This window comes from Patagioenas fasciata, chromosome 1, assembly GCF_037038585.1.
Source record: "Patagioenas fasciata isolate bPatFas1 chromosome 1, bPatFas1.hap1, whole genome shotgun sequence".
NCBI classification, from domain to species: domain Eukaryota; kingdom Metazoa; phylum Chordata; class Aves; order Columbiformes; family Columbidae; genus Patagioenas; species Patagioenas fasciata.
Window position 1 is genome coordinate 171,994,487 of NC_092520.1, and position 121,896 is coordinate 172,116,382.

Sequence of the window (121,896 nt, forward strand, 5' to 3'; positions counted from 1 at the left end):
GCATTTAAAATATTCAGAAGAAAATCAAGGTCATGATTACTGCATACTAGGTTGCTTGTGGTGGAGGTAAAAAAAAAGATTGTGTTATTTAGTTTCAAACTGCTAAATCCCAGTATACACAAAAAGAGCAGGGAAGGAAGCAAAACTACAGGATGAGAGAGGCTTTTGGAGTGTTTTATTTCAGTTAAAAGAGAAAGTTAAACATTGAGCACATACACACTCTACAAGCTTTGAATCCATTACACGGACTTCTAGAAGACACAGCAATCAAAGACTAGAATGATACAAGAGCAGCAGGTACAGCTGGATATGCCAAAATCAAATATGGGAAGATGAGTGAGCAGCAAAACCATGGAGAACATCAAATGAACAGGACATCAAGAGGAAAAGAAACATTAATTCTTATTTCCCTAAAACGCCTTCCTAAATTACTCTCTGAAGAACAAAAGGTCAGCCATATAGAAAGTGGAAGAGGGAAGAGTTTGTTTGCTATGTGTCTTATTTCTCAGCTGTCATTCTTTTGCCAACTTGAAAACTGCACTAAGTCATGCGAATATAAGCAGAGACTTCAGTAAAACATAACCGATGTGTTTGGGAAGCAGGCACACACAATGAAGTGAATAAGATGGAAAGGTGCAGTGGAAAGTAGCCCCAAAAATACTACCTGCAGGAAAGCAGAGTACCTACCTACCATCCTCATCCAGGAGACGCCACATGAATGGAAGCTTCTAAAAAAATTCTAAGGAGATTCCTACTGCATTAAGAGTGTAGCTACAGTGCAAACCTAAAAGCTGACTCCTTTCAAATGTAGTTTAGCACTAGCTATCTTTATAGTACGGTGTTGGTTTTGTTCTTTCACGTTTCAACACAATTTATGGCTAAGAAATCATTCACTACAGTTCCTACAAATGTGTGTTTCCAGAATTCATTGCACTAAAAAGGAACACTCCTCAAGGAAAGTTCTGTTGTGTATGGGCTAATTATTCAGAATCAGATTCTTCTTAGAAAGCACAAAATCAAAAAATATGGCAACACAAAACTCCATCTACTCAAACTTTATGTTTTCCTCTTTAGACTTCATTAACACATAAGCATTAGCCTACAGATAAACTGCAGGAAAGACAAACTGTCAGAAAAATAGCTTTGAACTTTGTATTTTTCTGGTATTTTAAATTATAACATTCTCTTAGAGTTTCTTTCCCTACATAAAAAGCAACTACCAGACCCCTTTAAGTCTGAGTAAACTCCGTTTGCTCCATAATAATCAGCTCTAAATAAACAAACATGGGCAAAATTTGAAACACTTGTTTATCCAAGGCCAGATGCATGCCAAAATAAGTCCTCCTCAATAAAACATACAATATTTAGAATCAACCCTACAGTCAGTACAGGTTTTACCTTGGTTACATGGGAGAAATCCAAAGAATATAGTGTACATCAAACTAGAACTTCTACGTTATTTTTCCCAGACAGTAAGGTATGTACTTTACTGCTGCTACTTTTTGGTATACATATGACTTAATTATTCCAAGAAAAAAATGTTTAATGCTTGCATAGAAACTTGATTAAAACTCAGAAGTGCTTAAATAAATCCTTATTAGGCAAACCCTCACAAGCAAATAAGTAACCATGTAAAGCTTTAAAAATAATAATAAAAAACAGCACAACAACCTGGTCTAGTTTGCAGTTTAAAGTGCTTGGATAATGTTGGAGGGGAATACTACACGTGCTTGCCCTGGTCTTCGCCCTTCCCACTTGGGCCACTGCTAGAGCTGTAACATTTGATCTGACTCACACCCACCGTTTTCACATCCTTGAGTTCCTAGAGTACAGCTGAAATTACCGAGCACAGAATGCCTCCATTTCCAATAACAGCACGTTTCCTACACTGCACAAGGTTGCAATTCAACTTCCTCCTCCTTTACACAAAAAACAACGAAAAAAAGTTAGCAGAAGAGAGTATTTACCTCTCCACGTTGAGCTTCTTGTATTCTTGTAAATCTGAGGTCAGCATGTTCCCAGTTTGCATTTACACTATATATTCTCAGCTGGGAAAGTTCAAATGAAGCATTAAAGGCTTTTGCGCCAATCCTTATTATAATGGAGTTCACAGAAACTGAAATTCCTTCTACCACTTTTTCAGCAAAGCCATATTCACTAAAAAGTGAAATGCCAACATATTAGATATATACCTAATGAAAGGGTGCAAAATTAAACAGCTGAAATACGAAATGAAATAAACCATAAAATAAGTTCCTAATGTATTCTATATTTACGATTTTTTGTTAAATATAAGCAATCTAATTTACAACAGCTTCTGCTCTGCCCTATGACCCTAATCTCAAAATAATCATTTAAGAAAATACTTTGGATCAAGATCAATCTCCATGAAGTATAACAATTAATGCAGTTTTCCATGACACATATTTTATACACACAAAAAGACAGACAAATGTACCAAAAAAAAATAAAATACACGTTATACATACATAAAAATAGCAGTCTACAACATTTTGTAGAAATCCTACTCTTCTTTACATGTACATAAGGACTAATTAATGTCAAATTAATTATTTGACAATTCCAATCTGGTGAGTATTTATCTCTATAAGCTATTCCATCCATTAAAACAAATATCTTACATACATGCAAAATAGCATGAAGTGACTGCTTTTTTTCATTCTGTAAAAGAAAGACATTCTAAATGGATGTTACATTTCTACACCAAATCAAGAGGCAGTCCAGTATTAAAAAGGATAAAGCAGTTGTAATTTTTTAAATAATGTTATGCATTCTGAATGTTTTAGATTAGTGAATGGAAAATTGTATTTTAAATATTTCTTTAACATCTAAAATTTTTGCCTTTGGGTTGTTTTTAATGCTTGTTTTAAAAGCACAGTTTATGTGGTTCGTCATTCCTTTTCCTTTTTATAACTTTCATCCTACAGAGAATCTCTATGGCAATCATTTTCCAAGCTGTATCCTAGAAGAAATAGAGGCCTATGGACTACTTCTACATCCTATACAGAAGCTAAAATAAGAAAAGCAATCGTATTTATCAAATTCATTTCTCTGTCTATGGGTCACACTATTCCCACTGAAAAATGTTTTGGGTCCATAAAGATAAAATTGCTGGGGGGGGTGGTGAGGAGAGTCAATGATGTAATGCTATAACGTCTCCTCAAATTACTTAATTTTTGAGATATAAACTATGCATGAAATCTTTCAGTAAGATTTGCCTGATACAAGGAAAGAGAACTTTAAAACACCGCAGTAATAAATAGCCCTTAATACTGTTGTTTTAGACCAAACAAACTTAAGAGAACCCACCCCAACACTATATATATTTTCCAAATAGCTTGAAGACAAGCTATCTGTAATTTTCAAAAAAACTTTATATCAATTAAACTTGGTATATTCTTGACGCAGTAGTTGCATCCATATGAAACACACTCAGAAGGTTCCATACATAGTTCAGATGTTCTTTCCAGGCTTGGGTCTGGAGAGTTTCATTATCACTATACATACGTAACACCACCCAGAAGTAAAAGAATAAAATTTTAGAGAGATGGCAATAGCAAGTTACATCCCCATATATTTCTGGAAACTTCCAGGGGATCTAAATGTTTTACAGTAATTCAAAACAAGTATTAAACTTTTATGGATCAATTACTTGTAAGTATCATCACTGACCTCTGCCCAGATGCAGTTGCTATAGGAGAGGGTCCATTAGGGGCACGTGGCTCTTCACAAGTGCTCATTTCCATTACAACTTTATCTAAGGACTTGAAAAAGAAAACAAAAAATTGGAGATTTAAGAGGTAACAAAGTTAATATACAGAAAATACTTCTTACCATGACAATTTTCCCATAAACTTTTGTAACATACAAGAATTACCTTTTTTTCTAAAATTTGTTCATATAAATTTTCAAATTTTGTGCATTCTAATAGACCTCCCAGTCAAATATTGGATTACAGAATTCTTGATTCATGACTATCTACGACACACATGTTCAAAAATTGCATTTTGAAAATGGCATGATTTAACATGCACTCATCTGGGTTTTCTTCCTATATGGTTGTTCTTTCCATGAAATATTTAATACCCCCTGAGTTTTCCAAATGATTCAATAAATTCAGAAAATTTTAACGGAAAATATTTGAAACTAGTCCTCTAAAATTCATGATAGCAGATGAAGTTTTGTGCTACATCTTCAAAACAAAATCTGAATATATATATGGTATACACACATGCGAATATACTCTGTGCGCTTCAGGAGATCTAGTAGAAGTAGTTTTTAAAAAGATACATTCTCCTATAATTTGCAACACATCATATTATAGTAAAATTGTATGCTACTATTGTATCCTTTCCACTTGAGGTGAGACCCTTACAAAAGAAGGTGGGCATGAAGGGAACGAGACACCTAAATCCTATTTTAAATTAGGGTTATACTTAAATAGAACTATAACACGCATTATTGATAACGCAAACTACCAGGGGTGAAGAGAATGGGAATAAATCAAATGCCAAATTTCATTCCCAGCAACAGAATAAATCCAAAATTTTCCTAACTTATTTTACAATATTTGTTACCTAAATTTATCATGCCACCTGGAAAGGCTCTTAATTTAAAGCATATAGCTCTGAAATCTTGTCCCGTTAGAAGCTCATTCAAAACACAACAGCTGATGTTACTTCCTTGTCTAGCTCTGTCCGTATACCGCCCCTTCTGAATTCCTACATTTACTCCCTCTCTAGGTCAGACAAATCACACTAAAAAGCATTGTCCTCAATTTTAGAGTTTTCATGATCTTTGTTATTCCATTGTGTTAATTATGCCTGTCTTCATTATCCACTTGCTCCATAAACATTTTTGTTTGCTCTTCTCGCCCACGAAATGTCCTGACTACTACCTAGAAATTAATAATCTCTTTACTCTGGATTTATTTATACTTCACTGTATTGTGATGCTTCAACCAAAACATTAGCTGTTAACAGTAAATCCGGACATTTTAAAATTATTTTCTCAGCTGCCTCAATGAATAACCTGCCTTCCAAAACAATAACAGAAACAATCAGAACAAAAAACAATCCCTTATTTTTGATGGTGGGGGGAAGCCAAGATTTCTCCCATTTTTGGATGTTTGACCACTCTTTTAAGGTTTCTTCATTTAAGATCTTTGGAACAATTTCCTTCACTACATGACTAGTGCAAAGAACAGTAAGGCAGTGATTTAAGCTGTTTGTGTAACTGAAACAGGAATTTACAAAGAAGCCCTGGATGTAGATACCTGTCTATTCTTTTTTCCCTGGCAACTACTGTACTTTGATACAGCAAAAACTGCTGCATAGCACCCTTGGATCCCCAAAGCACTCCTAAAAATTATATTGTTTATCATGTAGAAACAGAAATTGCTTATAAGCAAAGATAACTTAGTATTTCCCACGTTAACAGATGTATTTTCACAAAGGATAACTCAGCTCAATTAAAGTACCTTTGGCAAGCCAAGTGGGTTCTAGTTATCTCCTAGGCTATGCAAGCAGATGATGATGTTCCAACTTGATCAAGCTCTCCATAGCAAAAATATCCCCATGAAAACAGTGGAAGTTCAGTGATGTATCATAACAAAGGGCTGAAGTTGGACACTTAGGCCACTGAATTCACCTTCCTTTAGAAGTCAAAAAGGCTGTTGTACAGTCTGACATTGAAGAGAACTTTCGTTATCAATTTCCATTTAATGCATGGTTTCAAGGAAACCTTATTGTAAAAAAGGTGACCTTGAAAATTATCTTGGCCTCAAAGATTGCTAATGTAAATTCAATATGAGCAAATCAAACAATCAGGCCTTGCTACTACAGGTCAAAGCACGTAATCTTTAAGAATAGTACGGCTTAAACTGATTTCCTAGTTTGGCAGCTGCATCTTAGAGTCAAGAGGTTGAATCATCCCAGCTCAGCATTACCACACTTCAAGCTCTGTGTGTCAGCAAGAAGCTGCACAGACATCAGTGCCTTACAACTGGGTCACTAGCAAATGCATCAAGTATTTAAAACAACATGTCGCTTCCAATTCCTGAAGAATTACAGGCACATTAAGGAATTCACTGCAAGACTGGGAGGCACGACAGTTAAAGCAATATTCATTCTTAAGTAAACACAATTAAGGAAGTTTAACCATGCTCAAGCAAGTCACTTCTGGTGCTACCACACTTCTTAGTATACTTAATAAGAAAGAACAAAATTAAACAAATGCAAGAATTAGCATTACTTCTAATTGTTTGTGAGTCCTATATATACATTTAATCCAGGCTGAATCATAAGGTGTGACAGTAACTCTATAAATGTTACGTTATCAAAGCTGCTGTAACTGAGATCATTGGGTAGAGTACAGGTGTAGAACAGAAAAGTCCTTAGAAAAGAGCAGCAGGAACTTGTAAATAGGTTTGTTGGACAAAGACCTACACTTCAAGTAAACCCAAATTAAGATATAACGACTGAAGAACTTAACTAAAATTAGCTGACAGTCAAACACTATATTGCTGATGCCCAAACCCATAGATTAAAAAGAAAAACAAACCTACAAACAAAAAAAACATTAAGGCATTTGGTCCTGATCTGTCACTACCCAGAAGACACTTAGGAAAGGTCAGTTAATGATTCAGTTATTTCCAGAGTCAAGTCACAAGAACCATATAAATATTTCAGACAGATTCTGCTACACAGAATATATTTAAGAGTTGATCTCATAACTCACCAAAGAGATGGGATGTGTTTTCAATTTTGTCCATGGTATCTGCAATAGAAAACATTATTCTAACGCAACGTAAATATTAAAAATACAGTAAAATAAAGTATTCGTTTAGAATGTGTTTTACATATACAAATTATATCTGTAATTCCTGTGCTCAGAATATTACTTTCAAAATATCGAGTTTATCTGAAAATATCATATAGTAAAGTTACACGTATCTATAGATTTATTTTAGATGTCACAAACAGAACTCCAAAATCTACTTATTGCTGAGCAGAAAGCAGAGTAAGAAAACAGAATCTGTCTCTTTAATACTGAGTTGTCAAGCATCAGAAAAAGCAACACTGTCTTCCACATTCTTTCCTTTAAAAGGAAAGAAAATCCACATTTGGTCTGTTGGCCTACAAGTAACTGGATGCCTGCAACAAAACATCAACTTCACTGCATTCATAGAAATCGGGACAATCTCTCCTTTGGCAGGGGTAGGGGTGAGGGGGAGAAAAAAAAAAAGAAAGAAAAATAGAAAAAAGAAAAGACAGGCTGAAGCGCTGCCAAAGTTTGACCAGATTGTAAATTCTATCAAAAATAAACCACAGCTTCATCACTTATTCTCATGTTAGCATACTCTATCAGAGATGATATACATTGTTTCAATTCTTATCAGCCACAAGGATCAAAAAAGCAACCTCTACTAGATTTAGAATGTTTCCACATTGCCCACAGAGACCAGAATCCCTCAGAAAGATATTTTTTGAAATAGGAAAGGAACAAGAGGGAAAGCAACAACAAGAGAGGGGTAAAGAGAAGAAATAACACATACAAGAATAACACATAATTATAGAAGACTAGTTAATATGGGCAAATACAAGCTTTCATCTCCACCACTATTTTAGAACATGCAAGAATAAATTCTACTCAGAGAGAACAACAACAACAAAAAAACAACAACAACAAAAAAACCCACTGCTTACTTTCATTGTTTCCAGACATATTTAATGTCACCACATGAGGAAAAAAAGATAAGTTATTGCTGGCAACATCTTTGTTTTTCTCTAAAATTTTATGAAGCACTCATCAACATTTTCTATTAATACAAGGTTGCTTCAAAGTTTACAGAGACAGAAAGGACAAAAGAAACATTTGGCTAATTACCATTCTGGCACAATAAAATACTCACCCTAATGGATGCTTTATTGCAAAAGACCTTGTTTATAGCAAGCCATGTTGGGAGATCCAGCATGTTCTGAAGCACCTCTTGATCCAGCTCTAAATTGGTCAGTTGACCTTCGCCCTTCAATGTGCTCAGGTTGATCTTGTCAGGTGACAGATTTTTGGTGAATCTAAAACCAAACATGCACCTTAAGTAAATACACATAAAGCAATCGGAGCTGTCCCACATATAGCTGACAATTTAACTTAAAGCAATGGTCTAGAGGTGAGGAAATCATTTTAGGTTCCCAGGTACAATTTCCCCCTGAAAAGACATGGTACCATGAAATTGCTTTGTCCCTCTAAATTTTTGCATCTTGTTAACTCCATTTACAAATACATAAACAAATTTAAATATATTATGAGGTATCTTCTGACTTGTCCATCACCTAGAATAACAAATCCTTCAAAGTATTTAACTATTTATTTTAAACTATGTAAGTCAGAAGTTAATCTATTTCATTTTTCTTTAGCTCTTCAGAGGAAGGAAAAAAAAAATCCCAAACCTCTACAGTTTATACTGTCATTCTTAGAGAAAGCAGGAGTGGCTTAGAATTCACTCAGGAGGAGTAACAAAAAGGTGCTCCTTATAAATAGTAACTTTCTATGTACATTTACAGTTAAAAATTTACAATATTTATTAGGTTTAATCATGAAATTGAATAACAAGTTAGAAATATACATACACACAAATTTACACACATACAGCACCATGGTGTATATAAATATTGGATGAAAATCTGAAAGGTCAATCTGATATACAAGGGCTAACCCCCATAACTATTTAAAAGAGTACATCTGCAATAAATATCATTATACTTCAAAGGTGTTATGATTTGCTGATACAATAGAACCATCTATGTGACCATGGCAAATGGTTCACATGCTTGTGAGATAACACGGCAAAAATCACAGGTATTCTACTCCCAAATCAGCAGCTGTAGCATTATATCTACCACACGCTGAAGAATAAGCTGTACTTAACCACACTTGCATTGTTGTGAAAAATTATTTCTGCTCGTGATCTGGGTCTAACTTTACAAGATTAGGTAGTAGAAGATACTACTGTTTGCAATACACTTTGTGACTTTTCCCACCAAAATCTCCCCGTGCTGGTATTCTGCCGGCAGAGAGCAAAGGAGTTTTTCCATCCATAGTGATGGAACGTCGCCCTGAAGCACCAAGCCAGAAGAGTAAACCACAACATTTCCTTTCCATTCCCAACTGGCCTACAAGGTCCTTGTTAAGTCAGAGACTCATGGGGAGATGGTGGAAGAAGGTTGGAAAGCTTTTCCTCTTAACAGTTTCCAAGCGTGGCTCAAAACACATCATGCATTTTTGTCAGTCCAACTGCTTTGCCGCATTCTTGCAATGGTTAACTTTGGAAGTGCATTTACCCAGCCTGATAAAATGCAAACATCCATTTTACCACCCCTATGAAACATTCAGCCAGAAGTCATAAACAGAGTTTCATCACCTGTCAGTTTCATCACCAAAAAAAGGAACACTCAAAGATCAAGACATCTGGGGGCGGAGGTGACCCGGGGAAGAAGCTTATTCAGAATTAAAAGTTCCATTCATTTTTTTTTTAAACTATACCAAGCCTGAACTTATTCAGGATGTATTTGCAAATAATATTAGACAAGTTTCTATGAGAGAAGTGTTGCAGGTGTTTCTGTATTGCTTACACAGCATAAATTATCCAGAAGGAATGAGCTTTGATTAATAATATATTTTAATAATTTCAGTAATGAAAATATATTAAGATAAGACTATTCTAAATGCTCTAGAAAAAATACAATGGGGAAACAAAAAACAATGATTAAAACTATTTACTTTTCTGGTTACCCTTCTTTGTTCCTTTTAACAAGAAAGGGTAATGATAAGAGGTGAATAGCCTTGCCTCAGGAAAACATATCGTCAGTAACCACAGAACATAAAACCTTCTAGCTCAGAAATCATTGACAACTCTCATCCGACATGGCTAATTCAAATTCCTAAAAGAAAAAAAAGCAGCTATTGAATGTTTTCATTCACATCATAGTATCTCTCTCAACTTTATAGATGAGGGTTAATGTAAGAATCACAATTTGGTGTTATTTTAAACTCACATTTACACAGAGAATGCCAATACACATGCACACAGACACACACAGAGTGTCACAAGACTCACGCTCTGTGCAAGACCCCTCAGGGTTCCCTGTTGCTGTGCCACACAACTTGGAAACAGATCTAAACACCATCTTGGTCTCAACTACAGGCACATCACGGTGGAACCCAGAGGATCTAGAGGAGTGGGTTTCCAAACTTCACAGCAAAAAAAGACACCTAAACACTAGTAAGGAGGAACATGGAGACAGCAAAGTCAATCTTCAGTTACTTCTGACATCCTTCAGACAGACAAAATAGGAGCCAGTCCCTTCCAACATGGAGCAGAAGGACAGCGAAAATCGTCTCAACAAGGAGCATCACTTTTCCCTTCATTTCTACTTCTTTAATTCTTCTGAGAGGGTTGCTTTGAATTTGTTACCTCTCCTGCAGTCAGCGAAAGGGAAAATGCGCAGAGTGCTGCCTCATTCGGCACAGACCGACACAACAGGATTTCCACCTCTAAGATGACACCCTTCATTTCCAGGGTCAGAGAAACTCAACAGGTGAGCTGTGAGCAGGTATTTCAGGTATAGGCACCTCTAGCCGCAGATCTCTTCATTCCACTTCCACGACTGGAATGTGACCGATGAGCAGATGTTGAGACGACTCTGGTGTTTCCTCAAAACCCATAGTAACTTCATAATACGTAACAGCCACGGCTGCTTTGTCCAGAGCCAACTTTCCACCGTGGATGCCAACACTTTAGGTTTCTGTGCCAGTTCCCTGCTCCTTATAAACTCAGTTCTTCCATAGAACACACTTTTGTTTGTCTGTTGGATGTTTTCAGCACTTCAAAACCATTTCATACTACTTGATATAACAGGAAAACCTATTTTTATAAAAACACTTTTATACATTTTTTTACAAAAACTGTATTTTACAGTGGCCTCTACTTAAAAAATAAAAAGTTAGAAGTTGGCCTATTGGGCAGCTAGCCCTGCAAAACACAATGTGATCACACCCATTAGTTAGAATTCACAAGAATTCAGATCTTCATGCGTAAAGCTAAAAGAAGAGCCAAACGACAAAAAAAAAAACCCACAGCATATTCAGTTAAAAAAGAAAAAAAAATAAGCCTCAGGGTAACCACATCTGTCCAAACTGTATTACTCTTGGATTTGATGGCACATTAAACCAGGACATGCCACACTGAGCCAAATCGCTTTGACTTCTTCTTTCCAGTGTGCTTCGCATTTAGTCAGAGACTCAGGGAGAACACATGAGACAGACACACCGATGGGTGTCTGGTGCATCTTTAGTGACCTTGCCAGGAGTTGGCATAATCACCACTGACAAAGTTGTTACTTGGATAAAAACTGCAATTTAATATTTTAATACTATTAACTTTTAATGTTATTATTAAATTAAATGTTAATACTATTATAAATATCATGGTGTTGGAGACATCTTCTAATATTTATTGCCAGGCAAAATTTTAGGAGGAGTTTTGGAGGTTGGCAAGTTATCTCTATATCTAAAGAACTACTGTGTGTCTGTCAGTACTGTAACCTAGAATGCTCAATTGCTTGAACCCTAAGAACTTAATAGGCTATCATATTTATGATATAAATTTTTATGTAAAGCAGAGAGGTACTTCCCATAAAGTTAGGGCAGAATCTTGTTATTCTGAATATGTAGTAATTAGAAATATTCTATCATGTCATGATGTTTCACAATTAGAAATTTTTGATCCAGGAAACCCACTTAAAAATTCTGAGAGCTTTTCAGGTAACTACCTACTCAGAATTAACAATGTCACCAATTTCACAATAAGCACACATTCCTCTCTCTGACTTTCCACAAGCAAACAGTTCCCCCCAGGTAGTTATTTGTTTTTCACACTGGTCGTCATTCCTTAGAAGGAGTTAATTACTCCTTAGAAACTCAGTCAAACTGGAAGCAGAGGCCTTGACAACAGGGCCATTTCTCCACACAATATCCCATGAACTCTGGACTGATGTTCTTGTCTAGGGAACAGACTGAGTGTTAATACCTCCTACTCAGTACAAGAAGCAAATAAAGCTGAACAGAGAAAAGTAAAAGGGAAGGGCAAGAGGAATAGAAACAAAGGACATGGCTGAGTTCACTAAAGCTTTCTGTCACATTGTTTTACTGTAGCACTAAAACACCACTGTTACTGAGGCAATACATCCCTGGTTTACTATGTCACAGGATATGCTCAGGAAAAATGTTTTCATGGATTTAGATTCAATTTCACAAACTGCCATTCCTTTCTCAAAGCACAGGATTTGAGATCTGATAGCATCAATTTCAAATCAGTTTAATACTCAATTCTACAAGGTAGATTAATACTGTAAAATATTTGACACTTTAAAGGCAAGAATCCAGAAATATAAAGTTACCAGTATCACAAGTAATCTGACACAGTTCCCTTGGGCTCATATATATACACACACACTCTAAATATTACTATGAAGTTAGATAAATTCTACAACTTAAGTTTACAGAGTACTGCCTGAGTTTAGTGAAAAGAATACACGACTACACAATAACAACACAGTCGTAAGAATCACATGTAGAATAATAAGTTACAATCATTGTATTTTGTCAGGACCATAGCAATTCTTTTAGTTCTTTTCTCTCTAAAACAACTAAAAAACTAAACAGAAGACACACCTTCTTCCTTGCCCCAAATACTTATTTTCTAAAGTTTTGTTTGTGACAACACGGGCTTGCAGCTCTGAATAGAGCACTCCAGCATGCTTGCAGAGAAGCAGAGAAGATGGCCAAGAAGTGAAACCAGAAACAGAAAACAACCAAAAAAACAGTAGAGAAAACAAGGGAAAACACTTCTCTGAAAGAAAAAGCTTGTGGTTTGTGTAATGAAAGCAACAGACCACATGAAGCTTGGAGCAGCGCTCCACAAAGGTTTGCAGAGAAAACCAGGTGCCTTGTCAAGTTTGTCAATAGAGGCTCAGGCCTCTGGATTTAACAGAGAAATAACAGAAGTCTGGATCACGTTTTGCTTATCCCCTTGGTATAAACCAGAAGTCCTTAAAGAGATGTATGGTTCAAAACAAAAGGGGCAACACAGCCTAACACAGACTGCCAACTGTATCAGTAATAAAGCAGCAGAAATTGAACAGAAAGATAAATGGATTTTTTTCCCCTTTTCACCTGTCTGAACCATGTTATTAGATCACTAAGGAACTCTGTATAACAATTTCTGCAGCAAGAAAATAAACCTTTTTTCAATTGTGTTTCTGAGGAAGATATTGGCTTCCCATGACTCTAGGTAAGAGAGAGGAGGAGGCCTGCTATCATATTGCTCACTGTACCATTTCAAATTTTAAGACTTCACATTTAAGCAGAAGAGGAACACAACTAACCCTTTGTCACATCTGTCACAGGAAAAAAGCACTGGGATCATCAGAGTGTTTTCTGTTATGAGCGAGTTCCTCTCAGCTGGTAGAACATCACAAATTCAAGCTGATTTTCAATAACTGGTTTGATCTGAAAAAAAAAAAAACTCTAAACCCCATCAAATAGCATGCTTCAAGCAACGTAACAACTTCCTCTCATATTTTCTTTCCTGTAGCCAGAAGCAACATCAAAGTGTCTCAGAAACAAAACATCACTTGCAAATATTGAGTTCAGGCACATTGCTTTATTTTCCCCCATGGCAGCACACCGGTAGTTACGTCCAAAGTACCAAGATGCTTAGATCTATTTAGTTGACAGCAAGTCCTAGACAAGAAAAAGACAGGCTCACTAGATAAAAAAAAAAAAAAAAACCTCTACATACCAGTAACATAAACCACAATGACAATCAGATGAGTTCTTAGTAGCATTCCCTTCTTGATCCAGTTATGACAGGAGAGAAAAGAGGTGAGACAGACTATGGTAACACAGCATTAGATTCAGCTGCCATTAAGTAAATGGCAGACAGGCTAAAGGCAGACTTTATAGATGCAACAAGTGATTGACCTGCATTGAAACAGTAAGGCACTAATGAAAATTTTGCATGGATCTGATACGTCGGGGAAAAAAAAAATACATATATATATCTATATATATATCTATATATACAAAACCCCCACAAACTTGTGTAGAAGATGTCTATTTTAATCCTTCAGACCTATGAAATAAGATTAGAATCAAGCAACTGATATCCTCTCTAGGTACTTTAAAAAACTTCTAACCAGAAAGCATCACAAAAGCTTCTACAAAAATTAACTATAGAATAAGGGTTTAAAGTTAGCAGAAACTGGATAGGAGACTGCAAGAGAAGCAATATCTAATATGTCCAAGGGATGCATAGAAATCCAGAGGCACTTGAAAATATTTAGTAATGCCTTAGAAAAAGTTGGTGAACTGTGAAGTAGTAGAAACCTTCGAATAAATTCTGGCTGTCCTAGAGATGTTCTAAATTTAGTGCAGTGTATTAAGTAGTATTTCACCCAGCAAGAAACCATTAACTATGGTTTATGTAAGATTTGCAGTAAAATGATTTTTAGCTCCACAGGCTGAGTTAAATATGTGTAAAACTTGACAGTAACATTGAAGTCACATTATCAAGTCCACAGAAAACTGACCTCCTGAGGAACACGAAGGATCTCCATGATCTGCTGCACAGCATCTTACAAAGGTGATCGTGGGTCAATCCTCTGGAGCAGGACAGGGCATCTCCCTGATTGCACACCCAGCCTGGACTTGCTGCTCTCACCTGGCCATAAGTCACAGCACACAATCTTAAGCCTAGAGCTTCAGGTGGGACTTTTCAGGCTTCACAGGACCTGAACCACCTAACACTCATCAAACCTTTGGAATTATAACTTAGAGACAGATCCTTGTTCCTAGGCAAATCACTAACTAGGACCCTGATCCAACAACCAGCCCATACTTGTGTAACGCATCTGGTGCAGCATCACACCAGTCACCTTATCTCTCCCATCCTAGGAGGTAGGGTGATGCAACAGGGCATCTGCCATGCTGATGCTTTCCAAATAATTGCTTCCACTTCATCATTACGCAGAAGGGCTTCAGCATGGACTCCTACTTCAGCTGACTTCCCAAAGACAGCTGAGTACACCCAGCCATTCACCCTATGACCCATTCACCCTATGACCCATCCCATACGTTCTTAAATACTCACATTCCTACCAGCTGTCTAAAATTGACAGTATATAAAGCTTTCCCTAGCTAATTTTGTAATCATATATACAGGAGATTCTTTTCTGTCTATTTGGAAAAACTGTATTGGTTGCTCTTTGGGTACAGGCAGAACTGAAACAGCTGCTGTCATCAACTGCTATTATCTAATTATGTGTCATGCAGCAGATCTGCTCAGATATAGCCAAGCACTGCACATAAATGAAGAGCTTACACTGCATGAATGATAATCATCTTGTAAGTAAAATATTGCTCAAGTAATTTCTGTCTCATTTATGATAAACATTCACACAGACCAACATTAGCTTTTCTATTCCATGAGTCTTTTCACGTATCATTTACATAAGCATAGAAATGGTCAGTATTATCAAACCCTAACAAACAGTTTCAAACATGACAATGCTCTACGCAAAAGACCTTAATGCGTACATTGAGTACAAGATAACATAAAATCCTTAATAACCTAAAAACATGTGGTAAGTTATGTGCAACTTCCATATTGCAGGCAGCAAAAATAACACATCACATTTTGAGAATTTTCTTACACCTGATAACTATTATACTCTGGTAAAAACACAACATTCTGTAAACAATGCAAAGAAAAGCCACTTGATGCAAAATAATTTTATACATATAAAAATCAAGAAATAATTGTGGAATGTAAAAGCACAACAACATTTGCCTTTTGGAAACTGCATCATTCATTTACGTGACATTGGCAAGTATCTTTTTAATGCTAACTGATCAAAACTCATAACAAGAAAAGATTTTTCAATAAAACTAACTATAAGGACTACTCTAATTTTTAAAAAATCATCAGCTATTCTTTACCTATTCTTACGTAAAAAGCTGACCAATCCTTCAAATATCTATCAACACAAAGTTAATAAACATCAAGTTACACAAAGAAATTAAGTAGGTGAAAATTATAAACAGCAAACATCAAATTGTCTGAAGGTATTGGGAAACACCTAGAAGACTACATTCAGAAATTACATATAGTGGTATGTTTATAATGTGATTGCTGGTTTAATTAAAAAAACAGTTTTGCAAATGTTTAGGACTTAAACAAAAAAACGCACACACACAAAAACAGCATGCAGCTGTACAGAAAACAATTATTTTTTGCAGCACTGTAAGTTAAAAAGACAAACAGAAGAGAGAGAAAACCCAATTAATGTTTTACATAGCTCATTTCACTCACAAACTTGTATAAATCACAAATGCATACCACCTCTTACATTTACTCTATGAATGTGGGAGAGGGGATGTTACCTGAGGGCAAGGTATTCAGACAAAAGGCCCCTACTCCTGGTGAAAGCAAGTGGGCAGTTGCCACGGCTTCCGAGAAGCTCCTGGTACTCACTTGGGTAGAAAGGATATTCACAGCAAACCAATGTCCACCAGAGCCCGCTGGGATCGCTGCAGGGAACGGGACACGGGGGACACACAAGGGGTCAAGTTCAAAGGGGAAAAAGGAGTGACACAATAATGTAAGAGAGTTTCAGCTAAAGGTAACTGCAGTTACAACAGTTTGTTACACATCATGACATTATAGAACTGAAAAGGAAACAGGCCTGTGTAAAATGCTAGATTCCTATTAGAATATCCCTTGCTGTCTGGTACTACAATACTGCAGACATGTGTGAATGAACAGCTTACAGAGAAAATTTCAATCATGCAGAAAAGGTGTACATATTATAGCCAAGTGATTTCAGAAATAGTAAGTGTATTTGGAATGCAAGGAAGATAGCCCAGAGATGCAGCATAAGAGGTTTTTATTTTATTTTGAAGTGAGAGACAGCTTTTCAATTTTATTTTGCCTAGCCTGAGATTTCTCACCCCACGTTATTAATTCCCACTCACAGTGTCTCAACTTCACCTTTTCACAAGTCACACTAAAGAAAGATGACTCTACAGTGGTGAGGGGATGGGACCTCCTGGATTTGCTTCTGTGTTTGGGGCAGTGCTACAAAGACCTGCGCACTTTTGACATTCTGATTCTGCAGGCTATGAAACGTTAGTACCTTAAGCTTCTCAAAAATTAAAAAAAATAATATATTTAGTGTGGCAAACCATATGGAAATTAAAAAAAGTTTTGCTTAAATGTCTTCACTTTAAAAAGATGTCTCAAACTAAATGTAATTAATTTCTACACTTTCACCCTTTGGGGTACAATAAAACGCAAGCATGTGGGTAGCATCCTTAGTAGGCAGTTTGTTGCGATATTGGAAAACTGTTTAAGATATTTATCACTGAAGTGAATTACCAACACCTAGTTACAGATGTTTATTTTTCTAAGGTCTCCAGATCCCCAGGAATGGGAGCAACCACAGCATGAAAAGGGTTCCAGAAGTAAGCAACCACGTAACTTCAGATAGCTGGATCCCAAGGTTGCTTCCTCGGGGAGCCAGATAAGAGCAGCAGCCAACTTCTCTGACAAAATAAAAACTCTGGTATTCTCAAGCTGTATGGCAACCTGTACAGCAGAGCTGCCCCAAAACCTGTGCTGGCGTGTGCTTCCCACAGCAAAGCTGCTACATTCACACAGAGCTGGGAAGTACTAAAAGCCAGAGCTGAGCTGGAGCTCTTCTCTTACTCTCCTCTCCTGTTTCTTCTCATGAAAAGAGGAGAGAATGAAGGGATCAGAGGCCTGGTCAGCACCAGCTCCACAGAGCTGCACAGGAGAATTCCTGTGGGAGCTACTGGATTGATGAACCTGGGCTCCACTGCAAGCAGTCAAAAACCAGGTATGTTGTATTCTCATGATTTGCAAAAAAAAAAAAAAATTAAAATAATAAAAAAAAACCTGTGTAACTGAGAACTTCATGTAAGCCTTTCTGATTCCATTAATGTTTCATCAGAAATTGTGTAATCTCCTTTGCCCAATCTGCTTGTAGATTAAAACAGAAAATTAAAATAGACTTTAACAAGCACCTCTCACTCCGAAAGTTATTTGGTACATACTTTTATACCTCTTTAACACACACTAAAATACAAACACTGAGGCTTCGGCAGGAGAAGTACCAAATTTTTAAAAATCTAACTGTGGGCTTTGTTTTCATTCTTACATACTCCATAGTCATTTGAGCAAAAGACACAATTTTATTCCTTACAGGCTTTATATAAACACCCTTTTTCCAGAGAACGCTTCATACTAGCATGTCGCCTACTTGAACACAAAGTAATCTTCAATATAATTTTGATTCTGAAACTTACTTTCCAGTAAAACCATTGTGAGAATAATTTAAAGACAATTATGGCATACTATAGAAATAAAATGCTACCAATTAATTCCTGTCGATTCTGCAAATGCAGTAATTTTTATTATGTATACGTAAGAGTTGTCTGACTTCAACAAAGCTGTGGCAGAAAGAACTCTAATCGTACAAATAAAATATCTGCAGAATCAACATCCAGATTTATAATACATTTGGAAAAATAATGTAAAACAAACTGAAAACCAGAAGTCAAAGTCTGCAAGTTTGTTTTATTAACTCAAATGCTACTGAAAGCTTAAGAGATCTGAGATGTCACACAAGATTTAATAGATTTGAATTGTAATAAATGTAATGATTAAGAATTTATTATTATCATTATTATTAAATATATTCTTGCTGTTTACCTCCAAAACACCTTTATAATTTCACAGAGCACCACAGCAATTTCAGTTCAGTCTTTTGGAAAATATTCTGTTACAAAAGCTTAAAATGAAACACAATACATGAAGCTAATAAATAGAGAAGTTAATTTTTTTTTTGTTTTGTTGAAAAAAGCATTTATTGATTCCTTTCTGCTCAGCAGAACACTGCCAACACATTCACACAGACAACGCAGTTGCCATGAAGTCTCCACTTAAATTCAAAAAGTACTGAATTTCAAACATAAGACAAATATTAAGAAATACAGGATTATAACGAAACTTCAAATTGCTCTTTCTCCTCATTCTTTTCTGCTGTCTCAAGCAGTCCTTTTTCAGACTGTTTGTCTACATCATGCCCACACTTTCCATAGATTCATTCAGAACAATGTAGATTGTTAGTTTACATTGTGTTTTGCAACTTTCCCACATACTACACAAGCCAATAAAGTCAGTCAGGTTGAGCAGACCCTGTAAAATCCTCAGTACAAGCAGAGAAAGAAGCTGGTTTACACTTATTCTAGGAATAGTACACACTTCATGGTCTTTGGCTGGCTAAAAGAATCAGACAACTTTCAGAAAACTAAAGTGACACAGAAGTGGAATACACAAAGCTGAAAATAAGCAAAATTCCTACTTTAGAAGTTTCAAAGTTCATCCAAACAATTTTAGTCATTCAGTTACAGGAAGGAACAAGCCCATTCTGGTCAAATAAGGGTGTTAGACTAGTAGATTCTAAATGGAGTCACCTCAGATCTCTTGAGATGGCAACATACCCCAGTGAACAGGCACATCTTACTGGTACAAAAGCAGGGTGAGATGCAGGTCAAATATTTAGGTAGGACACACATCAGTGAAACTGCACCAGATTAATTAGGATATCACTGTTTATAGCAGGATCAGCTGATTCCCGATATCCATACAACTAGTATGCTATTCTTTGTAAAACTAATCTTTGCAGGCATTTTTGAATGATTTCTCATCTACGAGGTGGAAAAAAAAAAAATGGTCACAAAATTTACTGCAGTTTTCTTCTATTGAAATCTTAATATTTTTACATCTATTGCTTCAGGTGAACAAAAGCAAAGGTCTAAGTTCACATGGAACATTAACTAATGGCGCAAACTGAAAACAATTCGGGTTTCTGTCATATCAAACACTTTCAAGCCTCCTCCTGTTTTCTTTGTGAAAATAGCAAGTAAGGGTCAAATAATGTAATTTTTTAAGTTGAAGTATGTGTTATCGTTGGTAAACTTAATATCTAATTGAGATGAAGGATGTCATACTCAGTGGGGCTACTTAACTCAAGGTTGAGGCAAAGTTTGTAAGTTTTTCTTCATGCTGCTTAGACCTGTTTTGACAAAAAACAGGTTTTCTCACAGAAAGGCATGGATAATGCAGATACACAAAAGACTCTGTTAGACCACTCATTAGCTAGAAACGGAATTTCAGTCAATGATACTAAAAGCCAAAAATCAAAAAATACCTGAAAAAGCCCTTATACAAGTCTGTGTCAGTAATACCCAATCTCTGGAGATATACTGGATCCATATGGTTGGGATGATCCCCTTATAACCACAGACAGTATAACTGGAACACTAGTGTGAATTTGCATAATGCAATCTAGAGTCCTACTGGGTATCTTTAACAGCATTGTATTATGCACTTGTCTATAAAATCTAACTGAGGAAAAAGAAGTAACGCTCAAAGGTGGTTGTTGTTATCAGAGCAGTGCACAGAAAATCTTGCAAGAATAGGTGCTGTTCAACAAGAAATCTCTCTCTGATGAAAACTTGTAAGGACACATCTGAAGATTCTACACAAGTTTCATTTCACAGGGGAAGATCTCGACAACAGAAGTGATGCCAACACCCCGCAGAAGACTCAGCGGCACAGTGTTTCATTCCTACCTTTGTAAAGCATAACAACATTATCCAGACACACTCATTTCAATTCAGGGCAGGTACATTATGAAATAAAGACACTCTACCATCCACATTCACATAAAACCCCACACCTAATACAATCTGGAGATGACAAAAATTCAAGGCTCCAAACAACCAACTCCTCTCTTCACTTCAGCAGATTGTGTTTATCCCACCATAATCTGAAGAATAACAAAAAAAAAAATCTTGTTCCTTCTCATTTTTTTCCACAGCCTTGAAGAAGAGCAACACGTGGAAGAGAGGGCATATCTTATATTTTAAAAGTTTTTAAAAGACTATGAGAAAACTGAAAATTCATCACCAGATCCTGACATATGATACTGGCTTGTTACAAGCTGAGTAAATAAGCTCTGCTACCCTTGTTCTTAAGCTGTAACACAGCAATTAAAAAGCCCTTTACAAAGGTAAGAAGTCATTTAGATACCAAAACTGTTCCAAAATGCAGTTTGGGTCTTCCTCTTCTTCTTGTTCTCAGACTTTAAAAACTCACACCAAAGTAATAATTTTCCTTAGCTAACAAATCATCTAAAAGCACTGTAAACCACTAAATCGAAACTACACTTCTGAATGACATGACACTTTTGAATTTGCATATATGTAATTAGGTAGTAAGAAAGCTGAAAATTGCTAACACATGAACAACAGATATTGCAGCAATCTTCATAGCAAATATTGCTAAACCCAGGATGATTTGGGGGAGCTGGACAAGATGAGCTCCAGGGATCCCTTCCAACCTCAACTGTTCTGTGATTTGTGGTAAAAAAGGAAAGCATTTCTCTGTAACTGAAGGTACAAGTTCCTATCTTCTATTTGTTCTTTGAAGTACATATTTGATTTGGCTCTGTTCAAACATAAAGAGAAATACAATCATAAAAAATGAAAGTAAATTGAGATAAAAGGATAATTTTGCCATTCTTCCTTTATTATATATGGACTTCTTCTAGTACATTTTAATCCTGCCACTAATATCTGCTTTGTTGAATATGGCAAAGAGCCATCAGGATTTTCGGAACTACAAAAATTGCGGAACAGGAACCAATCTAGTAATAGAGCACAAAGTGAAAGTGTCATTTAGTATCCTCTGTATTACAGGAAATTCCTCATGTATTTGGCTCCAGACTGAAATAAAACAGTGTGTGAAGCATACTGTAATTATGTTCTTATAAACTATATTGAAGAAAACCCTGAACTACAGAAGAACATGATCATTTTTGTTGGAAAAAGAAAAAAGTTCCTGAAACTTAAAAAGCCACCGGATTTACAGGTGCTCCTATCACCTGAAGTCTGTTTTCTTGTGTAACCAACTTCTGCTACCAGCAAAACACCAGTTCTGCAGGGAGAAGAGATATTATCTGATCATGTGGTTAAGAACACCCATAGTAAGGGGCTTAATAATAATACTGTCTATATTTTAGGTAGCAAACATACTCTTTTAATGTCAACATAGTGTGGAAATTAGCCTCAATTTCAACTCAGAAACCTCAGACTGTTACATACATCCCACAGGCTTTTTAAAAATGGCAAAACTTGTCACAATCAATTAACGTTGTCCCGTTCAATGAGCTTTATCACACCACACAAGAGAGCAAACACAGATTTATCAACATTAAAAGGTACTTTATTCTAATCTATGCATCTCTGTATTTGAAAAACTAGGCAAAAAACAACTGTTACTCATGCCCAGTTCCTCAACACATTTTCATCTTTAACCTGCAGCACAAAGACTAGAGTTTACTTCTGTTTCCATACATGTTGCTAAATAGCACTATGGGAAGCGAGCTGAATCAGTCAATTAAGTCTGGTGACTCCTTACACGTTTCTGATTAGAAAACTGACTCAAGGCTGATGACGTCTTCATACTGCATTTCCATTCGTGCAGTGCTTGGTTATTTTCATATGAAGACAAGATTTCTTCACCAGCATTCCCAGCTACAAAATTCATGAGTGGAAGAGAAAAATTACTACTGCTTCGTACATCATATTTAGTGGATAGATATCAAAGGATTTGGAATTAAAATGGTGCTTTCCTGTGCATTGTCAACTGATTAGTAAAACGACTGTCATTTCATTTTGTTTGATTTTCTCTATTTATTAGCGCTGATGAATATAAACACCTTTCAGGAAGAAGAAAAAAAAAAAAACAAAACACTCACACAAAAAATAGGATAAAACACCTGGGAAATAAGCAAATAAAGGACCAATATTTCAGGTTATATTTTTTATTTTATACAAGTAAGCTCTGAAGAATAACACCCCTGTAGTGTCATGACAGATCAAGTACCCAACAGGTTTTTGTCTCTCTTCAGAAGACGAGAGAAACGTAATGTGGCTTTTTAAATTGTATTAATCGTTTTGTGTGTTTTCTGCAGTTTTTCCGTCTTTCAAGCACACGACACTGACAGCTACAAAATTTACAGCCGAGGTTTTTGGTTCGTTTGTCTTCTTCAGCACATAGGCATGTTAGATATTATTTCAGTCACTGGGAAAACGTCAAACTTGTTTCATCCCCTTGAGTGCTGGGACACGCGTGTCTTTTGTTACCCGGCCGCACCTGGCCCTGCAAGTGCTCACATGTCGCGACCGGACGTGCAAGGACACTCACCCCGCTTCCACTCCGCCGCCACCAACCGAACTGGGGCGGCTTGTGTAACCCCCTCCCGCCTTCCAATTACGAGGGGATTTGGGGTTGTCCCCCATCCTTCTCCACGCTCCCCCTCGCCGCCACTGGCCCCGCCAGCGCCCCCCGCCAAGGGGCGGCTGCGCTGCCGCCTCCCGGGGGCCGCCGGCCCGCTGCCACTGCAGCCCCCGCCCGCCGGCAGCGCAGCCCCCGCCCGGCTCGGTTCGGCGCCGTGCGGCGGGGGCGGGCATCGTCTGCCCGGCGGGGCGGGGACGTGACCGGAGCCCGGCGGTGACTCACTCGGAGACTCCCTCCTGCGCCAGGCGGACCGAGCCCCCTCCTCGCCTCAGGCGGGTGCCGGCCCCCCTGCGCCGCCGGGCACCTAGTGAGAGGGCTAGGGCCCGCTTACGCGGCTGTCACCCCCGTACAAGTGGCCGGTCACCCCGAAGTGGCGGCTGCAGCTCCACCTTCCCTGGGCGGCATGAAGCCTGGTCCCCACGCCAGGCCCAGGAGGCGCGGAGCCAGGAGCTGCCACCGCCCCCCCGCACAGCCCTCAACCCACCCGGGGCACGGTGCCCCACTGACCTGGAGAGATGCTTCAGGATCTGCTTCTTGATTATCCCCGCCATGGCGTCTGCCGGCCCGTGCCCCTCACGACAACCAGCCGGAACCGGAGAGGCGCCTCATCCCTCCACCTCCACCTGCCCGAGGCGGGGAGACCGCCGGGAGCGGAGCCGCTGCCTCCGCTTGCGCTCACTTGGCGGCCGACGCCATCTTAGCTGCAGCATCGCCTAGTGACGGGGACGGGGGCGGCAATGGGAGGGTCGGAGCAGAGACACCGCCCCGAGCGGGAAGCGGCGTCTCCGGGCAGGAGGAGGCGGGGAAGGGGCGTCTCCTTCCGTCAGCTCGCAGACCACCTGGGAGGAGCCGCTCCACTGCAGCCGGGGTCCGCATGGACAGCGTCGCTGTTCCCCGTCAGCGCCTGCAGCCTCAGCCCTCCCCGGCCCGCACCGGTCGCCTTTTCTCCGCACTCCTCAGCCAGCTGCTGCTGTCCTCCCTCTTCAGCCTTCCCATCTCCAAAACTCTGAAAGCGCCTGTGCTCCGCCTGCGGCTCCATCCCGCCTCCCTCCCACCTGGGGGAGCGTCTTCCCCGTAGGCTTGGCCTCTGCCTCCCCCTCAGTTGAATGATACCAGTTATTATTTTTTGTTGAAAATCTGTTATAAAGTGCCACTAAAACGTGTTATATGAAAAAAAAAAATGAAGCAAGAATTCCTCTTGATTAAATGTATACTACCTATATATGTTAATGCTTGGCATTAATATCTGCAGATCATGCCCTTCCTCAGTGTAGGAGCTGCAAGTGACTGGCAGAGCTCATTCACAGAAGCAACATCAAGTTCCTTCAAGTTTTTCAGGTAAACTCTTATTCTAGTTCTTTAATAATGCATTCACCTTGATTAGCCAACTGAGGTGTTTATCCTTTTTACCCCTCTCTTTTATGAGCAATATTCATTTCCAACTACAAAAAACAATGCTCAAATTTGTTTCCATGTAGAATCCCCAATCATTCCAAAATCATATGCTAAGCAAACAACCCCAAAAGCAACAAATTCAACTCTGCCGTCTGTTCTTCCACAGGAAGGTGGAAGAGTTGCTCAGGCAGCAAGCCCTGCCCAAAGAGCTGCACACCTTCTCCTGGGCCTGTTCTTGGCCCCATTTAGAGCCAGGATGGCTACTCTCCTACAGCACTAGGACAAGGAAAGCTACAGACTCAGGGAAGAGTGGCTGGAAACTGCCTGGCAGAGATCAATCTAGTGATGTTGGTCAACATCTGGCTGAACATGAGCCAGCAGTGTGCCCAAGTGGCCAAAAGGCAAACAGCATCCCAGCTTGTATCAGAAATAGTGTTGGCCAGCAGGACTAGGGAAGTGATCATCTCCCTGTACTCAGCACTGGTGGGGCCGCATCTTGAATACTGTGTTCAGTTTTGGGCCCCTCACTACAAGAAAGATCAAGGTGCTGGAGAGAGTTCAGAGATGGGCAGTGGAGCTGGTGAAGGGTCTGGAGAACAAGTCCTATGAGGATCGGCTGAGGGAATCAGGGCTATTTAGCCTGGAGAAAAGGAGTCTGAGGGGAGACCTTATAGCTCTCTACAACTACCTGAAAAGAGGTTGTAGCATGGAGGGTGTTGATCTCTCCTCCCAAGTAACGAGAGACAGGACGAGAGGAAATGGCCTCGAGTTGCACCAGGGGAGGTTTAGATTGGATATTAGGAAAAAGTTCTTCACAGAAAGGGTTGTCAGGCATTGGAACAGGCTGCCCAGGGAAGCAGTTGAGTCACCATCCCTGGAGGTATGTGTAGACATGGCTCTTAAGGACATGGTTCAGGGGTGGACTTGGCAGTGATAGGTTAGCAGTTGGACTCTGATCTTAGAGACCTTTTCTGACCAGAATGATTCTATGACAGAAACCTATAAGTATGGCAATAAATTCAGATGTATATACACATATGGAATATTTTCCCTTAATCCAAATTTCTCAGCAATTACTCAAACCCCTATACTTGTAAAATCGGGTTTTTCTCCAGGTCCTCACATTTCACTGGGTATCTGTGGTAACTGTTAAGCCTACAGATTATTTTGATTTTGAGATAATATCTTCTCATTTCTTCTCAATTTCAGAGGTAGGTAGAAAAAAATTAAGTTGTACAACTAACCAGATTTTCAGATGTGACTTCTGTATGAATGGTGGTTTGCTGGCTCTAGAATATAGTCTGGAGCTGCAGAGGAAAGACATTTGGTACTATTTTCTTTGCTTCTTATACACATAACATTAATAATTTACATGCAATGAATGAAATCCCAAAGGACCTTTAAATCAGAACTATGAGGCAGTGATAGTTGAGGAAATAGGTCAGGAGATGAACATTTTTCAATTGATTTTTCCAGGCATTTAAAAATAAGTCATTTGTGTAATACTGACCTCATTAGATTCTTTAAAGATATTTTTAAAGTGGGAATGAGCTGTGTATGAAGCTAACACTTTTATTCCTGTTTGAAGTTCAGTTTTCTCAACCAGAAAAAATTCTATCAGTGTTCTGGAGAAACAATGTTCGTCATAATGACGGATCAGCTTCTTATGAAGAAAGAAAATACAAGGGGCGTGGAAAGCAGGACCCATGCTGTGTGTTCCCTTTCAAATGTCCTGCAAGCATAGCTCTGGCAGAAAAGGGAAAGTCCAGAGGCTCTTCACTGACATCAGAAATGGAAACCAGAAATATTCCTGTCTGTCAGAGTCAATCTGAATCGTGACCTCATGTTCTTCCCTATCTCCTGGAGGACACTGAATGGAGGAATGGAGGGTAAATGCACCGATCAACCCCCCACCTCAGGGAATTAGATAAGGAGGCCAGCTTATCCATCAGTTTGAACAGAGTATATGACAATTCTCTTTAGGGCCTGACACAAATTAAAATCAGGATATCCCCAGACTGTTTATTAAGACTTTGGGGTGATTCTCCAAATCACAGTCACGTGTTTGCAGGCAGATGAATTTCTGCTAGCATGTTCAGGCTAATTAGACCACCACTATGTGAAATTGGTGCTTGATAGAAATCCCAAAGACTGACTCCTGCTTTGAGCAGAGGAAGCCAACTGTTTATGAAGAACCTTCTTGTCATCAGCTCTCACCCTAATATGACCACAAAGAGGAAAGAGTGGCTTAGCTTTCCTGTCTACTTAGCACTTTTGAACATTGTTTTGTTTGCTCACCTAGCAACCAAGGCTCTTGATTTGCCAAAATGACACCCAGTGAGGAAAAACTCTGTCACAGGAAAAGAAAGGGCAGCTGTAGTGGCAGATCATCACATGTTTTGCCATGGATCCCACTGATCTGGGTCCTGCTGGTCTGGACCTTGACCTACCAACTTTCCGTCTTGACTTCAGACCTGCCTGGTCACCATGGACCTGCCTGGTCGTGCCTGGGCTATGTCTGGCTGTGGTTCACCCTGCCAGACCTGATCCTGACCCTGACGTGAGGATTGACTTTTGTGTTTGACCTCGGACCTGCTTCATCATCACACACTTGCCTGAAGACTTGGCCTCTGGGCTGCCCTCTGACCCCCTGCCTGCCTTGCTTCCTGGGTGGGGGTGGTGCAACAGGCCCTGGCTGGCATGGTCCTGCCTTGCTGGCACAGTGTCCCCCTCCGTTCCTGGCTCCCCTCCCTTGTGGAGCAGCTGTTGCTTATGTCACCAAGCATGAGTGTATCCAGGATACTAAAATGATCTCCAAGAAGAATTTTGGCTTATATTTACCACGGGTAATCTTTAGGGCATATTTGCAACCTCTTTCCATTCAATAGAAGGCCCAAGAACCCAAGGATATACAGAGTTCCCCATCAGGTGATGTGTCATCCACCAGCTTGCCCTTCACCATCACCTGGATAAAGAAAGGTGCATGGAGTTCCATTTATGGATGCTAAGTCCAGGATAATGCCCCCCTATGCCAGGGTCTAAGAATGCAATGAATTCTTCCTCAAGGATAACTTTCTTTGGATGCTCTAAACAACCGGCAAATTCAATCACTGTGAGACTGCACATTCCTGCAGAGCAGCGCAAAGCAGCAGCTGTGTGCTTTCCATAGGGTGTACAGATGGAGCTTGACTTTTCATGTGGTCATGTGGGTTCCGTAACTGTAAAAACTGGAATGGAGTCAAGAGGAAAAAAAAAAAAAAAGCCACAAGGTAACTACAGCCCAAGCGACTTCAGAAATATCAAGGTCACAGAATTAACAAAAATATTATTTGTTTTTCTAATTGAACAAAGCAGTGGAAAATGTGGGAGAAGAAGAAATAAAACGTGACCTAAGAAGTTCTGATCTGGTTTCAGTGAGTGCTTTGTTTTATACTTGTAGAATGAGAAATTCAGCATGGCTGCATACGGATAATGCAAAAGATAATGGTCTGTCTTCAAATGCAGATGCACAAGGCTTTAGTCTGACAGACAATTACTCATAAAATATCAATTCTAAGCTATTGTAAGGGGCAATGTAAGAGGTTTGCCTGAAAGTCATGTTTACGTGTCCTTGCTGTGTTACTTTGTCTTTGTTAGGTACTTTGTCAACAACAACGGAAAGTATTATCAGAAGTGTCATTGCAATTTATTGGTGAATATGTGAACAAACTCAATAAATATGTAAGTTGCCCTCAGTTAGCAGTGACAGTAAATATACCAACTTCAGTTCCAACAGATTTTAAATATTTATGGATATAAACCACTACACATAAATCTCAGTGAATTACTAAAAGCCTGGCACTTGTCCTGTAGGTCCTAAAAATAAAAAAAAAAAAAAAAAGAATGTCTGAATTCAATACAAGTCATTATTGAATGATAACAGATGAAATCTCACAGAGCTGGAGCTAGTATCTAGGAAACACTAATTAATGTCTAGCTTTCACCTTTATTTTCACAAGGCAAAAGTTAGCAATAGCTATAATGATTTGTGTCTAAATTTTTCTTCCAAGAACTTTGTATTATCAATAAAAGGATGAAGTTATGTGATTCTAAGAGCGATGTTTTATGTTTCCCTGTAATACTGTGAATAAATAAAGCGTTTGTTACAATTCTATGTTTTGTGTATTTGGGGTTTTAACTACAAAATCAAAATTTTCTATTACTATACCTATCAGTGGGCAAAGAAGAACAACCAATGCTTTACAGTATTCTTTAAAAGAATCCAGAAATTCCAGAACTGGAAAAACAGGCTTTTGATAATTCCTGTGACCTCTCCTCAAGAACCAAAGAACAGATCTGCTAGAACGGGGATTAAGGATGCTGCCCTTAAGATACTGACAAGCACATAAAGAGGATTGGTCTAAAATCAGATTGCTGTGCATTCTGCTGAACATCCTGGCTTATGGACGGACATTTGATGTTTGCTAGAATAAAGAGTAATCATACAGAGTAGCAGTTATTTTTAAGTTCTGGTATTTCCATGAAAGCCAATTACATACAGATATAGAACTGTCATTGACTTCCTGTTTTATTGAATAACAACAACACCAGTGATGGCAAGTGAAACATATAAATAAAGCAAAATTCTTCATAAAGACAAGTTCAAGATCCTGCACCTGAGATGACATAACCACAGAGCACAGGACAGGCTCAGACACCCAGGGCGATGGGCCAGTCTTGCTGAAGAGGACTGGAGGGTGCTGATGGAGAAGCCAACCAGGAGTCAGCAGTGGCACACTGCAACAATGAAGGCACATCAGATCCTGGGCTGCATCCACAGGGATGTTACTGGCAGAGACAGAGACACGATCATCCCACTCTGCTCAGTGCTTGTCAGGCCACACCTGGAGCGGTGTGTCCAGCTCTGGTCCCCACAGTTCACAAAAGACATGGACAGACTGGAGATGGTCCAAAGGAAGGCCATCAAAATGATCAAAGGGCTGGGGAACCTGCTCTGCGAGCAAAGACTTGAGGAGTTAGGTCTTCTCTCCCTAAAGAAGAAAAGTCTCAGAGAGGACCTCATCAGAGTCTTCCAGTACTTAAAGGGTGGCAGCAGATGGAGGCCTCTCTTCACAAGAAGACAAGTGGCAAAAGGTATAAGCAGCACCAGAAGTTTCAACTTGATACAAGGCATTTTTTTATAGTGCGAACAACCAACCACTGCAACAACCTCCCCAGGGATGCAGTAGAATCATTGGTGGAGGTTTTCAAGACACAGTTGGAGAGGGTGTGAGTTCATTTCATTTTGGCTCCTCTTCCCACAAAAGTTTGGGCTAGATGGTCTTCCAAGTTTCCCACCAGCTGTTTCATGGTTCTGCACTTCTATAAAGGTGTGTGGTATTTGACACAGACTTTTGTAGAACAAAAGCTGGTCAGTGACAGCGAATACCAATAGCACTGGTATTTTATTAACAGACTAGTTAGAATAAAAGCGTGCTTATAGCAGCAAACATAGAAAAAACAGTGACATAATCACGGTGGAATTTAAGAATGCATCTCCTTTTTTCATTTTGCAACATGTTCCACAGAGAAGGCCTACGCTGCACGCCCAGTTCTCACAAGGCGATTTTCACTCACCACCTTTCCTCCTCGGTGCGCTGGGTTCCCGGGCAGCAGCCGCTGCCCTCCCTCAGCGGGGCACCTATCACTTCACACACAGACACACAGACACACAGACACACACAGACACACAGACACAGACACACACACACACACACAGCGCAGAAAGGCCCTCCCGTTACCGACCCCGTGCTCGCGGTGCCCCGCCGGGAGGCCGCCACCCCGCAGGGCTGGGCTTGAGTTGGGTTGACCCGCGATCGCCCTGTCCCGCCGCCCGGAGCCACTGGTTGGCGGAAGCGGAGCGGTGACTCCGTGTCGCCCGCCCCTCCCGCCTCTGCAGTGGCCAATCGCCTCCGCAGCTCGGCAAGCGTCAGCGGCACCACGTGAGCGGCGGGCGTCTCGCGGCACAGGGGCGCGTGCGCAGCCGGTAGGCGGTTCTCCCGGCACTCCTGCGTCCCGTCAGGCAACGCGCGGGCGCTGCTCCTCCACTCTATGGTAACCATAGAGATCCACGGCGGTGGCGGATCAATACTGGGACGGCGGCGGCCGTGGCGCCGTGGGGAACATGGCGACGCTGGTGCTGGATAACGGCGCCTACAACGCCAAGATCGGCTACAGCCACGCGAACGTCAGGTGAGGGCTCGGGAGGGGGCGGGACGGGCGGGGATCCCCATATCGCTCTGCCGGCGCCCTCTCGGCGCACCTGCCCTCCCGCCGCTCCCCACCGACTCCCGGGCGCACGGGAGGCTGCCCCTCCTCTTACTCAGCCCCTCGCTGGGGAGCGGGATAATCGTGCGCTTGCGCTCACCGCGCGGCGGCCCCGCCTGGCCACGCCCCTTCGGCGGCTGCCGGGCCACGCCCCTGCAGCGCGCGCGGAGCCGCGCGGCGGGACCGTTACACCCGCCCCAGCCGCCCGGGAGAGGGAAAGAGACAGGGGGAATGGAGGTGGCTCAGGGCTGTGTGCAGGGTTTGATGTGTTTTGTTGCCTGGAAAGTGCCCTATCCACACTTGAGGCGTCACAACTGGAAGATTTCTCTCGTAACTAGCTCAAATGTGTTGATTAAACACAAAAAACAGCAGCAAAAAAATCGATAAAGATAATGAATGTGTCTCGTATCATGGTGAATGTGAAACTTCCCAATCTTTTCCAGCGTCATTCCCAACTGTCAGTTCAGATCAAAGACCGCACGCTTGAAAACCTTTACAGCAAATCAACTGGATGAAATTAAAGATCCCTCTGGTCTTTTTTATATTCTCCCTTTTCAGAAAGTAAGTAAGATATCCTGAGCCAAATGTAAATTGTTTTAAGAAAGAGTTTTCATACAATATGCCCCAACTGCAGAGTTTTATGTAGTATCATACAAGAATCAAATTCAGCAGTGTGAAGTTTAACAATCAAAGAATCACTTAAGTTGGAAAAGACCTTTGAGATCTTCAAGTCCAACTGCTAACCTACCACTGCCAAGTCCACCCCTGAACCATGTTCCTAAGAGCCACGTGTACACATCCTCTAAACATCTCCAGGGATGGTGACTTAACCACTTCTCTGGGCAGCCTGTTCCAATGCCCAACAACCCTTTTTGTGTAGAAATTTTCCCTAATATCCAATCTAAACTTCCCCTGGCACAGCTTGCACCCATTTCCTGTTGTCCACTTGTTACTCAGGAGAAAAGACCAACACCCTCCATGCTACAACCTCCTTTCAGGTAGTTGTAGAAAGCGATAAGGTCTCCCCTCAGCCTCCTTTTTCTCCAGGCTAAACAGCCCCAGTTCCCTCAGATGCTCCTCAAAGGACTTTTTCTCTAGACCCTTCATCAGCTTTGTTCCTCTTCTCTAGATGCACTCCAGCACCTCAGTGTCTTTCTTGTAGGTCTGTTGTTTTTCTTGTAGGCCCAAAACTGAACACAGTATTCAAGGTGCAGCCTCAATAGTGCCTAGTACAGGGGGACGATCACTTTCTTAGTCCTGCTGACCACACTATTCCTGATACAAGCCAGGATGCTGTTGGCCTTTCTGGCCACCTGGACACACTGCTGGCTCATGTTCAGCGAGCTGTTGATAACACTCTCAGGTCCTTACCTACCAGGCAGCTTTCCAGCCACTCTTCCCCAAGCCTGTAGCATCGCATGGGGTTGTTGTGACCTAAGTGCAGGACCTGGCACTTGACCTTGTTAAAGCCCATGCAGTTGGCCTCAGCCCAACAATCCAGGTGGTCCGGATCCATCTCCAGAGCTTTCCTACCCTCTGGCATATCAACACTCCCACCCAACTTGGTGGTGTCTCCACACTTACTGAGAGTGCACTCAATCCCTTCATCTAGATCATTAATGAAGAGATTAAAAAGAACTGGCCCCAATACTGAGCGCTAGGGACCACCACTCGTGACTGACCACCAACTGTATTTGACTCCACCACAACTCTTTGGGCCCAGCCCTCCAGCCAGTTCTTTACCCAGCAAAGAGTGTGCCTGTCTGAGCCATGAGCTGCCAGCTTCTCCACAAGAATGCTGTGGGGAAACTCAAGTCCAGGTAGACAACATCCACAGCCTTTCCCTCATCCACTAAGCAGGTCACCTTGTCATAGAAAGAGATCAGGGTAATCAAGTAGGAGCTGTCTTTCATAAACCCATGCTGACCAGGCGTGATCGCTTGGTTGTCTTGTATGTGCCACGTGATGGCACTCAGGATGATCTGCTCCAAAACCTTCCTTGGCATCAAGGTCAGACTGACAGGCTTCTGTCAAAGAGAATAATGTATATAGGAAACTCAATTTACATTGTTTTTGTAATATAGTAATTAACATATTGATGGGGAATATTTGTAACATTCTTTATGGTATGTTGTAGTTAGTGCTTAGCATAGAAGTGTGAATGTAGACATTTTTACTCTCAAATTTCTTTATATTACCAGTCTATCAATCACCTGACATTTTTTGATTTCTAGTATTTTTTTTTAATTATGAGTTTGTTTTCTAGATAGTGTAATTTTTTTCTAAATTCCTACAGGGTTACTTGGTGAACTGGGATGTCCAGAGACAGGTTTGGGATTATCTTTTTGGAAAAGAAATGTATCAAGTAAGAACCTTTTTTTAATTACAGATTTTCTGTAGGTTAAATACTGACCAATGGAATTAACAGAAGTACATCAGATATTAAATAGAACTGGTGAGGTTACTGTTCTCTTTGAAAGTACCTTCAATTAGAAATCACAGGGAATTGTTATTTTGCAACCTGAAGAAATTTTTTTATTTCGAGCTCTGGTGTAGGAATTTTAAAAACATTTGAAATTTTTAGTCTTACGTGTATTCATACTGAGTTCAGTTCACATATATGAAGAAATTAATATCAATGGAATGAAGAGTTAAAGTTAGTAAAAGTTAATAATAATTACAGGCAGATACAATGTGGTTTAGAGATCAAGAAACTCTTGATGTAGCAAAGAATGATGAGTCAGATCAGTAGCCCTAAAGACATACACATTGAGTAACCATCTTTGGCTAAATATTTTCTACCTATGATTAAGTTGAATGGATAAAATATTAATCTGTGATACTTAATTTTTCTTATTTATCACATGAGCTGGATTTAGCACAAGAAGTGCAGTAAGGCTTCGCTTTTATTTTTTCTTTAAAAAAAAAGTTGCATACTCCTATTTTTTTTGTTTATTGTAACACCTAGGAGGCAGAATGGTCCTGAGAATGAAAGTAATGTCTTCATACATAAAAATATACAGTGCTGGCTTTTGATACATAGCTTTCATTTTAGTTTTGGAACTAGATTCAGTTTAGTCATGGTTTTGAGGACAACTTGTTTTTACTTCTTTTTCCTGAGTAAAGACTACAGAGAGACAGAGCTGATAATACTTTCAGGGCCATGCCCAGATATAACTGAAGTAACCATCTGAAGTCCCCTCTAAAGTAGTTTGAGATATCAGTAAATACAGAAGTTCCAGGGTCTTTTGCTGGCCTCATTAGAGGTCACTGCGAGTTTTGTTATTGATTTCTCTTTTGTGCAAGACTTCGTCGTTGGTTATTAGATAAGTAATTTTGTGATGCAAGTGCTGAGCTGCTGAAGTGACTTTCTGTAATTGAGGGGATTAATGCAAAGTAACTTACATTAGTATTGTAGTGTTCCTTTATGGTTATCTCTTTAGAATGTTGGATTACAATTAGTAAGTATGGTAATAGGAGCAGAATATGTATGCAGGTATTTTCTTTTTTATGTTTTTACTCATTAATTTGCTGAAGTTGTATCACTGCTCTTGAAGTCTTTTAAAAAACCCTAAAACTTTCTAAGCCTAGCTTCTAGGAACAGATATGGCGAGGGGTAATCATATCGCAGAATCACAGAATGTTGGGGATTGGAAGGGTATCTTCAAATTTACATGATCTTCAACTGCTGCAAAATATGGTAATGGAGTACTAAGTTCTAAGTTTTGTGTAATGACCATCTTAATATATTTTTCATAGGTGGATTTTGTGGATACCAATATTATTATTACTGAACCTTATTTTAACTTCACTTCAATACAAGAATCCATGAATGAAATTCTGTTTGAAGAATATCAATTTCAAGCAGTTCTTAGAGTAAATGGTGAGTCTGTTACCTTCTAGTTTGTGTTTATATATTTTGAAGGTTAACCTTATAAATAAATAAATAGATAGATAGATAGATAGATAGATAAATAAATAAATAAGCATGCTAGACAAATAAGCTTGCATGTATACACATACATATGTATATATAAAGACAGTAAATCAATTACTTAGTTTTCTTCCTGGCTCTTGAGCAGTGTGCTCTTATATATATTCTCAACTGGATTAAACATTTATTTTTAATTATAAATTCCAGCTATGCTGTTATACTTCTTTCTTAAGAGTGACATGGTATATAATTAGAGGAGAGTCACGATGACAGAGATAACAAATGGATTTTGAAAAAGGATAGCATTCGATAAATTCTACCAAAAATTTGCATTAAGTCTTTGATAGCTTTCCATTTTTGGGGGGTACAGGGTGTTTTTTTGTTTTGTTTTGTATTAGCAAGTAAATTGCAGCATTACAATCATGAAATGTATCTTAGCGGGAATGTTTAAATAACATCAAAACCCTTCTGAAAGATAGGTGGATATAGGATCCTCCTTCAGATAGGTTTTATATATTGTAGTGTGATCAGTCAGGAGAGGAAACTGAACATAGACTGGAATTATTGAAAAAGAATAAATGGTCACATATATGATAATTTTATCTGCTGTCAAGATTAATTTATGTTTTGTCTGTAGTATTATGTATTGAGGTCTTGGAAGTCTGTCAAAGGCATTTAAAATATGAAACCAGTACAATTTCCTATCAATGTAAATTCTGTAAGTGTATATTCATATAAAAATGGAATGAAATTATCTGTATTCCAGCTGGAGCTCTTAGTGCTCACAGGTATTTCCGGGATAATCCATCTGAGCTGTGTTGTATCATTGTGGATAGTGGATACTCTTTTACACACATTGTACCTTATTGTAGAAGTAAAAAGAAGAAAGAGGCAATCATCAGGTAAACCACAGTATCCATTTTCTAGAAGAATTGTTTAGTATGCTTGAAGTTAATAATGACAGAATTCCTTGTCTTCTTTGCTGTAGGATTAATGTCGGAGGAAAACTCTTAACCAACCATCTGAAGGAGATAATCTCTTACAGGTAAAGCATGCCTATCATCTTCTTCAGACCTGGTATGAAACGAGCTAGAAGTTTATGGGGATATTCTTACTAGTTCTGTGAATTTTAAATTAAATGCTGTTAAAAGGAGAAGGGAGTTTTTGTCTTTTATAATCTGGTAGCTGCCGTCTTGAGTTTAACCTTAAAATGAATTAAGATGAGCTTAAGGTCTTTGAAGAATTAGGCTGTTAGTTTTTAAAGCGCCGGTGCTTTTGAAATTGCTGAGGTTACCTGTGTGGTCACAATTATACAAGTCCTTACGTACTTTTTTGAGCTGTCTTGTAGATCATCAGTAAGTTTGCTAACTGATTCTACCAATACCACAAATAAAATTTGATAGGATCAGCTTTTCATTAGGGTCCTTTAGCGTGGAACTTTATCTAGGTAAAGGTCTTTGCTAGTAGAGCTAATTGCAGCATTATGGCTATGCTTGTTCTGAAGACATTGTGCAAATACAGGTACATATTTGTATTTATTCAACTGTGAAATAAGAAATTATTAAACTCCAGTAGGCCAGAAATGCTTCTGTAAATTAAATACAGTTTTTAGATATTGAGACAGTAGCTTTCTGTGATTTGAAAACTATGGTTGCTCATCTCCAGTAGAAAACTGGACAGGTAATGCTGTGACTTAATTATTCTCAAATGTAGGTGGTTTTGTTTTTTGTTTTTCACAGGCAGCTACATGTTATGGATGAAACGCATGTAATTAATCAAGTGAAAGAAGATGTATGTTACGTTTCTCAAGACTTTTACAAGGACATGGACATTGCCAAGTGCGTATAGAATGGTACTAAATGTAAAAGTTGGTACTTCTGAATAATCTATTTGTACAAACAATAAAACTACATTCTTAATCAGAAGATTTTCCAGTTAAGTCAGAGGAATATTTTCAGTATACAACAGCTGGGATTTAGAATTTGTTCTTTATTCTGTCATTTTACTTTCTTCTCTTTCAGATTGAAAGGAGAGGAAAACACTGTAATGGTAGATTATGTTTTGCCAGACTTCAGCACAATCAAAAAAGGATTTTGTAAGGTAATGGTAGTATGGATTTTGAAGTACTTTTTGGACTATTTTCCTACACAAGCTCAGTAGAGAGGTTAAAAAGACTTATTTTTTTCTAATGCTTTATTGTAACTTCTCTCTATGCTATGCATTAGTTGGTAAAGTGTTCCTTAGGAAGTTGAGATGAAAATGAAATACTATTTTTCCAGCATTGTATTTTATGTTCTGTTATTTTAATACTTTTAGCTTTCTATGCCTGTGCTCTGTCATACAACCTATCCATATCATTATTGTCATTTGGTTTTTTTTTTAAAGTTAAGATGGAAAATGTTTTCTCTGCTTTGATATTTATAAGTCCCTCTAAATTTCATTTAAATACCATAATAGGGAGAAGTTTCGAAGTCGTGTTATAGAAGAGCCTGAAAAAGTCTTCATGCCAATGGAGGCAATTTAACAGTTTTATCTCATTTACTGAATTTGCCATAGTTTTGGAAGCAGTCCCAATATTTTAAGGCCACTCTCATGCATGCCTGTTTTATTTTGCTTTAGGCAAAACTGCAGTTGCTGAGAGTAAAGTCACCTCAGATTTAATACAAGAGTATGTATTATTCTTAAAAGATTTGTTGATGACAGTGTAGAATATACGGCCCACCTCTGCAGTACATGAAATAGATTAGCTGAATACTTTAGGGTGTAATTTCTTTTCTTAAACAGTGGCTACTATTCATGCCTTTAATTTAGCCAAGGGAAGAGATGGTGTTAAGTGGAAAATACAAGACTGGTGAACAAATACTTCGTCTAACAAATGAAAGATTTGCAGTTCCAGAAATACTCTTCCATCCCTCAGATATTGGTATTCAAGAGATGGGAATTCCTGAAGCCATTGTTCATTCCATTCAGAATTTACCTGAAGGTATAACCCAGAAGTCTTTTGAAAACTTGGGAGGTGGAGGGGTGGAGCTACTGTTGTTATGCTTTGTGTTGGGTTTTTTTGTTGTTTCTGGTTTTGTTTGTTTCCTGTGTGATTTGGTTTGTTTGTTTTTGTTGTGATTTTTTTTTTTTTTAAGCATCCACAGTGTCTGAAGAAGCTGGTACTCTCAATATACCAGTTAATTAAGTTGTTGGGAACTGATTGTCTACAAGACTCTCTGTTAGGCAAACACAGTTTTGTGGTAATTCATTGATTAGTTTCTACTCTTGTTTCTGTGAATCACTTTAGACTTAATGCTTCTTAAGATCTGTTTCTAACATGACCTGTCTTTGATGTCAGTGATTGAATATACTTGAAATGAGTTTTAGTTGTGTTTTAAAATACCTTTCTTCACTGGAAGAAGAAGAAAATCAAACTTCTGAGAAAAGTGAAACTGACCCAACTCAGTAATTTAAGCGTCAAAGCACAAAAGCTTTTGACTGTTGTGTTTGTCAGAAGTAATACTAAAGCTTCTATTTTATAGATGATGTAAATGTAATTAATGTTATTTCTACAAAGGAGACTTTCATAGGTTTTATGACACCACATAAATATGGCAGCATTGAGGCTATTATTTTCTACTCTTATAAAAATTCTATAATTTAAAATTCCTTTTGAAAGGGGAATTGTGTTGGTAGACATTACATTTAATAGGCAATGTAAGAAAACAGTTATCAAAGCCAAATCCTAAAAATCACAAAGAACAGAGCATGATTGATCACTTCCTTGTATTTCTCAATAAAATTATTTAACTGATGTGAGCATTAGAAGAACATAAAATTCTTCTATGCATATTTCTTCTGTTCCAATTCATAACGTAATTGGGGAAAAAAACTTCAGATATGTATTCAGTCTCTAACTACAGATTTACTTATATTACAGAAATGCAGCCTCATTTCTTCAAGAACATAGTTCTGACTGGGGGAAACACCCTTTTTCCAGGCTTCAGGGATCGAGTTTATTCTGAAGTTCGATGTCTTACTCCAACTGACTATGATGTTTCTGTTGTTCTTCCTGAAAAGTAAGTTCCAAACTGTACAGAACACACTTTATCCTTCTAGCAGAACAAACTAAGAAGCAGGATTTCTTTTGCAGACGAAAAAGATAGATTGAATAAAGGAGTTAATTTAAATATTTAGTGAACTGAAACTGTACAAGAATAATGTTTAAAATCTGTATTTTCAGACAAACCAAATAAACTAGAGACCACCTGTTTGCCCTGTACTTTGGGTAATAAAGTTAAACATATAAATTTAAGTTTTTTCAGGATCAGTCTTTTTATTGTAAACAGATAAGTAAGACAGTATTGTTCTTAAGTGGATATGTAAGCATGCAAGATTAGAGTTTAGTCTCTAACTTAGAAGAATTTTCAGCTTCTGAATGTGGCTGTGTCATTATTAATGTAGCCACTTCAGGGATTTGGAAGTGGTAACATCTTTGTACAGTTGAGACAAAAAAAGTGTATCTTGAAAGTACAAAAAAAATTTAACTTTTTAAAAAGTATTATTGAAGAATATTTTTAAATATTATTAAAGAATCATTATCTGTGCCAAGTAAATACGAAGGCATCTCCGCCTCCTGGCCACTCCACACCTGCCTCCAAAGGAACACTTGCTTTTCATAGAAAGCAATGTCAGCCCTGCTAAAATTTCAGACTTTGTCTTATAATCTGTCTAGAGCTATATAGTTTGATTTAGCAATCAAAACTATATTTTTTTTAAATAAATAGATACGGCTAAATAAAAGTCTTGGAAATCACCGCTGCATACTTCTATTTTAAATTGACTTACCAGATGAGTAACAATAACTTTGTTCTTTTTTTAGCCCTATTACTTACTCCTGGGAAGGTGGAAAGCTGATTTCTGAAAATGATGATTTTGAAGACATGGTAGTAACTAGAGAAGATTACGAAGAACATGGGCACAATATTTGTGAAGAGAAATTTGATATATAGGTAACAGAGAGATACATTGTTATTCAGTTGTTTTACTCAGAATGGGACTCTTTGAACTACAACCTGTTCTCTGTCAGTTAGGATTGTGTTTTAGCTTTCCTGTATTTAAGTGGGTTGGGAAAAAATAATTTTCAGAGTTTAAAAATAAAGTGTCACAAGCCTAATAGTATGAAATACTATGCTCCTTGTCATTTCATTATATTCTCATCTTTTACTGATAGCTTCATTGTATTCTTATTGCAGAAAACCTCAATGCATGAGGCAATAAAAATATTGAATGTTTATACTGGCGTGACACATACATAGAAGAAACCAAGTTGGTTTTTTTTTGTGAATGAATATTATTCTAACACATGCATGCAACTGAATGGACACTAAACACATCTCAAAAAGTCTCTTTGAGATTACCTATCCTGAAAAGGAATATGCAAGTTTTATTTTTGGTTATTTCAGTCAATAGCCATGAGAGGAATATACTTGAAATGTGACCACTGCTATTGAAAGGATACTTAAGCTTTGAGAAAAGATTAATTTGAACAATTGCTTTTTTAAAAGGGGGCTTTGGGCTAGTAGGTTATGGGGTTTTTGCTTGGTTTTTGTTTTAAAGGTGGCATCAGTAGCTCCATTCTTGTGCCACCTGTCTGTCTGGCACTGCATGCAGGTGGGGAAGGAGCAAGTTGCGACCAGCAGCCAGACCGGAGTCTCTGAGCACTGTGCTGGTAGTGGGTGTCCCGCCTGGCTGGCCTGGGGGCCAGGAGGCACTCAGGCAGCGTGGGTGGTGGACACACAGGTGCCAGCACTGATCTTGACCTGATGCAGCTCATGGTCACAGAATTGCCCTTTTAGTAGGGATGGTGATGTTTGGTGGTCTCAGATTTGCAGAGGTGTATCCTGTTCTCAGCTGAAGTTTCGTGTTCCCTCTCTATTCTGTCTAGTCTGTCGCTGTGTAAAACCAGTATGTGTACTGAATGCAGTACACTTACCTGGCTCGGAACAAAGAGCACTGACTACTGACTGTCTTTGGCAGCTGATGGCAGGGGTCAAGCGGAGGCTTCACTGGATTTCATGCCCCTCCAATGATCCTTGGCAAGGTCCAGAGAGAGGCAGTCTGAAGCACAACTAGATATTATTACCTTCTGAAAATTGTGATGATCTGTGACCCAAGGGTAATTGATGTAGTTGAACAGTCAGAACTGTGAACAGGGGAAACAAAGGTGTATCCTCATCTCTGTCCTTCCTTTTCTTTTCTACTTGATATAAGCATGTGGAGTTAGAGCCGTGTTCTTCTCATCAACATTCCAGATTCTCATGAGCTGCTCTGCTGCTACCCAGAGGTCTCAGTGTAAGAGCAATATAGAAGAGAAGCCAACACTCCAGAGATCTGGATGATGAGCTGCCCCAATTGTGTAGTTGTCTGAGATGACCTTTCTTCTTGGATATGATCTCTTTTATTTTGAACTGCCAGCTCATGGTGGCTTTCCTCTAGTCTAACCTACTGAAAGGAAGAGGTACCTTCCTCCTCCTATATTAATGCCAGAGAACACCATCTACAAATTCTTAGATACAGCTGTTATATTACTGTGTAAGATAATAGGACATGCATAAGTTTAGTACACTGCAATTTTGATAGCCTCATGCAGAGGCCGTTGTGTCCAACCTCTGGTTTTTTAAATAATTGCTTCACAAAATTATCAACAAGCTTTAGCTGGGACTTAAAATAAGGAAATATGTACGTTGTTTCCGTAAAAGCTCCAGCAAACCTTTTCCTTGGTAGGAGCAAACATGAATGCTCTATGAATAGATGTAAGCCTCCTTAATTTGAAGGTGGTATCACTTGTTCCCTGGTAAGACTACTGGAAAGGAGCTCTGGACTAAACTCTTCACTCTGGAAATTTTATACTTCAAATACAGGTTCATACTGACAATTAATTTGATAGAAGATACGAGATCACACAGGCTCCAAGAACACTATAGACAGGCAACCCCTTCCTCTGCTGTTCATCTCTGTGTTCTTTGGCTACACAATACGTGATACTCAGAACACTCAACCAGAAGCAATTCGGACAGATTCCAGAACCCCACCCAGATGGTAAAAGATTCTATGCCAAAACTACTTCTCGGGCATCTCCTTTATTAAATATAGTATTAAGCTACACTCCTGCTGGAGGCAGAAGCACTCAGTGCAGGCATGTTCACGGTACAGGTGCTACTTTCCAAGCAGCGCAGGGTTTATCTGGGTTGTGTAGGTGCCACGCCTCGTGCTAACGGCAGCTCGGGCCTTTCTCCTCTGTGAAGGAGCGATCTGCTCCATCTCCTTATTCTTTATGGCACTCTCCAGGGACTCGGCATAACACTTGGTCCGGCTAAGCCGTTCTTTCAATTCCTGCAGCTGTCAGACCAAAGCAAGAATCCCCAGTAGTCAGCTTAGGTTTGATAAAAAGGAGTGGACCCCCAACTAAGGCTCCGCTCCTCACTCTGGTTTGCAACAGAAAAGGCCTGGGCCCCTGCCAAGAGGCAAGAGACAGGCTTTCTCCTTACCTGAGCTTTAGAACTGTCCAGTTCCTTCTGCAGCTGCAGTTTCTGTTCCTGCAGCTCCCTGCTGTTGCGCTTCTCAGCTTCAAGCAAAGCTTCTGCCAGGGAGCACTTTCTGAGAGCGCTGGCAAGCTCCTGCTGCAGCCACCTGACCCGTTCCTAAAGAAATGGTGTTCCATGAGCAGGGAGAAGCCAGGAAGAAGATGACAACAGGACACATGGGATCACATCATTAGATTGATCTCCAGCACGGCCAGCAGCTGGAGGGAGGTGATTCTCCTCTTCTGCTCTGCACTGCTCTTGTGAGCCCCACCTGGACTACTGCCTCCAGCTCTTGGGTCCCCAGCAGAAGGAAGACACGGGCCTGTTTGAGTGGGTCCAGAGGAGGGCCACAGAAATTATCAGAGGGTTGGAACAAGGGTGGTGGGACACCGGAGCAGGCTGCCCAGAGAAGTTGTGGGTGCCCCATCCCTGGGATTGTTCAAAGTCAGGCTGGACAGCGTGTTGAGCAGGCTGATCTAAGTGGAAGATGACCCTGCCCACAGCAGGGAGTTGGACTAAATGATCTTTAGAGGACCTGTCCAACCCAAACCATTCTATGCTTCTATGACTCAGTGAATTCAAAGACGAGAGATTTTGGCCACCACCAGCAGGCATCTGCTGGCACCTTTCTCAGCTGAGCACATCCAAACGACCAGCAGCTCAGCATGATACTTTCTCTTCCCTGATACACAGAAAGGGCTTCCGTATTTTCCTCCTTGGAACAGAGGCTGAGCGTCTGTGCCACTAGCTTTTTTCTAACCGACTGTTTTCCCTCTTGATGCAGCACTTCTGCTTCACAAGGGAAAAAAAAATGAGGTCTGAAATAGACTTCAGGTCCCGATTCAAAAACTGCCTCTCAGCAGCACTCCAAAAGGAACCTCAGTAGCACAAACAGGTCTCCTTAAACTGACGGGCTTGATTTACAGATAGATTTACAGAGTCACCTGAGTGTCGCCTTGACCATCGGTTTGTGTTGAAGCCTCCTTCTTGAGCGGACGCTCTTCTCTCTCCAGTGCAAAATCCTGAGCGAGCAAGAACACAGACCGACAGACAGTGAGGAGAGGAATCCGCAGCAACGCTGCAGCATCGCACTGCCTTGCAGCAGCTGGGCTTAAGAAGCGCAACAATTCCGCTAGCTCAGGAAGACAAAGTACCTCATCCAAAGAAGAGAAGTCAAAATCATCTTCTTCTTCTTGTGCTGCTCCTGCTGCTGGCAACACACCTACAAAGAGGTAAGAAGCGCCACGCTGCTGTGAGTGCTTATTTCACTCTGCTTTTCCCCATCCGCTTCACTCCAGAGAAGCTTACAAAGGGAACCATTTAGTCCGTCAGGAAATTACCATTGTGGCGCTCCTCTGCAACAGGATGCGCACACGCTCCTTGTTGTTTCGCAGCTGGAAGCAGCACGGCATCCAGCAGTTCTGTTAGACCTTCAGAATCCGTCTGTGGAAATAGAAAGATACGTGTTAGAACCGGCACTTCCAAAGAAGGGCAGCGAAGCTGGTGGAGGGTCCAGAGAAGAAGTCCTCTGAGGAGCGGCTGAGGGAAACTGGGCTGTTAGTCAGAAGATAAGGAGACCGACGAGAGACCTTACCATTCCCTACAACTACCAGAATGGAAGTTGTGGCAAGGTGGGTGTCGGTATCTTTTGCCAAATATGCAGTAATAGGACAAGAAGAAAGAGTCTTATGTTGTTCCAGGAAAGGTTTAGATGGGATATCAGTAAAAATTTCTTCACTGAAAGAGTTATCAAGCACTGCAGCAGGCTGCCCAGGGAACTGGTTGAGTCACCTTTTAACCATACGCTTGGACTCGATGATTTAAGGATCTATGTTGACCTAAGTGATGCTAGGATTGTACCTCAGATTCAAAAGGGGACTCATCGTCGTCGTCTTGTGCTGCTCCTGCGGCTGGCAATACACCTACAAAGAGGTAAGAAGCGCCACGCTGCTGTGAGTGCTTATTTCACTCTGCTTTTCCCCATCCGCTTCACTCCAGAGAATCTTACAAAGGGAACCATTTAGTCCGTCAGGAAATTACCATTGTGGCGCTCCTCTGCAACAGGATGCGCACACGCTCCTTGTTGTTTTGCACCTGGAAGCAGCACGGCATCCAGCAGTGCCATGGGACCTTCGGAATCCGTCTGTGGAAATAGAAAGATACGTGTTAGAACCGGCACTTCCAAAGAAGGGCAGCGAAGCTGGTGGAGGGTCCAGAGAAGAAGTCCTCTGAGGAGCGGCTGAGGGAAACTGGGCTGTTAGTCAGAAGATAAGGAGACCGACGAGAGACCTTACCATTCCCTACAACTACCAGAATGGAGGTTGTGGCAAGGTGGGTGTCGGTATCTTTTGCCAAATACGCAGTAATAGGACAAGAAGAAAGAGTCTTATGTTGTTCCAGGAAAGGTTTAGATGGGATATCAGTAAAAATTTCTTCACTGAAAGAGTTATCAAGCACTGCAGCAGGCTGCCCAGGGAAGTGGTTGAGTCACCTTTCAACCATACGCTTGGACTCGATGATTTAAGGATCTGTGTTGACCTAAGTGATGCTAGGATTGTACCTCAGATTCAAAAGGGGACTCATCGTCGTCGTCTTGTGCTGCTCCTGCTGCTGGCAACACACCTACAAAGAGGTAAGACGCGCCACGCTGCTGTGAGTGCTTATTTCACTCTGCTTTTCCCCATCCGCTTCACTCCAGAGAAGCTTACAAAGGGAACCATTTAGTCCGTCAGGAAATTACCATTGTGGCGCTCCTCTGCAACAGGATGCCCACACGCTCCTTGTTGTTTTGCACCTGGAAGCAGCACGGCATCCAGCAGTTCCACTGGACCTTCGGAATCCGTCTGTGGAAATGAAAAGACGTGAGTCGGAAGTGGCACAGACTCCTTCTGGACCCGTCTCCACGCACAAAGCTCCCGCTTCAGCCAACATGCGGAATGTGGTATCAGGTGATGGAAAGATCAAAAATGTCAAACACAGCCAGCGTGTTAGGCATCTGTGTCAGTCTCTTTTGCCAAATATGCAGTAATAGTACAAGAAGAAAGAGCCTTACGTTGTTCCAGGAAAGGTTCAGATGGGATATGAGAAAAATGTTGTCACTGAAACGGTTATCAAGCACTGGAACAGTCTGGCCAGGGATGTGGCTGTGTCACCATTCCTGGTGGTATTTAGGGGATGTGTACATGTGGTCCTTAAGGACGTGGTTTAATTGTGGACTTGGCAGTGCCAGGCGTGCAGTTGGACTCGATGATCTTAAGGGTCTATTTCGACCTAAGTGATGCTGGGATTCCAAGCCTGAGTCAGAAGCAGCAGCAGAAGGAAAAGAGCCAAAAAGTAAGCACGCCCAGTCGGACCCCACCTTCAGAGAAGGTACCTCAAAATCGGACAGGGAATCAAAGTCTTCCTCTTGCTCTCCTCCAGCTTCTGGCAAGACACCTTCAAAGGAAATAAGAGACACAATGCAGCTGTGAGTGCTTCTTTTAGTGTGCCCTCTCCCATCCCCTGGGCCCTGCATTTAACAAAGGGCTCTCATTCTCCTTCAGGCCACAGCGATTTGTCCTCATCACCTCCTGCACGGTGGGGGATCCTACCTGCTCCAGTCTGCGCAGCTGCTCCCACGGGAGAGGCAGCAGTCGTCCCGGAGGAAGAGATCTCAGGTACTGCTGCACCTCCTGCGCCTCCTACAGAGCATTCTCCTGTCCTTTTACTTCTGCCGTATTCCTGCAGTGTCTTAGAAAAACTGCATACAAAAAGGAAGGGAATGAAATTGCTGATCGCACCCCCACACTTGCATACGCTCTCTACTGGAAGTGCAGAGGGTCAGTTTGGGCTCTGGAGAGAGACCACTTTCAGGGTTGCTTCATAAGCACAAGTACAAACAAAACAAAAAGCCCCCAAAGAAAGTACAAAATAGTAAAAACGTGCTCCAGGCCAAGGCTGCTATGCACAATGGTGCATTAGCACAAGACTGATACTGTGCCAGAAGCCTGCAGGGAAGGAACCAAGCTCTTGTTTTGCTAGCGCAATCCCCAAAAATGCTTTGTTCCTAAAGGGGTTTTTACTCCACAGTTTACCATCGCTAGGAGAAAGGGCTATTTCCTTCAGCCTAGCTGTTAAGGACATGTAGCTGACCATGCAGCTGCTCTTAACAAGGACGTAAAAAAAACTTACCCAGAAGTAAAGTGATCCAGATAACCCATATCTGTGAAGCCGTCCTGGTCTCGATGAGAAAGAACAGCACCGTGCTGAAGCAGAAGCCGTACTACATTCGTATTCCCGGCATAACCAGCAATCTGAAGAGGTGTCCTAAAGCGTCCAAGAAGTGATAGGAAATACATCAGCTTCTGCAGACATTGCCTTGCCATTACTTGAGCCCTTCTTTGCTCCTCAAACAATTCATTTCCCCTCCTACTGGCAGAGCGAAATTACAGCAAAACACGTGGACGCGTCAGAAAATGGAGGGTGGTGGGACCTCAGGAGGTCTCCAGGCCAAGCGTCTCTCTCCCCAAAGCAGGCTCAGGAGGTCTGTGTGTGTCTGTGCTTCTGTGTGCGCGCGTGCGCACGCTCACACGCATGTGTGTGTGTGTGTGTGCGCGTGTTGGCACCACAGCCAACGCTTTCTTGCAGTCCTCGGTGCAGAGATCATCCCCTGAGGTAAGAGAGCAGGCGAGCGCGGGTCTGCTTTCACAAGCGGCACAGAAGGAGCTCCTTCTGGGCAGCTCCTGGTTCTTTTTCAAAGCTCATTCCTATGGCTCCCATCCAGCCCATCTGAACAACGCTCAGCAGTCCCACGCACGTCTTTGACAAAACTTCACCTTTGCTGAATATCTCGAGCGTTCACGTCGGCTCCGTTTTGAAGGAGGAACTCGACCATCTCTTCACGGCGCTCGACGATCGCGAGGGCAAGCGGAGTGTATCCTAACTGAAAGGAGAAATCGTCTCCCTTAGAAGAACGCAGGAAAGTCAGGCGAGTTTGGGGAAGAGCAGCTTACCCAAAGCCCAAGCTTACGTCATTCCGAGCATCAATCTGGGCATTGTGCTCGAGCAAGAGCTCCACCATCGCTTTGCTGGGCATGAGGGCAGCCATGTGAAGGGCAGTGTTACCGCCGGCACCTTTGTGGTCGGTGTCGGCACCGTGCTCCAGCAGAGCAGTCACGCAGTCCTTGTGCTGGTGCTGTACTGCCTGGAAAAGGCCACAAGGGAGGAGCAACTTCCAACGTGTACGTTTCTCTCTGTCAGAACACCTGCATCTTTGCAACACGGGAAAGTACGAGCGTCTTCAAAGATTAGGCAACATATGCCCCTTCCCTGCTGACTGCAACATACCTGTTTCTACGCAGGCCTGCGTAAAGAATCACGCAAGCCAGGTATCGTTCAGTGCATAACTGACAAGCCCCACGTACAGCAGCGTAACATATTCCACGTACCAGCATCAGTGGTGTTTTCTTATACATGCCATGCGGGTTCAGCTTGCACTTCTTTCCCGCCAGGAAGCGAACGACATCTGCATGGCCGTTCGCACAAGCAAGATGCAGAGGTGTCCTAGAAATTAAATACGGGCAGTTAACACGGACAAGACATGGTTCCAGGCTGTGGTGCCTACCACTCAGGGGCACAACGCTCAACTGCCAAAAAAGCAGCCAACAGCAAGCTTTCTCGTGCCAGAGCCGGTGGCAGCAGTTGCCCGCCCAAAGCCTGGGGCTGGCTAGGCACCGTCCTCAGCACATCTGTTTGAGCCAGGAGTCATCTCCTCAGCTGTGACAATGAACCTGCACAAACGGACTCCTGTGCCCAGGCACTGCTCCCTGCCTCCAGCCAGGCCTGCCCGGCCAGCCAGCACAGCAAAGGGTACGGCGTCTTGGCAGCCTGGAGCCTCTGGAGGCGCAAGCCGCCTCTGCTTGCACGAAGGCCCGCGGAGCTCCACAGAAGGGTCACTACAGGGAGCAGGCTGGCAGAGCAGGGCAGAGTGGCGCATCCGCTGGCTCCTGTCCCAGCTGGGGCGGGCCTCCGGTAAGGGCAGCGCTGTGGAGCCGGCCTGTCCCTAGGGTGCTTGCGATGGTGCTGGGCTTCGCCGGCTCTTCCAGCCAGAGCACGCGGATCTTCCCTATGGGCACTGCCCGCCTCTTACTGCTTGTTGGCATCCCGCGAGTTGATGCGGAATCTCTTCCACCACCAGATTCCTTGCAGCCGCGCCAGGTCTCCGCGGGCGGCCGCGCTGTGCAGCCCACCCCGGCCCTTCTCCCGGAGCTCCGAGGTCGCGGCGGTGCTGGGCGCGGAAGCGCTGTCGGACGGCGGCCGCTCCCGCACCCTCCTGAGCAGTGCCATGAAGCTCTGCATGCTTCGCGGTGACGAGGGCACAGCCCACTCCGGGGTGAGCAGCTGCAGGAGGCGCCTGGCAGACTCTGCCGAGCCCCGGAGAGCAAGGGGACTGTGTGGGGAGAGGTCTAAAAGAGTCCAAAACCAAGTCCCTGGTGGACAAGGCTATGGAGAGGGTGAAAGCAGCCCAGAACCGAGCCCCGGGTGAGCAAGGGTAGAGGGCACGGAGAGGGCGAGAGCAGCCCAGAACCGAACCCCGGGCGAGCAAGGGTAGAGGGCGTTGAGAAGGCGAGAAGGGCCGAGAAGAGGCGAGTCCCGAGCTGGGTCGCAGCTCCCGACGCTCCGAGCCACACACGCACTGCCGATCCCGCTTTGGCGGCGACAGCACTGAGCGCCGGCGCCTGCAGGGGGCGGCGTAAGAGCGGCAGCTCGGGGCGTCACAGCGGGAGGGCTGGGGGCGTCACAGCGGGCGGGGTGACGCCGGCCCGGGGCGAGCGGGCTGCGGCTCGGGCGCTGGGGCTGGGGCTCCCGCGGGGCCGGGCGGCCGGGAAGTGCGTTTGCGAATGTGCCGTTTGCACAGCTGCGGTTCAGGAGCCCAATTCGCTGCCGTGTGCAGACTGTTGAAGGATGCGTCCGTGTCGGGCGCCGTTCTGGGGGAGAATACGGCGGGGGCGGCCACAGACGGGGCTGCTGAGGAAGCGCTGAGCGCGCAGCAAAGCTTCACCCTGTCCCACTGTTGCTAGACAGCCCGAAAGACCTGACCCTGAGGCTTACGCGAAAGTTCGTGTTCTGCTAACAATAAATGAGAAGTCCAGCAGTAATTAAGTTCCAATTGTAGAGCCAAGCCTATGGCGGAATTGAGAAGTCAACCATGGACAAAAGCCTGCTGAGCTCCACGGATCTGTCACTGTAGGGAGCAGGCTGGCAGAGCCGGGCAGAACTGGGCAGAGCGGAGCATCCGCCCGCTCCACCATAAGGGTGGCCTGCAGAGGGGTGGGTGGCTGGAGGCTGCGGCAGTGGCTCTAGCACCCTGGCCTCAGCAGCTCCCTGTTACCCCTCAGCGCGTGGTCGTGGAGCCGGTGATGTGGGTCCCCAAAAGTGGAGCTGCAGGCAGCCAGCGCTTGTCTTGGGTGGGCAGGGACCTCGGGAGATCTCTCGCCCAGCTCTCACTGTCACTCGCAGTGACACCCCCTTGGGAATACTGTGACTGCGCATCATGCTGGTTTGAGTCGCCTGTTTGCATGGCCAGATTTCCTCCAGTGAGCTCTTCTGCAAGGCTGCTCAGCTCCTGTGACCCAGAAGAGAATGTGCCCCAGCTGCTCTGTGCACGGTGCTGGGCACCTGAGGAGCGTGACCCCTGCCCAGAAACCAAGGGGGCAGAAGAGGCTCAGAAGGACAGCAAGGCAAGAGCTGGGGAGCTGCAGGCCTGCTCTATGGGCTGAAGTGCTGGCAGACCAGCCTGGGTCCTGCTGGTTGACTCCTTTTTGCCGGCGCGGTAGGGTAGCTGCGCCCCGGCAGGCTGCAAGCAGCCAAGTGCACTTCTGTGGGAATCTCGAGGTCCGTTGCCACCTGGCTTCCGTCTCCTTGCCTGCCTTGCGTCACCAGATTGTGTTGTGCTGCAACAGTTGTCTGTGACTGTGTTCAGTGCCACCTGAAGCCAAAACCCCAAGCAAGCCTGACCTTAGAAACTGAAGGGCAGGTAGATTTGCAGTCTGCTCCATTTTGCATGCAAGAGGGGGTGGGCTATTGAGAGGGAGGCCCAGATCTGTCTTGGAAAATGTGCCACTTACAGCATATGTGCTGTTCAGGAGCCCTATTTGCCTACCCCTTAGGAACAAAAAGTTGAAGGATGCGTCCCCCTGTGCAGTAAAATGCAGTAGGAGTGGACACAGAGGGGCTTGTTGACGGCCGCTGTACAGACAGAAACCCACGTGGTCTGGATACGCCATTCTTTCAATTCCTGCAGCTGTCAAACCACAGCAAGAATCCCCAGTAGCCAGCTTAGGTTTGATAAAAAGGAGTGGCCTGCTTTGACTCTCATGACAACTCTCACAAGCCATGTTACTACTTCAGCTTTTCTACTGGCCCCTCTCCTACATCTGCAGTGATTTCCTACAGCCTTTCTTCAGTGCTGTCACAACACTCGTCCTCACTCTCCAGGACGCCAGACACTCATTTGGTGAAGGATCCGGGAAGCACAGCGCTTGTCCCAGAGCAAGAGCTGTCAAGTACTGCTGGGCCTTGTGTGCCTCCCACAGGATATTCTCCTGTCCTTTTGCAGCCCGCATATTGCTGCAGCTGCTTAGGAAGGCTACATACAGAAAGGAAGGAAATGCATTTGGTAAAGATACTGATAACAGGAACAAAAATCTTTTAGAAACCCCTAGGCATAATGTAACAAGACTAGGCCTGATGTAGCAGGGCTACGCATAATGTAGCAGAAACCTAATAGAGAAACAATAGCTCTACAGAGACTGGACATGAGGCAAAGTGGGATGTCCTAGGCTTGCAAGCTGGGAAAGCGGAATATTCCACTAAATGAAGAGCTGGTACATGACTTTTGTTGAGTAGCAGCACAAAATGACAATATGCTTGCTGAAGAAATTAGGTCAAGAGGCTGACACTGGGGCGGAGGGCACCAGCTGCGAAGACCACCGGGGAGCACTAAAGACCTCCGATGAAGACTCTCGAATACCAAAGATGGACTTCGGGGAATAGGTGGGGTCATATAAATAATTTATGTGTAATGTATTAACTAAGCGCTAGAGACAAATGAATATGCAACAGGTAAGTGCAATAAATACCAAAAAGTGCCAATCACACTCGCACTCGATTAGAGGAGCAATCCTGCGAGCGTCTGGCGTACTGTAATAAAAGTGCCTGCTTTTTAACACTTTCAAAACAGTGCGAAAGAGTCTTTTTCTGCCGAATTTCGGTATCAATACCCCACACTTGCGTGCACCGTGTACTGGAAGCGCAACAGCCATTCATGAGCCATCCTACACATCTTCACAGCCAGCTGATAAAGAGCAAGGCACACACACGCACACTTCCTTACAGGCAGAACTTACTGCACTCCTGCTGGAGACTGAAGCGCCCACTGCAGGCATGTTCACGGTACAGGTGCTACTTTCCAAGCACTGCAGGGTTTATCTGGGTTGTGTAGCCGCCTCGCCTCGCGCTAATGGCAGCTCGGGCCTCTCTCCTCTGTGAAGGAGCGATCCGCTTTCGTCTGGAGCGCTGAGGTGGAGGCAGCAGTCCCACCTGCACACCCCCAACATCAGGGCAAGTGCTGTGCTCAGCTGTTGCAGAGGGGTTGAGCGGACTGCTAAGCAGCCAGATTGCATCTGCCTACACATCACCACAGAAGTTACTGCTGCTTATGTCCTTGGCCTTTATGGGGAGTTCACAGGACTGTTCCTGGGTGGAGGTCCCGTTCCCAGTTAGGTGAAGAGGGGGTGCTGTTTCCATTTTGAAGATACACATGGCATCTTCTAAAGGCTGTTTTTGTTTTAGAGCCCGGAGATCCCTTAACATTCACCAATGTGAAAGGTTCTCGCCCGGAGGGAAAATGGAACATAATTTCAGTCTGGTTTTGCCAAGTGTGCTTCGGCGTCTTTGTGAAGGGTGGCTTCTCCAACTTGTAACGCCTAGCTGTCTGTCTGCTTGCACTTGGAGTGATGAGGACTGGGCCAGGTGGACCTCCAGAGCTGGCTGCTTCTGCTGCTGCCCAGCCAGACCTGGACCTCTGCGCTCTCTCTAGCCCTTCAATGTTCTTTTTAGGATGAGGGGCCCAAAACTGAACACAGTGTTCTAGGTGGGGCCCCGCCAGTGCCGAGTACAGCGGCACAATCACTTTTCTAGTCCCCCTGGCCACACTATTCCTGACACCAGCCAGGATGCTGTTGGCCTTTTGGCCACCTGGGCACACTGCTGGCTCGTGTTCAGCCGGCTGTCAATCAACACCCCCAAGACATTTTCCACCAGGCAGTTTCCAGCCACTCACTCTCTGAGCCTGTAGCACTGCCTGGGGTTGTTGTGACCCAAGCGCAGGACCTGGCACTTGGCCTTGTTGATCCTCATGCAGTTGGCCTCAGCCCAACGGTCCAGCCGGTCCAGACCCCTCTGTAGAGCCTTCCTACCCTTCAGCAAAGCAACACTCCCACCCAACTTGCTGTCATCTGCAGACTTACTAAGGGTGCACTCAAGCCCCTTGTCCAGATGATTGATAAAAGACATTAAACAGAACTGGCCTCAATACTGAGCCCTGGGGAACACCACTCGTGACCAGCTGCCAACTGGATTTGACTCCATTCACCACAACTCTTCGGGCCCGGCCCTCCAGCCAGTTCATTATCCCTTGCGGAGTACACCCATGCAGGCCGTGAGCTGAGTCAATTGAATCCATTTCATTTCCCTGACGCCGCTCTCACCACCCTCACAACAGAAAAGCGTTTTCCTTTGGCGGAGGTGCCATTCCCCCGTCCCAGCTTGTGCCCACTTCTTCGCACCTTTCCCCTCGGTGGGCTACACATCCATCAGATCCCTCTGGGAACTGCAAAGGTCCAATGGCTACCAGAAGCTCAACCACCACCTTCTGCCCAGAACACCAGGAGGATTGCTCTAGGAAGGCAGGAAGACTCTGGTAACTGATTATTAGCAGTAGCTCAGCGCTAGTCCCCACAGATGTGTGTTCCCTCTTGGAGACGTCTGCACGACTGATATTCCTTCAGAGCAAGGGCAGAGAGAGACGTGCTAAGTGCCTGCGTGGGCTGAGATCCTGAGTGAGCCTCCAGCGACAGGACTGTCCTCATCCAAACCAGCGAGGTCCCAAGCACTCCAATCGGGCAGCAAAACGAAGACACGGACTAGGCAACACAGTTTATTAAACAGCACGCTGCAACAGTACAACTGGCACTGGATGCAGGGCAATGGCTGCACAAGATGGAATGTCAAGGTTTGCAGGCTTCATTCCTCTCTCTTGTGACCACTCTGTTTACTGTCACTTCCTCTGCTCTGGCATCTTCTCAGTGCTCATGGCGCTGGAGGCTCAGCAGTGACTGCGGAAGGGTTAGCGTGGGGTGTTAGTTTATGCAGCAGGCTGGGCCAAAGGTGGCACTGGAAACTGGATTCTGGAAGTACAGCGCTAATGGAAGGGCACCAGAGCAGAGGCAACTGAACAACTCTGGTCACAGTCTGACGATGCCAGTCAGACCTTCAGGATGAAGCCCTCGGCACCACCAGGGCCCAAGGAACGTCTGCAGCTGAAGGTACCCAGTGCCTCTACGGCACAACTGTCTGAAGTGCTGCCTGAGGTCTCAACCTCACAAGTGTTCTAAAGCAGAAAATACCGAAGCCAGTCCCTGACTGCCAAGTCCTTCACAGAGGCAGCATTAGGTGGGACTGAAGTAGGACTGGCTATAGGCTCATGGGGCAACTCTCAAAGCCAGAAGGCTGGGAAACGGGGCAGCAGGACTTTGAGGGCAGCCTCAAAGTAGTCAGTAGAAGACAGAAAATGGTCTCTCCCAGGCTCTCTGGGAAAACCTTCAAATTTCCCCACCTGAAGATGGAACTGGGCTCTGGTAGCTCACGAAAAGGGAAGGTTCTGATCAGCTTACTGAGGCTTGCAGGTCTTGCTGAAGGGCTTCCATGGTCTTGGCTTGTTGCTGGGCTGTGGCTGCCAGCCTGGCCATTCCAACTTGGAGCCTGAAAAAGAAGTGCAGGTCTTATCACACAAGTCCACAAGAGCACAAATCCCAAAGGAAGAGTCTGATAGAACCTCATCTAAAACAAAAGCATCTTTGAAAACCATGTAGTATTATCTGGCTGGGATGCAGGAAGACAGTCCAGTTGTTTTCCCACAATCGCAGAAAGCAAAGCCTTGCCCCACTGCGTGACTTCCTTACTGCTGCAGGTGTTCTTCCAGCTGTGGGGCAGCTGCAGTTCCAGAAGATTTGACCAGAGGTGTCTGCATGTTCTTGGAAGCTGTTAGCTTCTTCTCCTTATTCTTTATGGCACTCTCCAGGGACTCGGCGTAACACTTGGTCCGGTTAAGCTGTTCTTTCAATTCCTGCAGCTGTCAAACCAAAGCAAGAATCCCCAGTAGTCAGCTTAGGTTTGATAAAAAGGAGTGGACCCCCAACTAAGGCTCTGTTCCTCACTCTGGTTTGCAACAGAAAAGGCCTGGGCCCCTGCCAAGAGGCAAGAGACAGGCTTTCTCCCTACCTGAGGTTTAGAACTGTCCAGTTCCTTCTGCAGCTGCAGTTTCTGTTCCTGCAGCTCCCTGCTGTTGCGCTTCTCAGCTTCAAGCAAAGCTTCTGCCAGGGAGCACTTTCTGAGAGCGCTGGCAAGCTCCTGCTGCAGCCACCTGACCCGTTCCTAAAGAAATGGTGTTCCATGAGCAGGGAGAAGCCAGGAAGAAGATGACAACAGGACACATGGGATCACATCATTAGATTGATCTCCAGCATGGCCAGCAGCTGGAGGGAGGTGATTCTCCTCTTCTGCTCTGCTCTGCTCTTGTGAGCCCCACCTGGACTACTGCCTCCAACTCTTGGGTCCCCAGCAGAAGGAAGACACGGGCCTGTTTGAGTGGGTCCAGAGGAGGGCCACAGAAATGATCAGAGGGTTGGAACAAGGGTGGTGGGACACCGGAGCAGGCTGCCCAGAGAAGTTGTGGGTGCCCCATCCCTGGGATTGTTCAAAGTCAGGCTGGACAGCGTGTTGAGCAAGCTGATCTAGTGGAAGATGACCCTGCCCACAGCAGGGAGTTGGACTATATGATCTTTAGAGGACCTGTCCAACCCAAACCATTCTATGCTTCTATGACTCAGTGAATTCAAAGACGAGAGATTTTGGCCACCACCAGCAGGCATCTGCTGGCACCTTTCTCAGCTGAGCACATCCAAACGACCGGCGGCTCAGCATGATACTTTCTCTTCCCTGATACACAGAAAGGGCTTCCGTATTTTCCTCCTCGGAACAGAGGCTGAGCGTCTGTGCCACTAGCTTTTTTCTAACCGACTGTTTTCCCTCTTGATGCAGCACTTCTGCTTCACAAGGGGAACAAAATGAGGTCTGAAATAGACTTCAGGTCCCGATTCAAAAACTGCCTCTCAGCAGCACTCCAAAAGGAACCTCAGTAGCACAAACAGGTCTCCTTAAACTGACGGGCTTGATTTACAGATAGATTTACAGAGTCACCTGAGTGTCGCCTTGACCATCGGTTTGTGTTGAAGCCTCCTTCTTGAGCGGACGCTCTTCTCTCTCCAGTGCAAAATCCTGAGCGAGCAAGAACACAGACCGACAGACAGTGAGGAGAGGAATCCGCAGCAACGCTGCAGCATCGCACTGCCTTGCAGCAGCTGGGCTTAAGAAGCGCAACAATTCCGCTAGCTCAAGAAGACAAAGTACCTCATCCAAAGAAGAGAAGTCAAAATCATCTTCTTCTTCTTGTGCTGCTCCTGCTGCTGGCAACACACCTACAAAGAGGTAAGAAGCGCCACGCTGCTGTGAGTGCTTATTTCACTCTGCTTTTCCCCATCCGCTTCACTCCAGAGAAGCTTACAAAGGGAACCATTTAGTCCGTCAGGAAATTACCGTTGTGGCGCTCCTCTGCAACAGGATGCGCACACGCTCCTTGTTGTTTAGCAGCTGGAAGCAGCACAGCATCCAGCAGTTCTGTTAGACCTTCAGAATCCGTCTGTGGAAATAGAAAGATACGTGTTAGAACCGGCACTTCCAAAGAAGGGCAGCGAAGCCGGTGGAAGGTCCAGAGAAGAAGTCCTCTGAGGAGCGGCTGAGGGAAACTGGGCTGTTAGAAGATAAGGAGACCGACGAGAGACCTTACCATTCCCTACAACTACCAGAATGGAGGTTGTGGCAAGGTGGGTGTCGGTATCTTTTGCCAAATACGCAGTAATAGGACAAGAAGAAAGAGTCTTACGTTGTTCCAGGAAAGGTTTAGATGGGATATCAGTAAAAATTTCTTCGCTGAAAGAGTTATCAAGCAGTGCAGCAGGGTGCCAAGGGAAGTGATTGAGTCACCTTTCAACCATACGCTTGGACTCGATGATTTAAGGATCTATGTTGACCTAAGTGATGCTAGGATTGTACCTCAGATTCAAAAGGGGACTCATCGTCGTTGTCTTGTGCTGCTCCTGCTGCTGGCAACACACCTACAAAGAGGTAAGAAGCGCCACGCTGCTGTGAGTGCTTATTTCACTCTGCTTTTCCCCATCCGCTTCACTCCAGAGAAGCTTACAAAGGGAACCATTTAGTCCGTCAGGAAATTACCATTGTGGCGCTCCTCTGCAACAGGATGCGCACACGCTCCTTGTTGTTTCGCAGCTGGAAGCAGCACGGCATCCAGCAGTGCCATTGGACCTTCGGAATCCGTCTGTGGAAATGAAAAGACGTGAGTCGGAAGTGGCACAGACTCCTTCTGGACCCGTCTCCACGCACAAAGCTCCCGCTTCAGCCAACATGCGGAATGTGGTATGGAAAGATGAAAATGTCAAACACAGCCAGCGTGTTAGGCATCTGTGTCAGTCTCTTTTGCCAAATACGCAGTAATAGTACAAGAAGAAAGAGCCTTACGTTGTTCCAGGAAAGGTTCAGATGGGATATGAGAAAAATGTTGTCACTGAAACGGTTATCAAGCACTGGAACAGTCTGGCCAGGGATGTGGCTGTGTCACCGTTCCTGGTGGTATTTAGGGGATGTGTACATGTGGTCCTTAAGGACGTGGTTTAATTGTGGACTTGGCAGTGCCAGGCGTGCAGTTGGACTCGATGATCTTAAGGGTCTGTTTCGACCTAAGTGATGCTGGGATTCCAAGCCTGAGTCAGAAGCAGCAGCAGAAGGAAAAGAGCCAAAAAGTAAGCACGCCCAGTCGGACCCCACCTTCAGAGAAGGTACCTCAAAATCAGACAGGGAATCAAAGTCTTCCTCTTGCTCTCCTCCAGCTTCTGGCAAGACACCTTCAAAGGAAATAAGAGACACAATGCAGCTGTGAGTGCTTCTTTTAGTGTGCCCTCTCCCATCCCGCGGGCCCTGCATTTAACAAAGGGCTCTCATTCTCCTTCAGGCCACAGCGATTTGTCCTCATCACCTCCTGCACGGTGGGGGATCCTACCTGCTCCAGACTGCGCAGCTGCTCCCACGGGAGAGGCAGCAGTCGTCCCGGAGGAAGAGATCTCAGGTACTGCTGCGCCTCCTACAGAGCATTCTCCTGTCCTTTTACTTCTGCTGTACTCCTGCAGTGTCTTAGAAAAACTGCATACAAAAAGGAAGGGAATGAAATTGCTGATCGCACCCCCACACTTGCATACGCTCTCTACTGGAAGTGCAGAGGGTCAGTTTGGGCTCTGGAGAGAGACCACTTTCAGGGTTGCTTCATAAGCACAAGTACAAACAAAACAAAAAGCCCCCAAAGAAAGTACAAAATAGTAAAAACGTGCTCCAGGTCAAGGCTGCTATGCACAATGGTGCATTAGCACAAGACTGATACTGTGCCAGAAGCCTGCAGGGAAGAAACCAAGCTCTTGTTTTGCTAGCACAATCCCCAAAAATGCTTTTTTCCTAAAGGGGTTTTTACTCCACAGTTTACCATCGCTAGGAGAAAGGGCTATTTCCTTCAGCCTAGCTGTTAAGGACATGTAGCTGACCATGCAGCTGCTCTTAACAAGGACGTAAAAAAAACTTACCCAGAAGTAAAGTGATCCAGATAACCCATATCTGTGAAGCCGTCCTGGTCTCGATGAGAAAGAACAGCACCGTGCTGAAGCAGAAGCCGTACTACATTCGTATTCCCGGCATAACCAGCAATCTGAAGAGGTGTCCTAAAGCGTCCAAGAAGTGATAGGAAATACATCAGCTTCTGCAGACATTGCCTTGCCATTACTTGAGCCCTTCTTTGCTCCTCAAACAATTCATTTCCCCTCCTACTGGCAGAGCGAAATTACAGCAAAACACGTGGACGCGTCAGAAAATGGAGGGTGGTGGGACCTCAGGAGGTCTCCAGGCCAAGAGTCTCTCTCCCCAAAGCAGGCTCAGGAGGTCTGTGTGTGTCTGTGTTTCTGTGTGCGCGCGTGCGCACGCTCACACGCGCGTGTGTGTGTGTGTGCGCGTCTTGGCACCACAGCCAATGCTTTCTTGCAGTCCTCGGTGCAGAGATCATCCCCTGAGGTAAGAGAGCAGCCGAGCGCGGGTCTGCTTTCACAAGCGGCACAGAAGAAGCTCCTTCTGGGCAGCTCCTGGTTCTTTTTCAAAGCTCATTCCTATGGCTCCCACCCAGCCCATCTGAACAACGCTCAGCAGTCCCACGCACGCCTTTGACAAAACTTCACCTTTGCTGAATATCTCGAGCGTTCACGTCGGCTCCGTTTTGAAGGAGGAACTCCACCATCTCTTCACGGCGCTCGACGATCGCGAGGGCAAGCGGAGTGTATCCTAACTGAAAGGAGAAATCGCCTCCCTTAGAAGAACGCAGGAAAGTCAGGCGAGTTTGGGGAAGAGCAGCTTACCCAAAGCCCAAGCTTACGTCATTCCGAGCATCAATCTGGGCATTGTGCTCGAGCAAGAGCTCCACCATCGCTTTGCTGGGCATGAGGGCAGCCATGTGAAGGGCAGTGTTGCCACCGGCACCTTTGTGGTCGGCGTCGGCACCGTGCTCCAGCAGAGCAGTCACGCAGTCCTTGTGCTGGTGCTGTACTGCCTGGAAAAGGCCACAAGGGAGGAGCAACTTCCAACGTGTACGTTTCTCTCTGTCAGAACACCTGCATCTTTGCAACACGGGAAAGTACGAGTGTCTTCAAAGATTAGGCAACATATGCCCCTTCCCGCTGACTGCAACATACCTGTGTCTACGCAGGCCTGCGTAAAGAATCACGCAAGCCAGGTATCGTTCAGTGCATAACTGACAAGCCCCACGTACAACAGTGTAACATATTCCACGTACCAGCATCAGTGGTGTTTTCTTATACATGCCATGCGGGTTCAGCTTGCACTTCTTTCCCGCCAGGAAGCGAACGACATCTGCATGGCCGTTCGCACAAGCAAGATGCAGAGGCGTCCTAGAAATTAAATACGGGCAGTTAACACAAGACATGGTTCCAGGTTGGTGCCTACCACGCAGGGGCACAATGCTCAACTGCCAAAAAAGCAGCCAACAGCAAGCTTTCTCGTGCCAGAGCCGGTGGCAGCAGTTGCCCCCCCAAAGCCTGGGGCTGGCTAGGCACCGTCCTCAGCACATCTGTCTGAGCCAGGAGGCATCTCCTCAGCTGTGACAATGAACCTGCACAAAAGGACTCCTGTGCCCAGGCACTGCTCCCTGCCTCCAGCCAGGCCTGCCCGGCCAGCCAGCACAGCAAAGGGTACGGCGTCTTGGCAGCCTGGAGCCTCTGGAGGCGCAAGCCGCCTCTGCTTGCACGAAGGCCCGCGGAGCTCCACAGAAGGGTCACTACAGGGAGCAGGCTGGCAGAGCAGGGCAGAGTGGCGCATCCGCTGGCTCCTGTCCCAGCTGGGGCGGGCCTCCGGTAAGGGCAGCGCTGTGGAGCCGGCCTGTCCCTAGGGTGCTTGCGATGGTGCTGGGCTTCGCCGGCTCTTCCAGCCAGAGCACGCGGATCTTCCCTATGGGCACTGCCCGCCTCTTACTGCTTGTTGGCATCCCGCGAGTTGATGCGGAATCTCTTCAACCACCAGATTCCTTGCAGCCGCGCCAGGTCTCCGCGGGCGGCCGCGCTGTGCAGCCCGCCCCGGCCCTTCTCCCGGAGCGCCGAGGTCCCAGCGGTGCTGGGCGCGGAAGCGCTGTCGGTCGGCGGCCGCTCCCGCACCCTCCTGAGCAGTGCCATGAAGCTCTGCATGCTTCGCGGCGACGAGGGCACAGCCCGCTCCGGGGTGAGCAGCTGCAGGAGGCGCCTGGCAGACTCTGCCGAGCCCCGGAGAGCAAGGGGACTGTGTGGGGAGAGGTCTAAAAGAGTCCAAAACCAAGTCCCTGGCGGACAAGGCTCTGGAGAGGGTGAAAGCAGCCCAGAACCGAGCCCCGGGTGAGCAAAGGTAGAGGGCACGGAGAGGGCGAGAGCAGCCCAGAACCGAGCCCCGGGCGAGCAAGGGTAGAGGGCGTTGAGAAGGCGAGAAGGGCCGAGATGAGGCGAGTCCCGAGCTGGGTCGCAGCTCCCGACGCTCCGAGCCACACACGCACTGCCGATCCCGCTTTGGCGGCGACAGCACTGAGCGCCGGCGCCTGCAGGGGGCGGCGTAAGAGCGGCAGCTCGGGGCGTCACAGCGGGAGGGCCGGGGGCGTCACAGCGGGGGGGGTGACGCCGGCCCGGGGCGAGCGGGCTGCGGCTCCGGCGCTGGGGCTGGGGCTCCCGCGGGGCCGGGCGGCCGGGAAGTGCGTTTGCGAATGTGCCGTTTGCACAGCTGCGGTTCAGGAGCCCAATTCGCTGCCGTGTGCAGACTGTTGAAGGATGCGTCCGTCTGTGTCGGGCGCGGTTCTGGGGGAGAATACGGCGGGGGCGGCCACAGACGGGGCTGCTGAGGAAGCGCTGAGCGCGCAGCAAAGCTTCACGCTGTCCCACTGTTGCTAGACAGCCCGAAAGACCTGACCGTGAGGCTTACGCGAAAGTTCATGTTCCGCTAACAATAAATGAGAAGTCCAGCAGTAATTAAGTTCCAATTGTAGAGCCAAGCCTATGGCGGAATTGAGAAGTCAACCATGGACAAAGGCCTGCTGAGCTCCACGGATCTGTCACTGTTGGGAGCAGGCTGGCAGAGCCGGGCAGAACTGGGCAGAGCGGAGCATCCGCCCGCTCCACCATAAGGGTGGCCTGCAGAGGGGTGGGGGGCTGGAGGCTGCGGCAGTGGCTCTAGCACCCTGGCCTCAGCAGCTCCCTGTTACCCCTCAGCGCGTGGTCGTGGAGCCGGTGATGTGGGTCCCCAAAAGTGGAGCAGGGACCTCGGGAGATCTCTCGCCCAGCTCTCACTGTCACTCGCAGTGACGCCCCCTCGGGAATACTGTGACTGCGCATCATGCTGGTTTGAGTCGCCTGTTTGCGTGGCCAGATTTCCTCCAGTGAGCTCTTCTGCAAGGCTGCTCAGCTCCTGTGACCCAGAAGAGAATGTGCCCCAGCTGCTCTGTGCACGGTGCTGGGCACCTGAGGAGCGTGACCCCTGCCCAGAAACCAAGGGGGCAGAAGAGGCTCAGAAGGACAGCAAGGCAAGAGCTGGGGAGCTGCAGGCCTGCTCTATGGGCTGAAGTGCTGGCAGACCAGCCTGGGTCCTGCTGGTTGACTCCTTTTTGCCGGCGCGGTAGGGTAGCTGCGCCCCGGCAGGCTGCAAGCAGCCAAGTGCACTTCTGTGGGAATCTCGAGGTCCGTTGCCACCTGGCTTCCGCCTCCTTGCCTGCCTTGCGTCACCAGATTGTGTTGTGCTGCAACAGTTGTCTGTGACTGTGTTCAGTGCCACCTGAAGCCAAAACCCCAAGCAAGCCTGACCTTAGAAACTGAAGGGCAGGTAGATTTGCAGTCTGCTCCATTTTGCATGCAAGAGGGGGTGGGCTATTGAGAGGGAGGCCCAGATCTGTCTTGGAAAATGTGCCACTTACAGCATATGTGCTGTTCAGGAGCCCTATTTGCCTACCCCTTAGGAACAAAAAGTTGAAGGATGCGTCCCCCTGTGCAGTAAAATGCAGTAGGAGTGGACACAGAGGGGCTTGTTGACGGCCGCTGTACAGACAGAAACCCACGTGGTCTGGATACGCCATTCTTTCAATTCCTGCAGCTGTCAAACCACAGCAAGAATCCCCAGTAGCCAGCTTAGGTTTGATAAAAAGGAGTGGCCTGCTTTGACTCTCATGACAACTCTCACAAGCCATGTTACTACTTCAGCTTTTCTACTGGCCCCTCTCCTACATCTGCAGTGATTTCCTACAGCCTTTCTTCAGTGCTGTCACAACACTCGTCCTCACTCTCCAGGACGCCAGACACTCATTTGGTGAAGGATCCGGGAAGCACAGCGCTTGTCCCAGAGCAAGAGCTGTCAAGTACTGCTGGGCCTTGTGTGCCTCCCACAGGATATTCTCCTGTCCTTTTGCAGCCCGCATATTGCTGCAGCTGCTTAGGAAGGCTACATACAGAAAGGAAGGAAATGCATTTGGTAAAGATACTGATAACAGGAACAAAAATCTTTTAGAAACCCCTAGGCATAATGTAACAAGACTAGGCCTGATGTAGCAGGGCTACGCATAATGTAGCAGAAACCTAATAGAGAAACAATAGCTCTACAGAGACTGGACATGAGGCAAAGTGGGATGTCCTAGGCTTGCAAGCTGGGAAAGCGGAATATTCCACTAAATGAAGAGCTGGTACATGACTTTTGTTGAGTAGCAGCACAAAATGACAATATGCTTGCTGAAGAAATTAGGTCAAGAGGCTGACACTGGGGCGGAGGGCACCAGCTGCGAAGACCACCGGGGAGCACTAAAGACCTCCGATGAAGACTCTCGAATACCAAAGATGGACTTCGGGGAATAGGTGGGGTCATATAAATAATTTATGTGTAATGTATTAACTAAGCGCTAGAGACAAATGAATATGCAACAGGTAAGTGCAATAAATACCAAAAAGTGCCAATCACACTCGCACTCGATTAGAGGAGCAATCCTGCGAGCGTCTGGCGTACTGTAATAAAAGTGCCTGCTTTTTAACACTTTCAAAACAGTGCGAAAGAGTCTTTTTCTGCCGAATTTCGGTATCAATACCCCACACTTGCGTGCACCGTGTACTGGAAGCGCAACAGCCATTCATGAGCCATCCTACACATCTTCACAGCCAGCTGATAAAGAGCAAGGCACACACACGCACACTTCCTTACAGGCAGAACTTACTGCACTCCTGCTGGAGACTGAAGCGCCCACTGCAGGCATGTTCACGGTACAGGTGCTACTTTCCAAGCACTGCAGGGTTTATCTGGGTTGTGTAGCCGCCTCGCCTCGCGCTAATGGCAGCTCGGGCCTCTCTCCTCTGTGAAGGAGCGATCCGCTTTCGTCTGGAGCGCTGAGGTGGAGGCAGCAGTCCCACCTGCACACCCCCAACATCAGGGCAAGTGCTGTGCTCAGCTGTTGCAGAGGGGTTGAGCGGACTGCTAAGCAGCCAGATTGCATCTGCCTACACATCACCACAGAAGTTACTGCTGCTTATGTCCTTGGCCTTTATGGGGAGTTCACAGGACTGTTCCTGGGTGGAGGTCCCGTTCCCAGTTAGGTGAAGAGGGGGTGCTGTTTCCATTTTGAAGATACACATGGCATCTTCTAAAGGCTGTTTTTGTTTTAGATCCCGGAGATCCCTTAACATTCACCAGTGTGAAAGGTTCTCGCCCGGAGGGAAAATGGAACATAATTTCAGTCTGGTTTTGCCAAGTGTGCTTCGGCGTCTTTGTGAAGGGTGGCTTCTCCAACTTGTAACGCCTAGCTGTCTGTCTGCTTGCACTTGGAGTGATGAGGACTGGGCCAGGTGGACCTCCAGAGCTGGCTGCTTCTGCTGCTGCCCAGCCAGACCTGGACCTCTGCGCTCTCTCTAGCCCTTCAATGTTCTTTTTAGGATGAGGGGCCCAAAACTGAACACAGTGTTCTAGGTGGGGCCCCACCAGTGCCGAGTACAGCGGCACAATCACTTTTCTAGTCCCCCTGGCCACACTATTCCTGACACCAGCCAGGATGCTGTTGGCCTTTTGGCCACCTGGGCACACTGCTGGCTCGTGTTCAGCCGGCTGTCAATCAACACCCCCAAGACATTTTCCACCAGGCAGTTTCCAGCCACTCACTCTCTGAGCCTGTAGCACTGCCTGGGGTTGTTGTGACCCAAGCGCAGGACCTGGCACTTGGCCTTGTTGATCCTCATGCAGTTGGCCTCAGCCCAACGGTCCAGCCGGTCCAGACCCCTCTGTAGAGCCTTCCTACCCTTCAGCAAAGCAACACTCCCACCCAACTTGCTGTCATCTGCAGACTTACTAAGGGTGCACTCAAGCCCCTTGTCCAGATGATTGATAAAAGACATTAAACAGAACTGGCCCCAATACTGAGCCCTGGGGAACACCACTCGTGACCAGCTGCCAACTGGATTTGACTCCATTCACCACAACTCTTCGGGCCCGGCCCTCCAGCCAGTTCATTATCCCTTGCGGAGTACACCCATGCAGGCCGTGAGCTGAGTCAATTGAATCCATTTCATTTCCCTGACGCCGCTCTCACCACCCGCACAAGATAAAAGCGTTTTCCTTTGGCGGAGGTGCCATTCCCCCGTCCCAGCTTGTGCCCACTTCTTCGCACCTTTCCCCTCGGTGGGCTACACATCCATCAGATCCCTCTGGGAACTGCAAAGGTCCAATGGCTACCAGAAGCTCAACCACCACCTTCTGCCCAGAACACCAGGAGGATTGCTCTAGGAAGGCAGGAAGACTCTGGTAACTGATTATTAGCAGTAGCTCAGCGCTAGTCCCCACAGATGTGTGTTCCCTCTTGGAGACGTCTGCACGACTGATATTCCTTCAGAGCAAGGGCAGAGAGAGACGTGCTAAGTGCCTGCGTGGGCTGAGATCCTGAGTGAGCCTCCAGCGACAGGACTGTCCTCATCCAAACCAGCGAGGTCCCAAGCACTCCAATCGGGCAGCAAAACGAAGACACGGACTAGGCAACACAGTTTATTAAACAGCACGCTGCAACAGTACAACTGGCACTGGATGCAGGGCAATGGCTGCACAAGATGGAATGTCAAGGTTTGCAGGCTTCATTCCTCTCTCTTGTGACCACTCTGTTTACTGTCACTTCCTCTGCTCTGGCATCTTCTCAGTGCTCATGGCGCTGGAGGCTCAGCAGTGACTGCGGAAGGGTTAGCGTGGGGTGTTAGTTTATGCAGCAGGCTGGGCCAAAGGTGGCACTGGAAACTGGATTCTGGAAGTACAGCGCTAATGGAAGGGCACCAGAGCAGAGGCAACTGAACAACTCTGGTCACAGTCTGACGATGCCAGTCAGACCTTCAGGATGAAGGCCTCGGCACCACCAGGGCCCAAGGAACGTCTGCAGCTGAAGGTACCCAGTGCCTCTACGGCACAACTGTCTGAAGTGCTGCCTGAGGTCTCAACCTCACAAGTGTTCTAAAGCAGAAAATACCGAAGCCAGTCCCTGACTGCCAAGTCCTTCACAGAGGCGGCATTAGGTGGGACTGAAGTAGGACTGGCTATAGGCTCATGGGGCAACTCTCAAAGCCAGAAGGCTGGGAAACGGGGCAGCAGGACTTTGAGGGCAGCCTCAAAGTAGTCAGTAGAAGACAGAAAATGGTCTCTCCCAGGCTCTCTGGGAAAACCTTCAAATTTCCCCACCTGAAGATGGAACTGGGCTCTGGTAGCTCACGAAAAGGGAAGGTTCTGATCAGCTTACTGAGGCTTGCAGGTCTTGCTGAAGGGCTTCCATGGTCTTGGCTTGTTGCTGGGCTGTGGCTGCCAGCCTGGCCATTCCAACTTGGAGCCTGAAAAAGAAGTGCAGGTCTTATCACACAAGTCCACAAGAGCACAAATCCCAAAGGAAGAGTCTGATAGAACCTCATCTAAAACAAAAGCATCTTTGAAAACCATGTAGTATTATCTGGCTGGGATGCAGGAAGACAGTCCAGTTGTTTTCCCACAATCGCAGAAAGCAAAGCCTTGCCCCACTGCGTGACTTCCTTACTGCTGCAGGTGTTCTTCCAGCTGTGGGGCAGCTGCAGTTCCAGAAGATTTGACCAGAGGTGTCTGCATGTTCTTGGAAGCTGTTAGCTTCTTCTCCTTATTCTTTATGGCACTCTCCAGGGACTCGGCGTAACACTTGGTCCGGTTAAGCTGTTCTTTCAATTCCTGCAGCTGTCAAACCAAAGCAAGAATCCCCAGTAGTCAGCTTAGGTTTGATAAAAAGGAGTGGACCCCCAACTAAGGCTCTGTTCCTCACTCTGGTTTGCAACAGAAAAGGCCTGGGCCCCTGCCAAGAGGCAAGAGACAGGCTTTCTCCCTACCTGAGCTTTAGAACTGTCCAGTTCCTTCTGCAGCTGCAGTTTCTGTTCCTGCAGCTCCCTGCTGTTGCGCTTCTCAGCTTCAAGCGAAGCTTCTGCCAGGGAGCACTTTCTGAGAGTGCTGGCAAGCTCCTGCTGCAGCCACCTGACCCGTTCCTAAAGAAATGGTGTTCCATGAGCAGGGAGAAGCCAGGAAGAAGATGACAACAGGACACATGGGATCACATCATTAGATTGATCTCCAGCACGGCCAGCAGCTGGAGGGAGGTGATTCTCCTCTTCTGCTCTGCTCTTGTGAGCCCCACCTGGACTACTGCCTCCAACTCTTGGGTCCCCAGCAGAAGGAAGACACGGGCCTTTTTGAGTGGGTCCAGAGGAGGGCCACAGAAATTATCAGAAGGTTGGAACAAGGGTGGTGGGACACCGGAGCAGGCTGCCCGGAGAAGTTGTGGGTGCCCCATCCCTGGGATTGTTCAAAGTCAGGCTGGACAGCGTGTTGAGCAAGCTGATCTAGTGGAAGATGACCCTGCCCACAGCAGGGAGTTGGACTAAATGATCTTTAGAGGACCTGTCCAACCCAAACCATTCTATGCTTCTATGACTCAGTGAATTCAAAGACGAGAGATTTTGGCCACCACCAGCAGGCATCTGCTGGCACCTTTCTCAGCTGAGCACATCCAAACGACCGGCGGCTCAGCATGATACTTTCTCTTCCCTGATACACAGAAAGGGCTTCCGTATTTTCCTCCTCGGAACAGAGGCTGAGCGTCTGTGCCACTAGCTTTTTTCTAACCGACTGTTTTCCCTCTTGATGCAGCGCTTCTGCTTCACAAGGGGAACAAAATGAGGTCTGAAATAGACTTCAGGTCCCGATTCAAAAACTGCCTCTCAGCAGCACTCCAAAAGGAACCTCAGTAGCACAAACAGGTCTCCTTAAACTGACGGGCTTGATTTACAGATAGATTTACAGAGTCACCTGAGTGTCGCCTTGACCATCGGTTTGTGTTGAAGCCTCCTTCTTGAGCGGACGCTCTTCTCTCTCCAGTGCAAAATCCTGAGCGAGCAAGAACACAGACCGACAGACAGTGAGGAGAGGAATCCGCAGCAACGCTGCAGCATCGCACTGCCTTGCAGCAGCTGGGCTTAAGAAGCGCAACAATTCCGCTAGCTCAGGAAGACAAAGTACCTCATCCAAAGAAGAGAAGTCAAAATCTTCTTCTTCTTCTTGTGCTGCTCCTGCTGCTGGCAACACACCTACAAAGAGGTAAGAAGCGCCACGCTGCTGTGAGTGCTTATTTCACTCTGCTTTTCCCCATCCGCTTCACTCCAGAGAAGCTTACAAAGGGAACCATTTAGTCCGTCAGGAAATTACCATTGTGGCGCTCCTCTGCAACAGGATGCGCACACGCTCCTTGTTGTTTCGCAGCTGGAAGCAGCACGGCATCCAGCAGTTCTGTTAGACCTTCAGAATCCGTCTGTGGAAATAGAAAGATACGTGTTAGAACCGGCACTTCCAAAGAAGGGCAGCGAAGCTGGTGGAGGGTCCAGAGAAGAAGTCCTCTGAGGAGCGGCTGAGGGAAACTGGGCTGTTAGTCAGAAGATAAGGAGACCGACGAGAGACCTTACCATTCCCTACAACTACCAGAATGGAGGTTGTGGCAAGATGGGTGTCGGTATCTTTTCCCAAATATGCAGTAATAGGACAAGAAGAAAGAGTCTTATGTTGTTCCAGGAAAGGTTTAGATGGGATATCAGTAAAAATTTCTTCACTGAAAGAGTTATCAAGCACTGCAGCAGGCTGCCCAGGGAAGTGGTTGAGTCACCTTTCAACCATACGCTTGGACTCGATGATTTAAGGATCTATGTTGACCTAAGTGATGCTAGGATTGTACCTCAGATTCAAAAGGGGACTCATCGTCGTTGTCTTGTGCTGCTCCTGCTGCTGGCAACACACCTACAAAGAGGTAAGAAGCGCCACGCTGCTGTGAGTGCTTATTTCACTCTGCTTTTCCCCATCCGCTTCACTCCAGAGAAGCTTACAAAGGGAACCATTTAGTCCGTCAGGAAATTACCATTGTGGCGCTCCTCTGCAACAGGATGCGCACACGCTCCTTGTTGTTTTGCACCTGGAAGCAGCACGGCATCCAGCAGCGCCATTGGACCTTCGGAATCCGTCTGTGGAAATGAAAAGACGTGAGTCGGAAGTGGCACAGACTCCTTCTGGACCCGCCTCCACGCACAAAGCTCCCGCTTCAGCCAACATGCGGAATGTGGTATGGAAAGATCAAAAATGTCAAACACAGCCAGCGTGTTAGGCATCTGTGTCAGTCTCTTTTGCCAAATATGCAGTAATTGTACAAGAAGAAAGAGCCTTACGTTGTTCCAGGAAAGGTTCAGATGGGATATGAGAAAAATGTTGTCACTGAAACGGTTATCAAGCACTGGAACAGTCTGGCCAGGGATGTGGCTGTGTCACCGTTCCTGGTGGTATTTAGGGGATGTGTACATGTGGTCCTTAAGGACGTGGTTTAATTGTGGACTTGGCAGTGCCAGGCGTGCAGTTGGACTCGATGATCTTAAGGGTCTGTTTCGACCTAAGTGATGCTGGGATTCCAAGCCTGAGTCAGAAGCAGCAGCAGAAGGAAAAGAGCCAAAAAGTAAGCACGCCCAGTCGGACCCCACCTTCAGAGAAGGTACCTCAAAATCAGACAGGGAATCAAAGTCTTCCTCTTGCTCTCCTCCAGCTTCTGGCAAGACACCTTCAAAGGAAATAAGAGACACAATGCAGCTGTGAGTGCTTCTTTTAGTGTGCCCTCTCCCATCCCGCGGGCCCTGCATTTAACAAAGGGCTCTCATTCTCCTTCAGGCCACAGCGATTTGTCCTCATCACCTCCCGCACGGTGGGGGATCCTACCTGCTCCAGACTGCGCAGCTGCTCCCACGGGAGAGGCAGCAGTCGTCCCAGAGGAAGAGATCTCAGGTACTGTTGCACCTCCTGCGCCTCCTACAGAGCATTCTCCTGTCCTTTTACTTCTGCTGTACTCCTGCAGTGTCTTAGAAAAACTGCATACAAAAAGGAAGGGAATGAAATTGCTAATCGCACCCCCACACTTGCATACGCTCTCTACTGGAAGTGCAGAGGGTCAGTTTGGGCTCTGGAGAGAGACCACTTTCAGGGTTGCTTCATAAGCACAAGTACAAACAAAACAAAAAGCCCCCAAAGAAAGTACAAAATAGTAAAAACGTGCTCCAGGCCAAGGCTGCTATGCAAAATGGTGCATTAGCACAAGACTGATACTGTGCCAGAAGCCTGCAGGGAAGAAACCAAGCTCTTGTTTTGCTAGCACAATCCCCAAAAATGCTTTGTTTCTAAAGGGGTTTTTACTCCACAGTTTACCATCGCTAGGAGAAAGGGCTATTTCCTTCAGCCTAGCTGTTAAGGACATGTAGCTGACCATGCAGCTGCTCTTAACAAGGATGTAAAAAAATTTACCCAGAAGTAAAGTGATCCAGATAACCCATATCTGTGAAGCCGTCCTGGTCTCGATGAGAAAGAACAGCACCGTGCTGAAGCAGAAGCCGTACTACATTCGTATTCCCGGCATAACCAGCAATCTGAAGAGGTGTCCTAAAGCGTCCAAGAAGTGATAGGAAATACATCAGCTTCTGCAGACATTGCCTTGCCATTACTTGAGCCCTTCTTTGCTCCTCAAACAATTCATTTCCCCTCCTACTGGCAGAGCGGAATTACAGCAAAACACGTGGACGCGTCAGAAAATGGAGGGTGGTGGGACCTCAGGAGGTCTCCAGGCCAAGCGACTCTCTCCCCAAAGCAGGCTCAGGAGGTCTGTGTGTGTCTGTGTTTCTGTGTGCACATGTGCGCACGCTCACATGCGTGTGTGTGTGTGTGCGCGCGTCTTGGCACCACAGCCAACGCTTTCTTGCAGTCCTCGGTGCAGAGATCATCCCCTGAGGTAAGAGAGCAGGCGAGCGCGGGTCTGCTTTCACAAGTGGCACAGAAGAAGCTCCTTCTGGGCAGCTCCTGGTTCTTTTTCAAAGCTCATTCCTATGGCTCCCACCCAGCCCATCTGAACAACGCTCAGCAGTCCCACGCACGCCTTTGACAAAACTTCACCTTTGCTGAATATCTCGAGCGTTCACGTCGGCTCCGTTTTGAAGGAGGAACTCGACCATCTCTTCACGGCGCTCGACGATCGCGAGGGCAAGCGGAGTGTATCCTAACTGAAAGGAGAAATCGTCTCCCTTAGAAGAACGCAGGAAAGTCAGGCGAGTTTGGGGAAGAGCAGCTTACCCAAAGCCCAAGCTTACGTCATTCCGAGCATCAATCTGGGCATTGTGCTCGAGCAAGAGCTCCACCATCGCTTTGCTGGGCATGAGGGCAGCCATGTGAAGGGCAGTGTTGCCGCCGGCACCTTTGTGGTCGGCGTCGGCACCGTGCTCCAGCAGAGCAGTCACGCAGTCCTTGTGCTGGTGCTGTACTGCCTGGAAAAGGCCACAAGGGAGGAGCAACTTCCAACGTGTACGTTTCTCTCTGTCAGAACACCTGCATCTTTGCAACATGGGAAAGTACGAGTGTCTTCAAAGATTAGGCAACATATGCCCCTTCCCTGCTGACTGCAACATACCTGTGTCTACGCAGGCCTGCATAAAGAATCACGCAAGCCAGGTATCGCTCAGTGCATAACTGACAAGCCCCACATACAACAGTGTAACATATTCCACGTACCAGCATCAGTGGTGTTTTCTTATACATGCCATGCGGGTTCAGCTTGCACTTCTTTCCCGCCAGGAAGCGAACGACATCTGCATGGCCGTTCGCACAAGCAAGATGCAGAGGCGTCCTAGAAATTAAATACGGGCAGTTAACACGGACAAGACATGGTTCCAGGCTGTGGTGCCTACCACTCAGGGGCACAATGCTCAACTGCCAAAAAAGCAGCCAACAGCAAGCTTTCTCGTGCCAGAGCCGGTGGCAGCAGTTGCCCGCCCAAAGCCTGGGGCTGGCTAGGCACCGTCCTCAGCACATCTGTTTGAGCCAGGAGGCATCTCCTCAGCTGTGACAATGAACCTGCACAAACGGACTCCTGTGCCCAGGCACTGCTCCCTGCCTCCAGCCAGGCCTGCCCGGCCAGCCAGCATAGCAAAGGGTACGGCGTCTTGGCAGCCTGGAGCCTCTGGAGGCGCAAGCCACCTCTGCTTGCACGAAGGCCCGCGGAGCTCCGCAGAAGGGTCACTACAGGGAGCAGGCTGGCAGAGCAGGGCAGAGTGGCGCATCCGCTGGCTCCTGTCCCAGCTGCGGCGGGCCTCCAGTAAGGGCAGCGCTGTGGAGCCGGCCTGTCCCTAGGGTGCTTGCGATGGTGCTGGGCTTCGCCGGCTCTTCCAGCCAGAGCACGCGGATCTTCCCTATGGGCACTGCCCGCCTCTTACTGCTTGTTGGCATCCCGCGAGTTGATGCGGAATCTCTTCCACCACCAGATTCCTTGCAGCCGCGCCAGGTCTCCGCGGGCGGCCGCGCTGTGCAGCCCGCCCCGGCCCTTCTCCCGGAGCTCCGAGGTCCCGGCGGTGCTGGGCGCGGAAGCGCTGTCGGTCGGCGGCCGCTCCCGCACCCTCCTGAGCAGTGCCATGAAGCTCTGCATGCTTCGCGGCGACGAGGGCACAGCCCGCTCCGGGGTGAGCAGCTGCAGGAGGCGCCTGGCAGACTCTGCCGAGCCCCGGAGAGCAAGGGGACTGTGTGGGGAGAGGTCTAAAAGAGTCCAAAACCAAGTCCCTAGCGGACAAGGCTCCGGAGAGGGTGAAAGCAGCCCAGAACCGAGCCCCGGGTGAGAAAAGGTAGAGGGCACGGAGAGGGCGAGAGCAGCCCAGAACCGAGCCCCGGGCGAGCAAGGGTAGAGGGCGTTGAGAAGGCGAGAAGGGCCGAGAAGAGGCGAGTCCCGAGCTGGGTCGCAGCTCTCGACGCTCCGAGCCACACACGCACTGCCGATCCCGCTTTGGCGGCGACAGCACTGAGCGCCGGCGCCTGCAGGGGGCGGCGTAAGAGCGGCAGCTCGGGGCGTCACAGCGGGAGGGCCGGGGGCGTCACAGCGGGCGGGGTGACGCCGGCCCGGGGCGAGCGGGCTGCGGCTCCGGCGCTGGGGCTGGGGCTCCCGCGGGGCCGGGCGGCCGGGAAGTGCGTTTGCGAATGTGCCGTTTGCACAGCTGCGGTTCAGGAGCCCAATTCGCTGCCGTGTGCAGACTGTTGAAGGATGCGTCCGTCTGTGTCGGGCGCGGTTCTGGGGGAGAATACGGCGGGGGCGGCCACAGACGGGGCTGCTGAGGAAGCGCTGAGCGCGCAGCAAAGCTTCACGCTGTCCCACTGTTGCTAGACAGCCCGAAAGACCTGACCCTGAGGCTTACGCGAAAGTTCGTGTTCTGCTAACAATAAATGAGAAGTCCAGCAGTAATTAAGTTCCAATTGTAGAGCCAAGCCTATGGCGGAACTGAGAAGTCAACCATGGACAAAAGGCTGCTGAGCTCCACGGATCTGTCACTGTAGGGAGCAGGCTGGCAGAGCCGGGCAGAACGGAGCATCCGCCCGCTCCACCATAAGGGTGGCCCGCAGAGGGGTGGGTGGCTGGAGGCTGCGGCAGTGGCTCTAGCACCCTGGCCTCAGCAGCTCCCTGTTACCCCTCCGTGCGTGGTCGTGGAGCCGGTGATGTGGGTCCCCAAAAGTGGAGCTGCAGGCAGCCAGCGCTTGTCTTGGGTGGGCAAGGACCTCGGGAGATCTCTCGCCCAGCTCTCACTGTCACTCGCAGTGACGCCCCCTCGGGACTACTGTGAATGCGCATCATGCGGGTTTGAGTCACGTGTTCGCGTGGCCAGATTTCCTCCAGTGAGCTCTTCTGCAAAGCTGCTCAGCTCCTGTGACCCAGAAGAGAATGTGCCTCAGCTGCTCTGTGCATGGTGCTGGGCACCTGAGGAGTGTGACCCCTGCCCAGAAACCAAGGGGGCAGAAGAGGCTCAGCAGGATAGCAAGGCAAGAGCTGGGGAGCTACAGGCCTGCTCTATCGGCCGAAGTGCTAGCTTAGGTGTTTTAACTCCACAATTTAGCGCTGCACCCTTCTCTCCTGTTCCCCATCCATATGTGCTGACAGAAGGGGCAGGGGGAGAGGACACAAAGTCAAGATTCAGGTACAAGAGGTCAGGGGCAGTTGTTTATGGCTAGTCAAGGTAGGCTCGTAGGTATAATGCCATTCTTTCACTCATCACTAGACGACCATCACTAGGTGTTAGCCTAGCTTTTAAGAACACGTAGCCACCTCAGGGAAGGAACGGCCAGGGAACAAAGCTACACCTGAGATGAGGAAAACCGCTGTAGATTTTAACTCCTCAGGGGACATCAGTTGGATCCCCTCTCCTCCTGAGCAGAGCGACAAAGCTCTGCATGCTGCAGGGTGGAATGAGGGCACGGCCCACGCCATGGTGAGCAGCTGCAGGAGGTGCCTGGCAGACTCTGCCGAGGCCCGGGTGAGCAAACGGAGTGGGTGCAGAGAGGGCAAGAGGAGCCCAGAACCGAGTCTGAGGCGGACAAGACAAGATAAGCCGAGAAGAGGTGAGCCCTGAGCAGGTTGCAGCCCCAGACGCTCTGAGCCATACATATGCTGCCTGTCCCACTGTGGCAGCAACAGCACTGAACAAATTTGTCCAGAAGAAATCTAAAATCATAGAATTGTGGGGGGTGGAGAGAGAATTGCCTTTGACTGTTTCTCTGGGTATAAGATAATTTGAACTGAATCGAGAAAATGCAAATATTATCTAAGATCCCCACAATCTTATTTTTATCATGGAAAGGTGAAACAAAGATTTTTGAAGTTGCTGCTGGACAGATACAAGTGGGATAGTATAGTAAAGTCAAAATGGGATTATGACCTCCCTGTAGTTCTAATCCCATGAGCAGTGCAATCACACTGTCTTCAGTTTTATCATCCATAACAGAAGATTCCTAAAGAAAAAATAAACTGGAAAACATTTTTATAAGTTAAACATTCAGAAAGCTAGCTTTATAAAAGAGGGTGGATAAAACAGGATTTGATTACAGGTTTTAAGTACCTACATGAAGAACAAGTATTTGGTTATTTCAAGCGTAACACAACACTGTTTGAAAAGTGAAGACAGAAAATTTGAGATATAAGGCTTCCTCTCTGCCCCCCTTCACATTGGGGGCAATTAATCGTACAACTATTTGTAGTACAGGTGATTATTTTTCAGACTTGGAATTTCCCATTGCTTAGGCATGATATAAGCCAGACCCAATTAATATACTGTCTATAAAGATGCTACTCTGGCTCACCCACTGAAGTAACTGTAGAATAAAGTGATGAAGCAAGTATTTAATTTTCTTTACACTCATCTGATAGCTTAGCAAAGACCCAAATGTTAGAGACATTTAATACAGAGTAACAACCACATATGAGAGACTGAGACATAATCCCACCAATTACCCCAAGAAGCAAGTAAACAACAAAGCAAAAAACAACCCCAAACCAACACCACCACCACAAAAACACACACACAAACAAAAACCAAACCAAACCAACAAAACCACCCAAAACAGCGAGTTAAGATGCTATCCAGCAATAAACTTAGCTTGGAACCAGGAGTTTCATTAACTTATGTAAAACCCAAAACTTCTGTAACAATATTAATATTTTCTCTGTCAAGGAAGAATACATAAAAACTATAAGAAAGAGTCTCTTCAGGTACACAAAATGACCTAAATCTCACAAACAGATAGAGATGGCACTGATTGGACAGAAATAAGCATTACTCAAACATACATGAGGAAGACATGCCTCGACATATTCATTAAAAGTACATGCTAAGATGAACATCAGCCCAAGTACAACCAACAGGAATACTACCAAAACAAGAGAACTTTTAAGGAAAAATGCTGACGGAATTCAGCCTCTTTAATTTCTTTATTCTCATTATATAAACAATCTTCAGTGCAACAACTTGATTTATCTTTTTCTGTTGCTAACAATAGATGCCTGATTGACTTGATATCTTCACAGCATCACCTTCAGAAACTGTGACAAACAAACAAAAAGTCTCAGTATAAATTTATTCAATTTCTAATATCTTTTATAGAGACCTAAGAGTTAAGTGTCTGGTCTAGAAACTAGGAGTGTTTTCAAAAGTTGAAGACTTAATGTATACTTAAAATACTCAATGTCCCATCCTATACAGGACTTTTTGTGAATTCCTTTACTACTTCTGAAAAGAAGTCAAAGGGACAAACAGTAATGTCACCCCTGTCTACAAGTGTAACAATGTCCATTTTGTTCACTTAACACAAATCATTCATCAAGATTAAAATAAAGCATTTACTAACAAAACTATTCTATAGATGTATAACTTACTCAGGCAAGTTTAAGGTACATGTAACCTCTCTGTCCAGGAAAGTATTTGATATAATCAGGTCTTCTTTGCCAAAACAGTCAGTTATTCTCTTCACTGAAGACACCAAAACATCTTCTAGAAACAGAACATCAATTAATTGCAGTAGTCATAGCGGAGTTTGCTGTTTCCAGACATCTTCTATTACTGATGCCACAAACAAACAAAGAAAAACATCATCAGAAGTAAGATACTATGTGAAACGCTAACCTTTGTTTTTACTCACTTGAGAATGTTTTAAACATTCAAAGAAAACAAGGTAACAGCATAGTGTGAAGTCTCTGTTTTGGGGAAGAAGGGATCAAAATAGGAATGGTAAGAAAGAAGAAAACATCTGGCTCGCCCATCATATTAGAATTAGTAGTAACCTATTCTAATTTGTATTACATACAAGAAAAGACAAGCGAATAGCAAAGGAATCATATCATACAGATGTATTTAATCTTAAAAACTATTTCCTCCTGAAGTGGTATTTGCCTTAATAGAATAGCACTATTGTGCAAAAACATAATCCTGTTTTGTTTCTTTCAGTTTACTTATTATAAACATTTACTCATTTAGTACTCATTCAGCTATTTTATCATTAGTGACATATTGAATTTAGGACTCTGAGGGGTAGTGTTTAACAGAAACAAGGTACTCAACCCAAGCAGATACACTGAAGAATGATGAAGTTTTAAAAAGAAAAATTCAATCCTCACCTCTTTTTGAAAGCAGATGGGTTGGTTCATTAACCATGAGCTTTGGAGGTAAAGATGCATGAACATGTATTGATTGAAGAAGCTCCTCTAACCTCTTTTTATTGGCTGCTTCTAATGCTAAGGGGTTTGAAAGTGTTTCACACTTTGTTATGCCTAGGGGAAAAAAAATCAGATATGTAACAAATATGATCAGGACATATTTATCTTTCTATCACTTCATAAATTGTTGTTAAATCAGGACTTCAGAGCTTCCTTTTATCTACAGTCTACCCTGCTGCTAGAAAACCAATCATCCATATCTGCTTTGTAGAAAGGGCAAGGATATTGATTCCAAATAATGTTTATGAGTTCCATTTCTTTTACCAGTTTCCACTAAGTAGGTCATTCGTACTAATTCTCAAACTACAGCACAAGTGATTGCCAACAGAAATGATTCCTAGGCTTATGCTACTATGCCAGACTCTCTTCTAAGTAACAAAGGGCAGATCGCAGCAGTTCAGCATTACCAAGAAATATTGGGTAGCACCTGTGATTTAGGCATGGTGTTTCTCAAAACTGGCACACAGTTTTCAAAAGTCTCCAATATCTGGGTTAGACAGACATAACTTCATCTACAGTTAACTCGCCATAACTTTTAAAAAAGGAATCAGAATAGTTCAGAGTAACTCACTTGGAATGTCTTCTTGACTTTGGATAGCAGATTTGCTCAAGAGACAAGCCCTGATTGCCTTTATTCTTTCTTGGAAGAGGAGGAGTAAGACTGCTATTTACAAATTTATAGAGACTAGTGTTTGTATCTTCAAGCTCCGTTTCTTTATCATTCTTGAATAAGTAAAGCTTTGCTCCAACTGGCTCAAACACCTTGTGATCCATCAACGCTTGGCAAACACAGACTCCCTTCAGCCAAGAAATATCATTGCAGCTTAGGTACGTACTTTGCATAAGATGGCTCAGTACCACATCAACAGCATTTGAGCCCATGAAAAAGTTTTTATATGTTTTCAGATGTTGTCCACGTCCTTTGATTTCCACCTGACTGTAAAGAGCATGAATAATACTATTTCACAGTTGAGTTGCTTGAAAAAAACCATCGCAATCTGTAAAATATTTATATGAAAGTTTTACATTGTTTACAAAATTCTACTTGAACATTTAAAAATTTTACTCTGTGAAATCAGTTATATAAGTATATATATTTAAAAATTCTCCAGAAATCAGCTTGATTTTACAAAGACAGAGAAAGATAGTACTTCATGAATCAGTCCTTTTTGTAAGTGGACTCACACCCACTAGCATAGAATCAACAGAAAAGAACAAAAAGGTACTATAAACAGGCGAGGAAGGTCTTTAGCTATTGCTATGCAGACTGTATGTACGTACACATACAGGTTAATTCATTACAGAATCAGAGAATGGCTGAGATTTGCAGGGATCTCTGGGGTCCAGCTGGTTCAACCTCCACTGCTCAAGCAGGGCCACCCAGATGGTAACTCAGTACCATGTCCAGACAGCTTTTTAATATGTCCAAAGGTGGAGGGCCCACAACCCCTCTGGGCACCACTGAGAAGGTCCTGGCTCCGTCCTTTTTCCACCCTCCCTGCAGAGGTAACTGAAGACATTGATGAGAATCCCCCTAGCCTTCACTTCTCCAGGCTGACCAGTCCCAGGTCTCTCAGCTCCTCCTCCACACATCACTCCAAGCTCATCAGACAACAAACCAACATTTGCGGTACACTAAGCGCGTCTGCCCCCCAGCCTTTTGCTCCCAACAATACAGCTCCACGCCCGGCCCTGGCTTCGGTTGCCCCCTTAACCGCGGCCGTCGGGGCCGGGGCCAGGCCCAGGACCAGCTCCTCTCCCCTCTGCACAGCTGCTGCCCCCGCCCGCGGCACCAGCAGCCGGAGGCACCGGCACCACAGAGCCCACTCCAGTCCCCAGCGAGACACAGAACCGCCACCGCCTCAAGCGCTGCGGAGAGGAAGCAGTGGCAGCAGAGAGACAGAGACGCCTGCCTTTCACCCCCCGCACCTCACCGCTCCAGCTCGCTCTGACTGCAGAGCCTCCTGAACGGCGGAGTCAAATAAACCGCCATAACAGCGGCTGGCGGAAGCGGGCAGAGTGCATCACTTCCCGCCCTCCGCCACCTCCTCCGGCCACCGCCCCAGCACCGCCCCTCCGGGGCGGAAGTGAGGCGCTCCGGCTGCCCCCAGCTCTCGCCGCCGTGCTTGTCGCTATGGAGTAGCTGGAGCGAGACGTGGCCGAGCTGGGGCCGGAGCGAGAGACGGAACCGGCGTGACAGGCGGCCCGCCGAGCTCCCAGGGCGACGGGCAGCCGGGCGCTGCGCCGGCAGCTTCCTGCGGGCTCAGGTGAGCGGCCTGTCTCCCCCGCGCCCCGGGGCAGGAGCGGCTGCCGTGGCCTAGTGTCGCTGCGCGGCCCGGGCAGGGCTCGCTGGCTCCCCGGCGCGGCGGTCTGGCGTCCCGGGAGCCCGGCGCGGGGGCTGGAGGGGAAAGGGGCCGCCCTGCAGGCACGGTCGTTGCGTGAGCGGGGCCTGGCGGGGACCGTTGAACTGCCCGAGCCGGCGGATCGCTCGCCCCTGACCGTGGCCGCAGCTCATCCCGGGCTGGCTCCCGCCTCCTGTCCCGAGTGCCCCGCGGGCCAGTGAGCGCAGCCACCGGCCCTTCGTGCAACGGGAAGCGGGGAATGTCCTGCGCGCCGCCGGCGGAGCGCTGCGAGTCCGGTCACAGTGTAAATAACAGTAAATAGTTGGTCCGGGACGGCTGGCCCGCGAGAGACAGTCCAGGGGTTTGTGCGGCATGTGGGTCAGGTTTTTCCTGTCAGCAGGCAAAAAACAGATCCCCGTGCATGGATCTCGTTGTCTCAGATTGTGGGAGGATTGCAGCTATAGCTCAGTACCGAAATGGGGAATAAAAATAATGAAGGTGACTTGCTTTAGGGCAGCTGCACCGTGCACAGCGCGCCATTGCGTTTGATCCTCCTCTTGTTTTTGTAAAGATGCAAAAACTTGGTGGTGCCCATTTTTTAATTTTTTTTTAAATTTTTTTTTGTGTTTTGTTGTTGTTTTTCCTGAGACTTGGTTGTTCTAGCGCCTGTTTCTTCTGTGAATTCATCATTATTTGGATCAGATCAGTGGGATGGGAGTTTGGGTTGGGTGGCATGAAGTACCCATGCACCTGCCTGCTGCTTTGGTTCGCAAAAGTGAATTGCTATAAGTCAGAATTCTGTGCGTATGATGCGCTGCTGTACAGTGTGCACCCATGTCCATACATCAGATGATGCTATGAATTAGTTTAAGTATAAATTAATAGTTTTAAGTCATGTAGTTATTTTATATGAGTGAGAACTGAAGGGTGGTGAGGAATCTTTGTTTTGGGTATATTTTCATTTCAACACTTTGAGTATTTTGTCTCATTTCTTATTGCTGTATTGACTGTTGCTTACTACCTTGCCAAATGATTAGGTTGTCGTCGTGCTGGAGTCTTGTTGCTGATGTGCATCAGCATAAAGACAATTGTCGATTGTGAGGGAAATCATTGAAATTGGTACACTGACCATACAGGTTTCTTTTTAGGATTGGTTCCAAGTTTCAAGGACTTGGTATCAGTAGCATTAATGTTACTCTTGAAATTAAAACAGAAAGAAATCAAAGTTATTAAACATTTATTTCATGTCCCATGTTGCTTGTCTGAACACTGTTACTCTTAAAATCTTGTACTTCTCTCATTTGTTACTTTTTAACTTGAAAGTTTCATTGTGGGCGATACTTATTTGTTGTCCCATGGCTGTTAATTTTTCTATATATAGTAGTTTAGTTTGTTCAGTTTTTTTAAGACTAGTTTTCCTACAGTTGAGAACTAAAGTTGCGTATTTCAAATATGATTAAATCATCATGATTTGTGGTATTCTAGATACTACCCAGAATACATATATATTTTTTGGTATGGATTTTCTAGGTACATTGTTCCTGTCAACATATTAGATATTTAGATTACAGTCCAAATACTGACATGAGATTTTCTACAAATTTACAGAGTTAGATGATATAAATTTAACACCGGAGCTGCTTATTGAGAAGTAGGTTTCTCAGTACTCCTTACTCTAAGCTAAACTCATCAGTAGTTTACTTTCTGTTAAGCTGGAGTGGAACAGGTTGGACAGGGCATACCAGGCTTGCCTTTTAAATCCTAACCATTCAGACACTGGAATGCTGTTAACATTCTCACCTAGTGGCTTTTCCACCCTTCTCACTGCAGTTAGTCTGTCTCCCACAGCAGAAGGCACTTCTGATGTAATCAATACTACACCATTTTTCCACAGTGTGTATGGAGAAGCTTCCTTTTGAATTTATGCAAAGGAAATTGAACATGTGTGCACATGCATTTTTCTTCTTACTAGCTCTGCAATTAATTTTGCAAAGCATTTCTCAAATTTTGAGAATTGTAACACAAGGTTGTGTTGCATTAATCCTAGAGGTTTGATGGGTGGAAGTGAAGGAAATGATACAAAAAGCATAAGATTTAAAAATAAATAAATTAGGTTTTCAGTTAAGTTAAAGTCATTAGGATTTATTTTATAGTTCTTCAGCATATAGAGTTCGTCTCATGGAACAGCTGCAGAATAAAATCTCGGAGAGCTGGAAATACCTATAGCTCCCATTTAGAGTAATCCATGATCCTTGTTTCTACCTGTTTATCAGGTTAATAAAAAATTCCTTTATACAGGGATATTACCCAATGCCTAATATCTGTTTAGTTTGGGGCTGCACAGTTCGAAATTGCATGCCTTTTTTCCATAGCACAATTAATGAAGTAAAATCAATGGTAATAAAATGTGACATGGTGTAGTTAAATTGCTTAGTAAAGGAATTCCATGTTTCTGTAATTTACTTCCAGCTATGATCTCAATAAAACACAATACATACTAAGCAAGTACATAATTATTTTTATCTCATTGTATTCAGACTCAGCTTCACATATCTAAAACTCATAGTCCCTGTAATCAAGACTGACTCTCCCCAAATGTGCTTGTAGTCATATCTGGTTCTGCTCCTCGAGTAGCCCCACTGAAGCCATAACTACTATTTCTGATATTTTGGTGAGACTAAGGAGCTGTGGAAAGGAAATAAACTCCATCTGTGTCTTGAATGCGGAAAAAGCTGTGGCATAAATGCATATATTAATAGACCAAATAATCTATGTAGATCAGACCGTTGCCTTATAAATGTACATAATACAGTGGGAAGAGCTTTAATTTGTATAAGCAAGCACCTCACATCCGATGAGGGCATTTGGGTTTAGTAGTCCCAGTGCTTATTTGTTAGTGCCTTCTGCTTCTTTTGTCCTTGTTGCCATGACTTGGCAAACATCTTATTCATCACAACAGAATTTTGTCTCTTCCGTTTGAATGTGAATGACATCTCTATTTTTTCAAAGAAGTGGTTTTACACAGATTATATGCCTATGAGTTGAGTATAGAGTAAATAAGGCCATAAACGAAATCATTATTTCTGCAGATTTCACTACATGTGCTGTCTTATGTTTATTTTACTCTATGTTGAAGAAATATGTAGTCTTCACACCTTGTTTGAAAGAGAGTATAAAGAAATACTGTTGTTTTTTAATATACCACATGACACTGATTCCAAGAAATAATTTCTTATTTTATTTTCTCTCCATCTTCACTCAAATTGATAAGGGAGATAAATGTCTACTTTTTTTTCCCCCACTGTTTCTTTCCCGTCTTCATTCTTTCTTGTGTATCTGTTACCAGCGAGACAGTTGTATAAATGGGACATAGGCTTCAGAACTTCCGTCTGGCAGAACAGGAAAGTCAGATTTTTTTGGCGCTAATTATGACAACTGTGGAAGTACACATTACAGGGGAAGATGAACTGAATTGTAAGCTAACACAGTCTTTTAGCTCTTAAATTTGGAAGATGATGTGAAAAAACTTCCTTGTACAATTTTGTTAAAACATAAAAAGATGTTTTCTTGTGTACTTCCTATCCAGCAGCAGATCAGCTTGTTAGTACTTATATCATACAAATAGTCATGTCAACAACCTGATGGGTAAAATATGGAATTTTGAGCTTGTATTTTGACAGGCACAGTATAGGAAAGAACAAATTTTTAAATTGGCTTCTGTATAATACGCATCTATCCTTTTGCTGGTCTGTGATGTTAAGCAGTCCTTCCCTCCAGAAAACAGGTAGTTCTGTGAGCAATGGAATAAAAGGAGCCTGGTTTCCTTCAGATTTGGTTCTCTTTGTTGATTGATATCCATATATGAGGTGTGATACTTTCCCTTCATGGGAGCACTTTATAGATTTTCTGCTTTATTCAATCGCCTGTTTTCAAGAAATGGTTGAATTTCTCAGTCCTTAGTTGCTTTGTTAGATCTAAGGAAGAGTGATCATCAGATTCAAAAGTTTTGGAAGAATAGTAGAAGCAATGACATATAATCCCCAGATACATGTGCACAGAAATGTGTATGCAGTGTGAATATGTATAACTGAAAAGCCCTGGAAGTTATATTTCAGTATCCTTTCTGTGGGTTACTCCTATACTCTATCGCATCTTCAGTTAGATGTCCTTTTTAACACTACAGTTTTCAACATGTGTCTTACGTTAATAGAAATTGTGAAAGGGCTGTGAAACTTTTTTCTTGTCTTTGTAGGATAATACATGGGCATACGATTGCAACAATGGAGTCCATGCTGAATAAATTGAAGAGTACCGTTACAAAGGTAACGGCGGATGTCACCAGTGCGGTGATGGGAAACCCTGTCACCAGGGAATTTGATGTTGGCCGACATATTGCCAGTGGTGGTAATGGTCTTGCTTGGAAGATATTCAATGGAACTAAAAAATCAACAAAACAGGTGGGTTGTCAAGTAGAGACCTGAGTTTATAAGCATTAGGTAACAGGCTTATGGGTAGCAGCTGGTAAGTGGCATTTAAAAACAAAATCCAACTGAGCTGACTAATGCTAAGGGTAGTACTTTAAGTAAAATGAAACAACTCAAAATTACTTAAATATAGTGTTCTCAGCTACATAGGTGATAGTTGCTTTAAGCCTTCACTGCTGGAGAAAGAAGTGGTTCTGTATTCATAGCATACAACTTGAGAGCAAGATCAAGAGTTAATCTGAGTTAAGACTGATCTGACAAGAAGGAAGAAGTTTGTTTGGTTCTCCGATTTGTTTCACCTTGCAGCTTTTCTTGGCAGGAGTACTGGCTCTTTGCAGTTTAAAATATTCATGAAGTATGCCATCATTTGTTCTCAACCTAAGAGACTGTAGATTTTTTGCTCAGCTGCCATACAGAAATTGAGAGGTTAGAAATGTTAAATCAAGAGAAAGAGGAGGAGGTTGTGGAGGAAGTTGTGCTTTCCCTGTGCTGCTTGCAAATCAGTATTGTTCCCTTTTAGTTTCCTTAAAATATTAGGGTTTAGAGCACTAGTATATAAACTTCTGACTCACTTGGAATTCACATGTATAAATGGAAGTATGATTGTGATGTTGGAAGAAGGTTTGCCAGAAACAGAGTTTAAGAACTGCTCTTATAGAAAATTATTTTGTTGTACTGGAGAAATGTCAAATCTCTTTTCTCAAACTTGGAGAGGAAATAGAATTTTTAGCGAGTAAACAGAAGAGTTAATAATTTATGGCCTTCAGTTAAACTTGGTGCTGAAGTGATGTGAAGTCACTTAGACAATGAATCAGCTTGCTACAGGTGTACCAAAAAGAAATGGGCGCAAAGGAATAACTTTGGAAAATGTATAGACAATTTGTTAGATGGTAGAAAATAAGCTGTAGCAAACAGAGAAGAAATAAACTATGCAGAATAAATAATCTGTGGAGAGCTTGTGATCTGATTGTGACAGAATCTGAATAATGTCAAGTACGTACTTTTTCTGTATTCTCAAACATCTGTCTAGCTGTGGCAGGAGTCTATACATCTGGCATTTACTGAATGTACTAAATGTACCAACTGTGTGGTTTTGTTGTGTTTTTTTATTTGTTTGTTTGTTTTCCCGTATTCAACTATGCAAACAAGTGATAACATTGAAAGTATGGTAGTTTTGAAAGGTTTTATACAGTCTCTTTACCCTGTAAGCATTTGAGCAGGTGTAGCTTTGAGTGTCTGGAGAATTGTAGCAAGTTTTTTTCACTGCCTAATTGACAGAGTGTTTGTAACTTTGTTCCTGTCAATTCTGTTTTTCAAGCTTTGAATGGGTGTTCTGACCACTGATTTTGCAGTTTTAGTTCAGATGTTACCACATGGGATCCCACAATATCTCTGTATGTTTGTATGCCATCATTAGTCATTAAAAATACGACAGCAGTTGTACTGCAGGGAATTTTAGATGGCTGGAGATTCGACATGCAATTACTGTTCATTATTAATACTATCAGTTGGGTATCATCATGTCAACATTCAGTTTGCTTATGCAAAATAAAACAACACAACAATGCAAAAATTAATGTTGTGTTATATTGCAATGTATCTGTTCTTTAGCGCTGTTCTTATTTCTTTTGCATGTACCTTTTGAATGTTGGCTGGGCAATATGGAAGTGGATGGCTGTCATTTTCCAAGTGGTAGCAGTGACTTTTGTGAAGTGATACACATATTTGCTGTATTGCAAGTGTGTATATCTGATGTGAAGCTACAAGCAGTAAGAATTTTTTTACAGGAAATGTGTACTGTAATCAGACAAGCAGGATGTAAGGGCTTAATTGCCCGTGTTTTTGTCACTTTGCAACAACACAAGTAATAATTTAAGTCATTGCAGCCAGATAAAATAGCTAAATTTTGAGTTTTAGCATTGTGGCAGTAGAGCTGATCATAAATCTCTGTCTGAGAACAAATCCAAGTCAGTCTTACAGAAGTTGGTCAGCTGAAGTTAAGATTTCAAATATGGATTAATTTGGTTCCTATATAAAGTCAGTGGACAGTTACAAATATTCCGTCTCTGGTGACAGTAGATATTTATGATTTTATTCCTCTTTTCAGAGTTTTGCCTGCTTCCTACCTTGCTGGTTTCCCTGGATTTCTGAATGTACATGAGGGGGGTCTTGCTTTGTTTGTTTGTTTTTAATGTGGCTTGTTTTTTCTTGCTTACTTTGTAGGTGATTGAATAATAACCTGACAGAAAGGGAGGAAATTACTTACCTTTGTGAATATTTTTGTCTGATGTTATTTGATAGCTGATTTGCTGCTGTTTGTTTAAAAGATTTGAGTCTTTCTGGTTATACACTTATACATGAAGTTACATGTTGCTAATTTTATAGTATGTACTTCTGCTTATCTTAGATTTGTTAACTTAGTCTTTATGCACTTATTTTTTTTTTTCTGGCATAACATGGCACTTGTCCTTTTTTCTGCTTAGAAAGTGCAATCATAAAGAGATAGAGTAAGGTCACTTAATGTTCTTGTTGATGACAGCTCAGTCATAAAAACTAGCAGAATTAAGAAGATAATGGTTTGCACTGCAAGACTACTGTAGTCATCTTTAACTTTTACTGTGGTGGTACTAAATATATACTAAGTTTATACTAAATTTATTAATGTTAGGTAAGTCAGCTTTCTGTTGATTTGGCTGTGCATACAGTAGCTTTGAAATGAAGGCTTCCTACTATTCAAACTTTAAAGGCTAATTTATTTTACAACTGAAATAGTTGTATTGGATACCTTGTGACTAAAACAAACTGTTGGGAAAGTAGGGTTATAAAAACACATTGGCAAACTTTTAAAAATAAAACCCCCAAAAGCTGGAGGAAAATGTTTTTCTGGAAGAAGACCAGAGTAATAACTGGAATGCTTTCCAGTATTTCAATTCAGAGACTATTTTGCCTTGCACAGTGGGAGGCTTTGGTAAAACATCATGTGTTTTCATATTGAGTTACATTTGATTAGTCATTAAAAAAATGCTTGAGTGCATATGGGTAAAATGAAAGGGAAAACAAGCATAATGTTTCTAAAATCAAGTACTCTGCTACCTTAAAATATCGTTTGCTGTTACGTTCATGGCTTATTCTTTAATATGATTACATTTAAGTTTTTTCCACAAGAACATTGCATCTTTTCAGGACAGATAGTGAACTGTAGTTATTAAATATTCTGTGGTTGGTTTGTTTGCTTGTTTTTTTTCTTCCTTATTGTTCTGTGCTTAGTCTCTGGCATTATTACTCCACACGGTTAAAAATGTCATTGAAAAAAAGAAGGATTGGACCTTCTGTAGCATTCATCACTATAGTGCTTGAAAGTTTTACAGGTGTTCTTAATGTGCTTTCTCAATATGCAATGAGATGAATAGGAAGAGGCATTTCTATTTCATTATTATTACGTTTCCACAGCTTTTAGTCTTTCATTTAGAAATACTTTCTGGTTTTATTTGCATCTTTTCTGACACGCAAACCCAGTGTGTTTCAGAATTCTTGCCTTCCTCTTGGGGGCAGGAGAGAAAGCGTGATGTGCCTTGGTTGCCTACTTGCCTTTTTCTGGTTAGAGGCAAAGGACATCAGGAGCCAGAATGAAAGCGATGGGCACAGCTTGCTAGGAAGCACCAAGGCTGGGTGTACTATTTCTATTTCTTTCCCTTGGTCCTGGCCTTTGTTGATGGATATCAGCAGCACTTTCTTTTTCCTTGCATGAGTACAGAGTAGGACTTGCTTTTGATTTTGACTACCTGCTTTCTTAAGATCTGGGGGACTAGAGTGCACTGTCAGCAAGTTTGCTGATGACACCAAGCTGGGAGGAGTGGCTGACACACCAGAAGGCCGTGCTGCCATCCAGTGAGACCTGGACAGGCTGTTGAATTAGGCAGGGAAAATTTTAATGAAATATAGCAAGGGCAATTGTAGAGTCCTGCATCTGGGTAGAGACAACCCCAGGTTCCAGTATAAGTTGGGGAATGACCTGTTAGAGAGCAGTGTAGGGGAAAGGGACCTGGGGGTCCTGGTGGACAGCAAGATGACCATGAGCCAGCACTGTGCCCTTGTGGCCAGGAAGGCCAATGGCATCCTGGGGTGTATTAGAAGGGGGTGGTTAGTAGGTCGAGAGAGGTTCTCCTCCCCCTCTACTCTGCCCTGGTGAGACCACATCTGGAATATTGTGTCCGGTTCTGGGCCCCTCAGTTCAAGAAGGACAGGGAACTGCTGGAGAGAGTCCAGTGCAGGGCAACAAAGATGATTAAGGGAGTGGAGCATCTCCCTTATGAGGAAAGGCTGAGGGAGCTGGGTCTCTAGCTTGGAGAAGAGGAGACTGAGGGGTGACCTTATTAATGTTTACAAATATATAAAGGGTGAGTGTCACAAGGATGGAGCCAGGCTCTTCTTGGTGACAACCAATGATAATACAAGGGGCAGTGGGTTCAAACTGGAACACAGGAGATTCCATTTGAATTTGAGAAGAAACTTCTCAGTGAGGGTGCCAGAGCCCTGGAACAGGCTGCCCAGGGGAGTTGTGGAGTCTTCTGCTCTGGAGACATTCAAAACTTGCCTGGACACCTTCCTGTGTAGCCTCATCTAAGTGTTCCTGCTCTGGCAGGGGGATTGGACTAGATGATCTTTCAAGGTCCCTTCCAATCCCTGACGTTCTGTGATTCTGTAATTATTATTTTTTCTCTTCCTCCCCCTCTCCCCCACCCCCTTGTTTTTTAGCATGTACATTGGCTAAGATAGGAGCAGGATTTTTGCATTCTCTTGGGTTTTTAAGGTATTTACATGGACAACTAAAGATGTGTTTTAAACTGTCAGTGTGTGTTTCAAACTGGTATGTGTTTCATAAGGAATGCAGGATTGCAAATGGACTAAGTGGTGGGTTGACCCTGATCAACAACCAAACACTCACACAGCTACTTACCCACTTCCCCACCCCCAGCAGGATAGGGGCAGAAAATAGGAAGAAGAAAAGCAAGAAAACTCATAGGTCAAGATCTGGAGAGTTTAATAGGTGTGAGAAGAGGGGAGGGGGAAAAAGAAGCAAAGCAAATGAAATTGCTCACCACATCCCACAGGCAGACAGGTGCTCATCGAGTCTCCAAACAACAGCCACTTTGGAAGCCAAACCGTCTGCTTGTTATGCCCAAGTTTTTATCTCTGAGCATGATGCTGTATGATACGGAATAGCCCTTTGGCCAGTCAGGATTAGCTCTCCTGGCCATGTCCCATCCCAGCCTCCTGCCTACCCACAGCCTACTCACTGTGGGAAAATGAAAGCCTTGACACCGTGTAAGGGTTGTTGCTCAACAGCCAAAACATTTGTGTGTTATCAACACTGTTCTAGCCACAAGTCTAAAACACAGCATGGTATGGAATACTATGGAGAAAGTCAGCTCTGTCTCAGCCAGACCCAGTACAAAGGAAAACTGCCCAAAGAAGCTGAGAAAAGGAAATAGAGGCATTTAGTGATTAACACTACAAGGATATAAAGCCTTTATCAAGGGATATATTAGTCAGCAGGCTTCCCCTGAAATACATGAGCACAATCCAAGAGAGCTGATGTACACTTTCCTGTTCAGTGTCTGAAACTGTTCTGCATGTGTTAATACGATAATAGCCCAGTTAAACCACGTCCTGTGTCTTGCATGCTGTGACAGTGCTTACTGCTGTTTGCAGAGGTGACATTTAATTCCTTGGCAAAGGCACTGGAGAACTTAAACACTGATCTTTTCAGTGATTCACATTACAAGTTCTAAATTATTGGCAGTAACAACAGATGCTTTCTGGGAAGGTCTTCATCCTGGCACATATTTACACGGTACACATCATAATATACAACTGTCTCAGTGTCATCCCTGAGCTTTACCTAACCACTTTGAAGTAAAGCACTTTGCTTAAAACATGTGGCAGGTGAGACAAAAGTTGTGAAATAACTCATGCTTGTGAACAGAACCGAGATTTAAACTTGCATCTCTTGAGTGCCCAGTCTAGTCCTCTACATCCTTTCGATACTTTCAAACTCAGGTTCGTAGTGTTACCAACAATACCCTCAGACACATGGTGTGAACTGTAGGGACAGGAGTTGGACTCAATGATCCTTGTGGGTCCCTTCCAACTCAGGACATGATTCAATATACTGTGCTGAGCACACTTCCGATCACATAATGAAAGAAAATTTGTGTTGTTAAAGATAAGGGTTGTTTTACCTCTACTTTTTTGGTTTCTTTCTGGAGAGCAGTCATTTTTTTTTAAAATGTATTCTAACCTTTTTATGTTAAATTTATTTTTATATCACAAAATTAGAATTATGACACAAGTGCAGAACTAAATAACAAGTAGTCATCTGCAGGAAGAAGCTACTCTTCCTTCAAACCTATGAAATGGAATGGAAAAAATCAAGTGGAAGCTTCCCTAGAGCTTTCTGTGGAAAGAAGTAGTAGACATGTAAGCCTTTGCAGGCTTTCATCTCAGTAAGTTTCCATGAAAGTATTATAGTTACAGGAAGTGGATCCCTATCAGCTACAGTCAGGAAACCTCCTTTTTGGGGTTGAATATCAGTTCTTGTAAAACAGAAAAACAGGAATAATGTGTTCGTAGTCAAAGTTTGACAGCGTTATTTGGTTCACGCGGCATAAAACCATTAACACTTTTGAATGCTTCAAAGCACAGCGTGTGGTTTTAGTAGTTTTGGTCCACTGAGAGTGTGTTCTATGGCCCGTGACTCAACTGTCTCTTCATTCTTCTGTACAATAGTATCTGGTGACTTATGAGGGTTAAGATATTCTATTGTTGATGTGGAATTCTGCATTAAAAAAATCAATGTTGACTGTGGAATTTAATTTCAGAATGCAATATTTTGAATTATTAATATCAGAACACATTTAATATTTTAGCGTCCATGACTGTGCACATTCTTGTATCAGATGTGTTACATGAAAATGACAAGTTGTCACACAGCCCAAATTATTTTGATTCTTGACATTCCACAATAAGTCTACAAAATCAATGGGATAACAAACATTTTCACACCTAGAATACTACAATTTCATATGCATACTTACTTGTGAGCTAATTTTGGATATGCAAAAGTTCTGTCAAACTTCAAACAAACCGTGCAGATTTGCAGCAGGCAGCAACAGAACTTATTTATACCCATCATAAAATATTGAAACCATAGCTGATGTTCCATACTATCCAATTTAAACATTAACATTCTGATTATTTTGACTTGTCATTAAACAGAAGTGCTGCATTAGTTTGAAATTTTGTCGTTGGTCACATACTGCTCAATACGTTCACACTTTGTACTGGAAAATGTGTTTTTTTTAAATAATTGGTATAGTGTATGCCTTCCATCCCCTGTCATCAGTTCCTTCCTGCCTTGTGTCAATGTTAATGTTTGATCCATCACACTTAAGAGCTGGAGTAGGGAGCTGGTACGAATAGAAGCAGGAAAACTGTACTTAGTTGAGCTGTTAACAGTTGTAGAGGTTCACCTGCTAATGACGTAATGGAACAGGTACCAGCTAAAAAATAGAAACCAATTTTTTGGTGTTTTTACTGATTTATTTTTTTAAATCAATAATGTAACCATTTCTTTGAGATTTTAATTATAATAATGGTTGTAAAATATGCAGTAAAAGAGCACAGACATCTTCTTGGGACTGAAAACACTATTTTCATATAATTTTCTACTGGTTTCTAACCTTTATTATGATTCATAATGCTGTTGTAAGAGAATAAGAAAGTGTCTGTTTCATTATAAAATTTTTAATTCCTTTTTTCTTCAGTTGATTTATTTTTCTTTAATGGTTTCCTAGATGGCGATATAATCTCATTTTTTATTTCACATCCACCTCTGTAATTTCAAAGTTTCATATAAGTTTCTTCATTTTCTCCCACTCCATTTGCAGAGGTTGGCTGGAAGAACTATTTTATCTGGTTTTAACATCTATGACATTTCTGAGACTTCTTTTTGTATATGTTTAAGCATTACAATTTTTTAATGTTTTATCACGTTAATAGTCTGCTAAGATTGATTGATTCCTGGGACTATGCATTATCTTTCGTGAAAGTCAAGTTTAATATAGATCATACTAGTTTGGAGCAGAATACTGAGACAGGGTCTGGTTTAATGAAGCACCACTGAAATATTTAATGCCAAATGAATGTATATGTGCTCAGAATATAGCTGATGTAAATGCTTTCATCTACTGAAAATCAAGCTGAATTCTGTCCTGCAGATCTGCTACTCTGTCTCTGTGTAGATAGTGGTTATAGTTTACATAATACTGTTTATAAGCTGAGGAGCAGTAGTACGTTAACTCTTAAAATATATATTTCAGAGGTTATATACAGTTACCTGTATAATTATAACTGGGACAAAGTAAGGACAATATGTATATATACATATAGGTTGAAATACTTATTGCATTGGTGGTATTGTACTGTTCATTCAAAAAAGTGCGTGTGTGTATGTAATTGTGTATAGACATGTTTTTTGACTATGTTACGTACCAAGTGAGTTTTATTACTTATTTCTAGGAAGTAGCAGTTTTTGTCTTTGATAAGAAGCTAATAGACAAGTATCAAAAATTTGAAAAGGATCAGATTATTGATTGTTTAAAACGAGGTGTTCAACAGCTAACCAGGCTTCGACACCCTCGACTACTCACTGTTCAACATCCGTTGGAAGAATCCAGGTAAGCTGAAGTAAAGTTGGGAACAGACTTTCCTAATAATTGTTTTGTTATTGGATGTAAAATACCTGGAAAATTCAACACTGCATCTGGTAAAATTCAAGTTTACTGTATTTACTTATTTGAGAATGGTATTTATCCCACCCTTAGGGTTTTTTTTTCACCTCAAGCTGTAGGGTGCATTTCTGCTGTGAATCTAGTGAATCCAATTAGTAATCTATTGCATGATCTTTGTCCAGTTGCAGCTATAAGGCTACATGTGACCTTTACAACATGAATATTTGGTAGTTAAATTAATTTCACTATTAAAGAACTCTCTTCAAAATTGTTTTCTTTCAAAAGATTGCTCATGCATTTGTTCCATTTATGAGATAGTATGTACTTCAGTACATATGAGACTGGAGATTTTTGGTAGATTGCATGTGTTGTGGCCACATACGTATTTGAAAGATCCTCAAATGCCAGTCAAGGGAGACAAAATTCAGTGTGTTTTTGTAGTGCTTATTTGATTTGTGTGAGGTTGGTTGCTAGGAACAGTAATGGGTTAGTCTTATAGATTTATTGTTCAACTCTAGTGATAACAGCACACTAAAATCTGAAAAATAACATGAGGGTTTCACATTAAAATAGAAAGCTCAACCTGATCCTGCTGAGGAATATCATAAAGGTTTTAGAGGTGTTTTTTTTTTTCCCAAGGTAGTTTTCCTAAAGGGTAGCCTAATAAAGACTCATGTACTTTACCTTTCAAACTTCTACAGTTTTGATTGTGTCTGTTAACCTGCATTTTTCCAAATGTACTGGCTTCCAGAAGCGAAGAATACTCTAGGAAAGCTTCTTCATCTTTGTGATGCCTACTTTGGGAGTCATTTCTTGGATTAAATGACACTTGCTTATTCACATGTATCTTTCCTCCAGTGCTAAACGCGTTTTGCATTCACAAGGGTTCAAAGCTGTCATTGCCCCTGTGGTTCAGAATGCCCTTGCAAAAGCCTAAGGAAGATTAATTAGGTAACTGAAGACAGCTCTCTGTACTTTACAACAGTAAATAAACTATTACATGCTAAGGGACCTGGGGTCATCTCAGTCATAAGTGTCTGCGAGTGAATCCCAGACTGTATCCCAGGCTTCTTCCTAAAATTGTTACAGTATTTCGATTGACTTAGCAACTGCATGTGTAATTATTTTTTTCCCTGAAGTCTGTGCTTCAGAAGAAAAGACCAAGTTTCATACCTTGGAGCGCAAAGAAAGCTTTGATGTTTTAGTGAAGAATTTAAGCCTTTTGAATAAAATTAACAGTGTAGTTATGTCAGAATTCTCATTCATGAGTTTTTAGTAATGTCTTATGCTTTACTCCAGCTGATCTTTCCATACTCAACACGCTTACTTACTGGTATAAACACCAGCAGCACAAAACCTGTCCAGGTGCTTGCTGTGCCAGAGAATGATGTAACAATTTCTGGAGGGGATTCATAAAAGAAAAATTTGCTTAGAATATTTGCCTGTGTGACCTTGTGTAAGATTTCTTTAGAACTGCAAGTCTTTCCAGAGTGCTTATTCTTGAAATCTGTCATGGGCTCCTTCTGGTTGGACTGTACCTGGTCTTTTTTTGTGTTTCCAAAGTAACACACAGTTAGTTGAACTGCTTGCAAGTCACCTTTTATTCTTCCTTTATGAAGCAAAGGGATACTTGGTGTACATGCACAGCTGAAGTAGATATAGGAAAAAAAGCCATACTTCTCTGACCCTAGTGTGTTGGGAGCTTTTCCACTAATAATAGAAAGTTTCTACTCCAAATTATTGGTATTCAGTACAATTGTATTTAATGTATACATCATAATATGTAATATATATATTTATCATTTTACACGCATTTATATAATGAATAACTGTATTTATACTAAATATTTAATATCGATACAAAAGATAGAATATATTTACTCATAACTGGTCTTGAATTCCAGTAACAGCACAGATGAGTGATATTATTCTACATTTAACTTGTTACTGGAGAGAAGGATAAAAAAGCCAAATTATAAGTTTACTTATAGTGTCATTATTACCCATTAAAAATAGTAGTAGTGTGAAGAGTCCCAGATACTTAATTTTCTAGACATTCCATCTATTGCAGTTTTTCCAAAGCATATACATTTTCGGCCATCACTTTTATTTTTAACTTGTTTCCTTTTTATTACATTACTCTGCATTTCATTTTGCTGTTATTCAGGGAACTGTTAAAGAAACTGCACTGTATGGCAGACATCAGCTCCTGCAATATTCAGCTGCTTTGATTAAATTTGCTCCATCCTTCTGTTACTCTGGTTTGGGTCCTTATTTAACCTAAAGTAAAAAATAAACAGCCATATTTTTATTTCCTTAAAACAACAGCAGTCAGAGAATTTGTTATGAAAAACAGTGAATAACTGTTCCCTAGATATTTTCTGTCATCTGTGCCTTAGGCGTAACTAAGTGTATAAGCCCTATAGTAAAGTTGAAGTCAGACTGAAAATGAAGGACTTTGTCTGTGTTCTGCTCCTTCCTTGTGATTACTACAGAAACAAGTTCTATAGCCCTTGTGTTAATAGAAACATGAAAGGGGTGATGTTAACAAAGTGGTAGGGAGGAAAGAAAGCAAAAAAATTTTGTCGGGTTGGTTGACTCTTAATGAATGTCTATATTTTAATTTTTGGTTGTTTTTAGTTCAGAAAAGCAGTAGATAAAACTGAAGTAGAACTAAAATCTGGATGAGTAATATTTTACTGCAGAGAGCAAGCATGTTAATTGTTGAGATACATGAAAACTGTGTGGTAGATTCATGGTGAGACATCATGTCTTCTGTGATATTTTTAAGGAATGAACACAGTTAGGCTTCCGTCTTCTTGCCTGTAACTTTATTATCCAAAAATGTATCTTTATGACTGTTACTCAGTTTTCTGTGTTCATAATGATGCAGTATTTATTGTTCTCATGAATTATTAATCCTTAAACTAAATCTGTGCTCCCAGTCATGTAATGCTTTCTCCAAAAAAACTTTGAAACAATTAAGAAGTGAGGTGCAATGACTGTCCAGGTCCTCCAGTGCTATTCAGATCACTATGAAGAATGTGGATATAAAGAATAACTATATTACATCAAGTTTGTGAAGCTGAGACATACATTGTTTTCTGGACTTGGAAATTTGAAATTTTGAAGCAGTGTTACAATGAGTAATTTCCACACTTTATGTGTAGAAGTTTGTTTCATCTGTGGTTTTCAAACAGTGTTAACACAAAAATGTATAAACAAGACCTGTCGTTTTTTGTGAAGAAAACAATAGATAAAATAATTTAGGAAGCAGTCACTTCACATGCGAACTACAGTTCATACAACAAGCATATTTGTCTTTGCACCTCTTATTTTCTATTCATTTGCTGTTTTTTGTGTTGGTGGTTTTTTTTTGATACTTCAGATATTTGTATATTTCCCTGTAGTATAATATTACCTATAATGATTGAAAACTGGAACTATAACATGCTTTTCGGTAAGACCAAGTGCTCTGGTAATGTATAATATGGTGTATGTATGGTTGTTTATTTGCACTCAAGAGATTTATTACATTTATTTACAAACAATGTTTGTATGTATTTTCTCTATAGAGATTGTTTGGCATTTTGTACAGAGCCAGTCTGTGCAAGTTTAGCTAATGTTCTTGGCAGCTGGGACAACCTACCTTCTCCTTTACCATCTGACATTAAAGAATACAAACTTTATGATGTGGAGACCAAATATGGTTTGCTTCAGGTATGACATATAGGTTCTCCTTATAATTTTTGAGTGCTTTTAGTATTAATACTTGTATGAAGTTTATAAACTGCCGAAGTTTTGTCTGCCTATTGTAAATCAAATAATTGGAAAGTGAGAGATGATAGTGCTCTAATCACTATAGGAGAGCATGAACACTGGAGATTCTGAGTTGCTACTGTTTTTGCTTATTCTGACATGGAAAATAAGAAATTGAATGAATTTTCATTTTCCATATAAATGTCTGTGCTACAGCGGTCTGTCCCGTGTGTGAATCTTTACCTTCTGTGGATGAACAGTACCTCCCAGGTTTTATTTGGTATATATGCTGATCAATTTTGGAAAGCATTTTTGTCTTATGCTGTGATAGTTAATTGGCATTATTAATCTCGTCTGCTGATTGACCATCTGTCTTTAATTTTGTCCATACATAATTTTTAAGACATAGCATAAATAGTGCTGAAAGCTTGATTCTTAGTTGACTTACGAATTTAACTGTGATCGCAGGAACAGAATTTTTGTAAATATCTTACAGGATATTTGGGGAAATATTTAACTTGAAATAATAATCTTTTATTAACAGGTTTCTGAAGGCTTGTCATTTTTGCATAGCAGTGTGAAGATGGTCCATGGCAATATTACTCCTGAAAATATAATTTTGAATAAGAGTGGAGCATGGAAAATTATGGGCTTTGATTTTTGTATCCAATCAACAAATCCATCTGAACAGGAGGTAATAGATATTTGTATTTATCATAATTAAATTTCAAATTCAGATCTTTGCCTGAAACCAGTTTCATGATGCTGCATTTCAGTAAAGAATCATTCACCTCTATATTTTGTTGGCAGGGATTTTGAACAGGTCTGGACTGAAGTGATGCCTTTGGTCATCACAGAGGAGCCTGAGTTGACTCAGTGAAGTCAAAATAGACTAGTGATGGTTTCAGACAGAGGCTGAAACCTGTACCACTTGTGGTCACCTGCATGTTGGATGACATGCAAAGCTACATAATTTAGTCTGTTGCACCCACTCAGTGTCTGATTGCTACCTCCTAAAATGAATTCCCATCATAGCCCATGTTTCCCCCTTACAGCAGTGCTTTGATTTTATATCACACTTCTCAGTTCTGATATTCAGACTTAGCTGCATCAGCTAATCAATTCAAGTTTCAAACACAGATTCTTAACAGTTTTGCTGTACTTTGTTTCTGTTTCATTCATAGTTGAATTTGAGCGGAGTAATTATTTTTGCTGCCCAAGTTTCTTATATGAAATGTTCTTTAAAAATCCCTAATAAATGTACTTTCTTTTACTTGTAGCCAAAGTTCCCTTGTAAGGAATGGGATCCAAACTTGCCATCCTTGTGTCTTCCAAATCCCGAATACCTGGCACCAGAATATATTCTCTCTGTGAGCTGTGAGACAGCCAGTGATATGTACTCTCTAGGAGCTGTTATGTATGCAGTCTTTAATAAAGGGAAACCAATTTTTGAGGTCAACAAGCAGGATATTTACAAAAGCTTTAGCAGACAGCTGGATCAGGTATTTGTTCTATTTGTGACTATTATTCATTGATTTTCATATTGAAAATGTAAACAATCTGATAATGGTGTCTTACCTTGCATGCTATCTTTATAACAAGAAGAATCCTAGCAAAATATGGGAAATAAAAATAGACGTAGAGAAGGTTACATATGCCAACTTTATAAACTACAAATTTCATTTTTCACCTGGTTTCTCTGTAAATTCGTTGAACGCTGGTCTTGTGCAATAAATACATGTTGGGGTGAATAGTGTGAAACCCAAGGCAGTGATTGACTTATGTAGAACAGCTGAAGATGGCTGAGTTTAGAGTGATTTGATCACTTGACATTGCAGTTGGTATCCACTTGGCTATTTCATGTGCTTTGTGGACAATGAATATTAACACAAGACAGTTACTTGGGTCAGCTGACATAATCGTTCATATGCAAGTTTCCTTTGTCTTAACTTCTTTGGGTGCCCATTGTCTTAGTTGTGTGTACTTTATTTTAATGCATGTAGACAACGCCTCAGATAATAACATGTACCTGTTTAAAAATGTTGAGTTTGTGTTGTCTGATAACCTGAACAAAATGAGAAGCTGGAAATAGGGGAGTGTGACCTGGGCAGGTGGGCTGTTGAGAGACAGAGAGAAGACTATGAGGGATCAGAAGCAAATGGGTTACAAAAGGGGGGAAGGGAGGGATGTAAAGTCCTATTGTATGTTGGAAATATTTATATGCAGGATTTTCTGACTTCATGGTGCATGTGCTTCAATTACTTACACAGCTGAGCCGTTTAAGCTCCAGTACTCTTCAGAATATACCAGAGGAGGTGCGTGAACATGTAAAGCTGCTCTTAAATGTAGCTCCAGCAGTCAGACCAGACGCAGATCAAATGACTAAGGTCAGTTCATGGAAAATACAGTACTCATAGGAAAAAGAGAATATAATATTTGATTTATAGAAACAACAGAGTTACTTTAAAGTGTTTTCCTATTAATAATTTGTGTTGAAATGTTAAATATTTTTAAACTGTTTTGGAAGTAATGATGTTAGTTGATGCCAAAAGTTGTCCTTATGCTGACCTCTCTTAGCATAGAAGAAGTGGGTGCTGAGACAGAATTTAGAATAATAGTTCAGCGCGACACTATTTTATAGCTTTCCAATTCATCTGGAAGCATTTTCTGTGCTGTCTGTTTATACAGTTCAGTCTTTAAAGCTGTATTGGAAGGATTTTAAAGCCATAAAATGATAAAGGGCAATATATGTAAGGATTAACTTTTGGTTTATGATTTTCAGTGTATTCATAAAAATGCAGACAAGTAGCTTAAAATATAGTTGGAGCTTCCTTGCCATAATAAAGCAAAAATTAGTTGCAAGTAAGATAATTTATGTTTTAATTTGACAAACTCTTTCTCCACTTTCCTGTGTGAAAGCAGACCTTAAAAACATGCTTCTTCCTTCGTCTTACACCCTATCTTCTCATATCTGATAGCCTTTCAGGTTCCTGCTTATGGATTTGCTTAGCTAAACAATTTTCTTCTTTTCCTGTCGTATAAAAAGATTGTATGGAGGGAGAGAAATAAGTGTCTTAACAGTTTTAAGAAATAGTGAGTGAAGAAGGGAGGCAGAAACAGGTGATGGTTCTGCCAACGTACAAGCTGAAAAATGGGAAGTGAGGAAATTGTCAAATATTAGTCAGGTGTCAACTCACTTGTATCAAGGACTGCAGCAAATTAATCTGTAAATGGTTGTATTAAGCAGCATAGTTTTATAAAGATGTTAAGTCTCTTTTACCGTATCCGCACTGCAGACTGAATAGTATGGTAGAGTTATTAGAGCTTTAGTTCTAAAAGTGGTTTGTTACGGCTGGCATGGCATGAACGAAAATGGAGCTTGACCATTTACCGTACTAGTTTTAACTAGTTTGTGTTAACCTGTGTAGAATTCCATGATCACGTGCATTTTTGTGTGTGATCTATAAGACAGAATTGGAGTGCAGACTAGCTTCAATTCTCTGCTGATAGTTTCTGTTCTTCTGTATTACTCTACTCCAATCTGCTTTTCCGATTATTTTCTTCTTTATTGCTTTACTCTTATCAGCTTCTCTTTCTGCCCTACAGCAGAGCTTTTTAAAATGCTTTTGTATCCTTTCTTTTTGCACAAATTTTTCAACTGAAAATAAGTGTCTAAGTAATCCGAAAGACCATGCTTTGTCTTTAACTGTTGTGAGCCTGTGAGGTTTGATAGATCCCTCCCTAAAACTGAGAGCTAGCAGGAAGGAGGAATCTTACCCCTGCGAGTTTTCAAATGCAGAACTTTTCATTCCAGTCTGTGTAGATCTGGTGTAGGCACTCTTCTACTCTTTTTGTTCATTTGCTAACTCAAAGCTGAATATTTGGGGATGGATTTTTCTATAAACAATCTTATTATAATTATCCATTCTTATCAATCTTTCATTAATTATGAAGCAGCTCTATCAGTATTAGTGTCACATTCCATGACTATAGATGAAAGCCCCTGGTATTTTTTTGGTGCTGTTTTTGTAAGCCTCGTCTACGTATGTATATTGTTACACAAAACTTAAGAAGGCCTATGCCCTCTTTGCTGAAGTAATGCAAACATGGGAGATCATGTGAGAAATCATAGTGGACAGGATTTATAAGTGGATCTGAATATTGGAGAGAAATTTATATAATTACACATTTATTGCATATGAATGCTTGGTGATATAAGTTCCCAGGGGTGGTAGCCAGATCTGGATGGCCTAGTAGGTAATGCCTTTTTGTGATAGTAAATAGTGTAATTATTCCTAGGAGAACTTTTATTCAAGATTTTTTACTTTGAATTCCATTTTTTGTAGACAAAACATTATTTCATATACAATGAGTTAACTTAGTTGCACATAATGTGCATGGATTTCTTTAAAATGCTAGGAAAATTCTGTCTTCATAATCAAACTTTACCTGTGAATATTATGCTACTTACTATGTAAAAATGTACTTTTCTAATTGTTAATTGCAGGTACATCATTGTAAAGGTTTGCTATAGGGCATTGAGAAGGTAAATAGATGTCTATATTATGGGATCTTTGTAACAGTGTCAGTGCTATCTCCCTCCAGGTCACAAGCTTTTAATCTTATTTTTAGATACCATTCTTCGATGATGTAGGAGCAATGACGCTTCAGTATTTTGATTCATTATTTCAAAGGGATAACCTTCAGAAATCACAGTTTTTTAAAGGACTACCAAAGGTTCTGCCGAAACTACCTAAGGTATGTCTGTATGGTGTCTTGAAATAGTGGGTTTTAAAATATGTGAATATCTGTTAGCATTCTGAATCTGGGAACACTGGACATTGTGTAGCATTGTACCATAACAGACTGCTGTGAGATTGTCAGAGTAGTAGGAAAGAAGGGGAGATTAGAAAATAATTGCTGCGGAAATATTCCTCAGCTACCAATAATTCTTTAAATGCAAGATGTCAAATTGTGCTATCAGGATGTGTAAGGAACCATCATTTGCATGTCCTCTTGTAGTTCATCCCACTTTGAAAGGGAGTTGTTTTCTCTCCACTTACAAGTCTTTCTCTTTGTTTCCAGATGCTATCGTAGCTCTTTGAAGTCATCTCACCACCTTTTCTCCCAATAAGATTCCTTGAGGTTTTTTTTGTAGCAAGGCAGTTGGAGAGAGTTTAAAATGTTGAATAATGCAAAGCTTCCATCACTCAACAGACTAAGTGCTTTCTTGTGCTAGCCATGCCCAAACATCTCAAAGGCAAATGTCTGGCATTACAGATTTCTCCTGTGTAGTGTTAGACTCTATGTCTAGACTGACTTCCTTTCCTTTTGTGGTATCGTTTAATTTAAATAAGGCATAATACATATGTGATAGAAAAATAATATTAATTTATTACCTAATAAGATAGCCATTGACTGACCTAATCATCTCTAGGGCATTCACTTTTTTTTCTATCTTGAAAGTATATTTTATGAGGAAAGGGCCTGTGCCCTTGAACTGTGTATTTCTCTTTATTGACTTTAAAAACATTTAAGAATGTCTAGCTCTACAATACAGTGTAAATACCTGTTTTTTCAGCAGAATCCCATTTAGGGAATGTACCTGCAGTTTTACAGGGAGGTGCAGTAAGATCTTGTGTTTGGTCAATAAGTGGTGTCGTACTGAAAAACTGATGACTTTTTGGGAGTGGTAGCATGTTTTTTAAGGGTATTTTTTTAGAAAACATATAGAATAAGGTTTTTGTAATTCAGATATGTGACTAGAAGTCCTATTTTCTGTATAGTTACTTGCTTTTTGTTGACCTTCACAGTTGTTACAGTCTCCGGTTATGTTTTGATTGAAAAGAGGGAAAAGTGAGCAAAGTAGGACAGTTTAAATTAGCTAGAGTATATGGTGAAAATAAGAGTTCGAACTTGAAAATTGTCTGTCTGCTTTTTTGTAAATATCAGGTTAATACAGCTGCTGTTGAGCTGGCACGGTGGTGTCTTACTGCAATGCAGTGCGATGTCATGCATGCTTGTTTTTTTCCTTTTAGCGCGTTATAATTCAGCGAATTTTGCCTTGCTTGACTTCTGAATTTGTGAATCCTGATATGGTACCCTTTGTCTTGCCTAATGTTCTCCTAATCGCTGAGGAATGCACCAAAGAAGAATATATCAGGCTTATTCTACCTGATCTTGGTCCTGTTTTCAAGCAACAAGAACCAATCCAGGTATGCTAATATTTTTCAGATTACACTTTTTCTCTTCAGTACTTTTTTTTTCCCTGAAAAATGACTGATTTTTTTTATTTCCCTTTCCAGCTTCACACAGATTGTCCAACCTGCTCTGTAGTTATCCAAGCAGTCAGTCTTGATCCATACACTTTTTTTCTTCCCCAGGAAATTCACTAAGCCTCTACTCCTGCTTTTTCAGATGGGATTTCTGAGGGTATATTTGCATTTATGGATGGGATGAGATTAGATTAGCAAATAAAGGAAACTTTTAATTTACCACTCAATTCTTATTTTGGATTGGTTGTAGAAGGTATATTTGTAAGCCTTTTATCACTTACCTAGCCAATCTGAATAGGGTAGTACAGGACAATATTTGCACATATTCTACCAGTAGATGAACCAATTATTTTTTTTTTTCTTGTATCCAGATTGCTGACACTGGGATCATGAGGTGGAAAAGTCATAACTTTGACACTCTCAGAAGTGCTGTTTATTGATTATAATAAAATAGTGTTTATTTGATATTGTTTACGTGCATAAAAGTAGTAAGACAGCATTACTGTAGAGGAGCAAAACATTTGCATCCTTTAGTCAACACCATGTGCATGATGATTCCTGAGAATTCTGTCACCAGGTTAGGCACTGGGCCTCCACAGACAAAAGGCAGCTATGCATTCCTTCTAGCTCACCTAGTTTTGTTGCTGGATGCTGTTATTTCTCTGCAGAGCACTTCAGGGGCAGGATAGATATAGGAATGAACAAGTAGACCTTTTATTTTTGGATTTCAGAAAAACAGATGAGAGAACTCTCATTATACTGGGGAGGGGAGAAAGGGGACAATTGTATTACTGAGAATGCCTCAGAAATGTTCTATACTTCTGGATCACTGGGGATTTCTTTTAGCTTTGTTGTTGTCTTGAAAAAATTAAACATCTAACTAACTGAAAGCCAGCGAACATCTTATTTGTGCGGTTTCACCCTAAAAGGTAACACTGTCTCTTGCTACCTTTAGCATCAGATTTGTGAGACAATCCTCACTGCAAAAAGTTTGTTTCAAAGTTATATCTGGAGCATAGTGGGCACAAAAATTGTTTTATTTCTTGAGAAATAAGGGAAGCAAAATACAAACTTCAGGTCAGTTCATAAAGAGCGAGCTTTGAGAAGTTTTCCTGTAGCTTTCTAGATACTGTATATTAAATTCTGATGTTGACATTTTTAGTGCACAGTAAGTACTAGATGGCTTGTTCCACTAGCATTTCTGTGGTCTTTTTCATATGGGAAAGTTTGTTGAAGCAATCTAGGACAGGTTTTCAAAGTTAATATAGCAGGAATTGAGGAAAAAAAATATAAAGGTTCAGAATGACAGAGGACAGAATTTCACGTCTGACTGTTTTTGTGCAAGACAAAAACATCCAGTTCCTTTGTGTTTCTAACTCATGGAGAGGCGCAGACAGGGAAAGTGTCAGTATTTCTTCCAAACACACTCTGAAGATGTTTTAGATTTGTTTGAGGCCTGTTGCTTGGCTTTTGTAGGGTACGTAAGTTAGGAAGTGAATGTTTCCTAGGGAGCTCCTGTAATTTAGTATGAAGAAATTGTTATCCAGTGTTCATTATGTCTTTGTATGGGGGAATTTATAATATCAACATGAAATACTTAGTGAAACTACTCATTCTTCTTGTGCTGTTGAAGTTTGCATGGAGTAACTAGTGTACTGTAAATTACCATCCTCACTCTGACATGGCTTCAGAGTGTAGACAAGCCCTTAATTTAGGGGAATCCACAAAGAGTTAGCAATGAAGTACTGCAAATTCATATTCTAATTCAGTACACCAAAGTGTACCCTGACAAGTACTGGGTTCTGCATTAATGAATGAAGCACATCTTTAGCATTATGGTTGAGTGCATCTGCTGCTACTTGCTTATTAAATGGTGTGCTTGAATCTATGACTATGACATCCTATTGTCTACTTAAATAGATAAAAAAGCATCAAATATTATGTTAAAAAGCTAAAAATAAAAGGGGCTCATTGGAACAGCATGAACTACATTCAAGTTAAAGACATGTCGAGAAAGAGATCAAAACCAATTCAGCTTTTATGTTATCTTAGTTTAAAAGCTTTGACAGCCAGTGGAAAACAGCTGAACTGCTTCTGTGAAATCTAAATGCCTATATAGTACAGTGTTTAACTTAAAAGCAGTCTGTTATATGTTCAAATATCTGGTTCTTATTTTAAAGAAGCTTTTCTAGTTCTTAAATAGCAGGTTTCATTCATGTTCTTTTCAAATTTGCAAAAACAATCAAATGATCCTTCTCCAAAAATATGTATTTAGCTAACATAGAAACTGTCCTACCACAGTATTACATGGTTGCCAGACAAGAGAAAAATGTTACAAGTACATGGATGTTTCCAAAAGCCAAGTTTAGGACATTTAAAAATTATTTATCCAAGAATAACAATAAAATCTAAGATTTAATCTCATCTGGTCCATCTCACCCGAACTCTCCCAAATTTGAGTATATTGAATCAATGTTCATGGAATGAATGAATAAATGAGTTTCTCTGTGTGAGTGTGCTTACAGTTTAGGTAATTGTAAATACACAATAAGAAAGCAGACACCAGGTGCAGTTTAAAATAATTTCTTTACCTTCTCTGTAAATGAAGCAAATGAAAGGGGAAACTTGTGGTCTTGGTACACTTGTGTTTCTACACTGAGGCTTCTGTTTTATTTGGCACACAAGTACTGATTGATACATAATTTTAGACATGAACATTGAAATATTTTCCTCCTATGAAATACTTGGCTTTTTATTATGAATGTGATACATTCACCACTATTTATCCATCTAGTCTAACCTGTTTTCTAAAAGGAGTTCACATATCAATGAATAAGGTCACCTGTAGCAAGTTGTCTCAGCTGTCTGAGACGAGACCTGAACCAGGATGGGTAATTTAGAATAGCACCTAACTTTTAGATGGCTGAGCCTAAGCAAGGTGAATCTCACTATGTAAATGTGCTATTCTAGTGTTGCTTTTTAGGTTAATGTGGTGAGGTTTTTTGTTTGGGATTTTTCATCGTATGATATTTGAAATATTAATAGAACAAAACTATTTTGTGTCCCTGTAGTAGCTGTAATATTATTTTCATCATGTCCCTATTTTGGTTCTAGATGCAGATGGAGTGCAGCTTTTATATGTGGAGTTGTGATCAAATGCTTTAGGGATGGCATTTAAGCCATAGTTTTAAAAGGTTAGCTTTTTCAATACTGATGTGTGTATAGAGATTTTTTGTGGGTGGATTTTAACAAAAGACCATGTTGTAAAAAGAAACAAGACCTCCCTCCTTTGCCATTATGATTTCTTATTTCAGAAGCATTACTCTAGAACACCCATTATTTTGTTTTATTTGTATTCACTGTTTTTAAAATGCAATAATATGTCAAAGTGTTTTTTGTCTTCCATGCCTTCAGGCAAGCAACATGGTAAGTGATCACATTTACTGAGTTACAAGAAAACTTCTGAAGTTTTTGTGATATGATAGAACACACTTTAATTTTAAGTGTGTGTTTCTGGAGTTAAAACTTTTGGCTTCTGAATTGTCCTTCTTCTAATAGATCTTGTTGATCTTCCTCCAAAAAATGGACTTGCTTCTAACCAAAACTCCACCAGATGAAATAAAGAACAGTGTTCTGCCGATGGTTTATAGAGCCTTGGAAGCACCTTCAATTCAGATCCAGGTATAGTAATTGTAGCCTTTATTTCAAACAATTTTTTAAAATGTTTTCTTTAAGCTAATGTGCCAACTTTTTTTATAACCCTGTGTTGATTTACTTGGAAAAAAAGATAAAGCTGTGTAATATTCCTAGATGTTGAGATGAATGTTATATTGAAGAAAATTTGTTTCAGTAAAATAAAGTTTAGTTCCCGTATTTTCCTGGGAGAAACTATTTGATTGTTTTTCTAATGCTCTTTTCCTAAATTCTGACTCTCCACCACAGCAAGAAGTAGGATGTGCATTTATAAAGCATTGCCTGGGCTGCAGAAACAATGCAGGCATGTGTGCTGTTATCAGGCAGTGAGAGGTGGCTTATTCTGAGGTCCCACTGGTAGGAGTGCGTGTGCTTGCAGTCACCTTGGAAGACTTGATTTGTTGTAAAATCATATTAATATACCTCCTGGTTACATTTTTATGTACATATATTTTAATTTTCCTCTTTATCTGCCTTCTAAGATTCTTTTTTTTTTTTTTTTTGAAATCTTTCTTCCACTGGAATTAACTTCCGGTTAGCCAAAGGCATTCAAGAGTGGGAGGGGGGAGATAGACAAAACAATTCATAAGAAGGATTTAGGTAATCAGATGTGACTTTCACCCTTGTAAAGTCTTTGTAGTATTACAGAGAAAAGTTTTTGCTTCTAAATACCTGCCTTGAGGTTTTTCTGCATCAGTAGTTTGGTTACTCTGGTATTTACTTGCAACCTACACATAATATTGCTGTCTCTTATTTTTTGAGATGGGGCTGAAATTGTCTATTTTTATTTCTCTGTTGCTTATGTATGTTTAATCTTGATATGCTCTTAATATGATGTCAGCCTATCATTGTGCTACTGCAGTGTTGTTGATAGTACTCATTTGGATTTGCTTAACTTATGCAGGAAATTGTTACGGTTTGATGTAATAAAGGTTGTTTTTTATATAAAGATGTCTTGTGAAAATTCAAGATATTCTTGCTATCCAAATATTCTACTATGAATAGTCTTTTTGAAATTCATTTTCCAGGGTTCTCTCTGCATGTGATGATGCTTTGTTATTCCAGCTATTTTTGAGTAACTTCTATAGATTAAGGTCAGCTTAGATGAACATGATATCTCCTTAAAAGGAAAGCTTAAGAAGACATATTAAACTAATTTGGAGCTTGAGCAATACTAGTACTAATTTTATAAATGTGCATGTTTCTTTTAAACTTACGTGCAATTTTTTTTTTTACAGGAGCTTTGCCTAAACATAATTCCCACATTTGCCAATTTGATAGATTACCCATCAATGAAAAACTCATTAATTCCAAGAATTAAAAATGCATGTTTGCAAACTTCTTCTCTTGCTGTAAGTATTCTAACAGTTTTATCTTTCTCAGTCCTCAGAAAAATTGTGTTACCTTTAATTACTTTGGCTTTTCTACTGTTGTGTCTTTAAAGAAAAGCCCATCAGTGTGCTTTAATTTCCTTTTGAGATTTTTTTTTTATTTTTTAGAAATACAAACCCATCATTTTTTTTTTACTCTAACAATTATTAAAGTTATTAGCAACTTATTGTTAACAATACGGTAAAAATTGTTGAAGTGTGTTCCAGAATAACAGTGTTTGTCCTGCAGAAAAGCCAAGATTTTGTGAGCAGTGTGTAAATATATATGCTTTCCTTTCATGACACCAGAGGGTTTTTTATGATAACTTGTCTTGAATTTTCAGATAGGAGCACCATAGTTTTCAGCAGCACCTGTTTTCTCCTCAGTGTGAGTTTTGTATGGGTTTTTTTTACATCAGCAAAAAAGATAGTAAGGAGTTTAATTCTTGTCATAATTCACAGGTCCGGGTAAACTCACTAGTGTGCTTAGGCAAGATTTTGGAGTACTTGGATAAATGGTTTGTGCTTGATGATATTTTACCTTTTCTGCAACAAATTCCATCCAAGGAACCTGCAGTGCTAATGGGAATTTTAGGTAATTAATATTTTCAACTTTCTCCTCTTTTGTACTTCGACGTTGTAAGTCTGAGAGCTTTCTGTATTATCACTGATAATCTTTACATAGTGTGTTGCTACAATGGCCATTACAAAGTTCCAGTTTCTGGTGCTTCAGTTTGTCGCTGTTCACGTACATTATATATTGCTGTTACATCTGAACACGAGCCCATATATTTGTAGCCTTCAAGGCCCAATGCAGTTCTGAGTTCTCATCGCAGTTTTTGGGCTGTGATGCTTTCCTGGGCTGTGTGATCCCCACAGCCAGACAGGCTATTTTCCTCAGAAGTGTGTATAATCTGTCTTCTTTCAGATGCTGCTGGAGCTTTTAAGATGTTACTGTTGGCTTCTCTTACCACTCTTGTATGCCAGCTGCTATAAATTATTATCTACTATTCTGCTGCTCTTCACAGCAGGTTTTGTTAGACTCGTTTTGTTGCACATTTCAGCAAACGTGGTTGCCCATGCACTGAAATGGAGCGTTGTCTGGGTGAGGCTTCACAAAACAGCTGACAAAACCTGATGGCTTGTTACTTCTGGAATGGAAGGCGTCACTCCCAGTTGTGCTTTCCTAGTGCCACTCTGGCGTTTGCCTAACTCGGGAACTGATTTTAACAACTTGAAGGTGACCAGATGACTGGAGTCACTGCTGAGAAAGATGTGTGACTGCGTGGCCAAGTCCGGAAGACAGTGACTGTTTCTCTTAGTGATGACAAAGCAGTAGACAGAAGACAACTTGTAACAAGCTGAGCTCTACCAACAGCAGCCTTTGTTAAACACAGTAATAATATGTGATGGTAGCGTTATTTTGATTTGCTCAAAATGAATAAGAGGGCATCTCTCAGTACTAATATAAAGCTGCCTGTTTCCCATAGTCCTTGCAGCTTTGAATTCTGTTTGCTGTCTGAGAATGAGGGACAGAGTATCTTTGACTTTAATTGTAATACTCCTGAATTCTAACTGGATATAGTGGATAAGTGAATCGTAGTTTGGAAATGACAGGCTGAAATGAATTTTATGTAGTTGGGCTCTCCTTTTTTCTGGAATCATAACACCTTCCATCATGTATGGTGTCTTCTGTGGCCAGCTGATGGCTCTGGTTGAATACTAACCATAGAAAGGAAGAAAAGCTACCATTTCTTTTATGCTAATATGTTCAGTGCTTGCCACCACAGGTAGAATATTTAAGCAAAGAAATACTCCTGTCAGAAACACTACAGAACTTGTGCCTGCCGATCTTCTTTTTTCAGTGATTTTAGAAAAGATAAAAGACTGTGCATGATTTCTGATCATTTGTGTAACACAGCCCAAAACATTTGGGTAAAAATCTTTTAAAATGCAATCAGGGAGCAGTATGATAGTTACTCCTAGACACCTCTGTATGCCAGGAGAGAGCGCATCCTTACTTAACATAGCTTAATTTCTCAGTGACTGTTCATCAGTTTGTGGTAACTCAGTTTGCTTATGATCTGTTGAAAGATGCACATTCTCAGATAATTGACCAGGACAATACATCACCTAAGGTCAGGTTTCATAGCTGCAAAGTATTTCTTTGGACCTCCTCTTGTTCTGAACTTTAGCAAAGCCTCTTGCTATATGTTTGTGTTATGGATGAATATTTAGCTTTGATGATTCTGTTTGTCCCTCCATGCTTACAGGGACAATGTCTGTTCAGATGATTTATAAATGTAGAGAGTGACGCTTTGTTCACATTGTTTACTAACCTTTTTTTTTTCTTCAATTTTTGATGTTCTATATCAGGTATTTACAAATGTACATTTACTCATAAGAAGTTGGGAATCACCAAAGAACAACTTGCAGGAAAAGTATTGCCCCATCTGATTCCTCTTAGTATTGAGAACAATCTTAATCTCAATCAGGTAAGAACATGACTATGTTGCATCCTTTTACTTGGTAAATTGGCAGAGAATAGATCTAAGCATTTGTCAGGGAAAAAATAATACATTACTGTATGTCTTTGTCTGTTGCAAAGGTAAATAAATAAGACCTAAAAGCCATCCAGTATTACTGTATTTGCATTTTTAAAACTTGTTATTTTTCAGTGGATTTAACTGATCTAGTGTAAAGTTTCAAAATTAATACTACCACCTTCCAAATATCCTGCAAAAGCAGTTAGCTGCTAACATAATTACAATTCACATTAAAAGCTAAAGTACAATCCTAACGTTTCTTCCTGTGCTCTTTTCTTTGTAAATGTTGTAGATAATGTAGAAGTGCATTTGTAGAGAGTTTGGGTTTGGTGGTTTTTTTTGTTGTTGGTGGTTTTTTTAATCTGGTGATATTAATCTATATTTATTTTATCCAGGTTGCTCTACATTTTGGATTTTTTTTTTTAGTAATATATATTTTTCACAGTTTCAGTATACACTCTGCTTGTAGTTAGGTATCTAGTGGAAAATGGTGAATGTAGTTTATATATTATTTAAAAATCTGCAGTTTATCTGATATTGTGTATTGTGAGTTATGAGATGCTACCTTTAAAATTATACATGTCTGAATTCCATCACTGCAAAATACAAACTTGTATGTTTCTTTTACAGTTCAATTCTTTTATTTGTGTTATAAAAGATATGCTTAATAGATTGGAGGCAGAGCATAAAACAAAACTTGAGCAACTTCATGTCATGCAAGAGCAACAGAAGTAAGTGTTTATTTACTTGTGTATTAGAGAAGGAGCAAGTGAGCAGAGATAAAATTTTAATTAATTTTTTAGCAAATATGCAAAAACTCCAGCCATAGCAACAAAAAATCTGGGTAATTCTTGCTTTGCTACTTGAGAATTACCCCAAATAAGCACAGTTGTCAGCCAATATTTATTAGTCCTAGGATGATGATTATATTGTCACGTCAATGGTTTTATAGAGTAAAGTCTTTTACCTTTATACAGTTCAGTCACAGTTTATTATTTTGAGTCACTAATTTTAAAATAACTCATTAAATGTAAAAGTTATACTGAGCTCCACAAGTACAGTTTATGTCTTGCTTCTATATGCTGACTTCCTTTTCTGTAGTTGTTAACATAAACCATATGGAAGAAAATGAACACTTCAGCCTTTTAGGAGGCTGTGATATTTGAAGACATTTAGAGCAATTTTATGGAGTCTGATATGAGGTGACATTTCTGAGTCAAACTAACTTGGGCTACCCAAAGTCTGTGTCACGCTGTTCAAAAGGAAGAACTAAGACCATGTGCAATGATCATTAGGAAACTTCACAATTTAGAATATTAACATTTTCCAGTTTCCTGCAGGCATTCTAAAAAAATGTCAGTGCTCTCATAATGCAGGGTTTTTCTTATTATTTAAATGCAGAAGAATAATCTGCACTGCTGAATTAGTGTGGTGGATGTGACTGTAAAGCTCTCTTTTTGTAATTCGTATACTCTGTACCATATAGATCTTTGGATATAGCTAACCAAATGAGTGTATCTGAAGAGGCAAGATCTAGTAGTACAAGTAATCAGGTAAGTGGCAATATTTTAGTGAGTTACTTACATATAGAAATCTGAATTTTAAAATTGCTTAGTTGATATTTATGTTACCTTAAATTACAACATCTCAAATAACTAAGTTTTGTTTCTCTGAACTTAAACAGATTGACAAGGTATTTAATACTAGTGGAACTGACTTTCTAACTAGTGGATCTGATAGTAAAGAGAATGAGATGTCATCAAAACAGAAAAAGGTGTGTCTTACGTCTTTTGGAATCCTGTTACATCTGTCTGTCTAATACAACAAGGCTGATATGGTTGCATAATAAGAGTATGTATAAATGTTTAAAGCTTTAAAAGAAAAACTGGTTTTGTGTAGCACAGCACCATACATAGTCACATGTGAAGGTCCACTGAAAAACGCTCGAATTGTATCCTTGAATTTCTGTGAAAGCCTTTTGTTAAAAATAGCTTTGTAGAAAGTAGGCAGCAATTAGGATTATAAATTTTTGGTCATTTTCTTTCTCCTTCCTGATAGATTTCAATGAAACTGAAACTCCAGCAGTGGATTTAGATAGGAAAGTCAAAATAGGCAACTTTATGATCAAATAACAAACAGAGATGAAGATAAAATGTAGAATTTCATGTAGTAGCAGAGACTAACATATACTGTACAATTCAAAGTTAAGTGAAAATGAACAGTTGATATGGGGATAAATACAAGCAGCAAAGAAAAAGTATGACCTGACAGAGAATATTTAACACAAACATAAACTATTGTAAAATTATTTTAATGCTATTTATTACGTAAATGACTCCCTAGAATTTATACATGTTATCATTTCCATTTCTAGTTATCTGAACCCTCTCACTAATTTTAGACTGAGAGGGAATGATTTTATGATTTTATCCTTCATCATTAACAAAAGTAGAGTTAAAATCCTAAAAAGCCTCTTAAGCAATCTTAAAATAGAATTCGCTCTCTGACTCCATGGTCACTTGCAGCTCTATATCAAGTGTTAGTTGGTAACCATATAAAAAGAAAAACTGTGAGGAACACTTTTGCTGATGACAAAGCTAAAATGGTTTTGTTGTGATATCTCTTTATTTGCGATCTCCTCAGATTTCTCATTATGCTACTTTTAGTATTGTTTTTATTTGCTGTAAGTACTTTTTAGTGATATGACAAATATAATAGATTTTATGCTTATCCACTTTCTCTTTTGTATAAAAAATATGTATTGTTCTACTGCATGCTGAAACTACAGTGCTATTTATGAAATAAAAATATAAATGTGAGAATAACCATTTCGTGCAACTTAGTGTCAGTACTTTCCCTTTTAAAGGCATCGCTTACACTTGAAGAGAAACAAAAGTTAGCTAAAGAACAAGAACAGGCACAGAAACTGAAAAGCCAGCAACCTCTTAAACCACAAGCAACTGTAATAACACCTCCAGTGAAGCAGGTGAGAAAGGACAAACTGCTGCACTGTTTCCAGTGGAGCTGTGATGCTTTTTTCCTCTTAAGTGCTGTATTTAGCATTTTTTTATCCTCCTGTGACTCACCTTTGTTTTCACTGATAGTACAATGACACAGCTGAAAAAAAGTTAAATAAATTTTAATCTGCCTTCCATTCGCATCATTAGCAATATTTCTTACTTTTTAAATTGCAGGAGTTTCCAAAAAAATAATTATTATTGGAAGGCCATTGTTCTAGATAAGGAGAAAGGATGTATTAAAAAAGGTTTTGCTTGGAAGTGTTTATTAACTAAATATTTAAAAAGCTTGGTGCATGTAAACAAATGATCAGAGGGCTGGAACACATTTACACCTTTCCTATGAGGACAGGCTGAGAGAGCTGGGGTGGTTCAGCCTGGAGAAGAGAAGGCTCCAGGGAGACAATATTGTGGCCTTTCAGTACTTAAAAGGGGCCTATAAGAAAGATGGGGACAGACTTTTTAGCAGGGCCCATTGTGATAGGACAAGGGGTCGTGGTTTTAAACTGAAAGAGGGGAGATTCAGGCTAGACATGAGGAGGACATTTTTTCCAATGAGTGTGGTAAAACACTGGCACAGGTTGCCCAGAAAGGTGGTAGATGCCCCATCCCTGGAGATGTTCCAGGTCAGGCTGGACGGGGCTCTGAGCAACCTGATCCTGGTGAAGATGTCCCTGCTCATTGTAGGGGGTTGGGCTAGATGAGCTTCGAATGTCCCTTCCAACCCAAAGTGTTCTATGATTCTATGAAGCAAATGTCACAGTAGCACTTTGTATATAGTCTGAGTTATCAAATTAAAGCTATGTAACAATTAGTTCTAAGTAGCAATGAACAAAAGTAAGCTAATTGTTGTTGTATATAGTTCCAATTAATGTCCAGTTCCATGCAGTAAATTATAATTTTTGAAAAACGAATGCCACTTCTGCAGGAGCAATGATAAAGGCTGTTGGTAGAGTATTTGTACAGGAAAAGCATTTAACTGCCTTTTTTGTATTTTGCAGACAAAAGACTTGACAGATACCTTGATAGACAATATGTCATCTTTGACTAGCCATTCTGTCAACAAAGCTAATGTCGCATCTTCAAACAGCTTCTCTTCTGTCCCTTCTGTGGGCGTTGGAATGGGATTTTCATCACCTATTGACAACACAAAGAGAAATATCACAAATGGACTAAATACTAATATGGCTTTCCAGACTGCTGGATTCAGTATGGGAGCTGGCCCCACCACTCAGAATTTCTTCAGTGGTCCAACTGCAACAGCGGCAACAAAGATGAACATTGTACCGACTGCCAATATGCCAAATTACAGTCCCATGAATGCTGCATCTGCAATCTCTCCACTGACACAACAAAACAGACCCCCAGATATGTCTGCTTTAGATAATCTTTTTGGTCCTCAAAAACCCAAAGTTAGCATGAAACAAATGGCTCAACAGAAATCCAGCCAGTGGGTTAATCAGTTTGTACCCCCACAAGGGTCCCCAAGCGCAAGCAGTTCAGTCTTGGGACCGCAGATGAACATGATAGGACAGGCTGGCTTTGGTATACAGGGTAATCCTTTCTTTGCTCCTCAGAACTTTGTACAACCAGCAAACACAATGACAAACAGCAGCTCAGCTAGTAATGACTTAAAAGATCTTTTTGGGTAAAATGTTTTGTCTCCTTCTTTCAAAGATCAATGAAATTTGGATCACGGGGAAGCTGATGGACGTGTTTTTTTGATTAGTAAAAGCATGACTTGGAAACACTTTCAGCCCAGCAAGGTAAAGACTTTTGCATCAGAAGAAACACTTGATTTTGCATTCACCTAGTTCTGCACTGGAATTGTGTAAGTGCAAAGTCATCTTACATGCTAAAGATTTCCTGTCTCTGTATCAAACAGCAGAGCACTGAAGGTAGGGTGCATATATTCAATTGAAAAAGAAGCAGCCAGGTATTTCAAAATTATTCAGAAGTTTGCTCAATCGACTTCTATGAAATTTCCTACAAAATTTGGTTTCTTAAATTCTATAAAGATGCTTAAGGAGTAATAACTAGTGAATGCAGTCCTGCGGCCCAGTCCTTTCAGTGTCTGCTGAATTCCTATTGACGATTTGTGTTTGGCACAAACTGTCGTTTTGCCATATGACAGTTTGCAGAAAGTAGATTCTTATGCTGCCTGAAAAAGTTTTGTTAGCCATGTTGCATAGAAAGATCTCTAACCAGTAACTGTGCAAGAGGCTACGAAGAGAAAATATTTTGCATTTCTTCTCTTAAAATAAATGTGGTAGTAAACTACAAGAAGATTCAGGAGGCATAAGAAGTTGGATTAAAATTTTGAGCAAGTTTGGGATGTCCTAAGAACACTATTCCAATGGTCATGCTGTTTTGCAACCTGTTTTATAATGCCAGATCCTTGTTACCAGCCACATAGCAAAAGCAACATACAACTTAAGCAGCATTTTAAAATACATGTGGTGACACATTCACATTTATTATATATTCCAGTGTTTTGGCTAATTTGATACTACTTCTAACTGGTGGGGAAAAAAAAAATACAAGTAGTTATGGGATCTCCTAAAAAGAATGTTTTCTGTAAAATTCAGATGTTGACTGCCCCGACTGTGTAACTAAGCAGTTCTGTGTAACTAAACACACACTGTTTACTTACACAGAAATATCTTAGATTACTTCATAGATTTTGGCTCCACTGGGAAGATGGAGAAGGATTGCCAGATACAAGTTACACATGGTGGTGTGAAAAAGCACGCTGCCATAAATTGCCTTGATTAGAATAAACTATTTCATTTTAATTTTGTTTTAATTCATTATGAAGGATATGTGAATATGAAGTGAGTTCTCAAATACAGATTTTTAAGTTCTACAGTATAGGGTAAATACAGAGATATTTCAGATCCTTTTTATTGTATTACTCCAAATTTAATAAAGCTCTCCAGAAAATTAAACAGTAGTTTCTTCTGCTTCCCAGAAGGTGTGTGTTCAGCTTACCTGTGTTAGAATCTCTGCTCTGTCAGATACTACCATTGGGTTTTAACTTTTTCTTTCCTGAGAATTTCGGGAGCTTTCTTACATATTTTGAAGACTATAGCTGACTATTTTGAGAAGGAAAGAACTAGTTACCTTTTTATGGAAAGCCTACATACTTTATTTTTCAAAGCCTTTCACTGAAGAAATTGTTCTTTCATTTGCTGCTTAAGAAACCAAAGGGCCTTATGCTGTAAATGTGACTTGTATTTTGTTATATTTCCATGGTTCTAAGTGGTAATAGCATTAAGCATATTTCTTAAAAAATGATTTATGTATTATAGCTGCTGCCTTAGTCCTATGATTTTAAAATACCTGGGACCAGTGAAATTGTGGTTAGAAAACAATACCTAACACATTGTGATGCTCTTGTGCAGTTAATATTCATGGAAATCATTGTAGATTATGTTAAGATATCTGTGTAAACTTAAGTACAATACTAGAACTGTTAAACTATTTAAGTTAATTTGTGGTTACTAGTATTCTGTACTCTCAATCACACTGATGTCGTCTTTTATGTCAACTTTTGAAAGCAACATTTTGTTAGGGTAACAAAGTAAGCCTTTGAAGAATTATTTGAATCTGTATTCCTCTAAATTATTTCAAAAATGAGTTTATATTTAAAATAACATATCTTAGGACTATACAATGTATTAAATTAATACATCCATGGTAAAGGCAGTCTTAAATGTCGGTGTCCTGATCTGGAGTTTCATTCACTGATCCCTCTGAACTGGGGGCTTTTCAGAACTGGATTTTAATTCAACCTATTGGAGGGAAAATTAACTGAAAAGTTTTGATCTGATTTTATATACTGGACCTCCTAAACTGTGGGATTTGGGGTATGTGCTTTTGGCATGAGCTATCTGAGAACATAAGGTGGTTTGTAAGAACAAAGTAAAAAAAAAAAATCTTACAAGTTCAAATTAAGAGTCTCTTCTATGCAGTGGTAACGTGATGGAATATGATCTTTATCTGGCTCAAGTAATATGGTTTGTTTTTTCTACTTATATTTGAGAACATGATTTTAATTTCTCTCGTTTGCCGCAATTTTCAGAGTGACCAGAGTGGGAAAAAAAAAAAACAAAACAACAAAGAAAACTGAAAACGATGCTTATGAAAATTTTAACAAAATTTCCCAGTTATTTAAGGATAAAAAAGAAAAAAAACTTGTAGATTCTTCCTGGTTAGCATGTCAGGAAAATGGGGGTGTGTGAAGTTCTCTAATTATATTTCTTCTTAACTTAAAGGAAAGAGTAGTTGCCAGAGGTAAGTCACCAGGGTCATGTGTCACTTGGCTCCTGGTACAATAATTTTTCTTTAGGAAGCTGTATCCAGTTGATCTCTCCACATACAAGTCGTCATTCTGAGGCCCTGCAAGAGGCTCTTGTGGCCAGAGCGGATACCGTTGTCTGAGAGCAACAGTTGTACTTCACGTCCACGATGTTGTTTGGGAAAGAACAAGAGGAAGAGACAACATTACAAAATGTGGCCATTCCATGGGCCTTCTGTTTCTGAACGTGGGTGGAAAGCAGCGTTACATCTGCCTTGGCCCAAAGCAGAGAGACTGTCTAGTCCTAGTGCAAAACAAAATGGAGAACACAAGTTTGAAATTGCTATCTGATTCAGAGATTGCAAATTTTGTTGCTGAAAAAGTAACCTGGTGTACAATAAGTTCTTATTACAATGCCTTGAACAATACTGTAAATTACACAGAATTTCTGCCCTTTGTATTCAACATAATTTAAAGGAATAACGATGGAAACCTGGCAGGTTATATCATCACCTTACAGCATCCACCGTGTGCAGCCGCTGTGCTCACCCACTGCAAGCAGATCTCACCATGGAAATCAGAGCATGGTCTGGGCTGAACTGTCCAGCCCACCTGGTTTACTTCTCACTCATTTGAAAAGGGGGGTAAAGAGGAGAAAGCAGTAATTTCCTATTACTTAACTAATTAAATACAAAAGGAGAAATGAAGAGAAGTGGAAATAGCTGCATATCTTAATGACAAGCACGAGTTGTCCTTCGGCTGCTCTGGTGTATGCTGAATGAGTGCTCTTGTGCCAAGATGGCAATCTTTTCCATCTTAGAACTGTTGGTTCCATTTGGTTTTAAGTTTGAAAGTCTGGAGCATCCTCTGAAAACTTAGAAAACAAAGTAATCCTGCCAGATGGAAGGACTGAATTAGAGAGGCTTGAAAAACCTTACCTGCCGGAGCTGGTGGAGAGGGACCTTGAAAATACTGAGTTACAGATTAGCTGAGAAGCCTTCCTTCAAGAGGAGGGAAATGGGGAGCAAAATGACACAAGTGTTATTTTGAGGATGGAGGAGTGAGCAGATTTTCTGTTCCTTTTCATCACATGAGTGTCGTGAATAAGGCACAGGACAGTCTGTGGAACCTACTTGTGCGGGAGGACAGCAGTACCAGAGGCGTCTTTGGCAAGGGAAAGGGAGTCCAGCAATTATCTGGGAGATGGGGACAGAAACTTTACAGAGAACATGCGTAGAGTACCTACTTTGTTCTAATGAAGATAGTACGTCTTCCTCTCTTGATGGTGATGTGAATTAAAGATGTCCTGGGGGAGTTGTGGCCTTGCAGGTCTGCACAGATGCCCAAGTAAAAGGCTGAATTTTTGGATGGATAGGTGCAAAACATTTCAAGCCTTATTATTTAAAACTTCCTTTTCCTGTTAAGTTTTATCTTTTTAGCAAACCTCTTTCATATTTATCTGGAACTTTAACACGTGCCCTGATGGCCTTTTAAAGTAAGAAAAACGTGTGTTAACTTTTGTATCATAACCCCTCTTATAATATAATCTATGTCTGTAGATAGATAAGTAAGTGTGTATATAGAAGACAGGATTTTAGAGTTTTCAGTTCAATTGCACCAAAAAAGTGCAATGATTAAATGAGAAGATAGATTTGAATCAAATTCCACATAGCTTCCATACAGGCTAACAATTATATGATACTTTCCTTATCTATTATAAATTCACATGCTTTGTCTGCCGACATCTATGTGACTTAAGCAGAAGAGAAAGTTTTTAAAACATAAGTATATGAACACTGGATCTCTCATTACAGATGAAGTTATTGGACTTTAGAGTGACCTTTGTTTATTGATTAGGAGTTTTTTATTGGGAGTGGGTGGGCTATTGCTGATTTGTGCCATTTCCAATGAAAGAAATACAGGGAGGGGAAGTACAGGAAAAAATACCCTGTTGTATATGTGACCCTTTTATGTTCTTTGTTAAGACATATGCTGCATTTTATATACTCGTTGTGAACTTTTACTCTGAAATAGCTGTGAGGAAACCTATCTGGAGAATTTCAGATGAGTTGGTTGATATTCAAATGAGGTCCTGCCTTGTAACTGACTTTCCATTAGGTTTTGACTGCTTTACAAGGAAATTACACAAGGCAGTAAAACCTTGGATTCACACACCAAATCTTCTTGCCTTCTAGGCCTCACACTTTTGTCGAGAGAACAAATAAGCTCCTGAGGTTCTATTGTCTTTTAAGTTCTTCAAAACAATTCTAACTGCTGTACAGATTTCTGAGATGAAGTTGTAAATTAAAATGTGTTATAGTGAACTCAGGCCTTGTGCAAAATATTTAATACTTGTTTATTTGTCTAATCGTACAGTCTCTGTACTAGTGGCAGTTTTATGTTTTGATCGTAAAACATTAGAATTCTCATGAGATTTATAAAGTGATGTTACTGTAGTGTCAGCTGTGATTCATAATTAGAACTGTCATAGCATGGCATTAGTGTATAACTGGTTTATTGGACAGCTCTTCAAAAACAAATTTATTCTTGTATCAACTTTTAGATCAGCTACTTAAAGAATATGTATAAGGTACGATGACAGTTTCAAGAAATCCATATCACTTTGTACTGTGAATGAGGTTGCCTATGGAAATAAATGAACTTTTCATATTTTCATGTTGGAAGATATTTTTATTTAAAATTTCCATAAAATTAATAGTAACTAATTTAGAAAACTGTATCGCTTTGTATTTTATTCTAAATACATTTTGTCTCGTGTAATTTTGAGTCAATTTCTTAGGGTGGTTGCTGTCCAGACATCTGCAAAACATGATGACATCTTGCTGTCATGCAAGGAATAAAAGTCCTGGGTAAAAACTAACGCACTAGATGTCTTTAAAATTAGCATTACTTTTTCTGAAAGCACACTAAGCCCACATCAGAACCTGAGTTTCTGATGTTACACAGTGATCTCAGTTTGCATATTCGCTCCTTCTTGACCCAGAAACCAGCCCTTTCTCTAAGCCTTGGTGTCAAGCTGCGCTGCTTTGTCAGGCTTAAACTTTGCCAGCGCTCTGAAGGATGCTGCAACTCAGCTTTATCTAAGGTATAAATTGATCAGGTGTGAGACATCCAAGATCCTGATCTGCTTATAAGCATCGTTGTTGGCTGGAGATGGTGTGGGAGAAGAGAGTAAAAGGAGACATGCATTAGGACTTGAATGTCCTTTACTGTGGTAATGTTTTCTTTGTCCCCTCTGTTTCTGGACATTGGTAGGATCCACAACTAGTCCCTGTTTCTTAAGCAGGAAGGTCTCAGGTGCTGAAATGCAGATGTTCTGGATTGGTTTATTGTGGCTCAAAATTGACAAGTCTCTCATGAATCCAGATAACCTAAGACTTCAAACAGGAAAAGCTGGAGATCTTTGCAGTTGATTGTTCTTGGCCTGGAATACTTTCATATTGGCAGCTAATTGTCCCTGCTTCATCACTTAAATATCTTAATAGTCCCTCCTTTACATATGTCATACACCAGAGCTTTAGGTTAAGCCTTTTTATGGCAGTGTTGTAGAGCTGTTGTACCCTGTTTAGTCTGCAGTTGTGAGGAACGCAGCTCAGTAGGTGCAGGAAAGGAGCTGTTTGTGAGCAGTTAACAATGAGAACTGGTTCATTCAAAGTTCTCTTCCTGTTGCCGGACACAAATGCATTTTTTGGGGGGCATCTTAGAAGCTGGAGAGCACTGCAGTTCCTCAGTAGATTAGAAAACTCCCTCTTAGGGTGACAAGGTGGATTCCAATTTGTTGTGCCATACTTACCCCTAAACTTATAAACTAGGAATTCAGAAATAAACTCCTACCCATGCACAAACCCAAGAGCAGCTAAGTAAAACTAGTTATTCAAGCTCTAAAATAATTTACTAAGTATTTTGGGCATAAATTTTAATCTATAGATTTAAAAAACATACAGCTTTCTTTTTT

The 121,896-nt window shown here is 42.3% G+C and overlaps 6 protein-coding genes across 13 annotated transcripts in view; 2 read left to right on the forward strand and 4 right to left on the reverse strand.

The window, feature by feature from the left end:
* Positions 1–24,238, reverse strand: part of BLTP3B (bridge-like lipid transfer protein family member 3B) — a 59,407-nt gene extending 35,169 nt beyond the window's left edge. The window contains exons 1-6 of one of the 2 annotated variants that reach the window (XM_071800419.1): positions 24,038–24,238; positions 16,525–16,671; positions 7,934–8,096; positions 6,760–6,798; positions 3,694–3,785; positions 1,968–2,157 (exon numbers count right to left, since the gene is read on the reverse strand). In XM_071800419.1, the coding sequence (XP_071656520.1) occupies positions 1,968–2,157; positions 3,694–3,785; positions 6,760–6,798; positions 7,934–8,096; positions 16,525–16,671; positions 24,038–24,081 (675 nt within the window). In that variant the 5' untranslated portion in view covers positions 24,082–24,238. The remainder of the gene's footprint in view (positions 1–1,967; positions 2,158–3,693; positions 3,786–6,759; positions 6,799–7,933; positions 8,097–16,524; positions 16,672–24,037) is intronic. The other variant, XM_065838020.2, reaches the window with a different exon arrangement.
* A 6,681-nt stretch (positions 24,239–30,919) lies between these two features.
* ACTR6 (actin related protein 6) lies at positions 30,920–40,333 on the forward strand. 2 transcript variants are annotated; one of them, XM_065842459.2, is made up of 11 exons: positions 30,921–31,156; positions 31,675–31,792; positions 33,528–33,596; positions 34,991–35,114; positions 35,932–36,067; positions 36,154–36,210; positions 36,905–37,003; positions 37,187–37,265; positions 37,977–38,148; positions 39,088–39,226; positions 40,030–40,333. In XM_065842459.2, the coding sequence occupies exons 1-11, from the start codon at positions 31,089–31,091 to the stop codon at positions 40,157–40,159; spliced, it is 1,191 nt and encodes a 396-aa protein (XP_065698531.1). In that variant the 5' UTR covers positions 30,921–31,088; the 3' UTR covers positions 40,160–40,333. The 2 variants fall into 2 exon arrangements, with proteins under 2 accessions (XP_071656542.1, XP_065698531.1); XM_071800441.1 differs by lacking the exon at positions 33,528–33,596 and having other exon boundaries at positions 30,920–31,156.
* Positions 40,334–42,281: 1,948 nt separating this feature from the next.
* Positions 42,282–48,931, reverse strand: LOC136100085 (uncharacterized). The gene is made up of 13 exons (XM_071800444.1): positions 48,502–48,931; positions 48,160–48,274; positions 47,742–47,915; positions 47,548–47,654; positions 46,904–47,038; positions 46,324–46,472; positions 46,092–46,168; positions 44,774–44,876; positions 44,594–44,655; positions 44,074–44,176; positions 43,678–43,955; positions 42,698–42,850; positions 42,282–42,548 (listed from the first exon to the last, which is right to left on the reverse strand). Exons 1-13 carry the CDS (start codon positions 48,705–48,707, stop codon positions 42,366–42,368), a joined length of 1,845 nt encoding a protein of 614 aa, XP_071656545.1. The 5' UTR covers positions 48,708–48,931; the 3' UTR covers positions 42,282–42,365.
* A 2,632-nt stretch (positions 48,932–51,563) lies between these two features.
* LOC136097233 (uncharacterized) lies at positions 51,564–60,158 on the reverse strand. The gene is made up of 7 exons (XM_071804172.1): positions 60,009–60,158; positions 59,592–59,765; positions 59,398–59,504; positions 58,756–58,890; positions 58,185–58,324; positions 57,968–58,029; positions 51,564–54,754 (listed from the first exon to the last, which is right to left on the reverse strand). Exons 1-7 carry the CDS (start codon positions 60,156–60,158, stop codon positions 54,467–54,469), a joined length of 1,056 nt encoding a protein of 351 aa, XP_071660273.1. The 3' UTR covers positions 51,564–54,466.
* Positions 60,159–64,713: 4,555 nt separating this feature from the next.
* On the reverse strand, positions 64,714–79,272 carry LOC136116422 (uncharacterized). 4 transcript variants are annotated; one of them, XM_071800462.1, is made up of 18 exons: positions 78,179–79,272; positions 77,244–77,396; positions 76,506–76,620; positions 71,834–71,948; positions 71,416–71,589; positions 71,222–71,328; positions 70,580–70,714; positions 70,001–70,149; positions 69,784–69,845; positions 69,159–69,261; positions 68,979–69,040; positions 68,459–68,561; positions 68,273–68,340; positions 68,063–68,140; positions 67,090–67,242; positions 66,771–66,940; positions 66,483–66,570; positions 64,714–65,924 (listed from the first exon to the last, which is right to left on the reverse strand). In XM_071800462.1, exons 1-18 carry the CDS (start codon positions 78,222–78,224, stop codon positions 65,892–65,894), a joined length of 1,914 nt encoding a protein of 637 aa, XP_071656563.1. In that variant the 5' UTR covers positions 78,225–79,272; the 3' UTR covers positions 64,714–65,891. The 4 variants fall into 4 exon arrangements, with proteins under 4 accessions (XP_071656563.1, XP_071656561.1, XP_071656568.1 ...); XM_071800460.1 differs by having other exon boundaries at positions 68,063–68,340; XM_071800467.1 differs by lacking the exons at positions 66,771–66,940; positions 67,090–67,242 and having other exon boundaries at positions 68,063–68,340.
* Positions 79,273–79,395: 123 nt separating this feature from the next.
* SCYL2 (SCY1 like pseudokinase 2) lies at positions 79,396–120,590 on the forward strand. Of its 3 annotated transcripts, XM_065838917.2 has the most exons (19): positions 79,396–79,609; positions 83,937–84,141; positions 92,749–92,906; positions 96,536–96,680; positions 97,264–97,413; positions 98,000–98,221; positions 98,990–99,106; positions 101,352–101,477; positions 102,758–102,934; positions 106,409–106,420; positions 106,553–106,675; positions 107,926–108,039; positions 108,520–108,652; positions 110,434–110,552; positions 111,234–111,334; positions 112,090–112,156; positions 112,288–112,377; positions 113,470–113,589; positions 114,622–120,590. In XM_065838917.2, exons 2-19 carry the CDS (start codon positions 83,965–83,967, stop codon positions 115,270–115,272), a joined length of 2,802 nt encoding a protein of 933 aa, XP_065694989.1. In that variant the 5' UTR covers positions 79,396–79,609; positions 83,937–83,964; the 3' UTR covers positions 115,273–120,590. The 3 variants fall into 3 exon arrangements, with proteins under 3 accessions (XP_065694989.1, XP_071656558.1, XP_065694998.1); XM_071800457.1 differs by lacking the exon at positions 112,288–112,377; XM_065838926.2 differs by lacking the exon at positions 106,409–106,420 and having other exon boundaries at positions 79,397–79,609.
* Positions 120,591–121,896: the final 1,306 nt, after the last annotated feature.

Excerpts from the sequence above, each read along its gene's own strand:
- SCYL2 (XM_065838917.2), top strand. The coding sequence starts at position 83,965 with ATGGAGTCCATGCTGAATAAATTGAAGAGTACCGTTACAAAGGTAACG. Across the intron at positions 108,040-108,519 it reads TGCAAACTTCTTCTCTTGCT|GTCCGGGTAAACTCACTAGT; the intron begins GTAAGTATTCTA and ends CATAATTCACAG. Across the intron at positions 108,653-110,433 it reads AGTGCTAATGGGAATTTTAG|GTATTTACAAATGTACATTT; the intron begins GTAATTAATATT and ends GTTCTATATCAG.
- ACTR6 (XM_065842459.2), top strand. The coding sequence starts at position 31,089 with ATGGCGACGCTGGTGCTGGATAACGGCGCCTACAACGCCAAGATCGGC. Across the intron at positions 36,211-36,904 it reads AAGGAGATAATCTCTTACAG|GCAGCTACATGTTATGGATG; the intron begins GTAAAGCATGCC and ends TGTTTTTCACAG. Across the intron at positions 37,004-37,186 it reads AAGGACATGGACATTGCCAA|ATTGAAAGGAGAGGAAAACA; the intron begins GTGCGTATAGAA and ends CTTCTCTTTCAG.
- LOC136100085 (XM_071800444.1), bottom strand. The coding sequence starts at position 48,707 with ATGCGCCACTCTGCCCTGCTCTGCCAGCCTGCTCCCTGTAGTGACCCT. Across the intron at positions 48,275-48,501 it reads ACAGGAGTCCGTTTGTGCAG|GACACCTCTGCATCTTGCTT; the intron begins GTTCATTGTCAC and ends TTTAATTTCTAG. Across the intron at positions 46,473-46,903 it reads CTGGATCACTTTACTTCTGG|TTTTTCTAAGACACTGCAGG; the intron begins GTAAGTTTTTTT and ends TTTTGTATGCAG.
- LOC136097233 (XM_071804172.1), bottom strand. The coding sequence starts at position 60,158 with ATGTCTTGTGTTAACTGCCCGTATTTAATTTCTAGGACGCCTCTGCAT. Across the intron at positions 59,505-59,591 it reads AGATTGATGCTCGGAATGAC|TTAGGATACACTCCGCTTGC; the intron begins GTAAGCTTGGGC and ends TTCTCCTTTCAG. Across the intron at positions 58,891-59,397 it reads GCTCGAGATATTCAGCAAAG|GACACCTCTTCAGATTGCTG; the intron begins GTGAAGTTTTGT and ends TGGACGCTTTAG.
- LOC136116422 (XM_071800460.1), bottom strand. The coding sequence starts at position 78,224 with ATGGGCTCAAATGCTGTTGATGTGGTACTGAGCCATCTTATGCAAA. Across the intron at positions 71,949-76,505 it reads TGTACCTTAAACTTGCCTGA|GACGCCTCTGCATCTTGCTT; the intron begins GTAAGTTATACA and ends TTTAATTTCTAG. Across the intron at positions 69,846-70,000 it reads AGCTGCGCAGTCTGGAGCAG|GTGTCTTGCCAGAAGCTGGA; the intron begins GTAGGATCCCCC and ends TTTCCTTTGAAG.